The following is a 144,179-nucleotide window of genomic DNA, read 5'->3' as shown; positions in this document are numbered from 1 at the left end:
ATGCCTTCCAAGCCACTTTAGGAAGAAGTCAACCAACACTTCACAAACTAATCCAAAGCATTAAAAAAGAACAAAGCTACCAAGAACTCAGAATAGAGCAATCCCTTTCTAAAATTGGCCCTAAACTAAGTAAACAAACATTAAATATGTACGAATATCTCCAGCAAAAAACTAGAATGTACCCAAGTATAGAAGGTCTAGCATACTTAGACCTAATAGCTAAATCCATCCTTTAAATATAAATACCTAAAAATTAAGCAAAGCATAACAAAACATACTATGTAGTTAAATTTAGTAACATTATGTCATGTAAAAATATAAGTAATATATTATTACAAGACATAATAACATTACATTTTACTAAATAGTACACTATAACACAATGCAACCCAAAAGTAAATATCACTTTTACTTACGGTTCTACTGCTGTAGAATATGTTCCACGGTGATACTTTCCACAGCAATAATAGCAAACGCTATCCATATAGTGTTTAAAAATCCCAACAAAATGGAAAAAATACAACTGTTTGATAATAGTCCCCCGTCGCAATCCTCTCGAAATTGAAACCATTAAAAAGGTGATAAATAATCACGAGTAAAAAAGTAGAAAACTCGAAAAAGCAGGGAAAGTAAAAAAGTATGTACCTGCTTTAAATAAAAGAGCGTTACAATCCATCTGCTCCCCAAAACGAACACCTGTAAATAATCGAAACAAAACGCACCCTCAAAACATAGGAAATACACATAGCCTACACATAGCATATAAAACATAAGACAACATCTGAATTCATCCATTAATACAACAGTAAACGTTACTTGTGTTCGAACTACCTCACAAAGTACGTTCTCCATAACGACGCTAAATAACACGTAATTCGCACATAAAGAGTAAAGTACTACACATATCGACAAGTACACACTACAACTATCACTAAAATAAATTTAAATAACTTTAAAAATAATGTAAAATAAACTTACCTTCACCAACAAGAAGCAGCTCCCAACCGCGAGGTTCCGTTTACTAAAATCACCCAAACAACGATGTTGATAGAGTAAAAAGTGAAGTTCCAAAAACAAAATGGATGCATAATAAAAACTAAAATAGGACTAAATACCCTTTTGATCAAAAATAAATTGTATTAAATAGCATAATATTTACCATGTTTAGTAATAATTTACTTTTTATTGTTAAAAAAGAAATGAATATTGTAAAATATACATTAATATGTTCAATAGAATTATGTATTAATTGTTTATTGTATATTAAAAAATGTTTTTCATTGTTAAATATTTTTCTCAGATGTTAAAAAATGTAAATTTATGTTATGTACATATCGTGATAAAATCAATGACATAAAAAATATGTAATATATTAAATTTTTATAAAAAATATTAAAATTTAATATACTAATTTATGCATAATTGAAACTGTATTTATGTACAAAACGGCAATATAATTTGTTAGCAAAAATTATGTTAAATGTTTTATAAAATGTTCAAAATCTTTGCAGTAACAAATTAAACTATGAATAAAAAAAAAAAAATGTATTTCTTCATTTAGAAACGTGTCATATGTATGTAAAAATGTTATAAAAACGTTTTTAATTTATATTGTTGAAATGAATATTACAACATGACATATATTATTCTTATTAAAAATAGTAAATAGATAATGCTGGATAATAAACCATATTAATTAACTATTCTAACTCCAATCCTACGTAAGTCAGGGTAAATGGTGGATAGTAAACCATTATAATTAACTATTCTAACTCCAAACATAACATAAGTCAGGGAAAGTGCTGGATAGTAAACCATAATAAATTACTATTCTAACTCCAATCCAACATAAGTCAGGGAAAGTGCTGGATAGTAAACCATAATAAATTACTATTCTAACTCCAAACATAACATAACTCAGGGAAAGTGCTGGATAGTAAACCATAATAAATTACTATTCCAACTCCAATCCAACATAAGTCAGGGAAAGTGCTGGATAGTAAACCATAATAAATTACTATTCTAACTCCAATCCAACATAAGTCAGGGAAAGTGCTGGATAGTAAACCATAATAAATTACTATTCTAACTCCAAACATAACATAAGTCAGGGAGAGTGCTGGATAGTAAACCATAATAAATTACTATTCTAACTCCAATCCAACATAAGTCAGGGAAAGTGCTGGATAGTAAACCATAATAAATTACTATTCTAACTCCAAACATAACATAACTCAGGGAAAGTGCTGGATAGTAAACCATAACAAATTACTATTCTAACTCCAAACATAACATAAGTCAGGGAGAGTGCTGGATATTAAACCATAATAAATTACTATTCTAACTCCAATCCAACATAAGTCAGGGAAAGTGCTGGATAGTAAACCATAATAAATTACTATTCTAACTCCAAACATAACATAACTCAGGGAAAGTGCTGGATAGTAAACCATAACAAATTACTATTCTAACTCCAATCCAACATAAGTCAGGGAAAGTGCTGGATAGTAAACCATAATAAATTACTATTCTAACTCCAAACATAACATAACTCAGGGAAAGTGCTGGATAGTAAACTATAATAAATTACAATTCTAACTCCAATCCAACATAAGTCAGGAAATGTGCAGGTTTGTAAACAATATACATTTTTCTATCTAAATTATTTTTTAGACCCTATTCCCCTATAATAACAAAATAACGCTTCTTCAATATTAATTTAATATTTTTTATTAATATTAAAAAATAAATTTCGTGTAAAATTTTAAATTTCGATGTTAAATTTTGATTTCATGATAAATTTCTAATTTATTAATATTTTATACAATTTTTTAACACTACATTTTTAAATTACTACCCACCCTAATCCCCTATAATACCAAAAACCCGCTACTAAAATTTTTATTTGAAATTTTAAAATTTAATTACAAATTTAATTTCGTGAACAATTCGAAATTTCAAATTAAAATTTCGATTTCTTAATTATTTTCTAATTTGTTTATATTTTATAAATTTTTTAAAAACCAAATTTTAAATTACTACCCACCCTTATCCCCTATAATACCAATAACCCGCTACTAAAATTTGTAGAAAATATTTTTTAACACATATTATTACTAGTAGGAGTTTTGTAAGTTTTTTAAAAACATAATACATATTTTTTTATAAATTTTATAACACCTTATATTTTTGTGTCGATATTATATAAAACGACATTTTGATCAACGATATTCTGTTCATTGATATTTTTTTATGACGATATTTTTGTCATTCTCATGAAACGATATTTTTTACAACGATATTTTCTATTACGATATTTTTAACAGTCGATATTCTTACCACGATATTAAAGCTAGTCGATATTTTCCCGTCGATATTCTATCTTTATACCGAGAACCAGTATAGCAGGACTGGCCTCAGGCACGGGAGGCAGCTTGATTCTGCCTAGTCATGCAGCGTCAGCCTTTCTCGGGCTCGAGCTTACGTGTCCTTAACAAGGTGACTCTGCCGGGGTCATCGTCCGTTCATTGACTATGTGAGGGCAAGAAACAAGATGGATGCCGTAACTAAAATGGATGCCATGACTTTTACGACAAAATGCCCTATTTCCCAGTGAATTCATGTTAGTTGCGCAGCGAAAACACTGTCATGTATACAATGGATCATTTGCGGTTCATTGGTACCGAAATCGTGTCAGTACTACGATACCGAATTCACGGGTTCGGATCGCTACAGAACCTCAGCGGAAGAAAGGAAACTGCGCCTTGACGTGAGAAAGAGGCGGAGGAGAGGAGGAATGCTCTCGCTTTGGAAGAGAAGAAACTCCAGTTGGCTCATGAGTTGAGCATGAGGGAGCTGGACATTAAAGCCAAACAAGTGGCGTCCAGTCCGAATGGTGGCAGCGCACAACCAGTACAGGCGGGTAAAGTATACATACCGAAAGATTTGGTGCAGAATTATCAGAGGGGTGAGGATATCTATGCATGGTTTAGATCCTACGAGCTCGCCTTAAAGATGAATGAAGTGCCTGAGAAGAGTTAGGGAGCGGGTTTGTGGAAGCATTTTGAGGCCTCTGGGAGGGATGTCTTAGCACCCTTAGAAGCAGCAGGGACCTTAACCTACCCCATGATGAAGGAGGCCTTATGCCTCAGGTATGGGCTTACACCAGAACAGTACCGCCAGAAGTTTAGGAACTTCAAGAAACTTGATTCGAGTACGTGGGTGGAGTGTGTGAGTATGTACACGCGTGCACTGGAAGGTTGGATAAAGGGCAGCAAAGTTACTGATTATGTGGGGTTGTGTCACTTGATTAGTTGGGAGCACTTGAGTAGTCTATGTGTTCCAGAGCTGCGCCAGCATCTTTTAGACAGCAAGTTAACTGATCCCAGTGAGCTTGCTAAAGAGGCAGACCACTGGACTAGCACCAGGGTCAACAAAGGGGTGGTAAGTATGCCAGCCAAGGGTGGACAGGGTCCCCAGCAGAAAGGTGGGGAGGACAAGGGTAACAGTAAGGAGTTCTCTAAAGGGCCCCAAAACAGTTCCCAGGAGAAGGAGTCCCAAGCCCCCAAGCCGAAGAGGTCTTGGCCCCCTAAGGGCAACAGACCACCGCCTACTTGCTATGCTTGTAGAGAAGTGGGGCACATCGCCCCTAAGTGTCCCAAGAAATCCCCAGCACCAGCTGCTGCTCCAGTCCCAGGGTTAGCTAGTGTAGCTTTGGGAGGGGATTTGATTTCCAGTGGGGAAGAGGGAGTAGCTATGATGACCCTTGTCTCGTTAGGAGACCAAGAGATGGTCCAGGATACCTTGATACCCGCTAACACTAAGAAATACGGGCAAAAGGTGACCATCAATGGGAGGGAGATAGAGGCTCTGAGAGACACCGGGGCTAGTGTGACATCTGTCAGGTGTCAGTGGGTGTCTGAAGAGCAAGTCATTCCCAATGTGCTCCGCCCAGTAGTGGCAGCCGACACTTCAGTTCGCCTCTGCAAGATGGCGCGTGTTCCCTTTACATGGGGGGGAGTCTCTGGTACCTTGGAAGTCTGTGTCAGTGATGCCTTGCCGGTAGATTGTCTGTTGGGTAACGACCTGGAGAGTTCTCCATGGAAGGACGTAGAGCACAGAACTCACTTGGAGATGTTAGGACTGCCAGCGTGGATCTGTGTATCCACACGTGCCATGACAGCCAGTAAGGGTGGATTAGTAGAACTGGAGCCTGGAACAATGGCCAAGGAACCTGCCAGAAGAGGAAGGGGCAGAGGGCGCGGGAAACTGGCCCCCGCTGTTCCCACTGTCCAGGAGGAAGCAGAACCTGAGGGGGATGCCCTGGAACCTACAGGGGAGCAGGTGGCCGAACTGGGGGAGTTGTCTGAGCTGACCCATTGGCAGCAAGAAGGTGGCCCCTCCAGGGAGGAATTCTGCCAGGCTCAGAAGCAGTGCCCTTCTCTCGTCGGTGTGCGGCAGCAGGCTGCAGACCAGGCAGCAGGCCTAGGGTCCAAGGAACATTTGATTTACTGGGAGGATGACTTAGTGTATAGTGAGCCTAAGTTCGCTGAGCCCGGTGCAGCCCGTGTGCTGGTGGTACCCGAGCGCTTCAGGAACTTCTTACTGGGTCTGGCTCACGACGTGCCTCTCGCAGGACATCTGGGGCAAGACAAGACCTATCACAGGCTTGTCACCCACTTCTACTGGCCCCAGATGAAGAAGCACGTCGGTACCTTTTGTAAGTCTTGCCAAACCTGTCAAGCCAGTGGTAAGAGCGGAGGGAAGTACGTGGTGCCCCTCCAGCCGTTTCCTGTAGTGAGCACCCCTTTTGAGCGGGTGGGCATTGATATCGTAGGGCCCCTGGATCCCAAGACCGCCTTAGGCAACAGGTTTATCCTGGTCTTGGTGGATCACGCCACTCGGTACCCGGAAGCAGTCCCTCTCAGGACAATCACAGCACCCGTGGTGGGCCGTGCATTGATGGGGATCTTTTCCCGTGTGGGGTTCCCCCGAGAGGTGGTCTCCGACCGGGGTACCAACTTCATCTCTAGGTATATGAAGTCTCTGTGGGAGGAGTGTGGAGTAACTTATAAGTTCACCACTCCTTACCACCCTCAAGGAAATGGGTTGGTTGAAAGGTTCAACCGCACCCTGAAAGGTATGATTATGGGCCTAGCGGAGCCCATGAGACGGAAGTGGGACGTCTTGTTACCATGCCTGTTGTTTGCCTACAGGGAGGTGCATCAGAAGTCCTTAGGGTTCAGCCCCTTTGAACTGCTGTACGGCCACCCTGTTAGAGGACCTCTCACACTGGTGAAGGAGGGGTGGGAGAAATCCCGTGGGAAAACCCCCCAGGATGTGTTCAGCTATGTGCTGGCCATCTGCAACCAAACGCAGCGCTTCAGGAAGCTCGCTCAGGAGAACCTAGAAGCCAGCCAGGAGGAGATGAAAAGATGGTACGACCAGAATACCACTCTGGTAGAATTTCATCCCGGGCAGAAAGTGTGGGTAATGGCGCCGGTGGAGCCTTGTGCGCTCCGTGACAAGTGGACCGGGCCATATGAGGTGGTAGAGCGCAAGGGTGAGGTGACCTACCTGATCAACATGAAGACTCCTAGGCAGCCCCTTAGAGTCTTGCATGGGAACCGCCTCAAACCCCACTTCGAGAGGTCTGAAGTGACGATGCTCATGGCTACAGACGACGGTGGGGAGGAGGATAGTGATCCTCTCCCTGACCTCCTGGCAACCAAGGAGCAAGACGGGTCAGTGGATGGGGTGGTCCTCTCGCCCACCCTGACCCCAGAGCAGCAGAGAGACTGTCGCCAGGTGCTGGGTCAGTTTGCCTCCCTGTTCTCCCTGACACCAGGTGTCACCAATTGGTGCGTCCATGATGTGGACACTGGAGAGAGCCTGCCTGTGAAACAGAAGTTTTACAGAGTAGCTGACAAGGTCAGGGCCAGCATCAAGGAAGAAGTTTCCAAGATGTTGGCGTTAGGGGTAATTGAGCCCTCTAGCAGTCCCTGGGCTAGCCCAGTGGTCCTCGTTCCCAAGAAATCTGCTACACCCGGTGGCCCATCAGAACTTCGGTTTTGCGTGGACTACCGCGGGCTCAATGCGGTCACCAAGACTGACGCGCACCCCATCCCCAGAGCTGATGAGCTCGTGGATCGGTTAGGAGCTGCCCGGTACCTCAGCAGCTTCGATTTAACTTCGGGGTACTGGCAGATTGCCTTAACTGACGGGGCAAAGGAGAGGTCGGCATTTTCAACGCCAGAGGGGCACTTCCAGTTTCGAGTCATGCCCTTTGGATTGAAAAATGCCCCTGCCACCTTCCAGAGACTGGTCAACCGGGTACTGACCGGGCTGGAGCAATTCAGCGCCGCGTACCTGGATGACATTGCTGTGTTCAGCTCCACTTGGGAGGAACACTTGCAACACCTCTGTGAAGTGTTGAGGGCGCTGCAGAAGGCAGGCCTCACTATCAAGGCCAGTAAGTGCCAGATAGGGCAGGGATCAGTGGTGTATTTGGGACACCAGGTAGGGAGCGGCCAGGTGGCGCCCCTACAGGCGAAGATCGATACCATTATGGCTTAGGAACCCCCCAAGACGCAGACAGAGGTGAGAGCCTTCCTAGGACTCACCGGGTATTACAGACGGTTCATCAAGGGTTACGGCACCATTGTTGCCCCCTTGACGGAACTAACCTCTAGAAATCAGCCCAGGAAAGTGAATTGGACCGAGGCCTGTCAAACTGCTTTTGATGCCCTGAAAACTGCAATGTGCACAGCACCGGTGCTTAAGGCGCCTGACTTTTCGAGTGAGTTCGTAGTGCAGACAGACGCTTCAGAGCAAGGCGTGGGAGCAGTACTCTCACAGATGGACGACGAGGGCGGGGACCAACCCGTAGCTTTCATTAGTAGGAGGCTACTTCCCAGGGAACAGAGGTGGAGCGCTATTGAAAGGGAAGCATTTGCTGTGGTCTGGACCCTGAAGAAGCTGAGGCCCTACCTGTTTGGGACTCACTTCCGTGTTCAGACCGACCACAGGCCCCTCAGATGGTTAATGCAGATGAGGGGTGAGAATCCAAAACTGTTGAGGTGGTCCATCTCCCTACAGGAAACGGACTTTACGGTGGAACACCGTCCCGGTACAGAGCACGCCAATGCTGATGGTCTGTCCAGGTTTTTCCGCCTTAGCGATGAGAACTCCCAAGAGGATGGGTAGTTCTCCCCGCTTTCAGCTGGAGGGGACACGTGTTAGACCTGACATCCTTGGCGTGGGTTTTTTCCCCTATCTTTTGCCTCTGCTACATGGATTTTTGATTCTGTGCTGGATTTCGTTTTGCTGGTTTAGATGCTTTGGACACTCTGCCACTGCTAATCAGTGCCAGAGTGTAAGTGCTCCCTGTGTAAAATATCGTATTGATTGGATATACCTGATTGGCATATCTGTATCACCATGAAGTCCCTAGTAAAGTACACTGTGTGTGCCAGGGCTGGTGATGACAGATGCTACTAGTGGGTCTGCAGCGCTGATTACGCCACCCACCTGTGTAGCCCTAAAACAGTGTCTCAGGCCTGCCGCCGCAGGCCTGCCTGCAGTCTCCGGACTGCCATGTCCTCCTGGCCAGTGTCCACACTGACCGGGCCTAACCCTTCCCTTTTCGTACACATCAGTCATCCCTATGGAAGGCCCAAGGTACCCCCCTGGGCAGGGTGCAGTGTATGTAGAAGGTAGAGCATGTACTAGTGCAGGTAACATGTTCTGGTAGTGAACACCGGCCATTTTGTGTGTTCACTACTGCAAGGTTATCTTGTTCCATAGGCTAACATGAGTGAGGCGGGTGCCAATGGCTATCCGCCTATCTTCTCATACGAACAAGATAAGACATGAGTGTTTGATATCCCTGAGCTCAGCATTTAATAACACATCTTTTAGGAGAGATTGTTTTTAAATCCTGAGTTGGAGAACAGTACTTTTTAGAGAGTAGCTGTTCTCTTGTCTGACCCTTCTGTGTGCCTGGGCGCGCTTGTGGATTGACTGTCTGGTTTGCGAGTGACAGGGGCTGGGGATCCCCCGGGAGGTTGGCTGAGTCAGCCCTCTGCTGAATGGCGACAATCGCAAGGAGAGTGGAGGGAGGAGATAGCACCTGGGATTGAATAGGGCTGTGCCTGCCTGCCACTCTGCTGGCTCCACCTCCTGCTGGGCGGCTGACGACCTTGCCCCTCGCTCTGAAAAGAATGTAGAGCCAGGAAAACAAAGTGCTCCAGCAACACCCAGAACTGGATCAGACCGGGCTCAGGACCCACTTGCACAAAGACTTCAAAGACTTCTAGGAGTATAAGTACAAGACCCCTGACAACAGATTTTTAGATTCGACCATCGAGAGGAACCTCTGCTGAAAGACGGACCGCTGAAGAACTAAAGGAAGATTGCCGTGCTGTGTGCTGACCCTATCCACTTGACCAAACAAGACTTTGCTGTGTGCTGTGTCTTCAACTGAATCTCCAAGGGCCTGAGAAGAGCTGGCCTCCTGTTTCGCAACCCAGGGATAGAAAGGTTGCCAAGAACTCAAGACTCTGCTGTGTCCCACCTGCGCTGCTGTGTGCCGCAGGGACCGTGGACTGTTCTACCAAGCTTCTCAACATCTGCCTGTGAGGTGGGCTGGCTGCTCTCTGTCTTGCTGGAGAGTACCGCACCGAGCCGGGCCCGACACCGGTTGCCGCATCAAGAAGATCGACGTGCTCATCGGCACGTGCTTTGCCGCGACCCGGAGGCCTGAAGCAGATCGAGAGTCGTACGTGTCTGCTCTACGAAGCCGCGCTGTGAGTGGCTGACTCCGGTGACGTCGACATCGTCACTGGGGGCTCGTCGAGGGAGTTGTGGAATCCTTGCACCGAACGGCCCGAGGAGCGCTTGTGCAACGAGCGCAGTGACACCGCCGGAGCAACGCAGCTGCCTAAACATCAAGAGCCTACAAACTGATTCATTCTCAGTGAGTATCGAATCACACAAGAGACTAGAGACTATCGTCTTACGATCCCGAACAACCAAGAAAGCGAATATTGTGTAAACCTGTGGTGCTTGATTTCAACTGCGAAAACTAGATAAAGATATATTATTTTTGATATAACTCAGCTGTGTGGTCTAAGTTTGTGGTGTGCGGAGGGGGGATCATTGTGGTGTCTACGTGCAAATACCTTACACATTGCCTTGGGGATAAGCCTGTCTGCTCGAGCCAAGCTACCTAGAGGGTGAGCAGGGGTTATCTACCGTGTGTGTCCCTGTACCCTGACTAGAAGCAAGGGTCCCTATTTGGTCTAAGGTGTATACCTCTGCCAACTAGAGACCCCCACATCTAACAGTGGGGCTCATAACACCAACATTCACACATCATTGGTCTGCTTTTCCCGAGAGATGAATGTTCCAAATGCTGACATGAAAGGAATACCTTATAACCTGAAGAACAGTATATTTACATAACTATGCATAAAATATACTTAATCCAACACATCGTATACCTAACCTTCTAAATATCCCTTCCACGTGGTTCGATGGATCTAATTTAGTTGTTTGGTAAGATGGATCCTAAAATCTCCTAATTTACATTTTTGGATTTAAACATTCTCTATGAATAAACAACCCAACTCATTTGTCAGTAATCAATAACAAGCTTTATCTTAATTAGTGCAAATTAAAATGAACTGTTATTCAAACCGCAGATCACCATATTTACCTATTCTGGCTAATTGTCGTCCTCTAAGTCAATCAGGTCGTCCTGAAACCTTTGTTTGCAAGAAAACAAGAAATAAAAATAGTTTTTTATGGATTTCTTCGATATGAAACACTTTATTGCAGGATTGTTTATGCTAATGTTTTTTTTAACAGCTTATTTAACCTTCACTGTGTCACAGACAGCTCGTTAAGTTTTGAAAAAGTGCATAGATAGCTGCACATATTTATATTTTGAAGCTTTTCACTGTAAAATGTCAGTAATCATTGCTGAAAATGCTTCTTCCTCTTGTCTCTTTGCTTCCACTGCGGCCGCTTTCTGGTTACTCCATCTCCCCTTCCCTTCAGTTCCCGCCATTAGTTCATATTTTTATAACCGCTGCTCTGGTCTCCGCAGGAGTCCTAGTGCAAAGAAGAATATTATTAAGTGAATATGACCATGACCGTCACTGCTCAGGAAGGCCTGTGCGTCCTCATTCCCTGCCGGTTCACCTACGAGGAGACGGGGGAGGCAGCAGAGAGTCCCCGCGGATACTGGTTCATTCAAGGTGACAGCAGGTACGACCCTGCTGTGGCTTCTAACGATAGAAACCGAGAGATCCGCTAGGACACCAGAGGCCGCTTCACTCTGGTGGGAGATGTAAATCAAAAGGACTTCCCCGAGGATCAATGACATGAGGAGATTGGCGGCCCCCAGTCACCATATTCAAACAAAAGGAGACCGGATGGCCCCTTAACTTCTGCTCAGCTGGAGGTGAAAAAAGGCTCCCCTTGCCTGCACATTGCTGCTGGGAATGGAAAGCAGGCAACGTGCAGGTGCTGCTGAAGCTGGGCTATTTTCCATCTCGATTGGCCCTAACTGCACCATTAAGGGCTACCTTATCTATCAGTCTACAATAAGGAGCTGAAGGGGCAGAGAACAGGTCATCCCCCACTCAATACACTGTATACAACAAAGACCTGTTCACACTGTGAACGAGTATTTTATACATCCGTTTCGGTTGTCATAGATATTGGACACTCTTTACAGCTTGCGATTCTATCGTCTAAGCTATTCAACGGTGTAGTTCACTAAAAAGAAAGGAAGAATAAGAAATTTTGCGTACGAGGTAAGTCAAACTGACTATCAATGTGTAATAACCTTATGTCTCCGCCACCCAAATGTGGTGAAAAAAGGAGTGAAAAGGAGTGTTGGTGCCTCACGGTAGCGCCACCAAGGAGGGTTAAGCAGGATGGTACTCGCCTGCTACCTCAAATTCTCATCATCAGCTACCAACACTCCAAAAGCAAGAAAAATGTGTGTGAAACCAGTGATTAACTGTACAGGTGCTAGGGTGTGTAGTTGAAGAAAAAAGGAAGAAACAAAGAACTGTGCTATAATGTGTGCACCGTCTCGAACCCCTAAGTGATATATACTAATATCAAAAAATGAGCTAAATCACACTGGCTTGCATACTTTATTCTAAGCTGCGTGATAGCTCATATGTTAAAATGCCGACATGTTTCGTTACCACTGGACAAAACTCACGGCAACTTCTTCAGGGCGTGGGGTCTGTTCATTTCACCCCGCACCTCTATTTGTCAGTTAAAAACAATTCAGGATATTGCCCACCGTGGGCATACCTTTACCCTTGGGTCCTTGCGGCTCTGTATGCGCGTTCAAGGCTCCACTTATTCCACTCCAAACGTGAGTCGTGAAAATGTTCGTAACTGGCGTTTACTCAGCCCAGGAACCCTTATCTATCGCCCGCCTGGTGCAGCGACTGCGTTCATTGAGAGCCTCCTTGAGGCTCTAACGCTATCTGCTCTTCGTCATAACAAATTCATGATTGTAGGAGACCTCAATATACATCTGGACGATGTCAATTGTAGAGAGGCTGTAGCCCTGATTAAATCATTGAGAGCTCTTATGTTTGTGTTGGCCGATAACAGTGCCACCCACCAAGCAGGGCATTTGTTGGACCCTATCTTTACAAATTGGGAAGATATAAGTGTATCTAACCCGATTAAGATCTTGTGGTCAGATCATTATTTGATCCCTTTTAAATTTAGACGACCGACCAACAGAGGGTCTTTACCGAAACCCCTGGCTATTAGGCGCTGAGACTGGAGGAAATTTAGTCATGATGGATTCAGTCATGCCCTAGGACAGGGATCCCCAAAGCTCAGCAACAACCTGACTGAGGCGTGCAGGATGTATGATGAATGGGTTGAGAGTGCATTGAATAAAGTTGCCCCCTGGACTCAGAAAGCCATGGCTCGGAGCATGAAATCCGCTCCGTGGTTTACTGCTGAGCTACGAGCCGCAAAAACCTAATGTAAAACTCTTGAGCGTAGATGGAGAGTGGATTATGCCCCTTCACTACGTGAAGTTTAGAAGAGTGAATTAAAGTCTTATCATAAACAGATCAGGGAGTCTAAAAGAGAGTATTACAGTAAGAGGATTGACTGCTCAGAGAATACCTCTAAAGAACTATTTATGATCTTAAAGGAACTCTTCTCCCCGCTAGCTAGTTCAGGGGAAGTTTCCCCCTCGACAGAGTCATGCAATGAGATCGCAGACTTCTTTATTGGGAAGGTAGAAAAGATCTATGACTCTTTTCAGACTACTACAGAACCCACAGACTTGCCCATCTCCTACCGCAAATTACAGGTTAAGAACATTCTTGGGAAGTTTGTGGTCCCCCAAACAGAGGAGTTAATTAATATCCTATCGGACATCCACTCTGGCTCTCCCTTAGATGCTGTTCCAGCGAGGATTCTTCGCAGTCATCTCCCCAGGTAGCGGAACACATAGGTAACTTGGCCTCTCTCTCCTTTCAAGAATGCCTAGTTCCGGACGACTGGAAACTGGCCCAAGTTGTCCCGATAAAAAAGAAAGCTCATATCAGCATATCACAACTGGACAATCTGAGACCTATCTCGCTCCTCCCCTACTGTGCGAAGGTAGTTGAGAAATTGGTTAACCGACAGCTGGTGAGCTTTGTGGAGGAAAATAAGATCCTTCACCCGTCTCAGTCGGGATTTGGAGCCAAACATTCGACGGAAACCGCTCTCCTTCTTTCGACGGAACTGCTGCGGTGTCAGGCGGATGAGGGTCACACGGCCGCACTGGTCCTATTGGACTTAAGTGCGGCGTTTGACACCGTATCCCATTCCGTATTACTGGACCGTCTGAGTGGGAAGGGCATAACCGGTCCTGCTCATGAGTGGTTGGTGTCCTTTCTTAATAACAGGAGATTTCAAGTGCACTGTCCACCGTGCAAATCCAGTATTAGACGTCTTAAACAAGGGGTACCACAAGGCTCGATTCTGAGCCCCACATTATTTAATCTGTACATGGAACCTCTTGCCAAACTGGTGGAGTCATATGGTGTTGCCATAGTCTCTTACGCAGACGATGCACAACTGGTGATCAATCTGTCTCGTGACCCAGTTGTGGAGGCTGAGAAATTTTCGGCATGTCTGGTAGCACTTGATGGGTGGATGAAGCAGAACTACCTCCGCCTCAATGGTAATAAGACGGAAGTTCTTATTGTTGGCCCCTGTCCCTCCATATGGACATCCGCCTGCTGGCCCATAGAACTGGGCTCTGTCCCTGTCCCGGTTGACACAGTCAAGAACCTCGGCATACTCCTCGATTCTAATCTAGCCTACACTAATCATGTGGGTAATGTTGCTGGTAAATGCTATGGTATCCTGAAGGTCCTGAGGAAGGTCCTGGACCTACTGCCTCCTAGCGCCAGAAAAACAATGATACATGCCTTGGTTACCTCCCACTTAGATTATGGGAATTCCCTCCTATGCGGACTCAGTAAAAAAGGTCTAATGCAGTTGCAATGCGTCCAAAATGCAGCTGCTAGGCTTGTCCTGAACCTCCGTAGGAGGGCCTGTGGGAAAAATGCCCTGCGTTCCTTGCATTGGCTCCCGATAATGGAACGAATTACATTCAAAACGATGTGCATTACCCATCGCATTGCTCATTTAAAAGCACCTTCTTATCTACAGAAACAGCTTCCTGTCTACCGACCCTCACGCCCTCTTAGGTCTATGGGCAACATGTTATTAGTTGCTCCACGGATTCACAGAGCAAGGATGGGAGGACGGTCCTTCAGATACCTTGCCAGTAAAGGCTGGAATGACATTCCCATCGAATTGAGGATGGAACCGTCCGAAACTAGGTTTAAACAAAGGTTGAAAACCCATCTTTTCCCCAAAACATAATTTAGTATAGTTTCTCCTGCACTATACTCCACCGCCGTGAACGTTGCTTGTATGATGTTAGTGGAATTGTCAGCGCGGGGACGCACTGTTCCGTGTGCAACCATGCGCTTAATAAATGCCATTAATAATAATAATAATAATAACGGGTTCCGGTGTCTGAAAATTACACTGGAAAAAGTTCAGCATATTTATGTGGGGCCCAACTTCTTGGCGGGGGGACGGTGTCCACCCTGTGAAAAGAGTGGGGGGACGCAGTGTACCTGCGTGTAGCCCCGACTCGAGCCCTAGCGGGATTCATATAAGTGTATACAGTGTTAATCTGCTCCCGCAGGCCAGGGCACAACGTTTTCGTTTCACTCTCTCTGCTTGCCATTGACTTTTGTGCTCCTGACAGGTAAGGGGATAAAAACGTATATTTGTATTTCTGAAATCCTGGGGTGACTCCTCCGTAATGGCGGAGGAGCATCGTCCCACTGGTCAGTCAGTGGTAAAGCAAAAAATATAATGACCAATGACTGACTGAGCAAATAACCACTGACTGACTGACAGCTGTTGCCAGCAGTGTAGAAAAGGGCGGGGCCGGGTATAGAAGGGAGTAGTGGTAAGCACACTGTAAGTGCGCATGTCTGGTTGGACAGCCGTGTTAGGCAGGCCAAACAGACATGCACACTTCGGTTTCACCAACCCAGCTGTTCTGCACAGCTAGGTTGGAAAACCATCACAGCTTCCTAGGTAATGCCTGAGCTGCAAACCTCGCTCCTCAGACCAATCCAGGCGCTGCTCTCATGCTATTGAGAGCAGTGCTGGGATTGGGTGGGGAGCCTGTGCCTCAATGCATGCTGGTAGCAGAGACAGAGAAGAGGATAGAGGCGCCAGCGGCATCAGATACATAAAAAAAAAATACTATTTCCCCTAATCCTCTGTCCGGTTCTCCAATTTAGTATGGCATCAGCCGCCACTGCTGAAATCCAATCTTGCTAGTCCCATAAACAACAACAGACATGATTCTGCCTCAACAGACGTCGATAGGAGAAATAAAGTCTCAAGGTTATTGTTTTGAAATCTCCCACTTTCCTCTTCTAAAATAATGGCATGTATGCTAATTACAAACGCCCACAGATAACGTAAATGAGGCCCTTAAATGTACCAAAAGAGTCTTTTTGGGGATCACTAGTACGAGCCTGCATTTATTCCAATCTTTACACATTTCAGACAAAAACTCCAAGAAAATGCACAAAGATGGAGAAGTTCTGAAAGATCTAGAAGTTCTGCGCACACAATTGTTTTATGTGACAAACAACCTAATTTCATCACTTTGCAGCAGTTCTCCTTTATTTTGAATGTAGATCTCCTTTGATGTATCAAAAGGCAGATCATGTTTAAGAGGAAACTAATGCTTACTACAAATACTACTGGTACAACTACTACTACAACCACCACTGCTACCAGTACTACTGTTTCTTCTTCCACTACTGCCACTATTTCTACTGCTACTTCTACCACTACTACTACTGCCACTACTACCAGTACCACTACTACTACTTCTGCTACTACAACCACTATTGCTACTATTACTACTATAACTACTACTGCTACTACTATCTCTACCACTCCTACTACTACCACTACTGCACCTACTATCAGTACTACTACTGATACTACCACTACTACTACCACTACTACTACTACTATAACTACTACTGCTACTACCACTACAACTACTAATACCACTACTACTACTACAACTACCACCTCTACTACCATTACTACTAAAACCACCACTACTACTATTACTGGCACTACTACCAGTACTACTACTACTTCTACTATAACCACTACTACCACAACTACTACCACTACTACTACTATAACTCCCACCACTACTTTCACTACTACAGCTACTGCTATTAATACAGCTACTACTGCTACTACTAGTGGTAGTACTACCACCACTACTACCACTACTACTAGTAATACTTTAACTACTACTACTGCTAATTCTACCACCACCACTACTACTACTGTTACTTCTACCAGTACTACTCCTACCTCTTCTTCTACCACTACAATCACTACTACTACCACTAATATTACTGCTACTACCACCACTACTAAAACTCCTACTACCACTACTATAATTACTACTACTATTGCTACTTATACCACTACTACTACTGCCACTACTACCAGTAGTACTACTTCTTGTACTACTACAACCACTACAACTACTACACTAGTACGTAGGAGAGGGGAACTCATGAATCTCCGTGAAGGTCAATAATCACAAAGGAAGCAATCTTTGCTAAGTTTGATTTTGTGATAAAAACTTCATAAAAAAGCCTAAATGACTTCCCCCTTGTTTACCTTTTAAATTCTAAACACACTCCTGGTGGAATCATATTTGAGCAGATGTGCTAATGGGCCCACAAAAATCCTAGGTCCCTCACAAGTTTGTAGCTACACCATTTTGGAAGTTTGGTGAATATCATTCATTACACTAATAAAGCTGCTTTAGATGATGGACCTGTCGAATCCGTAGCAGGAAACTAAAGACGTGATTTAGAAGTACATTATATTCTATGGCATTGGTAGTATCACAGATGTGATATCAGTCACATTTCTGATGGAGTATCCCATCTACCAAATTCTAAATCCTGGTCTAAGTCAGTGTTTTGGCCGAAAAAAAAGACAATCGAATATTTTCTTTTCCTTTGCAGTGATACTGCTTTGATAGACATTTCCTAGGCTGCTGCATGTTTATTATAGACAGGTCCATTATATAGTTTGTGCAAGAACTCCTCATTTGTAAAGAAAATAACTTCCAAAGAACTTTCATGAATCCATACATTTTCTACTATTATTTGATTTCAATGTGTAGGGGTTTAAGAGTAAGCACCTTATAAATGCAATAACTGTATACATAAGGAACACATCAAGACTACTGACCACCAAACAGGATAAAGTACTAGTATCATCGGATCCAAGTTCACAGTATATTTTCCATACATGGCACATCCACATTACTCCATCTAGGCTAATCGTAATAATGCCATTTATGTACAAATTATTCAGTTTAATAATTTTCCTTACGCTTACTAATGTCTGTGCTTCCTCAACCAAACCATAATGAGCTCCCCTACTGCCATACACTTTCTTAAACTGATGTAAGCAAACTCTACACCCATACACCACTATTTGGGAGATCGGACACATATCCTTTCCTATTTGTCTTTCCCACCCGTAGGCAGTTCTTGGCTGTTCCCTTACAAAGTTTAGCTATGATGAAACCAGGTGCACAGAAAATGAAGTTTACCTCTGGCAGGTCCACATTGTTGGGAATTCTCAATCAGATGGGATTCATGCATGACAAACATTTGGTTACTCAAATGAAAGAAATATAAATCAGGCTTTCCACTCACCCTCTACCTTTTTTTATAGTCCTCCACCTTCTTAGGTGGAACCATTAAAGCTGGCCATCCCTTACACTCCCTTATAATTGTACCCCATACTTCAGGGATCAATAACAAATAGCTACTAAACACAAAAAGTGCACTACTTAGGGTTGATAAAAATCTGGAGAAGAGTATTAAAGGGTCTAAATTGGAATCACTCTGGGCCAATAGCAAGATACAGTACAAAGGCAAAAGCCTAACTCGGTAAACAGCCAAAATATCGAGAAAAAAAATATCGAGTGAACTGAATATCGAGTTTAAAATATAGAATGGACAGAATATCGACATCCCAAAATATAGTGGTGAAGAATATCGAAAATCAGGTAAGAAATATCGATTTGCATAATATCGAAGTAAGTAATATCGACAGTCATAAAATAGTTGTTAAAATATCGAATTTTTTTATAGTGTTTTAAGTGTTAGTATATGTGTTAAAAGTATGTATTAATTTTGGAATGTATGTTTGAATATTTTTAAAGTAATGAATTTTATGTTATTTCATTTTTTTGTAATTTATTTCCGTAGCGGGTTGTGGGTTTATAGGGGATTAGGGTGGGAAGTAATTTAATTATAGTACAATAAATAATAATTTTTAGGAATTATTAATTATTTGTAATTTAAGTTTGCGTTTTACTTCTGTAGCGGGTTGTGGGTTTATAGGGGAATAGGGTGGGAAGTAATTTAATTATTATTAATGAATTATTAATTGGTAATAACTAATTTATTGTAATTAATTATTCATTGGTAATTAATGTGTAATAATTGGTAATTATTTTTTATTAATTGGTAATTAATTTGTATTAATTGGTTAATTGATAATTATGTTAATTGTACTAATTTATTATTCGGTGCGGGTTGTGGGTTTATAGGGTAATAGGGTGGGAAGTAATTTAATTATGATTAAGTAATTATTGAATATATTTTTGTGTATTAATAATTAATTTACTGTTAATTATTAATTGGTATTTTTTATTATTTATCAATTTTTTTGTATAGAAAATTAATTGGTTGTTGATTAATTATTAATTGGTAAGTAATGTGTATTATTTGGTAATTAATTTGTATTAATTGTTTAATTTATAATTCTGTTAATTGTATTAATTTATTATCTCTAGTGGGTTGTGGGTTTATAGGGGAATATGGTGGGAAGTTATTTGATTGTAAATAATAATTTGTTGAAATTATTTTTGTATATTGATAATTAATTTATTATGAATTAATTATTAATTATTAATTTGTATTTAATAATTTTTTTATTGAACATTAATTGGTTGTTAAATAATTATTAATAGGTAATTAATTTAAAAAATATGTATTGGTATTTATAAATAATTAATTATTAAAGGTTGTGTGATTGGTAAATAATGTTAATACATTTTTTATTACTATTAATAATTAATTTATTTTTAATAAAATATTAAATTATTATTTTTCCTACTATTGCACTCACTGGAGTGGGAATAGTAATTTGTACTGCTATGCTATCCAATGCTTTCCCTACTGTTGCACTCACTGGAGTGGGAATAGTAAATTTTACCCTCCCGCTATCCAATGCTTTCCCTACTGTTGCACTCTCTGGAGTGGGAATAGTAATTTTTACCTCTACGATATCCAACGCTTTCCCTACTGTTGCACTCATTGGAGTGGGAATAGTAAATTTTGCCCTCCCGCTATCCAACGCTTTCCCTACTGTTGCACTCTCTGGAGTGGGAATAGTAAGTTTTTACCCCTACGCTATCCAACGCTTTCCCTACTCTTGCACTCTTTGTAGTGGGAATAGTAATTTTTACCCCTTCGCTATCCAACGCTTTCTCTACTGTTGCACTCTCTGTAGTGGGAATAGTAATTTTTACCCCTACTCTATCCAACGCTTTCCCGACTGTTGCACTCTTTGGAGTGGGAATAGTAATTTTTACCCCTACGCTATCCAATGTTTTCCCTACTGTTGTACTCTCTGGAGTGGGAATAGTAATTTTTACCCTCCCGCTATCCAGCGCTTTCCCTACTGTTGCACTCTCTGGAGTGGGAATAGTAAGTTTTACCATCCCGCTATCCAATGCTTTCCCTACTGTTGGAGTTACTGGAGTGGTAATAGTAAATTTGACCCGCCCGCTATCCAACGCTTTCCCTACTGTTGCACTCTCTGGAGTGGGAATAGTCATTTTTACACATACGCTATCCAACGATTTCCCTACTGTTGCACTCTGTGGAGTGGGAATAGTAATTTTTACCTCTACGCTATCCAATGTTTTCCCTACTGTTGCACTCTCTGGAGTGGGAATAGTAATTTTTACCCTCCCGCTATCCAGCGCTTTCCCTGCTGTTGCACTCACTGGAGTGGGAATAGTAATTTTTACCCCTACGCTATCCAACGCTTTCCCTATTGTTGCACTCTTTGGAGTGGGAATAGTAATTTTTACCCCTACGCTATCCAATGTTTTCCCTACTGTTGCACTCTGTGGAGTGGGAATAGTCATTTTTACCCTTGCGCTTTCCAGCGCTTTCCCTACTGTTGCACTCTATGGAGTGGGAATAGTAATTTTTACCATCCCGCTATCCAATGCTTTCCCTACTGTTGGACTTACTGGAGTGGTAATAGTAAATTTGACCCGCCCGCTATCCTACGCTAAAAATATAGAATATTTTTTATTAATATCACGTTAAAATATATAGGTATTAATTTTTTTTTTTAAACTTACATTAATTATTTATTAATTGTAAAGTTATTTAAGTATTTGTAAGTATGTTTTAGTTAATTATATTTATTATTTCATTAATTAAGTATTTGTAAGTATGTTTTAGTTAATTATATTTATTATTTCATTAATTTTACATTACTTTTAATATATTTAAAAAATTCGATATTTTGACTAACTATATTTTTTACAACGATATTTTGGAATCGATATTTTAGTACTTACCTGTTTGTAGATAGGCAGTCGATATTTTGGCATTCTATATTTTTTCCTCGATATTTTTGTAGGTCGATATTCTTGTCATCGATATTCTGTCAGTGATCCATTAATATAGCTAACTTAGCATAACTTTTTAGTTTTACATTCATAAAGGTGTCACTCAAAGGGTCACTCGTAAGGCAATAAAGTGTCTCACACGATCATAATGCACACACAGAAATAAATTTCAAACATATGAAGACAAACTTGGCAGCTATGATCTTCTCCAATTAATCCTTATTGAATTTACTAACTTAGAACATGTAACCATAAGCCTACATTGAGTCTTTTTAAAGAATTACAGTGGGGCACTAGGTTAGCACCTTTCTAATACTGGGGCTTTGCAGCAGTTTTAAGTTCTTCTTAGAGATTGTTGTTGCTCAAATGGGTGTAACTTCTGATATTTATATGTTTCTCTCCTATACATTGCTTAATGAGGCTCAGAAAAAAGGGTTACTCATACTCGCTGAATGTCACTCATAATTACAGTGATATTATGAAAATGTCAATCATAAGCAATCTGAAACCTTGGCAGTTATGTGGGTCCCAAGAGCCAGTGCTGAGCCACCACAGCCTTCCTGTTGATCTCTGGGTGGTGGTCCGGAACTTTGTGCAGAGGACTTCATCTGCCGTATCTTACCTCACCTGTGTCACATCCCAGTGTCCCCTCCACTATCTCAGTAGTCACAATCTGAAATGGATCATCTGTTCCAAAACAGACACCACATGAGACTTCTGAGGAAGTGCAGGCTTCATGATGATCTTTGAGTCAAAGTTCTAAGCCTCATACAGAAGACTCAGGGTGTCACTTACAAGTGGACTGCACCGCTGTTAAGTCACTTTTTTTGACGGTACAGCGGTGCAAGTACTTCAATCACACTTATGAGGTGAAGCAAAGCCACTTTGCATGCCTTTGCATGGCCTCATAGATATGGAGTAAGACAAAGCAGCGCAAGTCGCTGCCTTGCCTTACCCTACTTCATAGAGGCATTCCATGGACGTTGATGTTGGTTTTCCCATGCAACACTCATGGATTTTGCCGCTGCCCCAGATTTGCTTAATCACGTAAACCTGGGGCAGTGCCAAAAACATACTCCTCCCCAGAGCAGGCGTAACAAGGAGAAATATTTTTACTTCTTGTTTTTTCGGCTTTCCATGTGTTGTGCATTGTGCAGCACACATAGAAAGAGTAAAAAGCCTCTCAGTATGTTTTGTGTGGGTATGTTTTGTGTGGAACAGCTCAAAAACAATCCTGCATGAAATTGAGGCACCCTTGCATCATGGTGAAAGGGTGCCTACATTGGTGCTAGAGAGCACATTGTGTGCCACAGGAGGGGTAAAAGGTCAGGAATGCACCTCACTTCATAAATACAGTGCATTCCTGCACTTTCACATTAGCGTAGGGAAGCACAGCAAGAAGACTTGAGGTGCTGCCCTAAGTCAATTTCTCATAAATAAGTCCATTAGTCTGCCCAAGAAATTCTTAGATGTCGCATACACTGGTGAGAAAAAGGTTTAAGGGGGATAATCTCAAGATCGTGTGATAAACACCGCAAATTTTGTTTAACGCAACTTTCCATATCGCAGTCTATCGCAGGAAAACAATGCAGCATTAACGCAGTCTTCTCAACCTGGCGGCACCATGCGATAGTCACACGATAACGCGTAAAATGTCCGCGTTAAAATTAACGAGATGCCGCAAAAATGCAAAACACGAACGCAAATAAAGTTGCGATGAGGCCAACCGCAATACAAAAATCAGCGATAACCAGCGACAGGCTCGCAATTCCCATGCGTCATGCAGGAAAATGCACAATAAAAGCAGAACTAGAAAAAAACCCACACCAAAAACAAAAGAAATTGCGTAGCAACATGGATGCACCCGGAACGAGTGCCCAGGTCAACGCGAACCCCCAAGCCACATAGACCACCAGCAAGGAACCTCGGGGTCAGGGAAGACCAAGTAGAAGAGGAAGAGAAAGACGGGGCACAGTCCGCATGACAACCGGATCGTCATCACGGAGGTGACAGAACACTGTCAGCAACTGTCTTTCACTTCCACCGCGTCATTGGCAACACAGACGGAAAAATGGCATCCCATCGTGAATGCATTCGGAGTGTCGAGGAGGCCAAGATGCGCTGGCACGATGTTAAAAGCAAAACCAAGCAGAAACCCGCTGCCAACAGGAAGGCAGCAACAGCGAATGGAGGTGGGAGCCCTGCGCCACAGGAGGAGCTGGAGCTAATGGTGGCCACAGTCAGCCGTTTGGAGACGGTGCAAGGAGTTGGGAGTCAGGACACTACTCGACATGACCTGCACAACAGCAACAAGGTGAGTAACAAACAGGGACTGGGGGAGGTGGGGGATGGGCACAATGGCACACATGCTCAACGACGTGTAGCACACCCAGAATGACCCTGGGTCATGTCCCTGATCCCCGTGGCACACTGCAGCACACATACAAACATCAAGTTGGCCCCCATCCACCATCTGCCGAAAGGGGTCCCACCCCACACATCACCAATTCCACAACACACACATGTACCCATGCAAAACTATTTATGAGCCACACTGACAATGCAATTGACAGCACATGACGAGCAGCATGGCTGGAGTACAATCACCATGACATTGTGCACACCACAAGACTGAGGTGGCTGACTGTGGACCACGTCCGGAAAGGAGCAGGTCACACTCTGACACTTCCACGTGCACAAACAACCACTGACGTCAACAATACATCTGCAAACAAACAATGCACAAGTGTACCAATACCGTCCGAGAGCACAAATGACCCAAGCCGCCAACATCACAGCACCTGAAAAGCACAGAAGCCAAAAGCACTCGGCCTCCAAGGGATAAGGGGCAGCAAAATCACAGCTGCATGTGCGACCCTCCCACAATGCAGCACCCACACATAGCAATGACAGCACATCCACATGGAGGACAATGTGCCACACTGTGCAACACTTACACTGCAGAACAGAGGACACAACTGGGTCTGCCTCTGCATAGAAAATGGCCAATCACATCTGACATAACAGGGAACTGTGAGATGAAAATGTACGTGAACAACCTCACCTACGTCATGTAGTGCAAATGTCCACTGTCCCGTATCAAATATTCCACTCCTCCCAAACAGTCACAATGTACATTGTCATGCAGTCTGTATGTACACTTGAATAATGCGCCAACATACATGCCAACACAATGTCAACAAGCATCTCCCCTTCACATTGTAGAGGGATAAACAACACCTCCAGCAGAGCAGACCAGACAACTCTACAGTGATCCTGAAGAGGACCTCCACACTTCCGACACTGACACCCTACAACAGTTCAGGGACATCTTCAGGCGATTGACCCTCAGGAGCAGGGCAGCCCAGCTGCATCAAGGATACCCCACCCCCTGCATAGACAACACAGCTGGACGCATGCACCACCCCGTCTGGCTCCCAGCAGCCCACCGAAGCACACATCGCATTCCAAGGCCAGGTGTCCGACATCCAGAGGGGGGTTGCTGAACATGTGCGAGTGGGGTCCTCCCTCATGGAAGTCGAACTTGATCACATACGTGGGTGTCTAAGTTCCATCAGAGACCACCTACACTCCCCAAAGTAGACCCACACTGCGACAGAGACACCTGCATTTGCACATTTCCAGGACTGATCCCACTCAGAGCAATGGGAAAATCATCCACACCCCCACGCTGGATTGGCGCACGCCGGCCCAGTCCACTCCTCTTACGTATTGAGTGGGGGACGACAAAGGTACATGTGCAAGGTCTCACCCGATGCCTGCAGTGACATGGCTGCGTCCGCTGTACACGGGACAATGTAATGTTGTAGGGCCCAGGGCCCTAATGCATACATCATGAGCACACGGACACACTCAGATAATTCGTTGAACTGGCTACGGGCACGTGCGCTCGACACCTTTTTGCAATGGTCACATGTACAGTGAACCATGTGATGGATGTGTGTGGGGTGAGTGTCAGCCAGCCCTCATGGAGTCGTTAGTGCTGGCAACAACTTTAACATTGATCACCAATTGCGGAAACAGAAAACACCAGCATAACAGAAACAACAGTGACGCATCATGGTGGTAGCTGGAGAAAGTACAGTGTTCATCCACATGCAAGCAGAATGGTCCATGATTCGTGGTTCACTGAGTTAGTGGCCCCGGATGCACTGCCACCGGCTCAGGCACACCGGCACAGGACGGTGACTTGCGGTGCAGTGAGAAAGGGACTCGCGAGCTGAGCGGGTCCTCGTAGATTTTCAAGCTGGACATGGCAGAGGCTTGCAGGGGACAGTGAAAGGTGTCCTTCAGGGCATGATGCAGAGGGCAGAAGCCGGCTGGAAGCAGCAAATAGAGGAGTGGAATGCAACAGCCTCATTTTTACCACAAAGTCTGTATCACCGACATGATGATGAAGACAACCCCCAGTCCATAGACTCAGTCGTCACCAAAGTTCAACCAGAAAGTGTCCTTGGATGTCGGGGAACAGACTTAGGGGCAGATTTATGACGACTGGCGCATCCCTGCATATCAGCAGGGATGCGCCACTTATTATGCGCCACAGCTGCGCCACCATGGATGCGCCGCATTTATAATGCGGCGCACCATGGGGCAAAAACGGCACAGATGCGTGACGCATCTGTGCCGAAAAGTGGCGCATTGCTGGAGTTGCGTTGCAAGCGCGACGCAGCTCCAGCAATGATCTGGGGGGCCCTATCTGTACAATGCTGCGTCAATCCTTACGCCTGCTTCAAGCAGGCGCAGGGTTTTGACGCAGCATGGGCCTAAAAGTGACTGAGTGAAATCTTGTAGATTTCACTCAGCCACTTTTAGGAGGCGTTCCTGCGCCAGAACGCCCCCACCTGCCCTGGAACGCCTACATGTGGCGCAGGGCTTTACAACGTGACGCATCTGGGAGATGCGTCACGTTTATAAATACCCCGCACCATGGCGCAGGATTTGCGCCGCTGCTGTGTCACAAAAGTGACGCAACGGCGGCGTAAATGAGGCGCAAGTGCAACATAAATCTGCCCCTTAGTTGCACCGGAGCTGAAAGGGGATGCAGTCTGCGATAAGGCCAGTGCAACAATATACAATCTGCTATGAATAAATCTCAATCTGTGACCTACTCAACCACAGTCTAGGCAGGAGGCAGCGATCTGCATGGGCCCACAGCCACGTTTCATTGGGATGCTATGCACAGAGTTGCTGCCACCTGATAGAAGGGTGTACAGTGAAGTAAGGCTGCCATGTATATATGGCCTCGGACATCAAGAAATCAAGTCACAGTTCCATAGGTATGACCTAATTCACTGCAGTGTAGTCCCGAGGCTGCAGTCAGCAGGGGAACACAGCCACGTGTCGTTGGCCCGCGATGCACAGAGTTAGTGACACCAGAACAGTTGTTGGCAGTGTTCAATCACCTCCGTTACGATGATCCTTTTAACCTCTGGACTGAACCGCGTCTTCCTCTTACACCTCTCCCTGCTTGCAATGATATGAACTCGCCGAAACTACACAGTTAAACCGTCCATATACCTCTGAGTGCACGGGGATCACACAGTTATAATGATATGAACTCTGGCATACAGGAATCAAGACTCAGTTCCAAGTGTGTGACCTACTCGGACTCAGTGTATGCCGAAGGCAGTAGTCACCAAGGGACCACAGACAGCTGTCGTTCGAATGCTATGCACAGAGTTTGTGGCACTACATCGAAGGGAGTACACAGATATGACTCAGCCATAACGTGTGTACTCTGCCATTGCATAATCAGGGCTCAGTTCCAAATGTGTGACCTACTTGACCGTAGTGTAGGCTGGATGCAGCAGTAGAGTACGTCAATTAGAAAGGAGTAAAGCGGGCCTGTGTCACGGAGGCCGTGATGGTCTGAGGAGGCTGCCAAGGTCACAGGCCTCGGGCTTGGAGCTTGCGCTGGCACGTGGTGGGCCTTCTTTGACACACGCCAGTGTCAGCAGGTGAGCAGTGTGGCCTGGCTGCGCTGGGGCGGGCCTGACGAGTTCGGGGACTAGTGGTCTGTGGTACAGTAGGCGCACAGGATCGCAGGGTGAGAGGTGCCGCCCTGGCAGAGATGTTGGTCATTCAGGAAGAGAACCACGCCCAGGGCGATGTGCTTTTTATTCACACCCCTATGCTGACCTGGCATATGCCGGGCCAGCCCAGTCCGCTCATGCTTACAGGGAGTGACATAACAGACTACATTTCTGCGATCTTCCCCACTGGCTGGGGTGACATGGTTGTGTCCACTGTCCACTACACTCCATACACCAGTTGTGTATGTCGACATGGATATGGGTGTGTTCAGCGTACTGCAGTCTGTCCAGCACATCTCCACGACACTTGACATTGTGTACTTTCCCATTCATGGGTCACTTGCCTCCTTCGACCATGCCTGGTTCCCTCCTCTCCCCACATTCCGCTATTGTGTGGCTGAGGTGCCATGACGTTGTTGGCTCATGTACATGGCTGGCCCAGGTTACCACAGTAGGTTGTGCTGTCGTGTCCAGTGGGTGGGCATGTTGTTTGGCATGTTGTATGTGATTTTGTGATGTGTGCATTGCCAGAGTTGTGAGCTGCATGTTTGTGGAGTTGAGGTGTGTGGGGTGTTCATTTGGTAGTTGCCAACAGGCAGTGCATTCCCACTGGTGCCTTCCTCGAAGCGCTGGTTGAAGTAGGACTGTCGGAAGATGAAGGTATCATGCACACTGCCTAGGTAGTTGTCGAGGACCCTGGTGGCGATTCCAAGGTGGTCGACTGTTGCCTGCACATTGATGTGTGTGCTTTCCGTTGTGGTGATTGTGTGCTGTGTCACCAGGAGGCACAAGTAGGACATGTGTGCTGTCGATTAGCCCCAACATGTGCGTACATCCAGCTATGGTGCATAGTCCTTGCTTGGTCTCCAGCTGCTCCTGCGCATTGTGGTCGCCGTATAGGTACTGGGGTACCAGGCTGATGATGGCATCCAGGTCAGGTGTGGGGACCTGGATGTGGCTGACTGTGAAACTCCTCCGACTCTGGCGGTTGTTGGTTGGGAGGTACCAGAGGCCAACAGGTGCAGCACAGCCAGCAGCTTTGTCTCAGGTGGGTTATTGGTTGTCCGCTGTGTTGGTGCCGTCAGCCTGTTGGGCGATGATGGTCAGGATGCGTAGTATGGTTGTCCTTCTGAGCCTATAGTGGGCATTGACACTGTCTGGTGTAAGGTCTGTGGGGTTGGTGTGTTTCCTGGGGGTCCTTTGTCTTTGTCCGTGCTGCCTCTGTGGTGGTCGGGGGATGGCGGTCCTGGGTGTCATGGCGGTGGGTGTTGTGGCCCTGTTGGGGCTCCGAGCTGCGTGATTAGTGGCTCCATGGCGTCGGTTGGCCTTCAGGTGTGGCTGTGATCTGGGCTCCCTTTTCTATTGCCGGTTGTCGTCCAACTTTGCACCAGGTCAGAGCAGGTGTTATAGTCCAGCTGCTAACGGGCCTTATCACATGTTTTGTGATCTTATCGCCCATGTGGCTGGTCGTTGAGAATGTTCAGGTGTGGTGTGGTCGCGGCTTTTTGCTCGAGTATGCCCACTCTGCATCTTGTTACCGATAGTTGCCGTTGTCATCTGTGGCGATGTTTTTTGAGGATGCTATCGAAGGAAATATGGTGATATTGGCTGTTTGCACCAGCTTGTGAATGGGGCTGTAAAATTATCACGACTGTGGCTGCGATAAAGTGTCAATAACTCTGCGATAGCTCCTTGAGAATATGCCCCCTAAGTCTTTTTAGACTGAAAATCCCATGGTTAGTGATCTAGCCAGACGCATTATTTGTTGAACATACACCAACTTAATTTCATTGTCCTATCTCACCAAAATACTATTTCATGCTAATTTGAGCCTTGACAAAGCTCATTGGGTACACACTAGATCAGTGGCACAATGATTCTCATGCCGTACTCTCTATGACACATTCAGCTTGATATACAACACTCTCAATCCTATGTCCATTGGTTTCCTCTTGGAAGCTGCCTCTTAGCTTTTAGACACCATAGAAGCAAGCAACTAAATGGTAACAGATTGCCTAGTGTTGCTGACATCTCCAGTCAACACTTAATCACACCTGTGTCAGAATTTTAGAAAGGTGGAAGACCTGCTGGACCACTACCCCTTGGCTTCTCCAGGGATCAAGTTCTCCATTCAATAGCCAACAGTTTGTGGGCTCTAACCTCCTCAGTGGGTCAGCTATGGAAACAGTTATTTGTCAGAATATAATTTTTAAAAGTATTGGCTCAAAGAAAAAAACAAGAATTTACTCATATATAGCCCCATTGGGTGAAGCTTTTCTTTATTCAATCCCAAAGGAGCAATATTTTTGTAAATTACATTTAAGATACAATACTTATGTCAGTAAATATTCTGGTGATGTTCCAGGGCCAAACCCTGGAAGCTTGCTCTGCCAAGTATGAAGCAGGAATTCACTTAGAAGCAGAAGTCTTCTTCCCCTGCGCCTCAGCAGGGCAAACACTTCCATACATCAAACTGACTGTGCATCAGGACTGAAATTGTATCAACTCTCAACCGGAAAGAAACACATGACTGCTTTCCTATCAATCACAAAGATCTAAAAGTCTGCTGAGTCTGTGTGTGTCTACATCTCAATAATGAAGGCAGTTGACCAAGGACACACCTTATTTCACCAGACCCACAACAGCATGGCTCATCCCTCTTGGGGCAAAGTCATTGTACAAAACGGATAGGGACTTCACTAATAAACTAAATATGCTGCTTAGTGGTATACTTATTCTAACATTTTTAAAGAGGAGATCACAGGCACTTTGGGACTGGTTAGAAGTAGTAAGGTGTACACAGTCCAATGGCCAGCAAAAACGAATATAGCAAAAGAAGGAAAAAATCTGGGGGAATACCACACAAAAGATGATCATTACCAACAGACATGAAGGCTGAAGAAAGCTGCTTTTAATTTACAAACCAAAAATGTGTCACACCGCCATCACCACATAGCCAGGTGCAAAAGTATGAAAAGTATCAAGGTCAATTTAATGACAGATTTGTTTGCCTAGGCCGCTTTCCCTGTGTTTACTTGTTACCACCCACAAAACGTGAAGTGGCAGAGCAGGATGGATATGGGAACAAACAGGAAAGTCCCACAAAAGTGATGAAAATTGGTGTGGGGAGATATTGGCCAGAGGTGGAGTAGAAATGGGGATGATCATCTACAGAGTTTGATCATTTACACTTTTCAGAGTACTCTCTCAGAGGTGAGTGGGCCTTTTCTTGCTAGTCCTGGGAAGGAGCTGCTCAAGTTTGGGATGATACTGGGAAGAAAGGGATGCGGTTAGCTAGCCATGCAGCCTGCAGCATATTTAAAGGTTTATCAGACAAATTAATAAGGATCAGCCATGGTATCCCTCCTTCGAATTCTCATTTGTCTCAGATACAATGTCAGTAGGACTTTAAACCCCTTTTGAAGTCTGGGTCGTTGGTCACACCTGCCCTATGCAACCAGTGGCTCCCACTGAGACCAAGTACATCACAAATGCTGTACAATACTAAAATAACTTATGCTTAGGTTTTTGACTAATCACATACATGTTCACTATAATGCTCTTGGTGGCTTTCTTCTTTATGGCTCTTCAACGTTCACCACTCAGGGCTGTATCCTTGCTCCAAAATTCCATCTACTCTTTGTCTGCCCGCTCTGTCCTGTCAAAATCTACCATCCACATCACTCTGTTTCCTCTCTATAAGTGGCATACATATACACAAACATATTATAAATGCTCAAGGCTTCAAAGTGACTACAAGTGGAACCCAACCTACAGACAAAGCTGGCCCAATGGAAGTGGGACTGGTCCATAAACAGCATGGTGTCTTTACAATGTGCATCACTTTGGCCTAATTATTAGTAGCCAGGATAGTGATAAGGAGATGTGGATTAGTTCAAATTGTGGTCCTGTTCATAAAACCTGACTCTCTGCATCAGATGGTTCTGGTGGCCACAGTGAATTATTGATGATGCTACCTATGATTAACAAGGCTGAGAAAAGGATGGATTTTAGACTTCTAGGGTAATTTTAAACTTTATTGGAAGGAATACACTTTAACTCATAACGATATGATTTAGATAACGGCACGCTGAGAAGTCCAACTTCACAGGCATCCTTGGTAGCACATCCTCTAATGGTATATCTTTTGTCCGGGTTACCTGAAACACAAAGACAACACACCTCAGTTTCCCATCCTCTAGTGTACTTTGTAAGTTGGTAAAACTGTAGAAGTCTGCATAACATGCATTGTTTGACTGGGTGAGATAGTGTGTGAGTATGATCTGCATGTTTGATGATTGAACTGAGACTTTTGTTTCTACAAAAAAGAAGGCACCAAACATTTCACTTATTTCTGTTTACTTATGATACTAAGAACTTAATAGGAAAACATAATGTGCCATTTACTGCACTTGGTGGGAACCACAAACCCAGATGGGTATTTTTCTCAGGGCAAAAATAACACATTTCAAGAATGAACACTTTTGCGGAAATAAGTCACTTCAGTTTTATATTATTTGTTCATTGTACTGCATTCTACATTCTTAAAATCTTTAAACTGACACATGTTTCGCTTGGTGTCTGGATTGATCGAATAAGCTTTCTGAAGGCTTAATTGGGCAATAAAACAATCAACCAAAAGTTGAAACAAATAAAGAACCTCATTCCAAAGTTTATCTTATATTTCCTTAGGTATGCAGTAAGTATATTAGTGGAATTAAGGCATCATGTGCTTGACTAACAGCACATTTTAAGTGTGCAAATTCCACAGCAATAAGTCAGTACAGGTGCCCAACTGCCAGGACACTGACCTTTAAGGATAACAGTGATATATATTTTAGTGGAAAGACAGCAGGTGCACTTAGAGGGGTAATAACTTGGTACATGGTTATCAAAGCATAACGTTTCTTTTATGTATTGTAATACCATAGCTGCTGTGGCTGTTCAGGCTAGCATTTACTGAGCCATTGTGCGTTGTTCTTACTATTACCCTCATTGTACATATGGGAGCTCAACAACTTTTTATCTTTGTTAGTTCACGGTAAGAAGATGCAAATCTTGTGGAGACCCACTTTGGCTTACCAAGCAATCAAAAATAATAGGAAGAGCATTTCACACAAGTTTACAGATGACTACATGTTTGCCATCCCGCCATGCCACAGATGTTCCTACTGGCTATCATATAGCCATTGAAAATGTTGCACGTGCAAGGCCTTATCCTGATTGGGTGAATGCTTTGTCAATCTCATTCTTCAACAACATGATCTTTCAACAGTTCTGATTGGGCATGCTTTCAACCAATTAGAAGATATTTCATACAGTTAAGGCAATTCTGATCTGGCTGCTAGTGGTTTTCTGTGTTTGGGTGCAAAATCATTTTCTGCCTTTCGCTAGCTTGCTCTTGGGACATATTTTTTTGCAGTTTTATACATTGTGATCTTGGTTCAAAAGGAGGGTTTTACAAGAGAACCAGGCTATGTTATATATACATTTTTGTCTTTTATGGAAGCATAATGTTCAGATCTGGATTGGAGGTATCGAGCTGCGGAATAGGTTGAGAAAAGAGAAGCCAAGTAATTGCGGCGAGGGTGTATATGCCCAGAAAGATGAGATCTTCAATAACCAACACTTCCTCATAGGCAGCCAGAAAAAGAGAGGAAGATGGACAGAAATACTAGTTTTCCCGCACAGCCCAAGAATAAGCACTCTGGTTATGTTATATTTCATATCGGTACCCTAATATAGGTTTGGAGAACATCGTACTCTTTCCCTACATCATCTCCCCTTCATTTCACATGAACGACCCTTATAAGGACATAACTCCAAATAAGGACTGAATGCCTTACAGGGCCTGAACAACCTTTTAAGGACTAGGGGCCCGATGTAGGTGGCCCAAATACCGGTCGGTAATACCGAAAATCTGTAGATTTCAGCATTACCGACCGGTATATGGCAATCCACAATGTAGGAAAGGAATCGATAATAAGGAATCGGTAAATACCGATTTCTAATTACCGATTTCTTATTTACCAATTTGGATTTACCTAACAACCAAATACCGAATCGGTAAATAAGAAACAGTATAAACTATAAAAGAGATGTTGAGAAATTCGGTAATACCCAATTTCCTAAAATTCGGTATTTAAGAGTCGGTAATTACCACTGACTGCAAGCAGGTGGTAATCAGCTGCAGTATATTTAAACAGTCCCAAAATGCAACACTGGGATCACTCTGGCGGCCCTCTATGTGATTTTAAGGCGGCTACGGCTACAGGCAGCAGGAGTGAGGATCTGGAGACGGGAGGAGCGGGTTTACAGACAGCGCATCACACTCTTCGAACTGACTGAGGCAGAGATCCATGAAAGGTACAGGCTACACCCCTAAACCATCCTGGACTTGATTAGGGACCTGCACCCACTCTTGGAGCATCCAACAAGGGCGCACGCTATACCACCATCTGTGCAGGTGCTCTGTAGCCTAAACCTACCTGCATCTGGCAGATACCAGGGGGTGATAGCTGCAGTAGGTGAGGTGTCACAGAGTTGCCTATCCCGTTTCTTTAACAAATTCCTGGATGCCATGATGCAGAGAATGCATCACTACATAAGCTTCCCAGCCACACAGCCGGAACTGCTGAAAACTAAGACAGACTTTTACCAAAAGGCACAGTTCCCGTATGTGATAGGGTGGATTGATGGGACACACATTCCAATCTGCCCACCTGCAGCCACTGAGTACATCTACCGAAACAGAAAATCAACCCACTCCAATAATGTGCAGGTAATCTGCGATGCAGCCAACTTAATCACCGACATAGTGGCCAAATTTCCTGGGAGCACCCACGACTCATACATTTTCCAGAACAGTGGGATCTACACATGCCTGGCTGCAGGAGAATTTAAAGAATGATACCTGCTAGGTAAATCACTGTGACACACCCTGATGTACACTGCAGATGAATGTGTTGGTGACTGTCATTAATGGCTCTGTCTTCTCCACCTAGGTGATAGCGCGTATGCTGTGCGGTCATTCAGCCTCACACCTTACCTAAACCCCAAGTGAGAGATGATACAATGTGGCGCACAAATCAACACGCAACGTTGTGGAGCGCACGTTTGGACTATTGAAATGCAGGTTCCGCTGCCGCCACAAAAGCGGAGGTGCACGTCAGTACACACCCATCAGCTGCTGCAGGATCATCGCAACTTGTGCTATGCTGCATAACCTTGCCACTAAGAAAGGTACAGAAGTTGTATTTACTGACTCTGAGGATGATGATGATGATTTTGCACAGCCAGAGCCCAACGCAGCAGGAGTGGCGCCAGCACCAGATGGGAGACAAAGACGGGCTGAGATCACACACAACTATTTCTGAGTAAATAAGGAGACACAGCCAGTTGTTGCATTTGAATGACGTAGTTTAATATATTGGCACTACGCCACTACACAAAGGGCTCAACATGCCAGTCCTATTTGTTACCACCCTACGAGGATGTCATGGGTTAAGTCACCCAGTTAAGTAGTCAAAGTGTGGCGTGCATTAACTCCTGTAGCCACGCACAACACTGCTGGGTTCCCCGAGCAGACTGTCGTCACTGGGAATCAATCCAGTGCCAGCCCCATGACGCCTACTGCTCCTCCTGGTCTCAGTTGCAGCGGGAGTTATACTGCTGCGACTCGTCATCTCCGCACTGTCACCCATATCACCTGCACCAGTATTTGCAGCCTGAGTAGTTAGGAGCACTTCAAGTGCACTTGTAACTTCAACAAGCCCCCTTGAAACATCACGGCTGCAGTGTGCCAGCCCTTCCTGCATGGCCACGGAGCACCTGCAGAGCAGAGAGGTGGCAGTGGAGAGGAGGTTCACCGCCTTTGTATGATTCTCCATCTTCTGCCTCTCCCTGCGCTGTGACATCCTGTCCTCATCAAGTTTGCTGCACAGCAGCATCACTGAGTGGGACATGTCCCTCATGCCCTCTACCATTTCCTTCATGCCCTCAGAGAGCATCTTCTTCATTGAGCAGATGCCCTTCTCAATGTTCTGCATGTTTGCATTCACTTGTCTCACCTGCCGCTGTACTGATAGTATTGCTTTCCCTTGCAGACGCTGAACCTTTACCATGCTCGCCTCCAGCCCTGCGAACATACCATGCTCCTCACCCTGCAAATGGGGACTGGGTTCCCTAGCCCTGCGGCGTCTGGCACCTGTGTGTGATCGCACTGTGGGGGACTGCGATCCTGCATCCATTGGCACTGTTGGCTGTTCGCCACCTCTGCTGTCTTCCAAGGACAACTCCATCTCTTGGAGTCTGGCAACTGCATGCCTCCTGGGTCTTGTTACTGCCGGTGGTGACGCTGCTGCTGCTGATGGCAGTGGTGGTGCTGATGGCAGTGGTGGTGATGCTGGCAGTGGTGTTGTTGCTGGCAGTGTTGTTGATGCTGGCTGTGGTGGCGATGCTGGCAGTGGTGGTGATGCTGGCAGTGGTGGTATTGGTGGAAGTGGTGGTATTGCTGGCAGTGGTGGTGATGACGGTGGTGGTGGTGTGGTGTGCCCTGCAGTTGCACGGGCCTCCTCCGATCTCACCCTCCGGGGTGCCCTTCCTGCCTTGTCATGTGCAGACCTGCGCGATGTCTCGCCTGTGGACACAAATAGTACATTAGCTCACTAGTCTGGCAGGACTAAGTACCAATAATAAATTTACATTTCTGATTATCTATCTTTCTGTCCTCTGCTTGCTTATCACTGATGTGTGTTACATGCCGTTGTGTCCAGTGGGATGACTGTCATGATAGGTGTTACACTGACTACATCTCCCATCATGCATTGCTAGTGTTTAGTGAAACCTGTACAGGAGTGGGATTCACACTGCCTCATTGGGGAATGGGGTTAGGGAGTGGGGGGCGCAGCGTGGTGTGCATGCTTTTTACCTTGTTTGTTGGCAGCTCTGGCTGAGCTGTCTGCATCCCCGATTCCGCTGACGCTGTCAGGCTCTATGGTGGACTCCACCAGCTGCTGCAGTGCAGTCAGTGCAGGTGCCCTGTTTCTTCCTCCTCCTGTCAGGCTGGCTTGTTTTTTGATCGCAGCCATCTTCTTCTTTGTTTGACTCCTGACATCGTACCACCTTTTTTTAAGTTCTTCAATTTCACGGGGGGTCACACCTACCGCATTCACCTGTGCATGGATTCCAAGCCATATTTTCCGCTTCTCTGATTCTGGCACTTGCAAGGACTGTTTCCCAAACAGCTTTGTGTGATGTTTAACCACCTGCTCAATCAGGATCTGAAGCTCCCTTTCGCTAAATTTTAGCTTAATTTTCCTTTCAGCAGCTTCATTGTCGGTCTCCTTGTTGGCCATTATGCTGTATTTTTAAGGGAAAGTTCTCACTGTTGCTCCTGTGTTCCCCTCTGCACTCCCTGCCTCTCCAGAAGGTTCAGATGCAATGCACCTGCATAGGTGTGGCCACTTCCTGGTTGGGAGGTGGGGTGGATGTACAGGATTGGCTGATTCCTCAATTGCTGCTATTTTGAAATACAGATTCGGTATTTACCAATTCGGTAATACAGATTCGGTAATACCGATCAGTATTAAGGATTCGGTATTGTTTTTTCCGAATTTTACCGACATCGGAAATACCGAATTCTTAATACCGATTCGGTAAAATTCGGTATTTCGAATTCGGTATTTCACTTTTACCTACATATGGCTCTAAACCTTTCACCTACTTTCATGACGAGGGTGGGTTTTGCCCAATCGATATTGCTAAGACGTCATCCTTAGCACATATGAATAATTTATAAGAACGCTCTCCCTAGGGGGCATACTGCACCTCTCCCATCTATGCACAAAGGTTTAATCCCCAACGTCATCCTCATACTGAACAATGGCTAACACACATACATAGACTGTATAAATACAGCACTTCTTGCTATCAGTAAGCAGGAGGGAACGGAGACGTCAAGGCTGACACACTGACCAGAGACGCTGCGGCTCCAGCATGCCATCGCTCCAGCTGACAGTGGTCTAACCATCCATAGCAGGGTGACCAACTCAAGCCCAGGACGAAGTCCCGCATTCTCACTATTGAGGCAATGGGGTTCGACTGAATCCTAGTGGGATTCTTTGCTCTTAGATATTAGACTATTAGGCGCTTAGGCTTATTAGCTCTTTAGCACCTACTCACATGCTAGGTACACTCAGGTACATTTAGTCAGGCATCTTAGGAGTACGTGCTTTATTTTATAAATGCATTTTATATTCATGTATAGAGCTGTACTATTCCTTTTTATTCACTGTACTGCTGATATTATATCTCTGCTACTGTGTTACAGTTGTAGCAGCACATATATTTTACATAAGAAGAAAAACGGTACAATAAATTCTTATTGTAACACACCCGACTGTTTCTTCTGTGTATCTTTCTGAGAGAAAAATAAGCAAGCACGATTGACTGGGTGAAAAGTAGTATATTGTTTCCACGAGTCTGAGGAATCAGGGTTTGTTGTGTTCTGAGATTGCCAAAAGCTAATCTCTCTGATATAGGGAGATTCTAGTGGCACTGCGAGCTAGCTAATGCAAAAACATAGGCCAACATACTCGGCGGGGGTGTAACAGAGTCAGTCTACCCACAGTTTATGTTATCCGTAAACAGCGCATGTATTAAGAAACTACACTACATGACACCCAACGTGGTTAGGCGCTTATTTAACAGTAGAATCTGAGTAGCCCAGTCGTGCTTATTCTCAGAGACTCTACTTACAAAACCCAGAGACGTCTGGAGTGAGTGGGAAAAAACTCCGCCACAGGTGAGTTGGCGAAATATCTTATGTATTGGTCGTTGATTATTCCAGCTTGAAGGAAATATTCCCAAAATTGTGCATAAAACCTTTGCTTTAAACATTTCATAACTTCCTTAGAAAGTTAGTCTGTGTTCTAAACACAATGGCTGACCAAGAGGGAGATTTAATACATCCAGCCCAGGGACTTAATCAGTCTGGTGAGGAAGATGTAGATGCAATACAAATTGCAGCCAAAGTAAGACAAACTCTGACAGTTAAACTCATCAAACTTGGGTAATCACCCATAGGAGGTGTAGTAATATTCATGATAGAGGCACACGAAGATTTCAAAACAGAGGTATTCTTCTCATGGGTTACATTCCCAGCAGCAGATGCTGTAATACAAACTTTTCATTATTACACACATGAAGAAGTTCCAGCGGCCTACACTCCGTTTGAGGACATTGAGATTCTGCTTACTTACCAGGGACATATTTTCTGGTTTAATGGCGCCCTACCCCACACAAGAACAAGAGCAAGGCTTGGTCCTTTAGAAAGACCAGAAGCAACATGGCCGATATTAGCGACCTATGCACCACATCCAGACATTGACACAATGCCAGGTGATGAACTGCTTGTTTAACACAAAGAGTTGATAAAACTTTACAGAAACATGACAGACTTTGTCTTGAGGACACTAGCGGTCCAACCAATAGTAATTACACCAAATCCAGCTCCTAACCAGAGCTCAGGTACTACAATTACTCCACAAACATTACACGCGGTAATGGGCAAAGTACCCACCAAACGTGAACAAATTCCTTTCTGGGTAGCTCAGAAAATAACCCAGTTAGAAGCAGTATTTCCAAACACCACACCATTTGAAAAACACAGAATGTTACCAATCTGTTTGCCCATGGGGATTACTCCACAGTTAGAGGATTGCACCTCTTGGGGTACAGTGTTTGTTGCCATATGTACCAGAACTCATGGTATTTCTTCATTAGCAGTAATACCTGATGTATTAAGACAAATACAAAATGACTACGGAGCAGAACCTGCCTTAAACTTAGGGATGAAGTTACTAAATAACTATGACCAGGTATCAGCCATAATACTAGCTTACTTTAAAGGGGAAGCAGCTTCAGTGACAATCTGTCAACGCCTAAGGGAGGCCACCCTACCCAAAATAATTGAAACTGCATATGCAGAATTAGGCAGGGATAGTTTGGGAGGAAGAGCTTTAAAACCTCAACTACAGGGCAATCCTGAAAAGGACACTTCTAAGCAGACACCTACTTCTTCTAAAAAGAAGTGGGATAATAAAAAAGAAAACTGTAAAGACAAGAGATCTCAATCCCGAGGTAGGTCTCCTCAGCAGGAGCCCTCCAAAAAGTGGTACAACCATAGGAATAGGGAGAATATTAGGAAACCTGACAGATATCAGGATACTGATACACGTTCCTCTCATTCCTTTCAGGGCTCGAAGAAAGGCTCCGAAAGAGATGAACGGTCAGAAAATAGAGAGGAGCGCACACAGACCAGAGACAAGCAGCGCGCTCAAGACTTTATTACTAAAAAAGAAGATAAGCAAAACTGAAAACCTCAATTTAAGAAAAAGAAAGTTGCTGGTCTGAAAATCAGACATGTCCAGAATTCTGAGGACACAACTTCTGAACGGAGAATGGGCTCTGACGATGCTAGACAGTGTGGCAGAAGTTACAAAAGCTCGCCAAAACCTGAAGGAATTTCTGGTGAAAGCAGAGTTGAATGATTACATCACTGTGGAAACACCAGACACCAGGGTGAGCGTCCCACATACGTTTTATGAAATAACACTTCGTATGGACAAGCCCAGGAAAGTAAAAAGTATTTTTTGGAAGAACTTATCGTCTGGTTATGACATCCTGTTAGCAGAACAAGATTGGCTGCCTGCATTCGAATTCGTAATTGAGTGCACCAGGGGAGAAAGTATAATTTTTCCTGCATTTTCCAACTACGTTCCCGTTCACCTTAAACATACATATGCGCAAGAGTGGGCTGTAGCTCAAGCTCCAGCATTGTACAAAACTCATGCTGGGTGGGATGAGAATTCAACCTATCACGTGATTCCATTAAAAGTCTCACCTACTGCTCAGAGACAATATCCAATAAAGCAAGAAGCTAAAAAACAGGTCAGGGAGATCTTAGATCAACTTGAATACCAGGGGGTCATTGAAAAATGTACCTCCCCAATGAACAATCCTTTGTTTCCCGTCTCTAAACCTGACAATACATATTGTCTAGTTTTAGATTACAGACATTTAAACTCATGCACAAAGACATTTGCTGTCCAAAATGCACATAGTACCACATGAATGAATAAAATTGTGCGCAAAAAATACAAAACCACACTTGATATCTCACATGGATTTTTCTGTCAAAATATAGCGCCTGAAAGCAGGTATCTGACCGCTTTCAGTGCATTAGGGTCCCAGCGACAATTCTGTTGACTAGCACAAGGGTATACAAACAGCCCGGGTGTATTTACAAAGAAGAAGCAACAAAGATGACCGACCAAGGTCCAGCTCAACCAATACACAGTAAGTAAATATAGTCCATTAGATTGGTGCAAAACTGCTTCCTACATCTGTCATCCAGAGATGTAACATAAGTCAAAACATATAGCCAAAGGTGGAAGGTGCACTCCTTGTGTTCGGACACATTAAATCAAATAGTCCAAACAGTATAGGTTCTCTCTTCTTTTAATTCTTGAGATTTTTTTCGATCATTCAAACACGAACAAAGTACAGCCAACGCGTTTCGTTCCGTACAGGAACTTCATCAGGGCTATTTCAAAATGAGTAGAATATAGATATGGTTGGATACTCCTAGGGCAGTATATGTTCCCGTGTGGCTTGTTACGGCGTAGACAGAATTTAAAAGGACATATGAAAATATTTCATTCCTTGTGTTTGGTCATCCCATGTATAGATTAATTACAATTGGACCCTCATACGGTTTCAATAATGGGACGCATTCGGAGTAGGAAGATTCCTTGTCTCCAGAGTTCCGAACCAGCCCGGGTGTATTTTCAGCAAGAGTAATAGAGTTACATCAAAAATTTTATGAAGAAACGTTGTCCTACGTGGATGATATTTATCTGATAGACGACGACTTAGAGAGGCACTTGACCAGGGTAAGCACCATTATTATGGGATTTCCCACAGAAGGCTACAAGTTCAACTTTAAAAAATCGAAAACAGCTCACCTCAATGTCCTATTTTTGGGACATGAGCTGTCAAGTGAAGGAAAAGTGTGCGCTGCTCCAGCCTCCAAAATCATTAAAAAATTTACAATCAATACTAGGATTCCTAAATTTCGGCAGGACATACATTTTAGATTATGCACAAAGGGTAAGACTTTTCTATGACTTAATAAAACCTGACTTTTCAGTCAGAGATTGGACACAAGAACATATTAATATTCTTTGTTTACTCCAGGAAGACATGATTGCTTCCGAATCCAAACACTTCCACACAAGCGTAAACGTACGCCATTTGGTGATAATAATAATTGAAGTTCAATGCGGGTATACTTATTTGACCTTCAATGAAGAGGAAACTGTACCAATCGCCGACACAAATCACACCTGTACACAAATGCAGAAATGCGTTTCATTTCAACAGAAAAAATAGTGACAGCCGTTCAGACTGCCGTAGCAAGAGATAGAGCACTGGCTCAGGGGAAACTCATTATTGTCGTAACTCCGGTACCGGCTTTAGAAGCTGCTACAAAAGCCAGCATCCCAAATGCGAAAGAGTTACATCCAAGATGGATACAATTGGCTAATTCTCTTACTGCAACAGATGTTGAATACAGATTTGATCCAAGTTTAAAAACTCAAGCATTCCTACAATATGAATAAGAATATTCTCTACCAAATGAAATGTAGATCAGTATGAATATATTATCTACACTGACAGATCTGCGCAACCAGCTATAGGAAGTAAGAAGCAATATTTTCCGGCATGTGCTATCGTTAAAGGTTGCATGCGTCATGGCAAGTTCCATCCTAGTTTCACAAAGACGCAATTTCTAGGAGACTGCACAGCTCAGTTGGCAGAATTAAAAGCACTGATACTGGCACTTGTAAATACTGATCACGAATTCACCACACTTATCGCGTGTGATTCTTTTTACTGTGTACAGTCGTACATTAAGTAGTTACAACATTGGGAACAAAATGGGTTTAAAGATGAAAAAGGTGGCACAATTAAACATAAAGGGCCATGTGTAGGTAAATATATTTAACCGATTCTTAAATACCGAATTTTACCGAATCGGTATTTATGAATCGGTAAGTTATATATAGGTAATCATTCGGTAATAATTACCGATTCGGTAACATTCGGTATTCAAGAATCGGAATTTACCGAATCGGTAAATACCGAGGTGGTATTTACCGATTTGGTAAATTTCGAAGTGGTATTTACCGATTCGGTAAATACCGAATCGGTATTTACCGAATCGGAAAAACGAAATCACATGACTGGATGAAACAGCCAATCCTGTGCAACCAAACCCCACCCAACCAGGAAGTGGCCACACCCAGGCAGGTGCACACAATCAACAGACTCTGGAGTAGGCCTGGGCAAACATTTTGTTCCGTTCGCGGAAATTGCGATAATTTGACATTTTTGCGTTCCGCGGAGAGCGCGAAAATGTCAAAAATTCCGGTTTCCGCAGCTTGGCGATAATTTGTTTCTTGCTCGCGCTGTAAAATAATACATTCTCGCGCGCGCGCGATCGCCTTACCTGAATCCCTGCGTTCGCCGACAAGTTTTCTTGATCCGGTCGCGTTCTCCATGAGATGTTGTATTGTTTTTTGCCATTTGCGCTGTCTCGCGACAGTTCGCGCCCGCAGTGACGTCATGCGTCGCGCGATCACGTCTTTCTTCTCGCGATCATGCACCGCGAGAACAACTCAAAACAAGATGGCCGCGCCCGCAAGCAACCACATGGGTAAGTTGGCGACCCGCAACCATGCAGAAAATCTCGCGAACATGCCGGAAAAAAACTTCCGCATCTTCGCGATATTTCTGCTTGTTTGCGATAATTTTAAACATTCTCGCAATAATTTGCGAAGGTTAATTCCGCAAATTCCGCCCACCCCTACTCTGGAGAGGCTGGGAGTGCAGAGGAGAGGCAGGGAGCCAGTGCCTGATTGTGCAGCTCAAACTCACAATGTCCAGGCAGGAGACACAGAGGGATGGAGGGGAAAGGAGGAGGAAGCAGAAATTTAGCCCCAAGGAACTCCAGGTACTAGTGGTGGAGGTGATGAAGCAGCACCAGAAGCTGTTTGGGAGGCAGTCCCTGCAAGTGCCAGAGTCGGAGAAGCGGAATATATGGCTGGGAATCCAGGCGCAGGTCAATGCTGTTGGAGTGACCCCCAGGGACATTGAGGTACTTAAAAAGTGCTGGTACAACCTGAGGATCGTCACAAAGAGGAAGATGGGAGAACTGCAGAAGGAGGCCAGCCGGACAGGAGGTGGAATGAACAGGGCACCTGCCCTTACCGAACTGGAGGAGCTGGTGGAGTCCACAATAGAGCACGAGAGTGTCGTGGGGCTTGGGGATGCCGACAGCTCTGCCAGAGCCGCCACCCAACAAGGTAAGACGAATGCACAGCAATGTAGCCCCCCTACCCCTATCCCACATCCCCCATTGTGAAATGAGTATCCCACTCCAGTCCATGTGTTAGTGCAGACTGGCAATGCATTATGGGAGATGTAGTCTGGGAAACCCCAACCATGAACTGAATAGCACAGAACAACAATGCATGGTACACACATTAGCGAAAAGCAGGCAGAGGACAATGTGAGAGTGTTACAGAAATTTATTGTGATGCTTGCAATGCAGGCCTTCAGGTACACTGAGCTGATGTTGCATTTCTGTCCACAGATGTAACATCGCGCAGGACTGCACATTCAACAGGAGAGAGGGCACACCAGCAAGAAAGTTCAGGGCTGGCCAGCACAAGTTCTGCCCAGAGATCATTGCCACAGCCAGCATCACCACTACCACAGCCAGCATCACCACCACAGCCCGAATCAGCACCACAGCCAGCATCACCACTCATGCCTGAGTCACCGGCCACATCACCGCCTGCATTTGTGAGGTCGAGGAGGCGTGCTGCTGCCAGGTTGCGAGTGTTAGAGACCTCATCTGACTACAGCAGGGGCCCGGAGCCAAACACTTTGGTCCAGGATGGGAGCCATGCCACTGTGCCTTCCACCTCAGAGGGAGCACACACAGGTGCCAGACGGCGCCACAGGTCTCGGATGCAGAGTCCACCAGCACACGTTGACAGCCATGGGGTGTTCTCGTGATGAGTACAGGCCCCAGCTAGGCCCGCAGAATACAAGGGTTCGCTCTCCTATAACAAAAGCAAGAAGGAAGTTGGCACGGAAACTGCAAATACAAAGACAGAGTTTATTAACCCTTAAAGGTGGTCCTACAAGCAACACAACACTCTTCAGTATTGCATAGAGTAGCACAAAGAACTTGCGTACACGGTCCCCTTTTATACACAACAGAGGGGCTCATAAGTGGGTGGATACAACATAGAGCAAAATTCATTACCATTTATGGATATTTTCGATACAGGATCAATATGTGGGTGGAGTTAACAATTTCCTGAGCCCGCGAAAATATCGTCAAACAAGGACTAACTGATAACAGATGTGGTCAAGTCTGGGCATGCGCCAGACGGACAAAGGAGCTACTTATAGACTGTTACTAGGGAGATTACAAGAGCAACTAGCGAAAAGGTAGGACTCTTCTCGTGCAAAGCACGTGGAGGCATGACAATACAAAATGGAGTCCAGACATTAGTCAACATAAAACAAGAAACATGCTTTAACTGGAGAGAATTCATGTCTTTAGTGAATGCTTAATCATATCGCTGTTTTAATTTTCAATAGACGACCCTTTCAGCATTTACTGAAGATATTCGGCTTATTAGGATAATCATCATATATGTCAATTTTCATCATCTCTTCCACCTCTTTGTTTAAATGTATCTGATAGGTGACATTGGCAATAGCTCTCTTATCAGGAATACAGAATGACACACATAAAGAACAGAGTAAAGGACCACACTGAACACAGATGCAACAGGAAAACAGAACTGCTACAATAATACAGAAACCAGTTAAAACTTTCCATCCCCATGTAGTAATCAATGCCCAAAACCATCCAGAAAAGGTCCAAGTGCCATTTTCTGTATGGATCTCAGCTGCAATTTTATGCAATTTATTAATAGCGTTATAGACTGATGGCGTGTGGTCAGGAATAAATACACAACAACTACTCCCAATAATTCTACATGCTCCACCTCTGTCAGCTAACATAACATCTAATACCATACGATTCTGTAATGCAACAATTCTAATGATTTGCAATTCTTCCGTAAGATTCCCAAGAGCAGCAGCGGTTTGATTTGTCACAGCCTCTACAACTCTTGTTAATCTTCGAACCTTCCTACTATTTAGGGCAGCTCCAACAAAGAAAAACAATCCTAAGTTAAAATCAACATACTGCTGTAAGCTAGTATCAGTTTGATCAACATCATCAATAGATAGAGTACGTTTATACCTATTCACAGTCACATTGTTCAACAACTTCAAATCTTTATGATAGGATGCAGGTGCTAAGAATACAGGGGGTAATAAAAACGCTACATAACATACTCCGGACCAGCCGGCTGGTAAGCGATAATAACCCTTATTCCCACATACGAAATATGTATTATGGGAAGCTAATAAAGTACTATTATTTAATCCATCTATGTTCAAGACAATAATACAGTCACTAACACCAACAGGAATATGACTCTGAACACACAGATCCGCTTGAGCTTGTGCCACTTGAATCACAAATTGTTCATTCCCAGCAGTGTCTCTGGTGTTCGTGAAGATGTAGGGGATCGATTCATTGTCTGGTCGATATTCTTCCCATTCCCATATTGTCCCATTCGCTTGTGGATAGCCGTCTTTATCCTGATGACATTCCCTATTAAGTCTAAAAAGTAGTCGTCCCACTGTAGGTTTCCGTGTGGCAAAAAGCAAAGTGTACCATGCTCTACAAGAGCCATTATGAGAGAAAGGAAGAGGCGTTCCTCCTTTCTTCTGATGAGCTGGCATCATACCACATATCCAACAATTCGTAGCATTTGTAGCAACATGGGTATGATGCAACATCTGGATGAAAGTATTATTCAAATAAGACTGACGACGCTTTAATTCTTGATACGGAAGGGTGTAAAAGTAGTGCTCCTCAGGCACTGAAGTAGTCAAGACAAGTAACTCACGGGCAGGAGTCACACCCTCAACAAACCACGTGGTTATACCAACAATAGCTACAATGATAATGAAGCTTGTCGCACAAAGAATCTTCCTCTTCTCCATCTTGTAGTAAATGTAAATATCTTCCTGAAACTAAAACGTTGTCAGAACTCTTCCCCTTAGGCAGCCGTTGATTTCTTCACCAGCGGGCCAAGACGGGTGTCGCTACACTAATGCAGGGCTGATCCCCCCCCCTTGCCTCATTGGCTCTCTGTTTCACTAACCTAAGGGCCGTCCTAACAACGTTTCTGGATACAGAAAAAATCACTTCCTCGGTCTGAGATGATATCTTCCTCCTCCAGGAATCGCTTGGTCCGGGAAGAGCTCCTCAGTGTCGTTCGGTTCCACAGCACGGCCTTTTTCTGCGGTCAGGACTTCTCGATGGTCGGTCAATACAGCAGGCTTCACTAATCCAGGCGGCACTTTACAACAGTGCAAGGAGTGGATCCAGTTCTTCCGATTGGAAACTCGCACAGCTGTCCTCGTTGCGAGCAAGACCTGCTCAGTACCAACCCATCTCGGCTCCAGACTGTTCGTCCTTTCGAACACCTTGATCATGACATGATCCCCAGGTCGGAGGTTATGTCCTTCACCTGTGGACCGATCAGGAAGCGCTTCCCGAACCTGTTGATGAATAGAAACCAAATTATCCGTTAACTGTGCCAGATAATCATTCATCATTACACAAGGTACATCATACACTGACTTCGGTTTCGGTGGACCCCAAATATTCATTGGGCGTCCGAACACGATCTCGTAGGTTGTGAGACCGGTCCGAGAATGCGGTATCGATCTAATTGACAATAATGCCAGCGGTAAAGCATCTGGCCAAGTCAAAGAAGTCGAAGCTTGGATCTTAGCGATCTTAAGCTTCAAAGTACCGTTATATTTCTCAACCAATCCCGCAGACTGAGGGTGAAACACTGCATGAAACTTCTGGGTAATTCCTAGTCCTTTCAGGACATACTTGATAACGTCTGCTATAAAATGAGGTCCCTTATCACTCCACAACAATCTACAAACACCATATCGAGGGAAGAACTCCTTCAAAAGCATCTTGGCCGTAGTCATTGCAGTATTGTCTTTCGTAGGGTATGCCTCAACCCATTTACTGAAGGCACAAACCACTACTAGAACATACTTCAGATTGTTACAGCGCTCAAGCTGAATGTAATCCATCTGCAAAACCTCAAAGGGTGCAGTAGGTGTTGCAAGTCCTCCTGCTGGAGTTCGTGTACCCTTTCCTGGGTTATACCTCAGACAAATCATGCAAGTCTGCACTACCCTCTTTGCCGTACTAGCGATCTCCGGATGCTCCAAAACTCGTGTGAGTAATTTGACAATTGCGGAAGCTCCGACATGCGCTAGTCCATGTGCCATCTGAACCATAGGTTGTACGAAAGCTGTGGGTAACTTTCATTTATCCATCTGCTTACTTCTCCAACACCCTTCATCATCAAATTCTCCATCATTGGACCATTGCTCCCGTTCCTTATCGGAAGCGGTTCTCTGTATCTCCAGCACTTCTCTCCTAGCATCGTGCCATCTTTCTGCCTGTGACTTCACAACATACATTGCAGTAGCGCCAGGCTGCATCGCAGTCTCTCGTGCCACCCGGTCTGCTAAAGCATTCCCTTCTCCAACTTTATCAACCACCTTTTTATGGGCGCTACATTTAACTATAGCAATCTTCTTTGGATAAGTTAATGCAGTCAAGAGGTTGTGAACTAACTCTCCATACATTATCTGTGCTCCATGTGACGTTAGAAACCCTCTCTCCTTCCAGAGTAGGCCGAAATCGTGCGCTACTCCGAAAGCATAGCGGCTATCTGAAAACATTCACACACAATCCTGTACTGAGCTCACATGCTCGTGTTAATGCTATCAGTTCCGCTGCTTGAGCTGATTTCTGCGGTATGCGTGCTGTCTCCACTATTGTTTGCAATGTGGTAATTGCATACGCTGCTGAAGTCGTACCATCTGGTAGCTTCAGGCATGATCCGTCCACCCACAGTTCTCCATCTACATCTGTAAAGGGCGTATCCTGGAGATCAATACGACCCTCTGTCTGTTCCTCAGTCACAAGAATACAGTCATGTGCTTTTCGCGCTTCGGACTGAGTTTCCGGGAACGGCAACAATGTGGCTGGATTTAACGTTGCACACCTCTTTAACGTAATATGAGGAGCCAAAAGCGTCAACTCATATCCCATTAAGCGAGCACTGGTCAAATGCTGCGTCTTTGTCTGATTAAGCAGGGCATCAACAGCATGGGGGACTAATACCAACAGCTTATGAGATAACACAATTCCCTCGCTTTGGCATATTGACACAGCTGTTGCCGCAACCGAGCGAAAACAACCAGGCAATGCTCGGGCAACAGGATCAAGTACAGCCGAAAAATATGCACAAGGGCGCTGCTTGTCGCCGTGCCTCTGCACTAAAACTGATAATGCACATCCATCTTTCTCATGCACATACAGTGAAAAGGGCTTCGTATAATCAGGGGTACCTAACACTGGTGCTGAACAAGGGGCTTGTCGTAATTGCTGAAAAGCAATTTCACACTCATTTGACCAAGGAAGAGGGATTGGGGTGTCTTTTGTCAAAAGTGCTAACAATGGCTTAGCTATGTGTGAAAACCCCAATATCCATTGCCTACAGAAAGAAGCAAGACCCAAAAATGCACGCACATCCTTCTGTGTGGAAGGCACTGGCGTGTCCAAAATTGCTTGAATACAATCTGGTGTGAGTGCACGCCCCTCCTTAGATAAAAGGTGACCCAAATAAGTCACCTTTGGTCTACAGAATTGCAATTTCTTCCTCGACACTTTGTGATTGTGAGATGCCAAAAAGGAAAGCAAGGATAACGTACACCTCTCACACAGCTCAGGAGTGTCGGCCGCCAACAAGATGTCATCGACATATTGTATAAGGGCGACACCATCAGGCAGAACAAAGGAATCCAATTGTCTTTTCAATGCTTGACTGTAAATACTAGGACTCTCTGTATAACCCTGAGGGACTCTACAAAATCAATAAGACCTATTATTCAAAGTAAAGCCGAAGAGGTACCGGCTATCAGGATGAATAGGAATCGAAAAGAAAGCATTTTTCAAATCAATAACTGAAAATGTGGTCGCCGTTGGCGGGACCAGAGTAAGCAGCGTCGTGATATCAGAAACCACTGGATACTGAGGTATCACTATCTTATTCACTTCCCTTAAGTCAATGATAAAACGATAAACCCTAGTATCGGTATCTTTCTTCAAAATGGGTAAAATAGGAGTGTTGCAGACATTGTAGGGAACTTCCTCCACCACTCCCACCTTAATCAAGTCCTGCACAATCTGTATGAGTGCCTCCTCCCCCTCCTGGGAAATACGATACTGAGGGAGGCGTGGTAATACCGCACCCTCCTGGACGCTAATGTGGACAGGCGGGATCACCATCTGTCCCACATCAGTATCCGAAGTGGCCCACAAAGTATGAGGGAGAGAAGCTAATACTGTATCCACCGCAACCACACACATCCGTTCTGCCATAGGGTGATTATCGTTTAATATCACACGTACTCCGGTAGGGGAGCAGCGAATCGTAGCTCTGAAGTGCTTAAGCATATCAAGACCCATAATGCTGTCGGGTGTGTTCGGGGCAAGCAAAAACGGACAGGGTGCAGAAAATTGGTCAACATGAAATACAAGGGGTCGGGATAGAGGGCTTTGAGAGAGTGTACCATCAAACCCTACCGATGTAACCATTAAGCCAGATGGGGGAGCCCTCGGAACCAATTGTTTGGACAGCGCACTGCGAGTAGCTCCAGTATCAACTAGGAACCGATCAGTAGAACCCAGAACATTTGCTGAAACATAAGGACCGTTCTGATCAACCGGCACTTCAACTGATTCCAACCCCCATCCAACGCAATCCTACGCATGCTGCGAATCATGGTACCCAGGGTGGTCATTCCCAGACATTTGATACTGATTTTGCCGATCAAACACATTAGGTCTATCTCGTTGCTCCACGTTAGGCTCAAATCGAGCACGATCATTAGAGTTCCCTCTAAAATTCGAAAAGCCCCCTGTACCTCTCGGTGGTCCCTGACCACGTCCCTGATGAGATGCATATAATACCGGACAATCCCTGGCCCAATGACCCAACTGTTTACAATACGCAAATTGATTTCTATTAACATCTGACCGACCCGTAGGGGGACCATAGAATCCTCCTCTACCTCTTTCGACACCCCGACGAGGCGGACCATACACTTGTGCTAGCATCACCTTAGTTTTCAAATCTTTCGATTTCTTCTCCTCATTCCCCTTCACTTCTTGTTCCTGACGCTCATAATACTGAGCCATAGTCAGGAGGGATGCCGGCGACGAGGTGGACCAAGAACTTTCACTCGCTTTTAATCGAGCTGCTATTCCCGGTAATAAATTCGCCACATATTTATCAACAAAAAGATGTCGACCCGTATCATCCGTGAGTGACTGACCACTGAAATCATGAAATGTCTCCTCAAAGCGCATAAAGAAGTCTGAAACTGATTCATCAACCTTCTGTTTACATGAGGCTAACCTGTTCCAGTCAATCTTTTTAGGGGGGATAATTGTTTTCAACTTAGTCAAGATAGCGGCAGGAAGATCTAAAATAAGCTGGGGCGGTTTTTGCGCGGGTTTTCTCTCCCTATCCTCATCCTCGATCTCAGACCACCTAGCCTTAAAAGCGGTTGGATCATCCACCGTCCGCACAGATCGCCACATATCCGGTGGTAAAATGAGCCCAAAGAACAAATCTATATCCGCTAAAGTCATAGTACAAGAATTCAAGGCCCCTTCGACCTCTTCGTAAAAGGCCGCTGGATTCTTGCGGGGGTCAGGCAATGCATTCTTTAATGCCATAACATCAGTCCTATGCCAGGGAGTATAAACCCAATTATACACAAAATATCCCCTAGCATCGGGGGAAGACATGTCTGAACTATTTCCTGCTCCTTTAGGAGGAACATACAAAGGTGCCGCCTCTCGCATCAGTTTAGCATGCACTAGTTTGCTCTTATCTGAATGGTAGATAGATGATTGTTTGCCGCCGATGTGTGAATCCGATTGCTCCTTCTCCCCTGCCTTTAGGCGCGCTCTCTCTTTAAGTTCAAACGCCGCATCCCGCAATGCAAACAGCCGTCGGACCGCATCGGGTACCTTAGAGGGAGAAAAAACACCGTTACGTAATGCTTTAACGTCTGATACTACAGCATCAGGCTCGAAAACATCTGAATATTTCCGAAAGGCAGTAATCACTTCATCAGAAAAAGTTTCAACAAAATACAGCTTCTCTCTATCCTGTCAATTTTCCAAAAGTGCCAATAATTCAGTAAGAGAGAGCTTGCCTTTAAGCGCACGAAGAGAAATTTTCCGAAGCTCACCCATACGCTCAGTTGATAACATGGACCGCGTGTCTACCTTATCCGAAACCGATCCAGAATCCTGCGACCTCGGGGCAGACGCGCCAACATAAGGGGGCGGAGAACGATCTAATAAATGAAAATCATCTTCAAGATTAGTAAGGACAGGATAAAGTGGCTGGCGAACAGCATATTGACCCGACACTTGCATCCTACGCTCTTTCTCTTGTCTCTCCGCCAGTTCTCTTTCCTCCCGACGCTTCGCTTCCTGTGCTCTCACATGATAATTTTTCCGTTGCTCTTTATCAATCAGTGCTTTCTCACGTTTCTCTCGCTCACGCACTTCCTTCACCCATAACCGAACACATTCAAACATGTCTTGCCGAGCACGCCGTTTACACATACACTGTTCCACATACTCAATCTTACGCATATCAAACGATCCATACAAAGGCCATCGTAACTCAGGATCCTTTTTGGTGTATTTCCTCCACACTGTGCTGTACATTATAGAGGAAAGACCATGCTTCACATACATATCCCTATTAGGAGTCCCCTCTCGGGGGCTGGAGCAGATTCCTCGAGATTTAACCGGTTTCCAAAGCAGCAGCACCATTTACGGAGTGCGCTAAAAGCAGGCATGCTCAAAAATAATGCTAAATATGCAGTATTTATCAAAAAATGGCACTTAAACTTTGCGCCGTTCAAATTTAAACAACTACGGAGAAATATCTCCACATTACCTGCCTATATGTGTTGCAACGCATATATTCTCACAGTAATCAATACAAAATATGACCGGTCATCACAAATCAAACTCAAATAGCCAACCCAGGCTTCAAAACTCGGAGCAAGTACCGTACAACGGTTCTTACCAATCAAGAGTGTCCAGATTCCAACTGATAAGCTCCAAAATTCACCCAAACGGCTGTCACGGCAGACCGACAGAAGAGGTCTCAGTCGAGGACCGGCGCCACCCAGATGGTCAGTTCGGAAGGGAAGGAAGAAACCTCGGGATGCCAGGACTAAAAACGCCGCTGGCAGTAATCACATCCCCGGCCAAATTCCTCACCTTCGTCATGACCAGTCCTTCGAGCATCCGAGTCGCCGATGAGCCCCACGTGACGGGCGCCAATTGATGAGTACAGGCCCCAGCTAGGCCCGCAGTATACAAGGGTTCGCTCTCCTGTAACAAAAGCAAGAAGGAAGTTGGCACGGAAACTGCAAATACAAAGACAGAGTTTATTAACCCTTAAGGGTGGTCCTACAACCTACACAACACTCTTCAGTATTGCATAGAGTAGCACAAAGAACTTGCGTACACGGTCCCCTTTTATACACAACAGAGGGGCTCATAAGTGGGTGGATACAACATAGAGCAAAATTCATTACCATTTATGGACATTTTCGATACAGGATCAATATGTGGGCGGAGTTAACAATTTCCTGAGCCCGCGAAAATATGGTCAAACAAGGACTAACTGATAACAGATGTGGTCAAGTCTGGGCATGCGCCAGACGGACAAAGGAGCTACTTATAGACTTTACTAGGCAGATTACAAGAGCAACTAGCGAAAAGGTAGGACTCTTCTCGTGCAAAGCACGTGGAGGCATGACAATACAAAATGGAGTCCAGACATTAGTCAACATAAAACAAGAAACATGCTTTAACTGGAGAGAATTCATGTCTTTAGTGAATGCTTAATCATATCGCTGTTTTAATTTTCAACACTCGGGGCTCGAGGGCAACATGTTGAAAATACAGCGCCTACAAACAAAGGCAGTGATGTCAGTTCAGCGGCAAATGCGGGGACTGAAAGCTACTTTTGACAACATGGACAGGGGCATCAGCGCTATGGCGGTGGGGATGAGTGAGATGGCTGCGGGCGTGCGGGACATGTCCCAGTCCATCAAGCTGTTGTGCAGCAAGTATGATGCAGACAGAGCTGCACGGCGCCGGGAACGGCAGAGGAGAGACAGTCATACCAGGGCACTCAACCGGCTGGCAACTGCCACTTCACTGCTCTGCAGGCGTTCTGTGGCTATGCAGGAGGGCCTGACACACTGCAGCAGCGACGTTTCTAGGGGGATGGTGCAGGTCACCAGTGCACTGGAAGTGCTATTGACAAGCCAGGCGGCCACAACTGGTGCTGGGGATGCTGCGGAAAGCATCGAAACCAGCAGCAGGAGCAGCATAACCCCCCCAGTCCCAGATACACGCAGGAGCAGCAGGCGGCATGGGGCTGCCACTAGTGAGGAGGCACAATCCGTGGCATCCCACACTGTAGCGCGTGGCCGCAAACAGTAATGCTGCACGGCATAGCCTAAGACAATTGGGTGACGTAACCCTGGACTTGCTAGTGGTCATTACGCAATGTTGCCAGAATGGCATTTTCTTGGTGTTGTGGCGTAGTGCCGCATTATTAAACTACGTCTTGACATCCAACAACTGGCTGTGTCCCCTTACTTACTCAGAAATAGTTGCATGTGATCTCTGCCCGTCTCACTCTCCCATCTGTTGCTGTTGGCACTCCAGCTGCGTAGGCCTCTGGCTGACCTGACTCATCCTCATTGTCCTCAAAATCTGTTAGTTCCACCTCTGTACCTCTCTTCGTGGCAAGGTTGTGCAGCATTGCACAAGTGGCAATGATCTTGCAACAGATGATGGGTGTGTACTGGCGTGCGCCTCCGCTCTTGTGGAGGCAGCGGAGCCTGCTTTTCAATAGTCCAAACGTGCGCTCCACCACGTTGCGTGTAGATTTGTGTGCCACGTTATATCGTCTCTCACTCTGGGTTGATGGGTGTAGGTAGGGAGTGAGGATGAATGACCGCACGGCATATGCACTGTCGCCTAGGTGAGTATGAGAGAACCATCAGTCACATGCCTCAATACACGATGATTTGCACTTAGTAGAATGGAGCGTCACTGTTACTTACCTAGCAGGTATCCTTCTCCAAATTCTCCGGCAAGCAGTCGTGTGTAGATCCCACTGTTCTGGAAGATGAAGGAGTCGTGGGTGCTCCCAGGAAACTTAGCTACGATATCAGTGATGATGTTCCCTGCATCGCAGATCACCTGCACATTTATGGAGTGGGTGGACTTTCTGTTCCTGTAGATGTGCTCAGTGGCAGCTGGTGGAATGTGTGTGCCATCAATACAGCCTATGACATGGGGGAACTGTGCCATGTGATAAAAGTCTGTTTTGGTTTTCTGCAGTTCGGCCTGTGTGTTTGGGAAGCTGGTGTAGTGGTGCATTCTCTGCATCATGGCATCCAGGAACTTCCTGAAGAAACGGGACAGGCAACTCTGGGATACACCACCCACCGCAGCTATCACCCCCTGGTAACTGCCAGATGCGAGTAGATGTAGGCTGCAGAACACCTGCACATGTGGTGGTATGGCATGCGCCCTTCTTGTTGGCTGGTCCAGGAGTGGGTGCAGGTCCCTTATCAGGTCCATGATGGTTTGGGGGTGTAGCCTGTACCTTTCATGTATCTCAGCCTCAGTCTGTTGAAAGAGTGTGATGCGCTGTCTGTAAATGCGTTCCTCCCGTCTCCAAATCCTCAGACCTGCTGCCTGTAGACGTAGGCGCCTTGCAATGACATACAGAGCGGCCATGTTGTCCATGCTGTTGCATTTTGGGATTGCTTATATGCGCTGTTGATGCTTACCACCTGCTTTCAATCTGTGTTAATTACCGACTCTTAATTACCGAATTTCATGGATTTCTTAATTACCGAATTTACCTACATATCTTTTCCCGTTTTACCACTTCATATTTACCACTTCATATTTACCGAATCGGAAAATATGTATTCGGTAAATATGAATCGGTATTTTAGAATTCGGTAAATATGAATCGGTATTTACCGATTCATATTTACCGAATACTGGTTTTTGGCCTCCTACATCTCACTTGACTAAATACCGGTCGGTAACGGGATATTTACCGAATTTCGTCTGTTACCGACCGGTATTTACCTACTTACATATGGCCCAAAATGCTATGGGAATAGGAATCAGAGTTGAAAACCAAGCTAGCGAGGACTCACACACTGAGTCATCAACATGATGGCGTCTATGTTGCAGGGAATTAATTGGCTGATGAAGTCGCACAAGGGGCTGTTCGTACGGCTTCCGTAGCTGCGCTGACTCATTCAAAAACAAGAATAGTCAGAGATATAATGGTAGCTGTCATCGCATCACGCAAAGGCAGCACAGCAGTACCTAAAAAAATTCCACGCAAATACTCCAAGCTTCAAGTTAGATACACAAAACATTCCAAATGCTCAGATTCTTAGAGTGGGGATAGAGTAATACCAAATATGGATCGTAGGCAAGGTCTAATACGAGCTGCACACAAGGGTTTGGGCTTTGCGCACACAAGCATAACAGCGACTATTTCTTTACTGAAACAGCGCTATTGGTGGCCTGGGTTATTTAAGCAAATGTCTTGAAATGCGTCATCTGCCAGCAGATGAAAGGCTTCACCATTACACGCCAGGCACACACGCCATTCCTAAAGTCAGATAAACTCTAGCATGTGTATACTTGGACTACTGCGGCCCCTTACAAACAGACGGGGCTTACAGATATATCATGGTTGCAGTGGATTCCTGCTGAAGATTCCTATGGGTATGGCCTCAGCATTCTGCTGATGCTCGAACTGTTATAAACGATTTGCGAGTCTTTATCGGTACATACGCAGTTAGCACGTTACACTCTGCCCGCGGCCCTGTGTTTAGCTCTCAGGCTTACAAAGAGGCCATGGAAGGAATGGGCATAGGATTGCAGGTCTCATCTCCATAGCATCCTGAGGGAAATTCGGTTGTGGAAAGAAAAAAATGGGACTTAAAGCAATCTTTAACAGTTAGGCTATTAAGTGAGGGTCACACACCTTTATGGGGTCCAGTGGGCATTTAACAACCAGCCAAGAAACGCTCTAGGAGGTGTCACTCCATATGAGGTCCTCTTTTGGACACAAATGTGGGTACCTGATCTTGATTGTGAATGCACCGTGGCGGATGAAAAACCATTTGATATCCATGATCGTTTGGCTGTTTTACAGGATCTAAATGAATCCAGGACAAGACAAAGCAATGTTCATCTACAGCAGACCGCCACTGAGGAATTCAAGGTAGTCACAGCAAGACCTGTCTGGATCCCAAAAGTCGGGGATCTGATCAGAGAGAAAATTGTGGACAAAAAGGAATTTGGACTTTCTTACAAAAAAACTGTAACAGTCCTAGGAACAAGAACGGTGCTGCTCCCGCCTCTTGCCGAATAAAGGAGAAAAGATTAGTATCAGATAACTTAATCAAACCACACTATGCGGCCAATACTAAACAGTAGGCCTAGTCGACTCCGATGTAGCAGACACCCTCCTCTACCTACAATACAAGAAGTTCAAACAGAAAGACTCATCACGTTTGAAGAGCCACCTGTAAGGAATGAAGGACTAAGCAACAATGCTATGGAACTTGTTCCACTTGAACCAAACATTCAAATTCAAAATGAAAATCCAAATAATTCACAAGTTGCAATCACACCTAATACAGATGTCTACATCAACTTGCCTCGTCGAGAGAAAAATAACATTTAAACTAATCCCGATGCAATTCCAACTATTGATCAAACTGCTTCTGGCTATTTCATTAACTATGATACGTTTTCTTTGGATCCAAGTGAGCCGGAAACGCCGTTCAAGCAACAAGCAAATAACTTTCTTCTTTTTCTTCAAAAGACATACCTGATATCGCCTTGGATTGAAGTCTAGGCAATTTCTGGGATATTGTTTTTTAAGTCTGGCTAGGCTTAGTAATGACTTTTAGTGTGCTTATCAATGGACACTCTCTTCAACAAGGTTCCACAGCCCAAAAGGTCAACATCCTACTGAAGCCACATAGATCATCACATCGTGAACAAGAGACCTGTCATCAGTGAACATTACAGCAGTTCCTATAGCCGATGGTATAGTATGGGACGAGGTTGATTTCAACATATTTGGACCAACAGAACTTTTAAAACTGAATCATGTATTTAAAATATCATTAAGTGATGTAATTACCTCCAGTACATTTTCTGATGATTGGGACACTGAAACAGTAAATAACATGTCTGATTTAAAGAAAACTGCTGCATTTTCTAATAATGAAATATTAGAGGGTTCTTCAGACTATGACAAATTGTACTGTTACCAACATAATGGTTATCATTTCCTGCACATATCCATTTCAACTACGAATGTATTTGAGTACCATCAGTGGGAACATTGCCTAACACCACCATAAACTAGTTCAAATGCGTTTGCACAGAAATTTGCATACTTTTCAGGGTTTAACACAACAGATCCAGCCTCATTTTACTATAAGGTTGCACCAACATCAGCGCTGAAAATTATGTTGACAAACACTAAACAGATTTACTCTGCTTCCATTTTGGCCCAATTGTCTGAACAGGGTTTCAACCTATGGAAAGACGAAATTGACTCGAGATTAATTTGGGGTTCGAGGGACTGGAAAGTCCAGGGTACAGAGGCACTATTTAGAGTATGCCTCATTCCACAGCAGATGATCTTTTTAAATGATACTGTGCAACAGTTATCATGTCTTGGAATAGCCAAGATAAAGGACCTGAACTCTCCAATCGTTACCTATACCAACACATGGGTGGCAGAATTCTTCTATAAAGGAAGGGGCAACAGTTGATGACATATTAAAGTACAATAGATCAGACCCAAATTGGAAGGAGTGGGTGGTTTGGCCCTTAGACACAAATAAATGTCATTAACGGTTCCTGCACATCACCGGGGGACTTAGCAAGGATAGGTCAGACCCACGTTATGTACAGAGAGAACATCTTGGGGTAGTGACATCCTATAGTGTTGGGAAGTTGTGCCTAGTTTGGCTAGAAACCTCAACACTTGCAGAAGTGAAACAACACTTATCTTTACTCTCACAAGACATGGATCTTAGGGACTTTTTACTAGGACCTAGGAAACAACGTCAAAAACGTTTCATATATGCAGGCATATATGCCGCCTATAATGAAATCTGGAAGATTTCCCAACAAGAAGCTGCAGAGAGAATATGGGAAATAGACCGTATAAACGTAGAAAAAGCTTTTGCTGTGGTAGATAATGGGTTAACAACTTTGACCTCCATAATATATGAATCTATTAAAATATATGAAAATGTAATATTAATATTAAAATATATTAATTAAATATATTAATTATTAAAATATATTAATTTAATATATTAATTGGGCAACATTGTATCTTCTGCTATTGACATACTGGAACAAGATTTAGCCATATTACAACACGGCCAATCACAGTTACATTCTATTATGTTATTGAGCTGGATGCTGCATTCTTTGCGTGCAGGAATTGGGCCTTGGCGTTATACAAACAGTACGTCTCTGTTTTCAGAATAGAATCTTACTGATACACAGATAGAAATGGCACAAAGGGGAGCTAAATATGCAATGCTCCAAATTGAAAAACTGGACAGGTTCCCATTCACAGTAGCTAAATTACCATCAACAGAATGGCTACTTCATGGCCAAATCACTCTCCCAGTCACAACCTTTCAGTTTCACTATTGCCTTGAGCTAAGACAGGTAGGGAGATATGAAACATTGGATAAAGAATACATTGAGAAATCCTGGGATTTACTATATAAATTCCGATGCCGGAGTGGGGATCGAGAAGTGTTTCTTAGTGGTACTAGCTGCAAGAACGCTTTAAGCGGTTCTCTCATTTGCCAAGATAGTATTCTACACGGAGCTTGTAATAGTTCAGTTGTGAATCTGTCTTGCCACATGAAAGGGACTCCAGCTGCCTTGATCACGTCAGCGTGTGAGCTACTTTTGAATTGGAGTTACATGATGCTGAGCGATCAAGGTTGCTGTGGGATGCTCCCGGGCATCACATATCTGGTCACCGTGAACACCAGGGTTACTTGCTGTATGCAAGTATTGTTTCCTTCGACAAATACACTCAGGGAGGCGCTGATATGGCCTACACTGAATGTTTCCATTATACAAGTTGATGCTTTGAACAGAATGAAAGCCATGCTTTTACAGCAAACCGTGCCGTTAACATTCTCTCGAGAAACCTTTGAACTCTAAGTGGCGAGGACCTCGACAGAGATACAGGCACTTATTCATACCAACTGCCCCCTACATTTTGTAGAAATGGTGGGACGTATATTTAACATGTCAGTTACGAGTGGCATTATACACCTATTTAAGACCATATGGTCAGGATTCCTTAGCACTTTCCAGACAATCCTCTGAGTTATTCCTAACTTTATACACTCCGTATTTGGAAGCATTTTCGGGGGACTACCTCTGATCCTGCTCGCTATAACTGGAATCCTGATTATCGTCTACCTACTGCGAAATGGACAGACCATCCGCAGCGAGATTGCAAAAGCTCTCCTGGAGAGATATTTCTGTGAGCGCATGGTACAACATCTGGGTGCACCTCGCCTACGAGAACTAAGTGCTTCTTGGTTCTCATCCTTCAGACCAGTCTTTGATGACTGCATCGTACCTGTATTCTGATGCTTGTTCTGCAGAGGAGAATGCGAGTTAGACACCTGTCTGACACCTGAACCCTTGTGGTCCCATGCGCGACTCTGTCCCCACCGTATTTCCATCTTGACGCATGTCTTCTTCGAGGAACCGCAGGTGCCTTTCACTACTGAATTGAATTTCAGATCCAGCATTGGCACCGAGGCATTGAATTCAGTACCTGCTACCTCCACAACAGCTGTTGGCAGCGAGGAGTTTCATCTATGCATACCAGACGTGTTATGCAAGGTATTGCAGTGTTTGCCTCCTGCTGTAGCAGGCAGCGATAATGTTATGTCTCCCAGCCAGGACTTCTAATCTACATCTGGCTCACCGTGTGCTGGGAACAAATTCAGAAATTTTCTTTGCAAATTTACACTTTCAATAAGCATGGCCTTCTAAGTACACTTGCAGTAGTTCAACTTGTGTGATCAAACTCATTTAGAACTGTGATTTGTGGAACCTTACAACAAAAAGTCAAACTTTACCAAAGAAAATTTATTTCCTTGTTTTTTAAACTGTTTTAAATGATTTTTTAACGTATTTAGAAACATTTTAAATGACTTCTTGACAAATATTATGCACTGACACCGTTATAAATGTGTATCTCTAAATGTGTATTATTATTGTTAATTATAAGTTGGAGTGGTTGTTTTATTTCATATCAGTACCCTAATATAGTTTTAGAGAACATTGTACTCTTTCCCTACATCATCTCCCCTTCATTTCATATGAACAAGCCTTATAAGGACATAACTCCAAATAAGGACAGAATGCCTTATATGGACTGAACGCATTATAAGGACTGACGCCTTTTAAGGACTAAACCTTTCACCTAGTTTCATGACGAGGGTGGATTTTGCCCTATCGATATTGCTAAGACGTCATCCTTAGCACCTATGAATAATTTATGAGAACACTCTCCAGGGGGCATACTTCCCTTCTCCTTTCTACGCACAAAGGTTTAATCCCCAACGTCATCCTCATACTGAACAATGGCTAACACATGTACATAGACTGTATAAATACAGCACCTCTTGCTATCAGTAAGCACGAGGGAACCGAGACTTCAAGGCTGACACACTGACCAGAGACGCTGCGGCTCCGGCATGCCATGGCTCCAGATAACAGTGGTCTAACTATCCCTTGCAGGGTGTCCAATTCAAGTCCAGGATGAAGTCCCAAATTCTTACTATTCAGGTAATGGTGTTCGACTGAATCCTAGTGGGATTCTTGGCTCTTAGATCTTAGACTATTAGGCTCTTCGGCTTATTGGCTCTTTAGCACCTACTCACATGCTAGGTACACTCAGGTACATTTAGTCAGGCATCTTTAAATGCATATTATATACATGTATATGTTCATGGCTATTGAAAAATGGTAGAGCTGTACTATTCCTTTTTATTCACTGTACTGCTGATAAAATATCTCTGCTACTGTGTTGCGGTTGTAGCAGCACATATATTTTACATGGGAAGAACAAAGGTACAATAAATTCTTATTGTAACATGCCCGACTGTTTTTTTGTGTATCTTTCTGAAAGAAAAACGAGCAAGCACGATTGACTGGGTGAAAAGTAGTATATTGTTTCCACGAGTGTGAGGAATCAGGGTTTGTTGTGTTCTGAGGTTGCCAAAAACTAATCTCTCTGATAGAAGGAGATTCTAGTGGCACTGCTAGCTAGCAAATGCAAAAACATAGGCTAACATACTCGGTGGGGGTGTAACAATGATAAGGGCATGAAAAAGATTTTTCTGCAGCAGCTCTGCAGGAACTGAGTAATTTTTCTGATTACTTTAAGCATACAGAATCTGGTGGTAAGCTTCTCAAAATGTGCCACAAAAGAGTTTGTCATCAAAAATAATGCAGAGAATTATTACACAACAACTTACCTTAGGACAATCATTTGGTAGAACCTAAAAACAAATCGCCATGTCCATAATCCCCCACCTATACAATATAGTCAAATAGATTCTGGAGAGATTCAAATACTGCATTGTCATCGAAGGCACTGCATTCGTCACAATTTCAGAGGATTTAGTGGAAACATATGTTTTTTATTGCAATTGGCTATAAGTGCTGTAGTGTTAAACTAGACCAAGTATTTTTTTTAATTCATTTATCACAGAAGTTCACATCTCCATTATTCTCCTACTTTTAAAAGGTAAACAGCACATGTGTTTGGACCCAAATGACTTATTATAAATGTGATACAGTGCTCATGACTTTTATACAGAATACGTCACATACATCAGCATTCGGGTCCAATACTCTACTTACAAAACCTAAATACTTCACTTCCACCACATCTATAAAAACTACACAAAACAGCAGACAAAATAGGCAACCTTCAAAAAGTTAATACACAATAGGCAACCATCAAAAACTGTCCACACTATCGGAAATCTTCCTAGGTGAACTACTTCCATTACTTTCTGCAGTATATTTCCTGTTTTGCATCTCTATAAAACAACAACAATTAGACATAAATTCTCTTTTTCCTATTAACCTTCCCACCTACCCTCAGCCACCCTGTACTATACTAAGTATATGGCTGCTTCATTGGACTCTATCTCAGTTCTCTATGTCTGCTCACACTTCTTGAGCTCCATTGCACCCTTTCAGTCCACAAAACACAGAGGGGCATATTTACAAAAATATATCTCCACCAGAACATCACTTTTAGCGATGCTCTGGTGGCAATATGCCCTTTTCCATATTTACAAAGTAGCATTAAGGCACTTTTTGTGGCTTAACGCCGCCCTGTAAATAAGGCCCCTTTGCACGCATCACTTAGCGTGAAAGGGACATGCAATGGGTGTATCTGTGGGAGTTCTACTGCAACATCCATTGTTTTTGACGCTGCCCCAGATTTACAAGGAGGTGTAAATCTGAAGCTGCACCAAAAACAAACGCCATGCAAGAGCAGGCATTAGAATGGAGAAACAAGGAGAAATACTTTTATTTCTCCTCGTTTTTGCTTTTACTATGTGTGCTGCATTCTGCAGCACACATACAAATAGCCTCCATGTGTGATCGAAAATCGTGAGAAAGAGAACACAATGCATTGTCTGGTAACACTTTTTAAAATTCTGTATGGGGTCCTAAAGTTCCTAATCCCCGGGTTGCAGCAAATCCACTTCCTTCTGATGCTTTGGTATGTTGAACAGAAAAATATGACATGCTCAGCCGATTTGGCCACCTAAGGGCAGAACAGGCAGAATCTGTCACAATCACTAGAGTGACAATTCCATTTGACTGTCCAAGAGCAAATAGGCAAAATCCCCTTGCAAATTTAACATAGAAAGGCTTTACAAGGGGGGGTTCAATCTTATCCAAGAATGCTTCCAGATGATAATCTCCTTTGAACCCGAAAAAGAAACAGTAAGAGACCTGGCCATGAGAGGGTATGGAATGCGGTTGTCAGTATAATTGCAATAGGTGCCTTTTAGTGGGAATTTAAAATTAACCAAACATCTGCAGGGGAAAACCAAAGATTCTTGTACCCAATCTGGCCAAGCCGATCTTTCGTTATCCGAAGCCAGGCAATCTTACAGGTCATCTATGGCCATATGATATTTGACAAGCTCTGGAGTAACTCAGAGTCTCAGCCAGCACAAAAGCTGTCTCAACCCAGCTGTGCCATTGATGCGTCTAAGGCCGTAATCTAAATGTAGGGATATAAATGGGTGCTAGCTGATAACCTACTTAGGTTCCTCATAAAAATGATTTTCTATAATCTCTAAGGGTATAGGGCCATATGTAGGTAGCCTAACATATACCACTTCATAAATACCGAATTTTACCGATTCGGTATTTATGAAGTGGTAAATGATATGCAGGTAATCCATCAGTAATATTTACCGATTCGGAATGGGTCGATAATTTAGAATCTGTATTTACCGATTCGGTAATGGGGGGAGCACAATCAAGGTTGGCAGGGTGTCACAGTGACACCCTGTTGCACCACTGATTCCTGCATGTGTGCACATGTGGCACACATACATGCCCTAAGGGCATGTATGTCTGCCACATTGCACACTTCAAAGTGCAAAAAAATGCTTTTTTCCAGCTATTCGTCATTTACCACCAACTTTTAGTTGGTGGTAAATAACGAATCCCCACAACAACCACACACTCCCCCTACATATCATTTCAGGATTCGGTATTTACCGAATCGGTAAAATTACCGAATCGGTAATTTTACCGATTCGGTAAATTACCGAATCCTGAAATGTGCCCCCTACATACCAAAAGCCTGAATACCGGTCGGTAACGGGATATTTACCGAAAATCGGCCGTTACCAACCGGTATTGGGCTTCCTACATATGGCCCATAGTGTCTTGGAAGCCCAAAAGCTCTCCACCGTACAGAGTGGCTCCTAGTGCCTGTTTTTTGTAGAAAGTGCTGGAGTCACCCGGTGAAAAAAGGAGCTGCAGTGAGCCCTCAAAATACCCCAAATTGTATTTTGAGCCCTCGCATCTGAATATGGGGTAACCATTCAAATCTATGGTGAGCGTAACCCACAGATATTCGAACATCTGAACTCTCTCAAGAGGAACTCCACTGACAATCTGGTTTGCATGGGTAGTTGGACAGGGGTTGAAAACCATTTATTTTATCTTGCTGAGGATAATCTTCAGCCTCAACTGCTTGCAGAAGGACCCAAACCAATCCAGAAGACTTCAGACCCCTATAGGTAATTTCCAAATAAAAGTGCATTGCTTGCAAACAATAGGGTTGGGATCTTAACCCCGGCAAAATGTGAGGTGTCACTCTGACATTTCCAATGTTGTGATACTAAATCATTAATATATAAGAGAAAGAGGGTTGGACACAGCACATACCACTGCTTTACCCAATGATTATACAGGATGGAATGTGTCAATTCACCCTGAGGCCCGCATCCGACCTGGGAATAATTGGTGAAATGTAGTCTAGTTCAAACTTCTATAAGATACTCAGGGACCCCCATCTCTGCCAATACCTTCCACAAAGATTCACTGAGGGCTAGATCAAAAGCAGACTGAAGGACCAAAAAATCGTCTGCCGCCCCCCCATGTGAATGTGTTCCAGTATAGCAATTACAGGCAGAACACCTGGTCAATTGTTCCTAAGCCATCCGTGAATCCCACCTGCAAGGAAGTTAGTAAATTGGAATCGGACATCCAGCCATTCAACCTTTTCAAAATTATCCGACTAAACACATTTTGTGAACTATCAAAGAGGCTGCCCAAGTCGAAAGTATAAATGGACCGATCAATATAGCACTAAAGGATGGAATGCTCAACCATAAAATTACAGAAGGGATTAATACTTGCCACCCTGGTGACTTGAGTATGAAAGGCAGCCTGAGACGATCCCGGGTCAACAGCTTCCAAATCTAACTGGGAGAAATGCTCAACCCAAGCTGCAGCAGAAATGTTACTATCATATGGGGCATGGATGCCAGAGTCCTCATTGGCCATGATGCACCAAAAAAGAACCACAATACTTGCATTTGATGACACTCAGAACAGTGTCTCATTTAGAAGGTTCCCAATCTCTTTTAGAATCAACAATTTCTTTTTGTAGAGTGTCCTGTCCATCCGGATGAGGACTCTACACCCAGTTTTGATGGATCATGAAAGGCAACACTTGGCCACTCAGCAGGTGTAGCAGGGGTCCTCTTTCTTCTTTGTGGGAATGGGCCTAGTTTTTATCTAGAATAAGTTCCTTAGTGAGGAAAACATAAGCTTATAAATTTCACTCAATCTCAACAGGAAAGCTAAGTCATCCAGGGTCCTAAAATCTGTGGCTACAGCATCCAAACTAACAGACACTGCCTCAAACACTTTTCCCAATGCTATTTCGGATTCTGTCAGAAAGCTCGACTTGAGCCTACACCGGTTATTGGTTATTCTGTCTAGTGCCTCATAAAAAGTATTCAGAAGGGTGTTGCCCAGAGCGCCCATTCTCAGCCCCAGAGCATTATGATCACTATCGTGCCTGTGGACTACTGCCATGTCTACGAAGGATTTCCACAACCTAATGTGTAATAAGATATAGTCAATAAGGCTGGTGGACTGTGGGCGATGATACATGTGGCTCCCCTCCCGGTCAGAATTGGTCCTCCCATTGCACGCCCATAGACAATTGCTATATGTAAAAGCATTTAGCTGTAACACAGCAGCAGACCACCTCTTGACCAAGGGGAGTGTGAGGCAAGAAACACTCCAGGCTTCATCCATATCACCGATAGGGTCTTCTAGCAGGACAGACAAGGGCTCAAATTTCCAATTAAAAAGTGCCTGCTGCTATTTTAAAAGAATCTGCAGGCAGATCAGCCATATGTGAACCAATCTGTTCAGGGGAGAGGATGTAGCCTTACAGTTAGAGCGGTCGACCTCGAAGCTGGGTAACCGGGGTCGAGTCTTGGCAAAGACGCTCAACATCCTGTGTATCTGGGCAGATCACTTAATCTCCCCATGCCTGATAAAAATGAATGAGTCCATCTGTAACAAAACTGGTGCTTGTGTAAAGTGCTCTGATACCTGATATCTTCAGGTCTAGTTAGCGCTATATAAAACTTTAAAAAAAAACAGTTACATGAAGCTCAGCACAAATACCCCCATGCCTGCAGTTCACATTATATAAGTAGTATGCACTACCTGTAGGAAAAGGAAACACTGTATGTCAGCACTACCCAATCCAAACTTTCTAGTCATGCAGCAAACAGTAGTTTTGATCCAAACTGACAACGCTCCCAAGGGTCTTTACTTCCCTGTGATGGCAGCAGTCAGGTAAAATTGACAAACCCTGCTAGGCGTCTGGGGCAACTAACCAAGAGGCAGATTTTATGCTGTGTTTGTGTCACAAAAGTGAAGCATCTTGGCGCCAAATCTTTGTCCAATTTACTTTCCAGCCCTAAACTTGTTTAGCGCTGGAAACAATGTGAAAGTATTTCGAAGCAGCGCATAGTGCTGCTTCGAATTACTTAGTACCATGGGCATTCCAATGCAACCATATAAGGTTTCTGACGCTAAACCCAATTTCTTAAATAAAGTAGACAGAGTTTAGCATCATAAAATAGCTCACTCTTCAACCAAGCGCTATGAAAGAGAAATTATTTTCTTCTCCATTATTTTCTGACTTTGCATGTGTGCTACAGTTTACAGCACACATACAAAGTGGGAGAATGTTTAAAATTAGTCTAAGCATAGTTTTTTTTAACTGGATGGGTATCCTTCCGGTACGAAACCTGTGCTTGACTCACGGAGACACCTTTGCACTATGACGTAAAGGCGTCTCTGTGGTGTACGGCAGCTAATTTCAGCGCCACACTAGGGAGAGGGTAGGAGAGTGCCATACTTCAGTAAATGTGGTGCTCTCCTGCTCTCTCCTCACACTGCAGAGAACTTGCGGATGCTGCACTGCGCTGCATGAGAAATTGGTAAATCTGGCAGAAAGTCTCTTGGAACAGGCAGATGGAAAATGAATCTGTTGAAAGACCCCAATCAGGGTCTCAAGTTTTGACACCGAGCCAGCAACATTCCAGGAGACGATCTTAGTATGGGTGTGCAGGTGCGGGGCAGTGTCGCCAAAAACTTGAGACTCCAAGGCTATGTGGGATAAAAGAGGAGGCCCAACATAACTAAGGGAGAGCATGCACACTCCAGAAGGAGTAGGGGAAGACCATGGGGGATTGGTGGGGGACAGCTGCACCTTGGTGGGAAGGAAGTTAGAGACTAGTAGCCAGAATATCGCTATAACTGGTAGAAAGACCAGGGCATCAGTCTAAATTATCCAGGTTAGAGAGAGGAAGAAATCTGTTGGTGGTCAAGACTGAAAACCCATCCCCAGCAGCAGCCCTGGAGCGCAAGGGCTTGGATCTCACCCTCTCCCTGGGTGACAAATGCTTATAAAAACAATGCCAGTTTTTTTTTTTTTTGTAGCAAACTACTCTTGTATGGTGCATGCTTTAGACTAAGCCATCTTCAGGTGTTTATGACAGCCGCGACTGAGAGCTCTGGACTTGAGACTAAAAGCAGTGTGGGTTTCTCACAATGCCTGCCATTGGGATGTTCGGAATACATGGTCAACCATTCCCTGGCTTTTCTCCATACACACAACCATTGACAAAGCCAACAGTCTTGTCTAGTTTTTGGTGTTCTTATGTTCTTGTTTTATTATATGGGATAAAATAACAGAAAGCTCAGAGAGAAACCAAAATACTGGTCGGGTGGCACACACACACAGAAATTGTTTGGGGCAGATTTATGATAACTGGCGCATCCCTGCATATCAGCAGGGATGCGCCAGTTATTATGTGCCACAGCTGCGCCACCATGGATGCGCCGCATTTATAATGCGGCGCACCATGGGGCAAAAACAGCACAGATGCGTGACGCATCTGTGCCGTAAAAGTGGCGCATTGCTGGAGTTGCGTCACAAGCGCGACGCAGCTCCAGCAATGCTCTGGGGGGCCCTATCTGTACAATGCTGCGTCAATCCTTACGCCTGCTTCAAGCAGGCGCAGGGTTTTGACGCAGCATGGGCCTAAAAGTGACTGAGTGAAATCTTGTAGATTTCACTCAGCCACTTTTAGGAGGCGTGTCTGCGCCGGAACGCCCCCACCTGCCCTGGAACGCCTACATGTGGCGCAGGGCTTTACAACGTGACGCATCTCCCAGATGCGTCACGTTGTAGATACCCCGCACCATGGCGCAGGATTTGCGCCGCTGCTGCGTCACAAAAGTGACGCAACGGCGGCACAAAAGTGGCGCAAGTGCAACATAAATCTGCCCCTTTGTGTTTAAGTCACGGCTATAACTGCAAAGGCCACACCCCTTGCAGAGATCCCCCCACCTTTTATCCCATTTGAGCTCTGAATGCAGTTCTTCCTAAGAGTGCAGCTATGTCAGTTGTGCCTATGTACCTCAAGCAAGCAGCCATTTGCCCGTTACACTGCCCTGTTAACATGTTTCAGGTTCTACTGTACCCACATTTCTATGACCTTGTTGTTTTTTGTTCCACTCCACCCGTTTTCACTCCCATGTATTAAGTGTATTCTTTCTGTAATGTACAACACTGTTTTTCAAATTTTAATTGCTGCTGCATTTAAATAAACGCATATTTTATTTTATAAATAAACACTTATTTTTTTTAGCATTTTTATCTAGTGCTCTAAAGCACAGTGTATCAGTGCGCTGTACAATTATACATGATGCACAGCTTTTTACTGGGACCTGTTATTAAGTAACCATATTAAATAACTGATAACAATGATGCATCATCCATGAGGTTTACCTGCTCTGGTGCTTGATTTAGAGAAGGTGGCACACTGGTCCTCCTTGCCTACACAGATATCGTCCCTCTCAGCTGTGCATCCATCAGAGGACTGGCCCTTGAAGCAAGCTGGACACTTGTATCCGTTCACCGTCATATTTACAGGCTGCACTAAAGGAACAAGGAAAAAACATCTCAGAATCTTTTCCACTACAGTTGAGGAATATAAAATGTCAGAAAGGGGATGATGCCTGATTCAACTTCAACGGGAAATGAGAACCTGTCCTTACATGGACCACATCAAATCTCCCATACAAAGGGAGTCCCAGTGTGCACTCCTGGACAACCATACAGTTTCCAGACAGAGGATAACCAAGTCCATCTGCACAGCTCCTCTACTAGGGGCATGCAGCACGAAAGGTCCTGCCAGTCTCACCTGCAATACAAGCTGTCCCAGCATCTTTCTAAATGAATAGATTAACATTTTCCCCAGAAACTCTGACCACAACACTGTGGCCCGTGGAGTCCAAAGAATAAACTTTGGAGCCAACCACATAGACCTAATATAATGTAGACTGTGAGGCCTTTTCACTTTCTACTGGGGTAGTGGAGCCACGCCTTTAAGGCTTATTCTTGGAGAAGTATTCTATAGAGGCTAAGCTACAACCCCCTTGGCTCTGTGAGGCCTTTGTTTGACAAATTAGAACATTTGGCCCGCTTCCTTGTTAAAGGCCCTCGCGTTAGGCTTGGGCATTTAACACTGAAGCCGGCTTTAATGGCCAAGTAGAGTCCGCTATAGCGAGCTCTAAGGCTATATTATTGTTCCGCCCAAATCCCAAAATGATAGAAACCTTCAGGGGGTTCTACTATGCTCCATTGGAGCCACATTGCCTGCAAAGGAAAGTGCTTAGGGAAAGCAGCTATATTTTCTCATCTACACTTAACGGAAACAGGTTAGGTGCCAGGTAAAAAATTCACCCATGAAATTACTGGTCATAGAGGGGTACTAGTCTGAGATGCATCTCTTCTGGGAAGGAGCTGCAGTGGCAGATGGAAGCTCATACTGTCTCAATTCTAAGACATCAGCAAGCTTCATCTCCTGTATCTCCTCTTTCTGCTTAATGTCTTCCTCTCTGTCCTTTTCATTCTTTTTTATCCCGCGTGGCTTTACTTCTTTTTCTCTAGCAAGCCTTTGCTTATTTATTTGAAACTCTATATCCCACTCGCTCTCTTTGAACTTCCACCTTTCCCTTTATCTTTCAAAGTGTACGGCCCTATCTATGGGGGCAAGCAGTGCTGTGGGATTAGGTATGTACCCAGTGGGGGAAACTGGGGCACCAGGAATAGCAAGGGTGGAGGGTCAGAATCTGACAAGACTAAACCTACTGCTGTTTCTGTGCTCGTGATGACAATATTGTTTTGAAATTAAAATCCGTTTTTGTAAAGCGCAAGCTACTCACCCTTTCGGGTCTCAAGGCGCTGGGGGCCATTGTGGAAATTAAGTGAGCTAATGCCCAGAGTCACATGGTGCTCAACTGAGCTGCTGCCGAGCTGGGGATCGAACCGTGAACCATCTGCCCTGGCCGCTGCACCACACCTCTCCACCATTGGAAATTCATACTGTTATTAACACGTAACACACAAATGTACTATGTGTGTACTATTCACGTTTAGACTGACCACAGCTAATGTAGGCCTCATTTTAAAATGGTTAGCGCAGTGTCTGGCTGCCATCTTGTTCCATGTTGTGTATCTTTATTTTTTTAAGGAGAAAATTACCCAGCAATCTCAAATGGTGTCACTTTTGTTTTCTGTTCCTATGTGAAAATTTGTGTTTACACAATCTGTTATAGAACACACTAACGAGCATGTGCAGAGTCATTTTTGGACCAAGCGTATATCATTATGTTGCAGAAAACCGTAAGTCCAAAGTCTGTTTAGAGTTGGATTATTGTGCAGTGGCCTGTAAAAAATAATACATTTGAGTTATCTTCACGTCCCTTAAAGCAATTCGCCCTTTGTGTAGGAATCATGGGTAGGTGTATCAAGTGTTAGAACTGTGTGATTCAAACTAATGCAATATAGACAGAGATTCAGGTGCATAAAACAAATGCCCTTTCACCTGCCTTTACAGCAGAACCATTTTTCCTGACATCCGAGCAAGGTTGGTCTCTTTATGGTAGAAGTGACCTTACTTAATTTACCTTTGAGATGTATGATAGTGTTTGTTCAATATCTTTGATTTTCTTTGAATATATTGACTAATACATGTATGTATTGATTAAAAACGAATTTGATGATTTGAGTTTAAAACTTTGCTACCCCTTTGATAAACCTTTATGGTTCATCAGGAACTTAACCCCTCTCTATCTTACTTGTGGAGCCAAATTTGCTTCACGTTAATGACTTGTATAGATGTTTGATGCCAGCCTCAGGATCTATGGGAAAGTGCTTTCCAAACCTGAATTTGTACCAGAATTATCAAGGAGCAAAGCGCTCTATCACTGGTCACATTGTGGGCATCCTGTCACCGTAAACAATCAGTCAGACAAATCTGCCTTATGCAGCCCTGTATATGTCAGCAGCATTCTGTACAGGCTGCTTTCAGCTGATTACTTGTCCTTTAATTGGTGCATGTGCTGGAGCAGAGTTTTCTGTTTGAAAATTCGTTGGTTTTTGAAGCTCTGGCATGTCTATTTGTCATATTAATTTTCTAATTACTAATAATTAATTATTTGTCTTGTGCAAGTGTGTTTATATTAATCAATCCGTTTGTCCTAATAAGAGAGAGTTACACGTGGGTGCGCATAAATGTGCTGTTTAACAATAACGTGCGTGTTTTCATGTTTAAACGTTGCTATGTGCTGTTTATTTTTGAGCACAGAACGCTTTCCGAATTAATGCTTTTCTATGTTGCAAGTGCTAGATAGATGCATACACATAAGGGTATTAGTGGGGTTAACACTGTTTAATCACTATGCTGTGGTAACGTTGATTTTGTTTCTTTTAATTAAGATGGTCTATTGTGGCCTATGGTGGCCTAGTCAAAGATGGCCGATTTTGTAAGCCTGGCCTCGATTTGAAAGTAGAAAACTGTGATGGAAGAGAGCCCTGCTGAATATGGTCCTGAAGTCAGCTGACCACAGTCCTTGCTTGCCTTGTGAAATTTTCCGTGAGGACATCAGCAGCCTGGGTAATCTTCGAGTGAAATGGAACGTCCTTGGCAGCCTTGGGAAAACAAAGGAGCCTTAGAGAAGGACTCTGAGCATTGGTCTCATTGCCGAGGAGAAGTAGAACTAACAAGATACATTTGTGATTCTTGGTTCCTGTTCCGTAGTCTTTATTTTGTGATTTTTCCTGAGCGGAGATTTTCGATTCAGTATAAGAATTGTTAGCCTAGAGAGGGTCTTGCCACTTGCCATTTGCCTTTGCCGCGTACCGAATCTGCGCTGCTGAGGATTGATGCTGAAGGGACTTCGTCTTGAGAGACTTTACCGAGAGACTTGTCCTGACCCGTTCTGACATTTAGCTAGAATAGGTAACTATGAGAAAAATGATTTATTCTGCTTGATTTCCATTTGACTAATTTTAGATAAAGCAATATAATTTGAACATGGTGTTGGATATTATTTCTTGTCAATTATTGTGTATTATATTTTGATTATTACCGTATAGGTTGTATAGATTATGATTATGTTTATGGACAGTCTCAATAACCAGATCTTATCGACCCCGATATTGATGCAGGGTGACTAGGAGTTTTCTTTCCACAGGTTTATTGCTGGTAGAGTATTTGAGCGTATGTTAGTGAAATGGGCCCTAGTGTATGATGAATGTATGTGCGTGTAACTGTGAGATTACTCTATCTGTGGAAGTGGGAATATTATACACACCCTGATCTCTATCAATTTCCTGGTAGCAGAGGATGGTTATTGATGATTGTCTTGATCTGATAAGATTGCATGTACATTAGCTTACTGATTATTGATTATTGATTGATGTTGGTATATGTACTAATACTATATGTTGGAGTCGTAATGTTGAGTTATATGTAGTGCTTCTGGAACTTGGGAGCTGGTAGCAGTTCCGTAGTAGGGCAGAGGGAAGTATATGCTGCTCTCGGGAAAGACGGAATTGTAAGGAATAACGTGTGACAATTGAAGTTGCGCGTCACATTGTCTGGGTTCGGAATCAGTGACATCGTCGTATGTTACTATTAGACATTTCTAGTATATAAGGAGTGTGTATGATAGTGAAGGTTATCTGTGAAACTCTGGTCTTAAGTCCCAGGGATCCGTAAGGATTACCGTTAAAGCTTATCGCGGGAGAAGTAATAGGTATTCTCTGAGCTTGTTTGAGAAACTGAACAGAGGAAAGCTGTTTAGTTGATGTATGTTATAATTCTGTAGTGGAGCAGATTATGGTCTGTTCTCGGGAAGCAGGATTCTGTGTGTATGTACTATATTTTCTTGTATGGATGTGCGTGAATGTTCGTATATTTAGTTGACTGTAAGACTCTTTGGACAAGTCTTAGAGGAAACAGTTAATGAATGTATGTTAGAAGGGCAGAGTAGAGGAAGTGCTACTGTGTCAATGAGAGATTTCTTGTGAAATAGATTCTCTTTTACTATTCTGTGGTTAGCGAAGCAGACAATGGAGATGTTTTTATGTTGTAACTAATAGATTTTGTAGAAATTTTGACACGAAGTCTACTGAAAAGATTTTGTAAAGGAGGGGTAGACGAGTGACAGAAGACAGGAGACAAGCGACTGCAGCGACTGTTGACGTCAGAAAGACCGCGCTCTGATTGGATAGTAGATCAGAATAGTGTTCGCGCTAGGATTGGTGCGTTAGTGTGAGCCGCGCAAGGATTGGAAGAGCTATTTAGTGACGTAGATGCGCTAGGATTGGTGCGTTAGTGTGAGTCGCGCTGCTATTGGTTGAAAATTCGTATTGTATATTTATAATACGGAAAGAGTAGAGAGTTTTTGGTAAACGCTAAAATGTATTACCAAGAAGAGAAAAAGAAGAAAACATTTTTTGGTAAAATTAAGAAGTGGTTTAGCAAGGATAAAGATGTTAAAACGAGAGAGGGTGAGTTGTTACCTCCACCGAAAACACCTGCATCCTTCATGGCTGCAAGACATGGGTTTCATACCTGTATATGGTTGGAGAATTGGGTTAGGTATACTAAAGAAGATGGTGTTCTAGCATTTCCAGAACATGGTTCATTTAATCTGGCCGTGTTGAGAAATTTACGGGAAAAGATGTTATGTCTAGACCCGAAACCAAGACCTACACAGTTCGAGGCTTTAGTGGAATGGGAAGAGGAAGTACATGAGCGAGAAAAACAGAGATCTGGAGGGTACTACAGGTACATGTTTGGGAGGAGACATGATCGTGAGACTCATCATGATCGAATGAAAAGGTGGCGAGATGTTAGTATATCAGAGGGATTATATCCGATGAGAACAGTTGAAGGAGGAGCAGAAAGGGTTCCTGAGTCAGAAATGAGAAAATATGGAGTTAATGAGTATGAGGATGAGGTCTTGAATGACATGATTTACAAGAGACCACCTCCATATAGACCAGAACCGGATAAGAGTACACCAGTTGTTTCTCCGATAAGAGATACAGTTTGTGTTAGTGAGACAGAAAATGAGACACCTGAGGTAAGAAGTGATCACTACCTTGATGAGAATGCTAGACAATTAGCCAGAACTACAACAGAGTTGACTGAGAAGATTAGGGAGTTAACGAAGAATCTAGAAGCTGTTACGGTGCCTGTAACAATAGGTCCGGTTATGCCTGTGTTTGACAAACAGAGGACAGGTGAAAATGGACTGGTGATTCCATATGTTGGGAATAATTTGACAAATTCAGTTGGTCCTTCAGGAGATTCAGGCAAAAGAGCAGAAAGAAGTGACCTGAGACAATCAAGACATGACACATGTAGTGAAATATTAGATGCTAGTGAAGCTAGTTGTTCAGGGATGCCAATTTTAGAACCGCAGAAGAGAGTGGTTCCAGTGAGAAAAACTGCTGAAATAACAGTTGGAGATTTGAATGATTGGATGAAAGTTCTACAGAAAAAGGATAAAGATTCACAAGTAATTGATGTGGCTAGGTTACGTGTAGAACTAGAAGAGCTTGTTACAGGAACAGTTCCAACAGAAATTCTGAAGAGTCATCATGATGGTGAACTAATGTTCATGTGCAAGAACATTACCTGGAGAGCAAGAAATACACATGACAGGCTAAGAGCAATAGCGAATGAGCAGGGAGTTGACATTGATAAAGTGAAAGCTTTACAAAAAACCTACAGGATGGATTTTACAGAGAAGGATATTGAGAATTTGAATGCTACTGGTAGAACAGGACAGATTAAGGAAATGGTAACATTATTGCGAAGATGGGGTGATGTAGAAAAGTGGAAGGATAGGTGGTATAAGAAAAGAGATGAAGCTGAAGATAGAACAACTTATTCAGCATTTCCAGTGAGAGAAAAAGAGAAACCAGTGGATAATTATCCTATGAGAGAAATACCTGGAGGAGGATATGTACATGTTCCATGGACCAGACAGGATATTTTATCATTCACGAATGATTTCCCTCGATTGAGAGAAAAGCCCGTCGAGTGGTATAGGCAGGTAGATAGGTTTGTGAAATTGTCAAAAGTGCTGTGGGTTGACCTGAATAGTCTGTTTGATATAATTGTTCCAGCAGATTTGTGGACTGAGTGTAAAATAGTTGTGAGTTGGCCTACTGAGGAATATCCAAGAGACCCAAGAACAGGGGCACCAGATCCAGAGGTAATGAGAAAGTATGATCAGGTGATGGTATACCTGAAGAGTAAAGTTCCTGCAAAAGAGACAGACTGGGTTAAGATAGATCGAACACAACAGGAAGCGAAGGAATCAGTTCATGCTTTTTACGAGAGGCTGATACTAGCATTTAAACAATTCAGTGGAGATGAACACCTGGGTGACAAAGATTTGAGTCATTTTGTATACAGATTTGTATATGGCCTTAGACCTGAAATTGGTGAGAGAATTCGTGAGCATACAGTGGATTGGCAGAGTAAGAAAGTAGATGAGATTCTGAGACATGCGAAATACTTCAGTGATGAAATTGAAGCGAAACAAAGAAAGCTGAAAGAGAAAGCAATGTGGGCACAAGTGAAAGTTGCGGAAAGACAGGAAGCACAGTTAGTGGAACAGGCGAATAATCCAGGAAACAATGCAGGGAATAGACCTAGATATGCAGGGAAAGGAAAAGGAAGTCTTGAGGAAGCGAAAAAAAAGTTTCCTTGTCACAACTGTGGCCAATTGGGGCATTGGAGATCGGAGTGTCCTAATCCACCATTAGTGAGTAATGAGAATAAATCCTTAAATCAACAGGTGCAGAATGAAGGAAATAATCAACAGCAGCAACAACAGAAAGTTGTGAGACAGCAGAGTCAAGAGCCAAAACCGCCCTTGCCGCAGAATAAAGGGTTACAAAAGTATAATCAGGATTCAGGATTCTACAATGATGAACAGGTAAACAAACCAAGACGTTCAAACAAGGTACAACAGTACTTGTTAAAGAGTGAAGGGAGTGAATCTGAGGGTGATTATTGACGGTGCCGAGGAGAGGAAGAAGAGTGCATACTTGGTGCAACTCTAGAAATAGACCAGGCAGGACCATTTGTGGATGGGAAAATAAATGAGGAGAGTGTTACTTTTTTGGTAGACACAGGTGCGACAAGATCAATTGTCAGGTCAACAGATGTTAAAAATCTTCCTCTCTCGGATGAAGCAATCCAAGTAGTTGGTGTAGCCAATACGCAAATCAGAACACGTCTTACTGAACCAGTAAGAGTACAGATAGGGAAATTTTCAGACATGCACAGATTCATTGTCTGTGACACGAGTCCAGTGAACCTGTTAGGTAGGGACTTGTTGTGCAAAATGAACTGCACAATTTTTTGTACACCGGATGGAATAGCCTTTGAGACACCAGATGAGGATGTTTTGTACCGAGTGACTCTAGAGAATAGAGAAAGTGAGTTAATTGGTGCATTTGCTGTGTTTAATCCGGAGGATTTGCCTCGAGAGCTGAGAGACACAGTGAAAAGGACAGTTTGGGATTTTACTGGAGAGGATGTGGGATTGATGAATAATGTAGATCCAGTGAAAATTGCAGTAAAAGAGGGAATTACATATCCTAACATTCCTCAATACAAAATGACACCAGAAATAATTGAAGGGATAACTCCTATAATTGAGAAAATGATTCAGCAGGGAGTCCTGAGAGAACTACTGAGTAGTCCGTGTAATTCACCGATAATGGGACTAAAAAAGCCTAATGGGAAATTTAGAATCGTACAGGATTTGAGAAAAGTTAATCAAATTGTGGTGGCATGTTGTCCTATTGTGCCAAATCCATCAGTGATCTTGTATCAAATTCCACATGATGCTGAGTGGTATACAGTAATTGATTTGTGTCATGCATTCTTTTCAATTCCATTACATCATGATAGCCAGCCGATTTTTGCATTTAGGTTTGGCCAGCGTATCTTAGCATGGTGTCGAATCCCACAGGGGTATACGGAGAGTCCTTCGATATTCAATCAGTTATTGAAGAAATCGTTGGAGAGTTTGATCATGCCTGAGAGCTCAGTACTAGTGCAGTACATTGATGACCTACTTGTGGCATCAAAGACACGTGAAGCTTGTGAAGTAGATACCATAGCTTTACTGAATCATCTGGCAGATGGAGGGTTAAAGGTATCTCCAGCCAAATTGCAATTTTGCAAGAAAGAGGTGCATTATCTTGGACACAATATTGAAAAGGGTCTGAGAAAAGTGACGGATGACAGGATCAGAATAATCAGAGAAATGAAAGCCCCAAAAACCCAGAGAGAAGTGAGAATGTTCCTGGGTATGGTGGGTTATTGTCGTCAGTGGATAATTAATTTTTCCTTGATAGCAAAGCCACTGATTAAACTGACAAAAAGTGAGATGACAGATCCATTGGATCTAGATGCAGAACAAATGGCAGCATTTGAAGAGCTCAAAAGTAAAATGTGTGAGGCTCCAGCTTTGGGTATGCCTGACTATGAAAAGGAGTTTGAGCTGTACTGCAGTGAGAGAAATGGATGTGCACTTTCAGTGTTAATTCAGAAGTATGGATTACTGAGAAGGCCTATTGCGTACTTCTCATCGACACTTGACCCTGTAGCTGTGGGTTTACCAGGTTGTCTAAAATCTGTGGCTGCAACATGCAGGAGTCTGGAACAAAGTGAGGGAATCATAATGGGATATCCTGTAAGGGTATTCGTACCTCACAATGTGGCAATTCTTTTGACAAGAAGCAGAACCCAGTACATGTCACATAGTCGGTTGACTAAATATGAAAAAGTGATTCTGGGAGCATCAAATGTGACTCTTGAAAGATGTGTGAATGTGAATCCAGCGACACTCTTGCCGGATATTGAAAATGTGGGTGTGAAAATGGAAGATGATCATGATTGTTTGGATGTGCTTGATTACTGTACAAAACCGAGACCAGACATAAGGGATCTTCCCTTGCATGAGAGTGATCATGTGTTGTTTGTGGATGGATCATGCCTGAGAAATGATGATGGTGTGCTATGTGCAGCATATGCGGTGTGCAAAGTTTCAGAGGTCATGGAAGCATCACCATTGAAAGGAGTGAAATCTGCGCAAGTTGCTGAATTGATAGCATTGACAAAAGCTTGCGAAATTGGGAAAGATTTGAGGACGACTGTGTTGACTGATAGTCAGTATGGATTTGGAGTTGTGCATGATTTTGGCCAGCTTTGGCTACAAAGAGGTTTCTTGACATCGAGTGGAACTCCAATAAAGAATGCTGAAATGATTGGTAAATTGCTTGAGGCGATACAGCTGCCTAAAGAGTTAGCAGTTGTAAAATGTGCTGCCCATGGACCAGGAGAAGATTTTATCACGGTTGGAAACCGTTACGCCAATGATGTTGCGCAATACTGTGCCAAGACAAATCAGTCCATTAATCGGGACAGAGAGGGGGAAATGTCTTTTCTCTCTGTGATGTTTACTAATGTCTTAGAAACCTGGGATGAAGTGAAACAGTTGCAAGATGAGGCAGGAGAGGAAGAGAAAAAAGATTGGATTAAGGCAGGATGTGCTCCAAGAGAAACAGACCATGTTTGGGTTTACAGAGAAGGCAGACCAGTAATGCCTAACTCCATTTTGTCGTCAATGGCAAGAATGTATCATGGCCAGGGACATTTAGGGAGGGATGCGATGGTTAGGTCATTTAAACAGACCTGGTACAATGCAAAGTTCAGGACAATTGCAGAAAGCATCTGTCAAAGGTGTTTGGTTTGTCAGCAATTTAACACTGGGAAAAAGACAGTGGTGAGTCTGGGAACAATAGGCAGAGAAGGAGGTCCTTTTACAAGAATGCAGATTGATTTCATTGAAATGCCCCAAGTAAACAGACTGAGGTATGTTCTAGTGGTAGTCTGTTTGTTTTCAAGGTGGGTGGAAGCTTACCCGACTAGAAGAAATGATGGAATAACAGTGGCAAAGTTACTGTTAAGGGAGTTGATTCCTAGGTACGGGTTTCCAGTAACAGTTGAGTCTGATAGAGGTGGACACTTTCAAAATGAACTCATGGGTTTGATTTGTGAAGCATTGAAAATACAGCAGAAGCTACATTGTGCATACCGACCAGAGGCTTCTGGTGTGGTTGAGCAGATTAATGGCACAATCAAGAACAGGATTGGAAAGATGTGCTTAGCCACTGGCATGAAATGGCCAGATGTTTTACCTCTAGTGTTGATGACTATTAGATCTACTCCAGATAGAACTACTGGCTTGAGTCCTCATGAAATAATAATGGGACGTGCAATGCGCCATGCATTTGTGCCTGTCAATAAGTTGGTGACAATAACTGATGACATGATTTTGGATTACTGTAAAGGCCTGGCTGACGCAGTTCATTCTGTGTTTCACCAGGTTGGAGAAGAAGCTACCACACCTGAGAAGAAGCAAGCCCATGATCTGAGTCCAGGAGACTGGGTGAGGATTAAAGTACACAGAAGAAGAAATTGCTTGGTTCCAAGGTGGGGAAGGCCGAGACAAGTTATTCTGACTACGACGACTGCAGTAAAGTGTGCTGGAGTGAGACACTGGGTACATGCAAGTCATACTCTGAGAGTTCCAAACCCAAAAGAAGGGACTGGTAAAGAGTATTTTGAAGAGTCAGATTCCAGTGATGATGAAGATACAGAATCAGTGGGGAAAGAAGTAGGAAAAGCTTCGAATGAACCACTGCGAGTATCAGAGAAGAGATCAGATTCTGTAAGAGAGCCTGAAGTTTCAAAAAGCAGTGAAGGAAAAAGAAAAGAAAAGAGAAATTTCACAGAGACTACTCCTGAATCAGAAGAGGAGGAGATTGAAGAACCACTTGAGATTATACTTGAAGAAGTAGGGTCAGAAGAAGATAGAGAGGGACAGATTGCGGAAGACCCCCGAGGAGGTGTAGGGAACATTCTTGATGAGTTAGGTGAAGGGACAAGTAGACAGCAAGAAGATTGCGTGTCGGAGACTCGAGGAGGGACAGAAGTAGGGAAATCTCAAACAGTGGTGAAAAAATCTGTGGAAAAGAAGAAAGCTGCTAGAAAACGGAAACAAGAGGCACTTGAAGCAGAATTGGATGATGAGAATGAACAAACAGAGGGTCGAGTTCTGAGAAAGAGAACTTGGATTGGAGAAAGAAGTAATAAAGAAATAAAGCCGAAAAAGGTGATAAAAGGAGATCGTTGGCCTAACAACAGAGTTAAGAGGCTGAGATACAAAATAATAAGAGCAAGTACATCGAAAGCTGAACAAGTGAATGAAGTATCGAGTCAAAGTTCAAAAGCTGAAGGAGAAGAATCAAAGGAATCAAAAGAACCAGTAGAAATAAAAAGAGTAAGAAGACCCAACCAAAAGTACAGATCACCGGAATGGTCTTATGTGGCACTGTCTGAAGGAGGAAAAGAAGAAACAGTGACTCGAGATAATCCGGAAGAGATCTTGAGAGAAGTGGTTGAGGAAGATACTGGTGAAATTTTGAAAGTACTCTTGACTGACATTGGAGAAGAGTCCAGTACTGAGGATTTTGATGTTGGAGATCTAATACAATTTGATGTTGAAGAAATTGAAGTGAAGAATGACAAGTATCCAAACTGAATAAAGGAAGGATTCACTTGGATTAAGTGAACGAAAGGATCATTTGGAAAGACTGAAGAAAAATTTGGAAAGAATTGCTGAAGAATTTAAGAGTTCCAACAGTAGTGGAGTAGTAGAGGCTAAACTAAAGTAATAAAATGGCTAACATAGAGGATAATCGAAATAGATGTGCCTTCTTTAAAAGGTGGTGTAGAATGTGCTGCTGCTGTACTGGATTATTAATGCTTCTATGGGGTGTTTTAGTTTTATTAGTTACTTTTAAAGTAGAGTTTGAGATGCATACAGAGAATGTGACTAATGTAGAGAAGAATTCGCAAAAAGTAGTTCCAATTAGAATTAGTAATACTTACATACACAAAGATAGGTCAATTAATAATTTTTCTAGTAATGTTTTTTCAAAATTGTTATATGAATATGTGAAAACAATGGAAGTAAGGGATTGCTACGTTTGTATGCAATTACCTGCATCCGTTTCAGAGGGTGTTACTTATCATCATTTACCAGCTACATATGGTATTTCTTGTAGTATTTTAAGTAGTGTTTTTTATTTGTTAGGGAAAGTAGATTATAAGATGTCTAACAGAGATAGTATTTTTGGGCACTTGCCAATGAACAAAGAGCTGAATCCAGCTAAAGAAGCTAACACTTTTGGTGAAATTTTTATTGAAGAAAAAGGATTAACATTAGATTACATTTTTAAGAATAATTTAACTTGCAATCTGAAAGGAGAGGAGAAAGCTTTCCTGGATATGGTAGAGGAAATGAGATTAAACATGCAGGAGAAAGCAGGAAAATATAAAGTGAGTGAGACAATTTGGGACATTGAGATGGGAAAAGAGTTGAAGAATGGGGCTAGTCCAACTTTAGCTTTAGATGCACCACAGAAGGGTAAACTTTGCATTACAAGAAGGAAATCCCAATATGATACATATTTTGTTGGGACTAGTGAGTGCCATGATACATACTTCATTGCAACAGGTTGGGGTTTCAGAGGTGGAGAAGATACAATTTTTTCAGGAGTATACTATGTTTGTGGGAACAAGGCTTATTACAAGTTGCCTGACCATTGGTATGGCACGTGTTATGTGGGCCTGGTTTTTCCAAAGATTTTTCATATAGATAAAATAACAGATGTAGAGCATATTAATTTACTAATGCGTTTTAAGAGAGAAACTTGGTCTGAAATAGTGGGTGATATTTTTGGAGTTGTGATTCCAGCAGTGGGAATTTCTTTGAATGCTTATGGAATTCGGAAACTGTTCACAGTGGTTGATCGCTTATCGACAAATACCGCTGGAGGGTTTCTTTTGGTGAATACGGAATTAAGTGCCGTACGTGCCATGTCTATGCAAAATCGACTTGCCCTTGATATTCTATTGGCCAAGGAGGGTGGAGTCTGTGGAATGCTGAAAGTTCAACATTGTTGCACTTACATTCCAGACGAAAGCAAAGACCTGAAGGTCTATATCAAAAATATTACTGATTTGCATGAAGAATTAGTACCACTTGAAGCTGAGAATTTATGGACTAAAATAGCTAATAAAATGATAGCTGTTAAGGATTTTATTGCAAAAATAGGTAGTACTATTATAGGTAGAATATTGTTTCCTTTAACTTGTATAATTGTTGCTTTATTGATAATAAGATTAGTGTGTGTGTGTTGTAAAAACAGGGGAGGGAGGAAGAAATTGAATAAAGAAAAGAAAAACAAGAGGTTGAAAAGAGAACCTCAAGAAATTGAATTAGAAGAATTGAGGGAGAGTGTTTACTTAGAGACAAAAAGGGATGATGAAAGAGTGACTGGTGTGTAATGTTGTGTAAGGGGAAAAAGACATTTCCGATTTCTCCTAAAATGGGACTAAATTTTTACAATTTTTTTGGGGGGGGTTTATTTGGTGATAAAATCACCAAAGGGGGGATTGCTGGAGCAGAGTTTTCTGTTTGAAAATTCGTTGGTTTTTGAAGCTCTGGCATGTCTATTTGTCATATTAATTTTCTAATTACTAATAATTAATTATTTGTCTTGTGCAAGTGTGTTTATATTAATCAATCCGTTTGTCCTAATAAGAGAGAGTTACACGTGGGTGCGCATAAATGTGCTGTTTAACAATAACGTGCGTGTTTTCATGTTTAAACGTTGCTATGTGCTGTTTATTTTTGAGCACAAAACGCTTTCCGAATTAATGCTTTTCTATGTTGCAAGTGCTAGATAGATGCATACACATAAGGGTATTAGTGGGGTTAACACTGTTTAATCACTATGCTGTGGTAACGTTGTTTTTGTTTCTTTTAATTAAGATGGTCTATTGTGGCCTATGGTGGCCTAGTCAAAGATGGCCGATTTTGTAAGCCTGGCCTCGATTTGAAAGTAGAAAACTGTGATGGAAGAGAGCCCTGCTGAATATGGTCCTGAAGTCAGCTGACCACAGTCCTTGCTTGCCTTGTGAAATTTTCCGTGAGGACATCAGCAGCCTGGGTAATCTTCGAGTGAAATGGAACGTCCTTGGCAGCCTTGGGAAAACAAAGGAGCCTTAGAGAAGGACTCTGAGCATTGGTCTCATTGCCGAGGAGAAGTAGAACTAACAAGATACATTTGTGATTCTTTGTTCCTGTTCCGTAGTCTTTATTTTGTGATTTTTCCTGAGCGGAGATTTTCGAATGTAGCAATGTTACATCCTTTCCTTCTCGCTCTGCTCAGCGGTCCAGCGGACATTACAACTTTTCTATGTATCTTTCTTTTGTTCGATTCAGTATAAGAATTGTTAGCCTAGAGAGGGTCTTGCCACTTGCCATTTGCCTTTGCCGCGTACCGAATCTGCGCTGCTGAGGATTGATGCTGAAGGGACTTCGTCTTGAGAGACTTTACCGAGAGACTTGTCCTGACCCGTTCTGACATTTAGCTAGAATAGGTAACTATGAGAAAAATGATTTATTCTGCTTGATTTCCATTTGACTAATTTTAGATAAAGCAATATAATTTGAACATGGTGTTGGATATTATTTCTTGTCAATTATTGTGTATTATATTTTGATTATTACCGTATAGGTTGTATAGATTATGTTTATGGACAGTCTCAATAACCAGATCTTATCGACCCCGATATTGATGCAGGGTGACTAGGAGTTTTCTTTCCACAGGTTTATTGCTGGTAGAGTATTTGAGCGTATGTTAGTGAAATGGGCCCTAGTGTATGATGAATGTATGTGCGTGTAACTGTGAGATTACTCTATCTGTGGAAGTGGGAATATTATACACACCCTGATCTCTATCACATGCGCAGTTCTTCTTTGACAGTCCTATCAAGATTTGCCAAATAACTGCAAATTCATCCAGTACTAAGTCTGCGGATTGAACTCCCTCCTGGAGTCTTCGCTGATGGTAGGCGGATTGCTTTCCTTGGGCTTCCAAATAGCAGCCATCTTATATCTAAAAGTATGTGTTGGTAACGCTGCTGTGGTGGATTTATAAGTACACATTTTACAAATCGAGGTCCCCTTTAAACATCTTTAAACCTTTTTCATTTTCAAGAGCCCGGTCACATGTTGGAGGGCAGATCAGGCATGTTGCTTACCCTGAATTTCGTGGTGGTTACATTTGTCTGAGGCGCAGCACGTTCGTGAGATCTGCAAGAAAACGCCAGCACCCCTCATCACAAAGTCTTTTCCACAGGTGGGCTGTCTGACGGGGCGCAAGCAACGCTTGAATGAAGTTAAAACCACTCTGGTCTCTATGTGAAAAGAACACAATTAATGGTTGAAAGAAAAGGGAATTACAGCAACAAACAGCTTAATATCTAACACCTTCACAAACACAGGCCCTCTATCTCTGAATGACACTGTGTCACCCTGGGTGATTTTTAGTCTGTTCTTAGGCTCTCTTCATTCCTTTCTCTAGCCCTTCGGTACATTATGAACTTGGTTCGCTCAGTTCACAGTGTGTTGTTGAGACCAACAGCTACTCTTCTGAGTTCTAACAGCAGCAAAATTTGCTCCTGGCATGGCAAGAAAGTTCTATGAATGTTCCAGAGGTTAAAATGATGTCATAATAAATAGAAGAGGGAATAACTGATAGATGTGCAATACAAACGAAGGGCCATACAATTCAATCTAAATATTGAGCTAGCAGAGTGTGGGTGAGTAACCCACACTGCTCACCCCCATAAATCGCAACACATTCATAGCAAATTCAAGACCCTTAGCTGGTCTCCCGCTGCACTGTTCACCAACTTCTTCCGGCATTTTGTAAATTGTCTTTTTTAAACTAATTTGCCCCCTGGGCACAATGTATAAAAAGGGCCTGGGTCGTCAATGAAGACACAATTCATCCATGCATCCATGGACACGTACCTGCTAGTTTTTTCCGCTGGCCACTGGTGCAGTGTGTGACTCCTTTGGGGCACAGGATAAACTTGCCAGAGCAACTGTGTTTGTTGGCGCTTACACATGTCTCACAAATGAGGGAACTGCCTGAAAAGAAAAGAAGGTTTATATTGTTAGATTTTATGTGTTATTAGATTTTCCATTATGCAACTATTTTGCTGCTGGGCCCAGCATGTTTGTCAGAAACTTATACTTATGATACGTGTTGGCTCTGCGAACATTTTCAAAGGTACACCCTGGTTCTACTGTACAACATACTGTAGTACATATGTGGGTATTCGATTAAACCGCACCTAAATTTTCCTTTTTGAGATTATTGTCCAGTCTGTGGACTATGTACATTAAATGATGCTGAGCCACAGGCTGGTGAATAATTTTCTTTATTTTATGCACCAAAAGAATTGGCGTGAGAAGGAAATTGCTTAAAAGAAACAAGCACTGGCACTGCTAATACGTCTGGCGTATAACTGAAAGTTCCTTTTCTGTCACTGATGAATTTTAGAAACACACTAAGTCATCATGAATGCACTCTGTCACTCATTCCTGGACTGATAGATCGATTAATCCATCCAATGGGTCATTCTTGCATTTAGACAATTATCCACCCACAATAAAACATACTGACAAATGCCCACATGTACAATAAAAAAAAGAGCGCACATAGAAAAGTGAAAACATACTACCGCCTAAACTTGGTGAGAAAATGCAAATATAAAATTGAACATAGGACGTGGCGGTCATCTTTCAATGGTATTGAACACAGTGTACAACAGTTTGACATTTTAAACATAGATGCCACATTAAGAAACAATGTGTTGGCCACCCTGGAACAGTAAAAGCAATGACACAATGTGCACAATCCAATCTTATAATGCTAAAGCCATATTAAGCCAAGGTTATCAACATAACAATTCTAAATATGTTGATGATCCTGGAACTATAAAACAATGATACACTATGGACAATCCAATTTCAAGATGGGAAACCATTTTCGAAAAAGTGACAACATACGATGCAGCACATAACATTTTGGGGCAAGCCAGCAGCCGGTAGGAGTGTGGGTGAACAGCAGGACGCTCATGAAAAAGAATGAATGAAATGAAAGATGAACTATGAAATAAAAACACAATAAACTAATTGATTGGTCACCAACCCAGACAAAGAAGTGCCCTCATTTTCAGATGGATGTGCACATATGATCAGGACAAATGCTGATACTCACTGCCAATTGCAGAAATGGGCAAAACAATTGCCCCATACGGTATTCTGTAATGGGGAGAAGCAGAATAGGAATGACAGTGGAACAGATAGTAGAGGCCTGGCCCAAAGGCCCTTTATGTATGTAGGTAAGAAGAGTGTTATACAAGAACATGGCAGACACTTCCTCACTTAAGAAGGCCTCACAAGGATTACTACTATACCAGTCTTCTACTCAAAGGGTTGTCCGAGGTATCTGTGAGATGCCACGTAACAAAATATCAGTCTACAGCCTTCAATACAGTGTCAAAACAATGTACTCTTAAAGGCCTATTAGAGTTAATAAATGCATTTCATAATAAGTAGGCCAGGCCTAATCCCTTTGTAATGTTTAATAATAAACATATCAGACCTGTGGCATCTGACATAACGTTTCCCAATGAACAAATCAAGGCTACAATCTTCATTATTGAGTTATCGCAATAACAAACTGAGGCCTCCTGTCTTGCACATGAGCCAGCAACAATCATCAACAGCCGAAGAATAACAAATATATACAAACTTACACTTAGCAAAGCAATAGACAACCCCAGTGAATTCGGCCTAACAAGGATTATCACAATGCAAATCTTGAACTACAAGTGTTTGTCCAATTGGGTACACAACCTGCACCCCTTGATTACAATGTTCATCTGTGATATTCCTTGTAGTAAAATATCTGTCTGCAGCCTTTAACTAAGTGTAGTGACTATCCACACTTGAAGGCCTGTTGGCATTAACCAACACTTTTCACCATAAATTAGTCAGGCTTACTGCCTTTGTCATAACTTTTCATAATAAGCATATCAGAGGCATATGCATGGATTGCTGACATGCAGGAAATGTTGTTTGTACACTGTCCCTCCCACTGAACCTGCTGCCGGCACTGCCACAGCCATGGCCACTGCAAGCACTGATAGTACATGGAGGCCCGAGGGACTTCACGATCAAGGCTGTCTCCATGCCTCAGCATTTTGGCTCTTCTGGCCTCTAGGGGGCAACTAGAATCCCGCTGCCCCACGGGATAGAAAACCACCTGCAGGCCCGCAGAATAGTTGTAAGTCGGCCCACCTATAGGCACACATCCTCGCATGTTTTTTACAGGCGTGCCACACAAGATCTAAGAGTAGTCTCCAAATAGTCTTGAACTTCAAGCCATACAAAGCACTGCATATTGTAAAGAAAGTCGCCGCTCCATCAAAACCAAGATCTATGCTCTATGAAGGCACCCTCAGCTTTTTTCTAGGCTCACAGTATCAGTTTCAACTATAGTGTGTGGTGATTGACAAGAACTGTACATGACTATCTATTCAGTGGCATGCAATTTATGGCTTACGACTCACAGTCAACAGAAAAGTTGCTCCCTTCTGCAATCCCAGTAAGACAGGTGCAAAGGCAAGATCCTAACATCATGTAAAGAATTAGAAGGATAGTGACAGGTGCCTCTTTGGGAGTAGAGGCCATCCTCCCACTCACCCTTAATAGTCAGTGCTTGGTGGGGTCAAACCCAACCCACCAGGTAGGGTTGAATGAGGTGAATGAGTTTCTCACCCCGATGGTTTCAGCTGTGTATGCAGTCTGGGTATGGGGTATATGGTATGTTTGTATTGAGTGTAAGAGATGTGCATGTGGTAGGAGAAGAGGTGTGTATGAATTTGGGGGATGGTGAGTTTGTTTTTCTCCATCTACTGTGACTATTTCTTTATTGTATTCCATTGACAAGGAAAAAAATTCTTCTTTTTGAGTAATATTGCTGTATATATTCTGTCTTTTTAGAAAAAAGATTTGTATATTTTTTTTCTATTCGTTATGATGTTATATGTAATCATTGACAAATGCTATAAATGATATAAATTGTAAAAAAGAAATATATTAGATGAATGTCTTAAAAATGATATATATAAAATAAAAATGTGAAAAACAGAAAGAATTGGTTCTGTTTGCAGTTGAGTGTTTTCTTGCGCCCCACGTTTGAGCTTTCTATAAGCCATATGAAAAGAAATAGAGGTCTGGAGGGATATTACTTATTTGCTGATATACAAAGAGAATTCAATGTTTTAGTTGCCAGGTACCTAAAAGAGATACCTCCAAAGCGTTTACTGTTGAATTTAGGGATGCAGGCCAGTCTGGTTCCGGCTGATCTTCGACTATGTGTGGGATGATAGGGATGTATCATACGGCGTAGATATTCTGGGCCCTTACCCTGCAGTATCCTGTGGACATTAAACATGGCTTTGAAGGAGATCCTCTCCTTAATAGGGAGCCAAACGGCTTTTTGCACCCGTTGGAGCATATATATGCTCCTTTTTGGTGCCCCCAGATATAGGACACTACAGTCGGCCAGTCTAGAGTCTATACCACTATCTTTCTAGCATGGTCCGGGATAAGTCCTAGAATTTTCTTCAACATCTTTAAAATCCCAAAGTAGGTACCTGTAAGAGTTGAAATCTGATCAGAGATGGAGAGGGTGGAGTCAAACCAAACTCCAAGATTTTTTAATTTCTGGCTTGGAGTGGGAAGAGATCCTAACAACATAGGCCACCACCTTGAGGACCAGATGGAGGGTTGTTTTCCTACCACTAGAATGTCAGTTTTGCTAGCATTAAGCCTGAGGTAATTGTGTTTCATCCAGTTAGCCATGCCCTCCATGCAGGACTTAAAATCCTCTGCTGCTTTGCCATTGTCCTGGGTCAACGTGAGGATCAGCTGCATGTCATCTGCATATGACACCGCCTGCACCCCATGTTTGCTCAACAGATCTGACAATGGCCGCAAATATAGATTAAACAGGGTCGGGCTCAAGGCTGAACCCTGTGGCACCCCCTGTTTCAGATGTTCAATAGAGGAGACATAGGGTTGCAGAATAGTTTGAAAAGTGCAACCCTCCAGAAAGCTCACCAGCCAGCCCAAGCCCATACCCCTTAAACCCACCTGGTATAGTCTGTCAAGTAGCAGGCCATGAGAAACCGTATCAAAGGCGGCACTTAGGTCCAGCATGACTAGAGCCACTGTTTGACCATCATCGGCAATTTTATGTATTGAGTCTGAAGCTAGAAGTAACTCTGATTCTGTGCTAAAGAGGAGTCTAAATCCAGACTATGTCTCATGGAGGAGGTAGTATGCTTCTACAAACTGCATTAGCTTTTGGTTGACAAACTTCTTTGCCTCCTTCACAAAGTAGGGAAGTAATGAGATAGGTCTTAAGTTTTAATGAGTAATGAGATAAGTAGTAATGGGTCTAAGGTATGCTTTTTGAGCAAAGGAATGACCATGGCATACTTCCATTCTTCTGGGACTAGGCCACTGCAGAAAGACAAATTGAAAAGTTCTGTTAGTACCGGAGCAATGGTGGCACTGCCCTTTTCCAACATAGCTGGGGAGGCAGGGTCTAAGGGGGATCCGGATTTAACTCTCAGCATTAAACTGAGAGTATTTGTCTCTAAAATAGATTATAAGTTAAGAAGTTTTCCCGGAGTGTCTAACGGAGTGCTCAAGAGCAGAGGCTTCTTAAAGGTCCTAGCATTCTCTGGGAAAGGAGTGTAGATATTGTTCACTTTATTCACAAAGTAGACTGCAATTTAATCACAGCACTCAGGAGATGGGGGTGATAAAGAGAACTCTTGGAGTGAGCAATACCACCCTCAGTTAAAAAGTCTTGAAATTCATGACTGACAAACTCGTTGTTAGTCTCACCTGGTGCTTCCAGACGCTGAACTGCAGCGCAGACATACTCCCGTCCCTGCCTGAATCTGATCTCCGGAGGTGGAGTCAGGCTTGTAGCTACGCCCCGAGAGGCAGGCTACAAATTCATGGCACTTGCTATGCCCCGAGAGGTGGGCTACAAATTCATGGCACCTGACCGGTCAGAGTGGATTCCTGTTTTGTGAGCAATCACTTTGAGGCCTAACTGGTCTTTTTACAGCTTATTGCTTTTCGTTTTCTTTCAGTTCCTTGTATGGGTGCCAGGCGCTGGGAATTGCCTGGCTCCTGTGTCACTTTTAACTTTTATTATGCCCTACACTTTATCCTCAGTTCCTTGAAAGCACACTAGGTGCTGGGAGGTGCCTCTGATCTCCAGAGGCGGAGTCAGTCTTGTAGCCACGCCCCTAGAGGCAGGCTAAAAATGAATGTCAACTGCGCGGCCATGCAGCGGGCGTGCATAGTGGGCGTGCCGTTGGAGCGCCAAAGGCAAGCGTGCCTGCGCCTGTCCGCAACTGAACGGCGCCAGGGGTAAGGACCCCTACTTCACACATTATCCAGTTCGCCGCAAAAAGGCTTGAGTTAGGAAGACATGTCCATAATTCCCTTAATGCTCTACTAAAGCTTAATTGTCCTCTGAGAGATGCGTGCATCCACACTTCAAACCTATCACAAAAAGTTAACGGCTGCAGTAGGTGCAGTTTCCATTTAGGCGAAGCCCACACTATGGCTTCTATTGGTAGGGCATACCTATCCGACAACGGAAGGATGCAGTGCCTATTTCTCAATTGCCGCTCACTACCCGAACATAAATTGAAGACCAAATGGGGGTCTGGCTACACCGAACAATGTAGTCCACGTAGTGTAGGCACCTCACTGTGCTCTTTGCTAGTTTGGGTGGATCGCTTTGAAGCTTTTGCAGATAACCATTCCTCTAGGTCCGCCATGAAAATGATAAATACGGTAGGGGTGAGCAGACGCACATGCTTCAGGGGTGTGTGTGTGTGTGTGTGGGGATCTTCCCTGTTATTCTGTCGCCCTTGCCTAGTTTGACTCAAATCCATGTCTCTGAGGATAAGTTGACTATGGCTCCCCGTAGCTTGGGTGGTGCTCCCCATCTGACCATCTTTGCCCAAATGCGCTCTTTTGTGACCATGTCAAAGGCCGCTTTTAGGTCAATGAAGTGGGTGTCTAATTTAGAGGTCTTGTGAATAGATTTTTTGACGAGGAGTCTCGGGGCAAGGAGGTTTCTCATTGTGCTCATGCCAGCTCTAAATCTCGTTTATGTAATTGGAATATTGTTGCTGGCTGCGGCCCAAACTTCAAAGTCTAATAGTAGATTGGAGGCTTCAACGTCGATAAGCGCGATCAGTCGGTAGTGCACTGGGTTTGATCTACTGCATACTTTGAAGATTGGATTTAATTTATCCGTAAATACAATTCCTGAGGACACCATGATGTAATTCATAAAGGCTCAATGTTACTTATGACCCAGGAAAACCCTCCCCTACAGCACATCAATACCACTGACATTTTAACAGTTGCATTTCGCCGACCAGAGCAGAATAACACAGAAGAATCTGCCATTATTACTTGGGAAAATAATCAAATCACACAGCAGGTATGAAGGAGAAAACAACATTTGCGGAGTGGGACACACATTCTTAGCTCCAAGCCAAACGCAGTAAGGATGCAATGTTGGAATCACAAATGGAAAGGTGCACTCAGAAATATTGTAGTACATAAAGATCACGTATATTTTTCAAAGCATTTGTTTTATTCTTTCTTTACTATATGTCCATAGAAATATTTTTCTCAAACATAGAGCATCCAGCCAATGCGTTTCATTCAAACAGTATTTTGAACTTCATGAGGGGTGTAAGTAACTTACTTACAGGCACATTGGGACAATGCACACTATGTACAAATACATCAAGGAAATAGAACAAAAGGTTTGTTCATTGCCATACATATCTGAAAACATTATACAAAAAAATTGTATTACAACACATAAAACATGACAATATTTCAAAATGAATTCAAATGTTGAAAACAAGAATTAAAAAAGAACAAGCAAACATCATCACATTAAACTATTCTTACAAAATTATAAAGTTCAATGGCCCTATAGAATCCCATGTGTTTAGTACGGGACTCAAACATGCGAAAATAATAAGTTCACTCCCTTCATCTAGTGCTTAGCTCTTAGTAACTCAAGCAAAGTAATGCACTACTAAGGCATCTTATGCAAACAGTACTTGGATATTTTACGATGAGTTACTGTATCCCCAGTCATAAACATTTGTTCAATTTATACTCCTAGTATGGAATTTCTTTTCTCTACTTTGTGAAATCCTTCAAAGTGTGTTGAATAATAGTCTTATGTAAGAAACAACTCTCATATTTATGGTTGAGATCCATCTAGGCAAACATATTAATGCTATCAGAAAATATTCGAGGAGGAATCCCTGCAGAGATGATACCTTTAAGGATTATACGAATGTTATATAAATAAATGATGAAACACAAAAATAAGTCATCAATATACTGCAAATAACATGCCAAATATCAGAAGGATTATGCGGGTAAAGATCATGAAATCTCTATTATGAAAACCACGTGTGGCAACCCAAAAGGGCTCTTAATCAAATCCCTATTTCATGAAGATACACAAAATTCAGTAATGTAGGGGTATATTCCCCAATAGTATGATCCCCGTAAGTACTCTGCAAAATATCTCTGCTTGATCTTTAATCATGCTCATTTCCATCAGGCAATCCCCGACAGCTGGCGGGGTTCGATAATAACGTCAATTTCCAAAGCTGGGAACGAGTCCCTACCATGAAATTAACGGCTGATTGATTGATGGATGGGGAGACATAATATTTTGCATCAGTGCTATTCGCAAAGCTCACTGGTCAGAGAAGAAAATCCCTAGTGCCTCCGAACCAAACTGGCTTTGACCTTTGACCCTGTCTTCAGGCAGGTGGCCCCACAGCCGCCACACGGTCCTTCTGTGTCGCCGCCCCCGCCTGTGCTGTCGCCTTGCTCCTACCGCTGATTGCTGCTACGTGAGTCCCCTCTGCCCCTGTTCTTGTCCCTCGTTCACTTGTTGCCTCTCTGCATTCTGTTTTGCTGATTTTGCACTCCCCTTTTGCCTTCTGTGCCCCCTTGTTGCCTTGCTGCATTCTGTTTTGGTGTATTTTGTACTCCCTTTTGCCTTCTGTGCCCCCTTCCCCCCGTATTGCCCCCATGTCCTTTCCCCGTGTCCCTCTGCTCCTCCTCTCTTGCCGCTGCGTCCCTGCGGCCCCGCCCCCCCGCTGTTCCCATTCGCCGCCCCGCTCCCGCCTCCCAGCTGCTCCTCCCTCCCACAGCCCTTCATATGGAGGCCGCGCAGCGGTGAAGGGAGCGGCCTTTGACCCTGTCTTCAGGCAGGCCGCCCCCCCAGCCGCCACACGGTCCTCCTGTGTCGCCGCCCACCGCCGCCGCCTGTGCTGTCGCCTTGCTCCTGCCGGTGATTGCTGCTACGTGAGTCCCCTCTGCCCCTGTTCTTGTCCCTCGTTCACTTGTTGCCTCTCTGCATTCTGTTTTGCTGATTTTGTACTCCCCTTTTGCCTTCTGTGCCCCCTTGTTGCCTTGCTGCATTCTGTTTTGGTGTATTTTGTACTCCCTTTTGCCTTCTGTGCCCCCTTCCCCCCGTATTGCCTCCGTGTCCTTTCCCCGTGTCCCTCTGCTCCTCCTCTCCTGCCGCTGCGTCCCTGCAGCCCCGTCCCCTGCTGTTCCCATTCGCCGCCCCGCTCCCGCCACCCAGCAGCTCCTCCCTCCCACAGCCCTTCATATGGAGGCCGCGCAGCGGGAGTGCCGCCGGCAGGCCAAAGGCGCGCCAAAGGCCTGCCGGCCCGTCTGCACCCGTCTGCGCCCGTCCGCGCCTAGACCGCGCCCAGCGCCAGAACCCCTGGCCCCTGCTGGAGCCAGGGAACTTGACTGAGATACGACTCCTCTGCCCTCAACGCACTCAACACCGGACGACAACCCGCCTGCTACAGAGAGACCCCGAAGCGAACCCAGGGACCCTTCACCTGTCAAGCCTGCAAATTCACCTGCCTCCGAACCTGCAGACCACCCACCAGACCTAACATCAACAACAACCACCTCAAGTGCATCCTCCTTAACACACGCTCCGTCCACAAGCACGCCGTCGAACTCTGGGACCTCCTCGACACAACAGCACTAGACATCGCCTTCCTCACAGAGACATGGATGAATGCTTCCTCGGCCCCCGACATCGCCATAGCCATCCCGGACGGCTACAAGATCACCCGGAAGGACCACATCAACCAAACCGGAGGAGGAATCGCCATCATCTACAGGGACACCATCAACATCAACATCACGACCAACGCCGAAGACTCACTCTCCACCGCCGAACACCTTCAGTTCCAAATTCACACCGACCCCAAGACCACCTTCAGAGGAACGCTCATCTAAAGACCCCCGGGCCCGCGCACACAATTCAGCGAAACCATCGCTGACTTCATCAGCCCACACGCCCTGGCCTCACCAGAATACATCCTCCTAGGGGACCTGAACTTCCACCTGGAGAAAAACAACGACAACAACACCACCACCCTGCTCGTCAACCTTGCCAACCTCAGACTCAAACAACTGGTGAACACCCTACCCACCTCGCTGGCCACACGCTCAACCCCATCTTCTCCGCCTGCAACCACGACTCCTTCAGCCACTCCACCGGACTACACTGGACCGACCACAGATGCATCCACTTCACCTTCAAAAAGAATATATCACACCACCGCACGCAACAAATCCCCCGTAGATGCTGGAGCAAAATCACCACAGACCAGCTCCTCTCATCGCTAAGCCAGAACCCGCCAGCCGACACCGCTGACACCAACGACGCAGCCCACAACCTCGCATAGTGGATCACCAACTGCGCCAACAACCTCGCTCCACTGAAGAACCCCCCAGGAAAGACCGGCAACAGGAAAACCTCATGGTTCACAGACGCCCTCAAAGACTCAAAGAAATCCTGCCGAACCCTCAAAAAACCTGGCGCCACGAACGGACAACAGAAAACCTGACAGCCCTCAAGAACGCCACCCGCGAACACCACCAGCTGGTCCGCACCACCAAAAGGGCATTGTTCAAAGAGCGGCTAGACAACAACACCCACAACAGCAAGGAACTCTTCAACATCGTCAAAGAGCTCTCCAACCCCAGCGCCAGCAACAACGATATCACCCCATCGCAAGACTTCGGCAACTCCCGCGCCACATTCTTCCACCGCAAGATCGCAGATATACACAACAGCTTCGGACCCCAGACTCCGACTCCAGCCACCGAAGCAACGACCCCCACCACCACCCTCAGCGCCTGGACCCCCATCAGCACTGAAGACACCACCCACGTCATGAACACCATCCACTCTGGCTCCCCCTCTGACCCTTGCCCCCATCATATCTTCAACAAAGCCAACATCATCCTCGCACCCCACCTCCGGAACATCATAAACAACTCCCTCACGTCAGCCACCTTCCCTGAGAGCTGGAAGCATGCAGAAATCAACGCCCTGCTGAAGAAACCCACATCAGACCCCAAAGACCTCAAGAACTTCCGCCCCATCTCTCTCCTTCCCTTCCCGGCTAAAGTCATCGAGAAGACCGTCAATAAACAGCTGACTGCTTTCCTCGAGGCAAACAACTCGCTCGACCCGTCCCAGTCCGGATTTCGAGCCAACCACAGCACCGAGACCGCCCTCATCGCAGCCACCGACGACATCAGGACCCTGATGGATAACGGAGAAACAACTGCTCTAAAACTCCTAGACCTCTCGGCAGCCTTTGACACCGTATGCCACCGCACCCTAGCAGTCCACCTCCTCAACACTGGGATCCAAGGAAAGGCCCTGGACTGGATCACCTCATTCCTCTCCGACAGAACCCAGAGAGTCCGCCTCCCTCCCTTCCGCTCAGTGGCCACCGAGATCATCTGCAGAGTACCCCAAGGCTCCTCGCTCAGCCCTACACTCTTCAATATCTACATGAGCCCCCTCGCCGCCATCGCACGCAAACACAACATCAACATCATCTCCTACGCCGACGACACCCAACTGATACTCTCCCTCACCAAAGACCCAGACACCGCCAAAACCAACCTACAGGAAGGAATGAAAGACGTCGCAGAATGGATGAAGCTCAGTCGCTTGAAGCTGAACTCAGACAAAACGGAGGTCCTCATCCTCGGACAATCCCCATCCGCCTGGGACAACTCCTTGTGGCCCACAGCACTGGGCTCCGCACCAACACCCACGGACCACGCACGCAACCTGGGATTCATCCTGGACTCCTCCCTCACGATGACCAAGCAAGTCAACGCCGTCTCGTCATCTTGCTTCAACACACTGCGCATGCTCCGGAAAATCTTCCGATGGATCCCCACCGAAACCAGAAAAACTGTCACCCAGGCCCTCGTCACCAGCCGACTGGACTACGGAAACGCCCTATACGCAGGAAGCACAGCCAAACTTCAGACACGACTTCAACGCATACAGAACGCCTCCGCACGACTCATCCTCGACATCCCTCGCCACAGCCACATATCCGCCCACCTTAGAAACCTGCACTGGCTCCCCATCTGCAAGAGGATCATGTTCAGGCTCCTCACCCACGCACACAAAGCGCTACACCAAAAGGGCTCCGAATACCTCAACAACCGCCTCTCGTTCTATATCCCCACCTGCCAGCTCCGCTCCGCCAGCCTCGCCACCGTCCCACGAATTTGCAGAACCACCACCGGAGGAAGATCCTTCTCCTACCTGGCAGCCAAAACATGGAACTCCCTCCCCGCGCACCTACGACTGACCCAGGACCATCCCACCTTCAGAAAACACCTCAAGACCTGGCTATTCGAGCAGTAGCGACACCCCCCCCTCCCTTCAGCACCTTGAGACCCTCACGAGTGAGTAGCGCGCTCTATAAATGTATTGATTGATTGATTGATTGATTATCAGGGATACAGGAACGTCAACTAATAACTTAATGCTTTCCCAAATAGTTAACTAGGCTAGGCTCCAGCGCCAGAACCTACATCTATGTTTAGGGGACTTTCGCTCTACATTTGATGGTGTCCAGTATAACTCATTCTGGCACAAACTCCAGCAAGGTGGTATTGAACCAGCACTTCTAAATGCTATTCAGCTCTTATATTCCAACACAGGGATAAAAACCAGGATTGGGATCATATCAACACTTTATCAGAAAATAAACATGAGCAATGGCTTGAAAAAAGGCTGCGTCCTTGCACCGATCCTTTTCAATTTATATCCGGCCGAACTCACATCAGCACTTAACAAGGTAAACTCTCAATCGCCAAAGGTGGCATGTTTTAATGCTTCAAACATGATGTATGCTGATGACGCTGTTATGTTAAGCCACACAAATGTGGCCCTCCAAGGCTAATTAACTCCACAGCGAAGTTCTCAGAAACACACAGGCTAGAAGTCAATCCCCAGATCCAGAGTAGAAGTACCTGGGCATAACGTTTGATGCAAGAGGGACATTTGAAGCGCATAAATGTTCAATAGCAAAAAGGAGCAATACCCTGTTAGCACCGTTCTACTCATTAAGGAACTCTCTAAATGGCCCGTCTCTTTAACTTTTGGGCGAGGTCATCACTGCAAAACTAGCCCCCACCTTAGCATAAGGTTCAGAAGCCCTTACGGGGAAGGGTAGTTGGAATCATTGAAAAATCGATTATAGACATCTATTGATGAGTGTTCTAGTTTCTATGCCATACATCCATTGCACAACTAAAGCTAGAATTCAGACTGTGCAGAGGAGACGTGGCAAGCTTGGTTGCTTACTTGAAATGTGTTATAAAATGAAAAGAGCAAAGAAGGCACACTAAACAACATCCTATGGAAGGCAGTACCTAGTGCAGGCTAAACCCAAGCAAGTAAATACATGATCTTAGCCATAGAAAGGCTGCAGATTGAACCTCTATGGGTGCTTTCTCTCAGTCAGGGTTTTTTTAACAAAGCGGTAAACTCAGGAGTTAAAAAGGACAAGGATTTGCTTCCTAAAAGATCCCACTCACAGAGGGCGTTTGGTCCATATAGCCACCTGAAACCACAAAGCCATTTGAGGGAACCCTTTGACTTTAAAGCATGCGTTCACTTCCGAGATCCGAATACCACAAGCACATCTTCAATGAAAAAGCATCACATTTCCGATCCCTCCTCGACTCAGCTAAAAACAGACCCGAAAAACTTTTCGACCTCATCAAAAACCCAAACTGTTCTCCCAAACCATCAAGCCTGAGGATGCTTCAAAGAAAGCAACTGAATTCGCTATATTCTTTGATGAAAAGGTCAAATCACTGGTGGATCAGGTCACCCACCGCACCCCCATTGAGGAGTGAAAATCCTTAGTCACTTGGCAGAACTTTGCCACCATCTCGGAAGATGACCTCCTCAAATGCATCCTCGAAACCAAACCCTCCAACCATTCTTCTGACCCCATACCTAGTGTCATCACCATTGATTTCTATACCAATACTCTCTCTTATTGGACCAGGCTAGTTAATCTCTTCCTCAGTCAAGGATCCCTCCCAGCTGTACTCAAAATAGGACAGGTTACCCCCTTCTAAAAAAAACCTCAGCAGATGCAAACAACCTCAATAACTTCCGCCTCATCACCAATCTCCCTTTTCTTTCTAAGATCACAGAAAAATGTGTTGCAAAACAACTTTTCCAACATATTACGGACAATAATCTCCTTGACGTGTTCCAGTCTGGCTTTATTCAAAATTGCAACACTGGAACAGCCCTGCTGCGAGTGATCGATGATGCGCTGCATATACTCGATTCGGGGGAATCGAGCCTTCTGATTCTTCCTGACCTATCTGCAGCCTTTGACACTGTTAATCACAACACCCTCCGTAACACTCTTCAACAGAGAATGGGCGTGGAAGGCACAGTGCTTAAATGGTTTGCCTCATTCCTCTCGGACAGATCCCAAATGATCAAGATTGCGAACAGTCTCTCGTCTCCACTGGTGATTGGTCAAGGCGTCCCTCAAGGTTCCATCCTTGCACCCACTCTCTTTAATCTCTATCTGGAACCATTTGGGAACCTCCTAAGCAAATCTGGAATCCTCTACCATCTCTATGCAGATGACACCCAAATCTACCTCAAGGTGTCTTCCTCTCAAGATCTCTCACTACTCTACTCTACTCTCAACTTTATTCACAACTGGATGTTAGTTCACCAACTCATTCTCAATCCCTCCCAAACTGAATTCCTCCTCCTTTCTACCTCTCTCTCCCCGTCTCCTGTTCAATCCTGGATGGATCAGCTGAATTTACTCAACAGTAAACCCATCATTGTCGACTGCGCTAAATCCCTAGGTGTCATACTTGACAAAAGACTCAACCTAATCTCACACATCAACTCCATTGCCAAGAACGCACGTTATCAGCTGTGCCTTCTGTGGGGGATTCGTTGGTTCTTCCCGGAGAAAGACCTAAAAACCTTGGTCCAATCGCTTGTTCTCTCTAGACTGGATTATTGTAATTCTCTTCTGACTGGCCTTCCCAAATCTCAGCTCTCCCCCCTTAAATCCGTCCTCCATTCAGCAGCTCATTTCATTTCAGGATCCAAACGAAGTGTCCACATCACTCCTATCCTGTCTTCTCTCCGATGGCTTCCCATTGAGGCTAGAGCTATTTACAAAACGGCTTGCATGACCCACATAGACTTGCACTCTTCCTCCCCTCGCTATCTGGCAAATAAACTGAAATTGTCCGGAGGCTTGAGACCTTCTTGGAATGCGGAAAAGTTCCTGCTTGATCCCCCCCCTTCAAAAGGTAAAAATTGATGGTTCAATCGTTCTCAGGTAATGCAGTGAGAATCTGGAACTCGCTTTGCTCCGTGCCACCACCTCCATCCGGATCTTCGAAGTGGACCTCAAATCTCTTCTATTTCAAAGACACTTTCAGAACTAATTCCTTCATTCTCAGACCCCGCCAGGAAGTTCATTAGTCATTGTAAATTATTTATTTATTTTTGTACATTCCTTGCTTGCTGTGTTTGATATTGTGTTCCTCTTGCCTGCTGTGTTTGATTCTGTGTCCTACTATTTTTGTACATTCTATTTTGTAACATTTCTCTCATGTAACGTAACTGGTTCTATTGTACAGCACTCTGACACCTTCGGGTAAAGTCCGCGCTTTATAAAAATGCATAAATAAATAAATAAATAAATAAGGGCTATAGATAGGGCTGCTTTATTATTTTACATAACTCCCTTTCTTGGAGAAGACCATCTGCTTGTTGTCTGTGCAATTACGTGAGGAAGGACCTATTTCACATTTTATGCATATAACCAGCATTGACAGAAGAACGTAAACAGCTATTAAAGTATAATTTTAAAAGATATAGCCTCCATTCAAGGAGATGACTTAGTACTCAGTGAAAGATTTTTGAAAATCATGTCATTAGCCCAAATAACAGCTAACGAGATAGTCCTCGCTAACCCGGATTACCTAAAACATGACAGGGTTGTCGATATAGAATACAGTAGGGGAGGAGCTTTAAACCTCAACTTGGACATTGTTGTAATTTTTGAGGACTAAATGGTGATCTGTAGATGGAAATTGTCACAACTCAAAGTTTAAAAGCTGTGCCTAAACAAGTGAGGGTGCATTTACCGTCTATAATTTAGCACTTTAAAACGTGAGATCTCTTTTAAATTTTGAAAACATCTGCATTTCCATTTTTAATATGTCTGATTCCTACATTAGTGAGATGCACTTTCTTTTCACAATCCGCACATTCAACACATAAGAATCTTGTATTTTTTTAATTGGTACAAAAAACTTTGTTGAATAGCTCCTTTGCACAGAATGTATTTATCGAGTGTCTTATCTGCTGTTTGCATTATTTATGTGTTAAAACTTGATAAGCTCCTATTGGCATCTGGCGCACTGCATTATGTTGCTTTATGGTTTGATATATAGAAAAGAAGCTCCCAGTTGACGGTGCTGTTGCAATGATCTTTTAACTGTAATGTTTTTAATTAGGTGACTGCGGTCACCCCTAATGGAGCGGAAATCCCTTTTTATTGTAGGGGTGCATCATAATAATGTGTAGAGCGCACCCGCATATAATCTTACAACTGTGAAAACGTGAGGTGTTACAATGTTTCAACATAAGTTCATGACATGTTTTAGGTTATTGAAAAGTAGCATGGAGAATTAATGTAGGAAATGGATGTAACTAACAAAAAAGGTTAACATGAAGAATTAGTGTTGTGAAGTTAATGCCACTCATATACTGAAGGTGTTTATCACTGATGTTTCTATAATTTGGTAAATGTGTTAATTAAAACACAATAAGGTAATGCCAATCTATAATGCTTAAATTGAGACGTTCTTATGTTAGCTGAAATCGTAAGCCTGAAATACAAGTCCCTCACAACTCTCGCTTTAGAATTAATAGCTTGAATTTCATGTGCGCTGTGGAGTCTGTTCTTTCTCACGTTTTGTATTGCAGATGAAGAAGCATTCATTTTAGGCAGAATATTATCTATGTTTAGTAGCTAGGCAAGGAGAGAAGAAGTTACAATCATATGACTTGGGTTGATAAAGGAAGGACATTAGGATTCACACGGGAGAAGTCCTGGGAGCAAAGGACGAAATGTTGCCAAGGTTGCACATGGACAGTGCTGTGGAAAAGCATGCTCAGGACTACCAGAGTGGATGACATGTGCGAAGTGTACTATGGGAATTCTACCTGTTGATAATTGTTTGTTGGAATTATAGAAAGAGCCCCACTTCTTTCTTGCCTTCAGAGAGAGAGCATTTCAGAACAAGCTCTTACTTTGCGATTGTGACTTAATGATACTTAACTCATGGATGGTGGAGAGACTTCTTAGGAAGACTCCACATACTGACACCTTTTTATTGAAAATGCTTATGTAGGGATGTCAGCTTAGAGCTAGAATAGGGATAGATCTAATTATTTTCACTCACCAACCCTCGATGCAGAGAAATTGGAACTCATGCTTCCTGATTTTTTGTATTCCACTTCTTCAATTAATAGTTTTGCTCATGCTGCATCATCTAAATTGGATGCGTAGATTTGGCTTCATGCTAATTCCTTTGTATTTCTATACCCTCGTGTTGAGGTGCCTTGATGCCCAGTTATTTTTGGCTTCGTAATAAATGAATTAACCTTATGTATTTGTCAGTGGGTTATTATGAATCAAAGAGTATAATTGGCTAATTAACTGCTGATTAACTACTTTTCTCTCCCTTTATGCTTTCATGCTGTGAAAAAGAACCATTAGAGTTTGTCTCTAGAAAAGGTGTAGAACTAATGAGCCTGGCGCTTTCATGCTATTCCCTCTGATGGTTACTTTGTATATATGCTTTGATTCTCTATTTTAGAAGTGCAGAGCTGGAGTTTTTGTTTTTTTGCAGTTTTCCTACAAGCTTCTCAAGTCAAGTATGGGTTTTCCTCTCCTCCCTCTGTGCTATACAGGGCTTGAACCTGGTACAATGGCCATCCTGTTCCCCAGGTACGCTGCGTTTAACCTTGGTCTCCCCTTCCTCTGCGTCCACTTCCTGACAGTCCTCGGCGTCTTCTCCCTTGCTTGCTTACATACAGACAACATCTGTCTGATGTCACCTTTCTTCCTGCTCACACTCGAGGTTCTTCCTCCTCTGTAATGCTGCTGTCCTCCCTGAACCACGGCGGTCATTCTTTTATGGTGCCGACTCACTCAGAAGGCCACATGATATCTCATGAGCCACAGGAGCACTGCAGCTCCCTTATCTTGTGTTGATGGTGCCAGCCATCTTGGAAGTCCCGGGCTCGGTAGCCGTCTGACTACACTGCCTTCCCAAAAGGAATGGGGCCATTCAGTAATGGGGCAATGGGACATGAAATCCTGATTATCCTGCAGCTTCCCAGGAACATAGAAGGCCTGAAACAAAAAAGTCTGTAAGCCAATGGAGCACCTTAGGGTTGGAATCTTTATGCAGCGCCAGCCAGGTGAGGGGGGCATGATCTGTCAAAAGAATAAATGTACGACCCATTAGGTAATACTGTAGGGCTTCCATATTTCACTAGATGGCAAGACATTCCTACTCCATGGTGCCATATTGTACTTCCCTGGGAAACTATTTGTGGTGGTCATACAAGATTGGGCTCAGGTCGCACTGCTGGTCGGGTTGCGATAAAACGGAACCCAAGACAAAAGTCTTGTCAGTGTTAGGACATATGAGAACAGGGGCTTGACATAATGCCAATTTCTTTTTTATGTTGACATTTTTTATTGAATTTTACAATAAAATACATTGTAATAAAAAATTAGCAAAACAATGAATTATTGATAAATACTTAAGAAATATTATAGGAGTAAGAAAAAACATAAAATACATATTAGTAATGATAAATGTGGACAAATAAATAGAATAAATGAGGAGTCGCATTATGTATAATTATTTAAATAAATAAGTGAATAGATAAATAGTAGAAATATCATGAATAAGAAATTGATTTTGTATATAGTGTTAATAGATAAAATATGAATGAATATAAATGTAAATAAAAGACAATACCTTTATACGAGATAGTTATATTATTAAGGTTAGGACACAAAAGTTTAGGTAAGGGTAGAAAGTTGGAATGGAAAATGAAAGGAAGAAGAAAATAAGAGAAAGGTGGTAAATTATGAAGAATGGTATGAAAGAATAGTGAGAAAGAGTAGAGCCAGAGTAAGAGTAAGGGGGGAGGAAGGACGGCAGGGGTAAGAAAAATGAAGTGTTAAAGGGAGAAGGAAGAAGGGAAGGAAATGAAAATAAAACAAGAAATGGTGGAGAAAGCTTAATATACAAGGATGTAAAATAATGAATTAAATGATTTGGTCTTTTGCATTAGGCGAGAGAATGGAGTTGGCAGTATCATCAATTTCAGCTTTTAAAAAAGGAGACCAAGTTTGGAGAAAATTATCAGCTTGGTCCTGGAGATTATAGATTGTGCGTTCATGTAAGGCCATCTGCATCATTGCCACCAGCCATTCTTCCTGTGAGGGTGGGGATAGCGATTTCCAATGATGCAAAATACAAATTTTAGCTGTAGCTAGCGCAGTATGTAGGAGACAAATTTGTGGTTTGGAAAGCTTTGGAAAATGACATAAATGGTGGCAGATGTAAATGGTAAAGATAACGACATTGTGGAAAGTAAGGTTTTACCAACAAAGGTCCAAAAAGACCTGGTTTCTGGGTATTTGCAAATGATATGGGTTATGTCACAACCAGAGGTGAAACACCTCCAGCAATTAGTGTGTGAGAGTAGTCCAGCTTTATGTAATTTAATCGATGACCAGTGCCAGTCATGGAGGATTTTAAATATACAAAATGCAAGCCTTGTTTCATGGACTCCTTTATGTAATCCCTCCAATATCTAGACCCATCAAGAAGCCGTATATGAAATAGATAAACAGGATGGCCATTTATTTTGAAGAGTATGAGAGACGGTTTGTGAGAATAGAGGAAGCATAAAGGTTTTATAAAGGCCAGAAGCTTCCCCCACAAATGTAGGTAAGATAGTATTGGAGATACCTGGAGCAACCAAGGGGAAGATCCCAAATGTTTCTTCAGACATTGTTGAAGTTGAAAATATTTAGATGAGTGTTGTATAGGAAGATTAAATTCCTCACATAGTTGAGAGAAGGTTTTGAAATTACCATCATGAAGGAGTTGATCTGGGGAGTAGATGCCAGTCATAAGGGCCAAGATAAAGTGCGACCATTGATACGGATAGCTGAATTATTCCACAGGGGAGCCTTAACATGAATACGTGCATTTGAGGCTAATAAAAGATGACCTCTTTTCCAAGATTTGTGCATGACTGATAAGATCGGATTTTTAGGGTCAGAAGGACTAGTGCCGCTACCATATAAAAGAGAAAGACCTGAATCCTTGGATAAGAGATGACACTCAATGGAAACCCATTGTGGAATATCTTTAGTTCCTGGCAGAAAATAAGAGAATTGGGAGATGTGTAAAGCAAGGGAATAGTGTTCGATGGATGGAAGACCCATACCTTCATGTAACGTATGGGCCTTCAATTTTGCCATAGCAAGATGTGGTCCAGCTGAGCCCCATATAAAGGTCTTGATCTTGGAATCTATTGATCTAAGGGTAGCTAAAGGGCTCTGGAGGGGAAGCACACCTAAAATATAAATGAAACGTGGAAGAGTGACCATTTTGATAGCTTGAACTCTACCCCAAAGAGAAAATCCTAGAATTTTCCATTTGCCAAAATCCCTCTGCATTTGAGAAAATATAGGAGCTAAGTTGCCTGCAACCATGTTTTTCACGCCTTTATTGACTAAAACTCCTAGGTATTTGAGATGTGAAGACTGCCAATGAAAAGGAAATCCGTGAATCGCTGTCTTCGTAGTGCCATCAGAAATGGGTAAGGCTTCACTTTTGTCCCAATTTATTTTGTAACCCGAAAAGGAGGAGAAATCATTAATAATTTGAAGGAGGGACGAGAGAGATCGAGGAAGATTAGTAAGAGTAAGAAGGATATCATCTGCATATAAGTAGATTCTAGAATGTCCAATTGGGAGGGGGACACCTATAATTTCATCAGATTGACGGATTGTAGCAGCAAGTGGCTCCATTGCTAAAAGAAAAAGAAGGGGGGATAGTGGCCAACCCTGGCGCGTTCCTCTCCGAATTGGAAATGTGTTAGACAAAAAACCACCACAATTTACCTGAGCTGAGGGGTTAGCATATAATAAGCGCACTTTAGTTATGAATTGATCACCTAACCCAAATCTTTGCATTATAGTAAAAAGGTATTCACACTCAATGCAGTCAAAGGCTTTTTCTGCATCAAGCGAAAGGGCCAAGGCATCTTCTGAAAGATGTTTAGCAGACCAAAATGTATGGACCAGTGTACGGAGATGATTCCGAGAAGAACGCCCCGGGACAAAACCCACTTGAGTGTGATGTATTAAGAAGGGTAGTACTTTGCGGAGTCGAGATGCTAAGATGCTGGCTAATATTTTAATATCACAGTTCAATAAAGAAATGGGGCGATAGCTACCGCATAAAAGAGGGTCTTTGCCAGGTTTAGGTAATACGGCAATAACTGCCTTATTAGAAAGAGGTCCCAGTGATGAGTCTGTATCTGCCTCAAGAAATGCAGCATGTAAAGTATCAATAATAATATGTCCTGCCTATCTATAAAATTCAGCAGGGAATCCATCCTCCCCAGGAGCTTTATGATAAGGCAGAGCAGCAATAGCTTTAGAAATCTCATCTCTTGTAATTTCACCATCGAGTAGAGCTCTACCATCATCAGAAAGACGAGGAAGATTCACCTTTGCTAGAAAAGAGGACATCTTATCTAGGTCTATTTGGTTGCCTGGAGTATATAGGGATTGATAAAAGGAGGCAAATTCATTAACTATCATTTGAGGCCTTGTAAGTATGTCACCTTGAGTCGACCGAATAGCTGGGATGACCATTGCTGCCTCTCTTTGACGTAATTGTGCAGCTAATAACCACCCGGCCTTCTTCCCCTGTTCGTAATGTCGCCCCTTCATTTTTTGTAAAGCATATTCAGCTTTAGATGTAAAGACACTATTAAGGGACATGCGTGCTTGCTCCAATAATTTGCGATTTTGCAAGGTAGGAGCTGATGTATATAGACGAGTAAAATTGGATGTCTCGTTCTAATTCTGCTTGTTTTGCAATATTATTCTTATTAGCGAGTGCTGCATCACGCATTAACTGACCCCTAATAGTGACCTTAGCTGCCGCCCATACAGTCCTGCTGGAAGTGACAGAGCCCTGATTAATAGAGAGATAATCTTGGAGATGAGATTGCAATTGAAGTTTACCCTTGGATGTCCTGTGTCGCTGGATGCTCATACGCCATGGTTATCGCCCTGGTCAGGAGAGACCTAGATCTAAAGATAAAAGGACAGGAGAATGTTCAGGCAAGGCTACCTCTAGGATATGAGACTCCGTGACCAATTGGACTGCTTTGTGTGATACCAGAAAGTAATCTAAGTGGGAAAATGTGCCATGCGATGGAGAAAAGAACATATACTCTTTCTCTTGTGGGTGGCTAAGACGCCAATGCCAAACTATTATCCGAGAGTATATCATTTAAGATAGCTCTATCCGCTGCATTGACTTTATCAAACGGACCTGTTTTGTATAGGATAGGATCTCAAACCAGATTCCGATCCCCACCAATGAGGTATTGCGAGGCATTAATCTCTGTGAGAAGACGATTCAATTGAAGGAAAAAATACTTTTTAGTGCCAATCGGAGCATAGATTGATCCCAGGCAAATGTAAGAAACCCCAATACGTAATTTGACGAATACATATCAACCATCAGAATCCGACCAGGTCTTGGAGATCGTGACTGGGAGTGATCTCCGAATAAGGATTGCAACTCCACATTTGAGGACAGGGCTAGTATCTGTGGGTTAATTTTTGTGAATGCTGCTGTGAATGACCTTCCCCACCCAATCTCTGCAGAGTTTGTCAGATTCAATCTCATCAAGGTGTGTTTCCTGTAGTAAAGCTATGTGTACACGTTTGGACTGTAGATAAGAAAGTACCTTCTTCCTTTTGATGTAATGAGTAAGGCCATTGACATTCCACGTGATGGTAGATAGGGGGGTGAGTGTTAGCCATGGCGCGATACGGTCAAAAGGGATTATGAGTTCTGGAATCAATGTATTAGTCAAAGTAAGAGAAATGATAAATTAATGGGAATACAATGAGAGGGAATAGGGCAGGATGGTAAGGGAAAAAAGGGGAGGGCACTCTGGCTGATATGTAGTAGAAATTGTAAGAGAATAAGATTTATAGGTTAAGAAGTTTAGTATCTAAAGCAAAGATTATAGACTTGTGAATGAGAAACGTGATAGAGAAAGAGAAGAAGAGAAACAACATAACACCTACAAAATATTGTATAGAACAATAGGAGTTGATATAAGAAAATTAAAAGAAAGTTCCTATAGAAATATATTAAGAAGGTCAAACTATACTATGGAATCACAATGGGCCCGATTCACAGAACAAACTTAAGACTAAATCCTAAACTTACTACCATTTTGGTATTCACAGAATGCACCTACTACTTCTGGTATTCACAGAATGAACTTACTACTTTTGCTATTCACAGAATGAACTTAGAACTTTTGCTATTCACAGAATGCATTTACGACCACTAAACTTACGTCCGCACTCGGGCCGGAATTTCCGCCCCCGGAGCGGAATGTCCGCACCCGGAGTGGAATGTCCGCACCGGGAGCGGAAAATCCGCTCACGGGCCGGATAGTCCGCTTACGGGCTGGAAAGTCCGCATACGGGCCGGAAAGTCCACCTACGGGCCGGAAAGTCTGCCTACGGGCCGGAAATTCCGCTCTCGGGCCGGAAGTTCCGATTTGGGCAAGACTACATCAACTGTGGCCATTGATCATTTGAGCCAAGGGTAAACACCTGTCCAAGTCCCTACCATCCCCCACCATGCATCAGCTGACACACTCCAGCCAATCCTAGCTCGGCAGCACGTATAACTGCAAAGCAGACACACACACAACCCTTACAACATGTCACTGGATTAGTTTGTTGCACTGCCCCTTGCCATGCAGCAAAACCACTTGAGGAGGAGGAGGAGAGCAGAGAGGATCTACAGACAGAGGATCAACCTATTTGGAATTTCCAGTCAAGATGTAAGGGCCAGGTACCGTTTCCCTCCAGAAGTCATCTTGGATATGGTATGTGAGTGGGAGCAGGAACTTGACTCTGAGACCTGCTGCTCTCATGCAATCCCAGCATATCTCAAGATCCTCTCTGCGCTCCATTTCTTTGCCACTGGCTCTTTCCAAAGGGTCTCCAGTGACCATGTGGGCATATCCCAGGCGAGCCAGTCGCGGTGCCTGCATCAGGTACTGAGATGCATCACTGCAAGATCCCACAACCACATACAAATGCCACGTACACTGGCTCTGAGACAAAGGGCAGCACGAGATTTCTATCTCATTGCACAATTCCCACGTGTGCTGGGTGCAATTGATTGTACCCATGTGGCCCTTCAGCCACCCCGCCACATTGCACACATCTTCTGCAACAGACACCGATGGCATTCCATCAACGTGCAAGCTGTCTGTGATGCCAGGGGGAGGTTCATTAATGTGCATGCGGTGTTCCCAGGCAGTACCCATGACAGCTTCATATTCCGCATGTCACCTCTTGCCCGGCGTATGGCTGCGGGAGAATTTGACAACATGTGGCTACTGGGTAAGTACCAAGCGTTAGAAATGAGGGAAATGTGTTTTGCAAATGTCTGAATGCCCCCCAACATTAACCATTGTACAATAAGAATCATAAAGCTACATACATGGCCCAACAGATACTGCATGTAATACAGTATAGATCATGTCCTGTGCAAGTCAAAGAGGGGAAATGTAACCAACTGCCCTTTCCCCTCTCCTCATGTGATGCTGGGTATGCACTCACCCCACATCTCCTCACCCCTTACAGGCGTGCAAACACTGTACCACAGTGTAGGTACAATAGGGCACACATACGGACTCGAGCCATCATAGAGCGCACTTTTGGTCTGTTGAAGGCGCGATTCAGATGTCTCGATCGTACAGGGGGGGTGCTGCAGTACTCCCCAGAAGTCGTGTGCAAGATCATATTAGCCTGTTGTGTCTTGCACAACAATGCCTTAACGCATGGCTTACACATACCGCTGGAACCTCGGCTAGCTCTGAATCTGGGAAACCGGGCCATGGCACATAACCGAGGTCAGGGCATGCAAGTCCGTGAGCAGCTCGTTGCCACATTTTTCACATGAGCAACCTGTAGTGGAATGGACTAAATGTGGATTGCTGTCTGTTGCCAATGATGAAACTTGGATATACACGACTGTGTAAAGAAATTCCTTCCTGAGACAACTTTGCAAGCCACACTAACTGCATGTTCATCACAGCTGGTGACAGTAGTCAAAAGGTCGTGCGTGCTTCAGCTCATGTGCCCATGTCAGCGATCAGTGTAGTGGATGTCCTGAAAGAATCTATTGACGCTGATGGAAAATGATACATGTACTGAGAGACCCAGCCGGACCTCATGAGGATGGGTCACTTAATCAGAAAAGGCCATAACCATAGCATTGTCGGGCCTGTGCCATCAACAGATGTGACTCACCCACAAAAGATGCGCCTACAACATGAGTGATGTCATGGGTGAATCAGACACCATGGGGCAGATGAATACGCCCCGTGCACCACTTTTGCGCCCCCGTTGCGTCACTTTAGTGACGCAGCGGCGGCACGAACCCAGCGCCATGCTGTGGGCTATTTACAACGTGACGCATCTAGGGAGATGCGTCACGTTGTCAAGGTTGCGCCACATGTGGGCGTACCTGCACAGGGGGGGGCCTTCTGGCACAGGAACGCCTCCGAAAAGTGGCTGAGTGAAATCCACAAGATTTCACTCAGACACTTTTCCGGCCATGCTGCGTCAAAGCCCTGCACCTGCTTGAAGCAGGCTTAAGGATTGACGCAGCATGTCAGGGATAGGGGCACCCCGAGCCTTGCTGGAGCTGCGTGGCGGTTGCGACGCAACTCCAGCAATGCGCCAACCTTACGCCGGCAGATGCGTCACGCATCTGCTTGTCCTTGCGCCACGATGCACGGCATTGTGAATGCGGCGCATCTGCGGTGGTGCAAGGGCAAACTTGCGTGACGCATCTCCCATGGCGCATCCCTGCTGATTTGCAGGGATGTGCCAGGGAACATAAATCTGCCCCCATGTGTCTGTGATATATCCACACTTCTCCACCCCAATGTTACGTAACACATCACACAACTCTGCTACTGAGCACCCAATATGGACTACATGTACCATGATGCAAAGCATGAGAAAGTGAAACAGGGGTTTTATGTTGTGTCAGCCCCCCCCTGCCCATAAGTGCAGAAATGTCTTAAAATGGTCTCTTTCCCCTCTTGTTACATTTTAATAATTCGCACATGCACTGTCTTTTCTTTTTTATCCACAACAGAACAGCAGGATGGCAGTAGATTAGATTCATGATTGTGGATGGATCTGGATGAATACAAAATGGCTGCCAACTATTTCCTGTGATGTATTTCCTGCCTCCCACTCCCTGTCAAACATACACTGTATAAAATAATCTGTTCCGGGTCATTTTCGGAGTTTACGGCACAAAAGCGGAAGTCCCGATTACAGAGCGTACGGCGCGTGTGCGGACCCTCCGCTCCGGAACCGGAAGCTGCGCTCGCGGGCCGTAATCTCCGAAAATGACCCGGAACACATTATTTCATTCAGGAAATGTTTTACAGGAAGTTGGAGGCAGGAAATACATCACAGGAAATAGTTGGCAGCCATTTTGTGTTCATTCTGAGTCATCCTCACTCACAGATCAGATCCTCTGACAGCCTGCTGCTCTCATCATACTTATTATCCCCATAATGGCAGAGGGTTATGAAGAGAAGGCACCCCCTTTCACTGAAAGTGAGTTAGACATCTTGGCTGAGGGGGTGCTGGCCAAATATCCTCAGCTATATGGGGACCCTGAACACCAGCTGAGCAATGCAGCCCGGGCCAGGCTGTGGGCCAACATCGGGGAGCACTGCACTGCAGTGGGAGTCCACACCAGGAGTGCAGGGAGGACCTGAAACGGTGGTCCCGGCACAAGGCTGAGGAGATGGTGGGCCAGTCCTCCCAGCACCATGTGCATCATCCTCGCCTATCCCCACTGTACAGGAGGGTCCTGCGAGCAGCTTGGCCGACCCTCCATGCTCAGCTGGAGGAGCATGAGCAGCAGGGACATGGTAAGTGCATCATATGCTAAATGTGTCTGGGAGTATGATGTGAGTGAAACAGTGCTGTACCATTGTGTGTCCGATGCCTCCATTCACAGATTCTGTGTCCATGCAGCAGTCACCAAGCATAAAAAGGCACACTGTGGCATATGGACTGTACAGGGCAGAGTGCATTTTGGGAGTTGTAGTTACGTCATGACAACTGGCTAAATGATTCTGATAGCTAGGGGTATACCCAACAATTACACCATCCATTACCTGGGTAAAGTGAACACCATATATGAAGAAACGTGGTATGGAGGAAAAGATACAACAATATTTGTGAACAAGGACACATTTAAGGATCCTTTCACATGTGATTAAATTCACTTCTTATTTTCTTTGTATTTGTGCTGAGCATATACAAAAACATATATTTACAAAACATAACCCCTGCACATATAACACAAGTACGCTACTGTCCTAAACATTAATTTTCAATTGTGGGTCCACCCTTCAATAGTGTGGACAACCCCAGAGGGCATATACATTGCATGAGAAGTATCAATGTCCCCATAAATTCTAAAGCAATGCAATGCTAAGGCTACGCGAGTTTGTTCAGGAGAACACTATCTGCAGCATATGCTGCAGATAGTGCTCTCCTGAACAAACTCACGTAGCGAGAGTTAGCACCGATAGATGCGGAAGAGCTATCAAGGAGAGGCTAGAGAAGCAAGCTCGTAATCACGACGGAAGAAATCTTGAATTTAGAACACGAACAGGGGGCCCAGCTGACTTTTCAATAAAGAGATGGAATAGGGCGTGGATCCCCTGCATCCCACTCCTGGCTATTGTACAGTACTTACGCTTGGTATGCTGAGTAGAGAGACCAGCCTAAGATTGCTGCGGTTTTCCTTGTCCTGAAGAGGCCATAAGGAATTGATTGGCTGAAACGCGACCGCGTCGACATTTTGGTTTTACAGAGGGACCCAAAAGATTTTGATTGTGTTGGGATTCAACAACCTTGCATTGCCTTAGAATTTATGGGGACATTGATACTTCTCATGCAATGTATATGCCCTCTGGGGTTGTCCATACTATTGAAGGGTGGACCCACAATTGAAAATTAATGTTTAGGACAGTAGTGTAGTTTTGTTATATGTACAGAGGTTTTGTTTTGTAAATATATGTTTTTGTATATGCTCAGCACAAATACAAAGAAAATGAGAAGTGAATTTAATCACATGTGAATGGATAATTAAAAGTGTCCTTGTTCGAATATATTTGTATATCCTTTCCTCCATACCACGTATCTTTATAAACTGGCAAAATGAGCCATAATAGTGCATTTATACTGAAATCTGCTCCTCCCGCACCACTACAATTGGCACTAGGAAATCATGTGTGCATTGGATGAGCAATGGTACAGACACTGTCCAGTGTGAGCATGGCAGGCCAAAGGGAATTAGATGCTATGACTTGCAATGCATTTGTAGAGTTTGGGTTCCAATTGTGACAAATCATCATGTGCCATGGAGTCAAGACAGACTTTGACATCCTTGCATCACTCTTAAGCGCTTCTAAATTTGCAAGGGGTGCCCACTGACAGATGTCTCACCCTCAGTGGGCTGTTTGACATTTCACATGTACAGGTAGCTGTCACAACAATCCCCCACTGTTCAGCGGTGTACTGCATTACCATATCAGTCACCAAAGCCAATATGTGCCACTGGATTGTCAGATCATGTGTGGGGACAGCCCAAGGCTAGACTCACCATGTAGCTACACAAATAGCCCAGAGCCTCAGTGGATGTGTGACCCCCATTCGCCACTTGTCTTGTCCCATACAATGACACAAAGCAGATGACACTTGTACAGACCTTAAATAGCTGCGACTCCCTATGAATGGCCAAAATCCGAGAAATCAGGACTCTTCATGTTCTCCATTGGTGGACTCCTTTTGGAACCTGCACATGTAGCCGTGGCAGGACACACAGATCACCAGAATGCCAGGTTGAGAGTTGGCCAATACAATTGTGTAAGCCACAAACATCCACGTGAGATGGCCATGTCAGACTCAATCCAGTAAATGACAGTGAACATACACGTAATGTCAGCTCATAGACGCTGACAACTATAGAGTGTGATCAGAGGAAAATAAGTCTGAGCTTGGCTCCTCTATGTATGTGTCTCGTCCTGCATGACACAACCATAACATTAGGATTTTGCTTACATTTCTGCAGGCACAGCTGGCGAAATGGAAGGGCAGCAGGACCAGGTCCGGAGCGCGAGGCCACCAGTGCGGCGGCGGCTACACCCTCTTTCCACCAGCGAGGAAGAGGAGGATGAGGAGGGACCCTCAACATCAAGAGGCAAGGGGATTGCGCCCACCCGGACTGACAAGGGACACCCTGATGCTGGTGCTACATCCCGGGTGGAGGCTGAAGACATTGAAGGGGGGGGGGGTGAACCCGACACCTCGGACCATGATGTGTTGGAGAGCTACTCTCCCCATGACTCTTCACCTGTGGGCCCTGAAGAGGTGTCCTTGGGGCAGGCCAACACACAACCTGGGCCTGCCATCAGCCCCTCCCTACCTCTAGAGTCCCCCATGCCATCGGGGGCTCCAGCTGAATCCCCTGCAACAAGTCCCCCTCATCGTCGCCGCCAGCTCCACAACATCATTGGCTCCGGACCTCAGGCACCACATCCCTCCTGTCCCCCCCAGGCCCCTGGTGCTGTTCCTCCTGTAGCTGTGCCAGTGTACTTGATGTGGATGTGTGAGGGTCAGCCAGACATGTCCGCTCGCATCATGCTACAAGTGTGTATGGAGGTACGCATGATGCGAGAGGACATGCTCCGATCTATGGCCACCCTCGCCACCAGCATCAATTCACAGACCATAGCCATGTCGTCTGTTGTCTCCATAATCCCTTCCCATACCACCATCAATGTCTCCCCCTGTTCGTTGCCCCACACTGTTTCCCCCCATACTCCTCGTGTGTCACAAACACATGTGGTGCCTGTTACTGCACCTGCCAGACGTGTGCCTGCATCGGACTCAGAGGATCTGGACATTGTGGTCCTAGAGGATGACCAGAAGGACACTTGACTTTTGACGGAGACATTGACGTGAACAATTATTTCAGTTTCCCCTTGTAAATAGACTGTTTTCCCTGACGCTCCCTGACGTGTTATATTTTTGTTGCCCCACCCCAATCCAGGTTCCCTTCTCCCTCTGCATCAAGACCATCATTTGTTTTCCTTCCTCCCTTCCAAACGGACGGTTGTTCTGTTCATACCTAAATATATTTGAGGAATTCTAATTACTTCTACTTGTTTGACTTCATTTAGAATGTCGGGTTCTGAATCAGGACACATATTTGGTGAGTCATCTGCTATGCACATAATGGCTTGTTGCAATGAAGGGTTACACTTGTAACTGTGTCACACACACACATACCTTCTCACATCTCGAGGCCACCTACATCGTTACACAGGACATGAGACACAACAGATTTCTTTTTTTTTAGGTCTTTATTTGGTGAACACACAATCCCCTGGTTACATTGTCCTGGGTTCCGATTGAGCTTGCGACATCGCAATTTGGGGGGGAAGGACCGCTCGGAGTGCTCAGCTCTGGCTCGCCGCCTACATGGAGGTGGGTACTGTCCAAGGGACTGTCCAGGGTCATCTACATGTGCTGGGGCAGATGGTGTATGCACACTTGATGGTTGTGCCTGGACAAGGGCCAGTTGTGCACGTGGTGGGTGTGCCTGTACAGGGGTTGGTGGTGGTTGTGCAGGTGGCGGGAGTGCCTATACAGGGGTTGGTGGTGGTTGTGCAGGTGGTGGCAGTGCCTGTACAGGGTTTGGTGGTGGTTGTGCAGGTGGTGGCAGTGCCTGTACAGGGGTTGGTGGTGGTTGTGCAGGTGGCGGGAGTGCCTGTACAGGTGTTGGTGGTTGTTGTGCAGGTGGAGGGAGTGCCTGTACAGAGGTTGGTGGTGGTTGTGCAGATGGCGGGAGTGCCTGTACAGGGGTTGGTGGTGGTAGTGCAGGTGGTGGGAGTGGGAGTGCCTGTACAGGGGTTGGTGGTGGTTGTGCAGGTGGCGGGAGTGCCTGTACAGGGGTTGGTGGTGGTTGTGCAGGTGGCGGGAGTGCCTGTACAGGGGTTGGTGTTGGGAGTGCCAGTTCAGCCCGCTGGTGTGGATGTCTCCCTTTGCCCTGTTGCTGTGCAGTTGGTACAGGTGTGGGGATGTGCTGTCCTGTGGGCAGATATGATGGCTCTCCTCCCTGCGTTGACCATGAAGGGAAAGATTGGCTCACTTTCAATATGCCCTCCATCATCTTCATGGCCAAGGCATGGTGTCTTGCACCCTCTTCCCTTTGGATCGATAGCATGTCTCGCATATTTCTGGACATGTCCTGCCAAGTCCTATCCATCCTATCCAACACTTGGCTCAGCCTCTCCACCACCTGAGGGAAGTGGACCATGTCCTGCAGGGAGTCCAATATGTAGGACAGGGTAGCCTCTATGGTACAAATGTCCTGCCTCACATCGCTCTGCTGTTGGTAGAAGTCCTGCTCCCACTGGCCATCACAGCCAGGTGCAGGCCCTCTCTGCAGCTGTCTGCCATGGATGGGAGGAGCAGGTCCTACAGCAGGGGGGGGTGGCAGGTGGGAGCCTGTGGGCAGGTGAATGGTGCCCAGGGGATTCCGGCAGCACAACAGGGCTGGTACTACCCCCAGATGGTGGAGAGGTTATACACTGTCTAGGGAAGAGCGGGTAGGGGAACCACCATGTTGGTCCTGGACGTGAGGACTGTGAGGGAGTGATGTCTGTGTTGTGATGCGTGGGTGCTGTGGCTGGTTTGCTCGAGTCTGGGGACAGGCCATGCTATGCTTGGGAGGAGGCTAACGAACGTTGCTTGGCAGAGGATGTGATGCCCTGACCGTTTTAGCCAATCTGGCACAATAGCGCGCATTGGCATCTTCATTGTCATCAGACATGTAGTCCTCATCATCCACCAAGTAGACGTCCTCAGGAAATTCATCCTCCTCCTCTTGAGCAGTGCTTGCAGCCGACATCACAGCTTGGAGGATCAGGGGATTCTCCCCTCTGATTCCCCGTCGGCCCGCACTGGTCATAGGCCTGTCATCCTCGTCCTCAGCATCCCCTGGAACAGAGGTTGCAACCGTATTAGGGATTGACCTGGTATAACATGTGGTGCAACAAAAGGGTTTGTATTAACTGTACTTTGCATCAACAGATGAGTATCATGTGACCTGTGTAGGGTACCACCACAAATGAAAGCTCAAACCATAGCACTGAGGTGATACACAGATACAGGCAAACTCACCAGCTCCAGGCACAACTCTCTGTCCCTTGGTGTTCCCCCCTAGTGTCACCTGCTGGACCTGTCTCCTCACGGCTTGTGTAGGCATAGCTGTCCCTGAACCAGCAGCTGTAGAGGGAAGTGACAACATTCTCAATTATCTGCATCACCAATTGACAGACAGGCACATGACACTCCTGATTTGCATTTCACTTTGTACACAACTGCTGATTACATGCAGAGGGGAATCAGGATCTCTGTCATGGCTTTGGAGTCGAAGCCAGTGACACCCCTCATGCCAGAATTACCTGAAGGACAGGTGCGTGATGGTTTCAACGCTGCAGCCAGGCTGTCATGCAGTCCCCGGGATGGTGCACACTGCTGTGGTCTCATCCTGTCAGCAGCTGTGATAAGACATACAGGTGTATATTTTTCAACCACAGATGGTAGCTCTGAGCCAACATGTCATTCTCAATGACCATTTGTGGGTAATCCAGAACAATGTGCAGCATGTTTAGCTCCTGAACTTTACATTTGGGCACCTGCTCACATGCAGCAGTTGCCAGCCGTTTCCTCCACACAGCAGTGACATCAATAAGATGACACATCAACAGACACACCTCATGCTAGAATTACCTGAAGGACGGGTGCGTGAGGGTTGAACTGCTGCAGCCAGGATGTCATGCAGTCCCCGGGACGGTGTCCGCTGCTGTGGTGTCATCCTGTCAGTAGCTGTGATGAGACATACAGGTCTATATTTTGCAACCACAGACGGTAGCTCTGAGCCAACATGTCATTCTCAATGACCATTTGTGGGTAATCCAGAACAATGTGCAGCATGTTTAGCTCCTGAACTTTACATTTGGGCACCTGCTCACATGCAGCAGTTGCCAGCCGTTTCCTCCACACAGCAGTGACATCAATAAGATGACACATCAACAGACACACCTGATGCTAGAATTACCTGAAGGACGGGTGCGCGAGGGTTGAACTGCTGCAGCCAGGATGTCATGCAGTCCCCGGGACGGTGTCCGCTTCTGTGGTGTCATCCTGTCAGCAGCTGTGATGAGACATACAGGTCTATATTTTGCAACCACAGATGGTAGCTCTGAGCCAACATGTTATTCTCAATGACCATTTGTGGGTATTCCAGAACAATGTGCAGCATGTTTAGCTCCTGAACTTTACATTTGGGCACCTGCTCACATGCAGCAGTTGCCAGACGTTTCCTCCACACAGCAGTGACATCAATAAGATGACACATCAACAGACACACCTCATGCTAGAATTACCTGAAGGACGGGTGCACGAGGGTTGAACTACTGCAGCCAGGATGTCATGCGGTCCCCGGGACGGTGTCCGCTGCTGTGGTGTCATCCTGTCAGCAGCTGTGATGAGACATACAGGTCTATATTTTTCAACCACAGATGGTCGCACTAAGCCAACATGTTATTCTCAATGTCCATTTGTGGGTAATCCAGAACAATGTGCAGCATGTTTAGCTCTTGAACTTTACATTTGGGCACCTACTCACATGCAGCAGTTGCCAGCCGTTTCCTCCACACAGCACTGACATCAATATGATGACACATCAACAGACACACATGTATAAGAAGGTTACTGATAGGAAGGGATAAATGACCCGGAATCCTCCCCATTACACTGCTTTCACCTTTGCCATTCAGACTTACATATTTCCAGAGTCTCATGTTGTTTGTTGTCAAGTCTGAAAGGGTTTCATTTGTGAGATTTGCAATAGTCAGGGACATGATGTTGCTCATTTGTGCTTCCCCACGCATGAAGTCACACATATTTGTATGAGAGAACACAGATGTCTTAGGTCCATCCTTTGAGTGTCCTCTCTTTGCGTACTCTATTTCCAAGATCATGGTACTACTTAGCTGACGACGATTGGTGTCTTGCACAGCAGACATCCAAACCTCATATGTCAAACGCTCACTTATACATGTGAATACGGTAGGAGATGAGGCAAGCAGAATGTAACATTTGGTTTATACTCACACATTGCGGATAGGCTGAGAGGCTTTGATGCCTTCCGCCTGCACTGGATTAGTGTGTTGCTCTTCAGCCTAGTCATTATGCAGGTGTAACTGCATGAAGATTCACCTTAGCAGCCCCTACATTCATCTCAAGGGTACACTACTGGCATCAGTGTTGGCCTCAGCCATGCTATTTTCATCATGGTGTTTCCGATAATTGAATTGCAAGCCGGTTGTGTTTTGGTCACTTCATATGACTCATGGTACTATTGAATGTCCATTCTGCACTCACTTGGCATACATTTTGTGTCATCCTTTCATTAGCCACCAGGGTCTGATCTTGCATGGGTTCAAATGCCATATGTGAGCATATTGTGATGCAGGACAACAGTGTTGTACAACACATACAACATACGGCGGACGTCAAAGGCACATTTAATGAGCAGTCAGCCTGATATATTATTGGGTTCCCCTCCCTTGGCCCAGCACCGGAACAGTGTGTGGGCCCTGAACAGATGTCACAGCCAACCTTGTAGCAGAAGTCAGTGTGTGTCTTTGATTCTGGGAGGACCTCATTGTACCTACAATGATAAGTGTGTTTTGCTACTTTACATTCCTGCAGCCAGATGTGATGCACTAGATTTCTGGCACAAAGGATGAGCACAAGCAGTTGTGGGCACCAGCGTTGCTGAAGTGTGTTATACGTAATATCATGATTGCTCCCACATAACTTCGAATGGGCCCACTACCTGGATGCAACCAATATCACAATGACATGTCTACGGATCCTGATGTGAGGTCCACTATCGTGTTTTGTTGATGGGCAACACAAAAGCCAGACAATGTAAGTGGTACATGACCAGCTGTGTGGACTGGGAATTTGATCTATATTGGAAACATTCAAAGTTGGACAGTGTATGCATTGTCAATACTAATGACCCTGGGATCTCACTTGTTCATCATTGCCATATTTCTGTCAATTAGATTGATTGATTACGTCTACAGACACCATTACAACATAGTGGGGACACCCTTTTGAGTAGTTATGGCACTCGATAACAGGATTGGATTGCCAGGTCTGGGGCTGTTGCTGAAAACATGTCATGTTCCGCAATTACGAAGGTTTGATGAGCCAAGGCATGTAATATATTGTCTTCAGCTGTTCACAATTATAATTAGCTAAAGGTGGATGTCCATTGACAACTCCAATAGTAATGCAGCTATTTGTTCATCTCTGGTTGACTTTCATATGTGGGCACTATATGTCCCTTGGTCACTCCTGACAATTTATGCATTTTGACCATCTCCTGGCCCCTTTGACTTACCAGTCGGTGAGGGTGGTATGCCTATCACTGTACGGTGGTGATTCCTCCCAGTCGATGCAGGGACCTCTGCTGCAGCAGTTGTCTGTGCTCTGGCTGAATGTGTCAATGGGTGAGAAGAGAGAAGACTAAACATATGGAATATGTGCTTGTGGAACATTTCTGTGATTTCCCCATTTCTTCTGCATGCTAACAGTGTCATGCAGTACTGCCGCAGGCTGGGCAGGGAGCAGCAGTGGTGCATTGGGGACGTAATGGCGTGGCAGGGTGGGAAATGTACAACAGAATAGATGTATGACTTTTTAGATCTGATGATTCTCTCACCTTCTGCTTTGTGCTTTAAGCTGGCATGGGGTGATTTACTTAGTAGATTTTTTGTGGCAGGTTTACACCCCCCTTGTAATACATTTACACCGCAGTTGCGTCACTTCTGTGACACAGCGGTGGGGTAATACAGGTGACACATTTAGACTTATTCACAATGTTATGCATTTATGGGGATGCCTCACGTTGTGCGGTCCTGCGCAACATTAAACATGCATCAGCTGTGATGTAGGCAGGGTGTGCGTTTCTTTGGTTATGCCTCGTACAAGTGATGCATTGTAATTGACGGCATTTCATGTAGTCACTTTTCATAGGGTGGTGCCATGCAAACTTACACCAGCTGAGGCACATGTAATGAGTGGCCCAGAATGTTAGGTGTAGGCGGTCCATGGACATTGTTGGAGTTGAGTCACACTTGAGACACTACTCCAGCAGAGCACCCCCCAAATGCCATCAGTTGCGACACACATCTGTCTATCCCAGCGCCACAGTGCACCGCATTGTAAATGTGACGCATCCGCGGTTGCACAAGAGTTGGATTGCGTGTCGCATTGTTACTGGCGCATCTCTGCTGATATTTGTCAATTGCTACTTAGCGGGCTGGTGTATTACTGCAACAGGACAGTGCCCATGTTTTCTGACGTGGGGGAGGGATTTGCCATTTCCATCGCTAAGGATTGTGGGACTTGTAGTGCTACATACAGAGGGTGACACAGGAGTCTCTGACTGACGGATTTTTTTATACACTTTGGACTACTTCCTTATTCACGCTGACAGTGCAACACAGACAATCTTTTCAGGCACTTTTTCTTTTCATCCCACTTACCTGATACCACGTAGCGGACGTCACTGACAGGCAGCCCATGGACCAAGTGGGGGTGTATCGTTGTCAGGATATCCTCCTCCAGTGGGGTGAGGCGGATGCGTGGTCCAGAGTATGCGGCTGGGAGGATCCGATGTAATTCTCAGCCGGTGTCAGCTTGCAAAGACAAACTCTGTGTGGCCAAACCTGTTCCTTCACTGTATGCTGCTTTTAAATGTTTTTTGCTGCTGGTCAATGAGTGTTAATTGGCTTCAGCTGGATCATGGTGGGGGATGGTAGGCACTAGCAACATGATGGCTAACTGGAGCTGTTGGCTGGGATTGGCTGGAGTGTGTCAGCTGATGCATGGTGGGGGATGGTAGGGACTTGGACAGGTGTTTACCCTTGGCTCAAATGATCAATGGCCACAGTTAATGTAGTCTGGTCCCAAATCTGACTTTCCGGCCCGAGAGCGGAATTTCCGGCCCGAGAGCGGAGTTTCCGGCCCGAGAGCGGACTTTCTGGCCCGTAGGCAGACTCTCCGGCCCGTGAGCGGACTTTCCGCTCCGGGTGCGGAAATTCCGCTCCGGGGGTGGAAATTCCGGCCCGAGTGCAGACGTTAGTGGTCATAAATGCATTCTGTGAATAGCAAAAGTTCTAAGTTCATTCTGTGAATAGCAAAAGTAGTAAGTTCACTCTGTGAATACCAGAAGTAGTAGGTGCATTCTGTGAATACCAGAATGGTAGTAAGTTTAGGATTTAGTCTTAAGTTTGTTCTGTGAATCGGGCCCTATACCTCTAACTTAATAGAAACGTCAATGAGGAATAATAAGTCCAATATTCAGTGGAGAGTCGCTCATCTAATGAAAGAGCAAGAAAGAATATTCTAATGAAGACAAGCAGAAAAAAAAGACACCAAGCACAATATATGGATACACAGAGTGCAAAAATAAAGAAAAAATGTAATGTAATAAGAGGAAATAGAAGAGATTGAATAGGAAAGAAGAAAAAGGAAATTAATTTGTTGTGTTGTGTAAAAAACGACACTGTACCAACAAAATAGATCTTTTAGCGGCGAGTCCTAACTTAAAGGCTACTCGTGCCCGGGGAGCTCCATCCGATGAGACCATCGAGGGCGAGGGAAACAGCTATGAAATAATACACAGCACAATGTAACATATGAATTGGAATTTAGAGGCCGAAATGAAAAGAGAAAAGAAAGCCTAGTATCATGGGGATACAGTTGTAGAAGAGAGATAAGAGATAAGGGACATGACCAATAAAAGAAGATAAACCAGACATAATATGACAATATCATAAAATAATAACTGGAGAGGTGGTTAACTCCTCTTAGTCAAAGGAACCAGAATAAAATTATCTTATATGCAAACAGTGTAGGAGATATGTAGATAAATCAATAATAAAGTGATTTGCATGTGGCAAAACTATAGTCATATATTCCTATAGCAATAATCCTAGTAACTATTACGAAGAGTATGAAAATATATTAAGTGAATATTACTATGTCAAAATTATTAATGTATCTAGTCAATAATAGAGCAAAATAATATTGTCTTATATGTAAACAGGACAGAAAATAAGTAGAGAAAGTTATAATAAGATAACTTGCTTGTTACAAAAGTATAGTCACATGATACTATAGCAGTAAGCCTATTAGTTATAATGAAGAATATTAAAATAGAACAATTAAATATTATTATGTCAAGGACCCAGCATACTATAAATATTCAAAAAATGTTACGTAAGTAAATAGTGGAATAATTGAATATTGAACCTTGAAACGATGATACAACAACATTAATGATATATACTGGCTCTTAATTCATAAAATACATAAAAAGTCATAATATTCAAATTATAATATCATAACATTAGAGGGATTTGAATAATAATGCAATATTTATATATTCTTGCAGTTAGATGCTGCTCATAAATAATTAAATAAATATTAAGACATCCAGGTTGTAATTGATATGTTGCAGAATGGAGAGTCAATAAATAAGGGAATATAAGAAGAGAAATGGGAAAAGAATAAAATGTCATCATTAAACATTTTATATTAAGTGAAGTCAAAATGTACATATCACATGGGATATAGGAAAAGGAGAGAAGAGAAGGACGCAGTACATAAGTGCGAGGGTATATATGTCAGTTGAAATTTATAGAGTAAAGGAAGGGAGAAGAGAAAGATTTTTGCTTGAGAGTTAAATATTAATACTTACCAGCCTTAAATACTCCTAAAATTCATAACATACTTAGTTGAATAACACTATGACATAATTGGATTTTATTAGAAAGAGATATACATATGTAATTAATAAAAGAATATATTTAAAAGAAATGAGATTATAAAGAGTCTCTGAGAAAGAAAATAGAAGAGATGAAAAGAGAAGATAATAACAGTATTAATTGTCATATATTAGTATTTAATTCATAATATTCATATAATAGAATAGGCAAAAAGGAGAAAAAAGAAAAGGTAAGAAGAAATAAATATTAGTCCTGAATTGGTTAGTATATCTATGCCAGTGGGAGTATATAGAATAAAAAAAGAAAGAAGGAAAAAACTTGAAGTGTAAGACTTATATAGATTACCTCTAGATATAAAATATGCCTAATTAATTACAAAATTGGAATACTATAAGTAAAGTCTTATCATAACTGTAATATTAGGTAATCAAACTTTAAATCAGGATTCAAGATATACCAGCTTCAATGGATAAAGAAGATTTTAGAGGAGAACGTGACTTGACTCTATCTCCATCCTGCATAAGTGCTGCCACTGCTTGAAAATCTTGCGATCGCTCTCCAATAGGACGCACAAGTCGATCTGGGTCTCTTCCTCTACTATTGGAATGACCTGGGTTGCGTCGAATTCCATCAAAAGACATCTTGGAATTGCATGAAGGAGGATGAGATTGAAGCTCTGGTAGAGACAAAGCACAATCCATGTTTTGAGGGACAAAGTTCTCCGGGAATTGTTGAAGATCACCGGTTTAAAAAATTCTTTAGAAATGCCATCTTTGGTGATTCGTAGAAGTGCCAGCTCAAAAATTCCATATTTAATGTCCAATTGACGTAGACGAGGTCGAAAAGAGAGAAAGGCTTTGCGTCAATCATTTGTTTCCTTTGAAAAGTCTGCAGCTACATGGATTTCATGACCTTCAAACACATATGGTCCATGAATACGGGCGTCAGTAATCAGTTGACAAGCCTGTTCATGTATTAAAAAACAAACAATGAGTGTGCGAGTCCGTAGATTTTACCCTCCTTGAAGTGGGCCGATGCGATGAGTCCTCTGCATCTCCAATGGCGGATCAAAATTGAGGCCTGTGATTTTTGGAAGAGTTGTTTGGAGAAAGGACTGAGGGCCCGATTCACAGAACTAACTTAAGACAAAATCCTAAACTTACTACCATTTTCGTATTCACAGAAGGCACTTACTCATTTTGGTATTCACAGAAGACACTTACTCACTTCGGTATTCACAGAAGTTAGGAGTCCTAACTTTAGGACTCCTAAATGCCTTCTGTGAATACCGAAAGTCTTAAAATTAGGATTTTTCTCAGTTTAGGAGTCCAAAAGTTAGGACTCCTAACTTTACTACTGCTAAACTCAGAAAAATCCTAATTTTAAGGCTTTCGGTATTCACAGAAGGAATTTAGGAGTCCTAAACTTAGGAGTCCTAACTTTACTACTACTAAATTGAGAAAAATCCTTATTTTAAGACTTTCGGTATTCACAGAAGGCATTTAGGAGACCTCAAGTTAGGAGTCCTAACTATACTACTACTAAACTGAAAAAAATCCTAATTTTAAGGCTTTCAGTATTCACAGAAGGCATTTAGGAGTCCTAAACTTAGGACTCCTAACTTCTGTGAATACCGAAATGAGTAAGTGCCTTCTGTGAATACCAAAATGAGTAAGTACCTTCTGTGAATACCAAAATGGTAGTAAGTTTAGGATTTTGTCTTAAGTTAGTTCTGTGAATCAGGCCCTTAGTGTCAGAACCTTAAATTTTTTCTGGGAAGGCAAAAAAACGTACATTGTCTCGACGATTTCTGTCTTCCAAATCTATAATTTTACTACGAAGAAAAAGAAGTTCTTGATCTCGATCCAGTATGTTGCTAAGACGATTCTCCACATTGATTACTCGCTCAGTTAGACCTTGAAGACGATTTTGAAATCCAGTAATATCCGCACGTATGGATTTAGTATCAGCTGCTATGTCAGATATGGAAGATTCCATGCCCTCCAAGGGTCAAGCTACTGCCGATATATCCTGAAGTATGCGGTCCATAGTTGAGTCTGGAGTGGTTGCCATATTAGGATTAGATATTGTTTGAGTTGAGGGAAAGGTAGTTGAGGCTGTCAAAATGGAAAGGCACTGAGTTAAAGCTTCGGAGTACAGAGGCTGCTTTATGGATTTATTGTTCGCTTTGCCAGATGGCATGTCTTATTGGCCTTTTCTTCCCTTTCCTCACTATACAGGCAAGTAGACTTCCTATTTACCTCACCCACTGGAGCACCAATATGGAAGACACACCTGTGGTCGTAGTAGAATAGATATTCCCCCCCAAAAAAAGGTAGGGTCAAAGTGTAATTGCTGAGGAGAAAGTGCGCCTAATATATTAGGGAGAGAAAGAGTCCACTGCAGAGCCATGTCTTGGCGCCTAAAAGCAACAGCCACAGTTATCAATAATAAATATTTTCCTCAGGGTGCCTCAGCATCAGCAATTGTGAAATAAAGTTATGAGGCGAGCGCCACACAGTGTAAAAAATCGGAGCGTCTCAGCAATAAATGTGCACCTCAGTAATTAAAATTTGCACCTCACATAATAAGGGGAGAGTGGGCGTACTGTAGACCACATCAAAGCAGCCAAGGAGGTCGAGTCTCTCTGAACTGCAAATCCCCTCAGTCGCCAGTCGACAAGTGCGCATTCCGCCGCGAGGAGATGCAAGAGCATGACAGCAGGACGTCTTTCACAGGGAACAGCGGGCAAGAAGAAAAACACCTCCGCACTGAATGGAGGGACCGTTTCTCACCGTGTAAACTGCCACATGAGGAAGAGTGTATATTCCAACGGCATTTTCGATCAAAGCGAGCCGTCAATGCCGATGTGAAGCAGCCCTCATAGCCGTCTGAAGCTCCCCACGGCACGGAGCTCTGAGACTAAGTGGCCATCTTGTGCATGGTCAGACCATGCCTCCAAAATGTACATTTCAATTGTTGGGAGTTATGCTCCTGAACCTCAGTCCATGGCATATGTTTACCTGTGTATTTCTGAGGTAGAACGTTCATAACTTCCGAAAACTATGGGCAACCTGCGAAAGTATCCCACAAGTCCCAAAAAGAGCCTAGCTTCTTTTTCTTTGTGGGTCGTAGAATCCTTTAAAAGGCCTTGAGTTTGTTTAGCTGTGGTCAGAAGACCCCTGTATGTATGGTGAACCCTAAATACACTAAATATGTGTTCTGTGGCAAAGGTGGTATTCTTAGGATTCAAAGTGTGCCCCGCTTGAGTCAGGGTATGTAAAACCAGTCCTAGGTGCTGCAGGTGTGTCCACCAGTTAGGATTATTTATCACTGTAGAGTCTACGTATGCCACTGCATAGGTCTGATGAGCTCTTAACAATATGCCCACGAGTCTCTGGAAGGTGGCAGGGGCCCCACAAAGGCAAAGTGGCAGAACCTTGAAGTGATAAATCACAGAATGGGTCGCAAAGGCTGTCTTCTCTCGTGCTTCAGGCATAAGGGATATTTGCCAATATCCCTTCGTGAGGTCAGTCATGGACATGACCCCCGCTACACCCAGCCTCGCTACCAGTTCATCTACCTGGGGCATGGAATAGGTATTAAATCGTGATATGGCATTCAATTTGCAGAAGTTAATACAGAAACGAAGACTCCGGCCCTCTTTCAGTACCAACACCATGGGTGAACACCAAGCACTCTGGGAGGGTTCTATTATGTGAGCTTTCAGGATGCCTTCTACTTCCTGTTCCACTGCCTGTCATCTCGCAGCTGGTTTGTGGTATGGAGTAAGCTTGACCACACAGTTCCCTTCTGTGATCATGTTGTGGGACATTAGGGACATGCGTCCAGGAACACCCGAAATCATGGTCGAATAATTTAGCTAGCTGTTGTTTTAGTTTGGTAGTTAAGGTATTACCCATTTTAACTGACTCATCATTGTTGCCTAAAAATGTTTGAGTGGGAATATCTAGGGGGTTACCGGTGTTCACGCAGCTTACAGAGACTACCAGGTCCATTCGAGCGGGAGGTGGCTCCTCTCATGCATTCCAAAGATTTACATGATACATTTGTTCAACCCACCCTCTGTGTGGGATACCCTGTATGTCACTGGTGTCTCTTAATCTAGTACCTGATAAGGACCTTGCCAAGTGGCTAGGAGTTTCTTTTCAGGCATGCGTAGTAATATCTGAACCTTCTCCCCTACAGTAAACCCTGTTAGCCTTCAGATTTTCCACACACAATACTATAGAAATTCAGCAATTATAGTTATAGTTATCTCAAGTAACTATAACTCTTGCTCTAAGATAACTAGAACTCACGCCTCTGCCATGCACAGTTTTTACACCAATAATTTCACTTCAAATGTTGTAGCGATATTAGCAATGGTGTCATAGAAGATTTGTGAGTGATGCAATATGTGGGTAAATTAGCAGTGCATGGTGAGGGCGCAAGTTCTAGGTACCTTAGGGCATGTGTTATTGTTACTTGAGATTACTACATATGTGCCTGTGTCGGTCTGTGAGTGGGTGATCGAGTGATTCTCTGGGTCTCTGATTTGCGAATGTCTGTGTGGATGTGTGAGTGAGTGTGTGGGTGCATAAGTGGATATGAGTGAGTGTGTGAGTGGCTCTGAGAGTGGGTGTCGTTTTTTTATTGGGATTTGGATCCGTGGATCTGCCACAGATTCATATGGTGGGCAGCACTGAGAACAACGGTAACTCTGCTAATCCTAGCGCTCACAACAAAAATATTTTTTATAAATTTCTTGCCCATGAAGGGTCCCTCACAAACCCTTCCATCATTCTTAGGTTGTGGCCAGCCAATCACAGCATTGCTGCTAGCGCGTGGATGCACAGATCCACAATAGTGTATTAGGGGTGGATCAGCATCTCTATATATAAATAAATATTTTTCTTTAATAACTCTAAAGCGTCTGAACAGATTTACACGAAATCTCAAAAAGTACTTCGTGTACCAAGATCTAGCTGTAGTGTTTAAAATACCTGTGGGAAATTGCATGGGGAAACGCGTTTTGGGACCCCACCTTTTTCTCGTCCCCACTTGACAAATCACCCTAAAACTTACCAGATAGCAGCTGAAGTGAGTGGTGAACTAGTTTGGAAAATTGATTGAAGATTTGTCAAACACAAAAGTTATTAACAAAACAAAAAACACTTTTCTTGTGAAAACTAGGTCCTAACTATAACTACCTACTGGCAACTGCACGTAGGTACTTTTATATATAAAGGTCCACATTCATTTGTCCTGTCACTACATATGGTGCCAAAATATGTGCTGTAGCCCACTCTTGGCCTCTAACTTATGGGTCCTGGGTTCTCTTTACGTACCCTTATATTAGAGATTGGAGTTAAGTATGCCAATTAAGGGTATGTCAATGTCACCATGTTGAAAGAGGGAGCGCAGGCACTTTACCACTGGTGAGGAGTTTACAGCCATCAAAAACAGTCAAGGCAAAAATCTAGCGGTAAAGCCGGCAAGAGGTAGTCATTTCCAACTGGTACTTAAGTAAATGTCCGAGCTACACATTACTATTAGAAACTACTGTCTCCCATTACTTTTCATTTACATGGGGTCTGGAATATTTCATAATCAGGAAGGTCCAAATAGTCCAGAAATCAAAGAATCTGCCTTGCCTACTTCATTTTGAAGTCTACTAGAACTGGTGGTGCAAGCCGGGGGACCGTTGATTCAGTCATAAAGGTTGCATCTTATCCTAGGCCTGATAGCCAGCCCTGGTTTCTCAGATTATCACTCAGTTCCTTCTTTCCCACTTAAAACTCTACTAGGAGTATATCTGAAGGCCTATGCTTTTCTCTATGTGTAACATGGCTCTTTCCTGGCTAGCCCAGTCGGCCACTACTTGCAGCCATAAAGCAATAGCAGGAGCATTAGGTGACTTCCAGTTTATAGCTGTCCCCCTTTGGGCCACAAAAGTATCCACGTTCAACAAATCGGCAAGCCCTCTAGACCCGGATCGTGTCTGCTGCTGTGAGCCACTAACCTGGAAGCCGGAACCCTTGAGTAAGCTGCGAGTGGAGGAGTGCGGCGGCTGCGGCTTGGACAGAGTCAGGAGAGTGCAGCTGCGATTCTCGCAAGTGAAGTGCGGCTCGCGAGCATTTCTCTTTTGGCGGCGGTGCGAGGAGCGCCTCTCCCCCCTGCATTGCGCAGAGTGCGGTGGCAGGAGCCGCGGTGTACCTCCATACCCGCAACTCAGGGGATAACGAGTTGCGGGAGCCGCAGGCCATGTGTGGTGGAGAGTTGCGGCCGGGAGAGAGAGGCAGTGAGAGCCGCGATAGGAGGTGAGCAGCTGCGGGAGCCACGTATGAAGAGCGGCCCGTGAGCTTTTCTCCCCCCTGTCTTTGGCGTGGGCGGCGGCAGGTGCTGTGAGGAGCACTTCTCTCCAATTTGGTGTGCAGGGGCGGCGGGAGTACTTTCTCCCTTTTGGTGCGTGGCGGTGGGAGCCGCAAGCACCACTATAATTTCCTGCCATTTCTGAAGAGATCAAGTGAGCAGGAGTGATTTAGGGCTGTCTAATACCTCTTTGAGGTGCAGCAGGAGCTGCGATTACCGCATTAGCCCTGAAAAATGCAACAGGCGGTCCCAACATATTAATAAACCGATTTGGTTCGTGGCAGGAGCCGCGAGCACTGTAAACACTGCTTTTTGCAGTTTTCATTTGGTATTTACCAGTGCCTAGCACATGGCAGATTCCACGGGCACTATTTTCAAAACACGACAGCCTGCAGCAGCCGTCCCTAATTACCGCCTTTAGTTGGGGAGTGGCAGGAGCGGGAAGCACCACAAAGCATAAAGATTTTTCTCACTGGATGAGCTGCTCATTGTCTGGTCCACAGCTTAGCTTGGTGTGCAGTGGGAGCTGGAGTTGTTCTCTGTTTGTAGTTTTTTTGCTTTGTGCTCGGCCTCATCGCTCTGGACTAAAAAGTCATTTGGAATACACCACGGGCCAGAATAAGTCCCAAATAGTTGACAAATTTGTGTAGCCAATCTGGGACTTACCTTATCTATTCTACACCCAGAGCACGCAGCAAGAATCTCCTGGTCTCCCTTCCCATAGGATCATCTAGCTTTGTCGCACGGATTTAGAGCACAGACAACAACTTTATTTAAACTCCAAATCTCAAGGAGCAAGCTTAGGCTCAAGATATCGACAAAACCCCAGATCTACTGATAAACCAAGCTTCTCCACTGAAGAATGACAAAAAAAAAGAAAAAATCATTTAGCATCAAGAAAACGCCCACACAAAGCCACTCCCCCAGACCAAAGTATCACCTAGAATCTTAAGGAGTGCACGGACCACAGTCAATGACAAAAAGTCCTTTTTAAAGCCCCCATCGGCAGGTCTTATAACCCAATTTTTATACAAACGTCCTCCCAATGATGAGACAGCCTCTGCCCCGACAGACCAACTAAGAAGAACCAAGACCAGCAATGGTATGAACCACATTTCAGGGAGTCAGTCCAACCATAAACTCCGTGCAACACAAGCACAAAGTGCAAACATAGGAAGCACAAACATCGAAAGACGTCGCTCTCAGTCTTGTTCGGGGCTGTGCTGCCCCTCAGGAAAGAAACATAGACATGCAAAATACCCAGTCGGTGACAGCAATGTATCAACTTGTAGAAACCAAGTGCAGGTAGTGACAGCCCAAATACACTGTCAGCAACAACCTAGCCTGCATTCTACTGTGCAGTCACCGTTGCTTGTATCTACAGGATCCAGCCCAACTAAAACAGGCGTGTCAGAGCGGCTGCAAAACCTGGTATATCTATCACAGATATTCCTCCAAAACCTGGAATCAAAGATACACTGGAGCTGACCCCAAATCTGTTCAAAATTGCCAATGGTACCCGGCGCTCTCCCTCCCCTACACAAAGTACTCAAAGTCAGAACCCTTATGATAGTAGTGCCATTTACGATCCAGGAGTAACTCCACCCGGTGAAACAGCTCAAACCATGGCCAGGTCACTGCTCTGGCAATCAAAGAAAATGGAGGTACAAATCGACCTTTTATCCACCATTGCACAACAATTAGTGGAACTGCACAATAAGGTGGATTTCATAGAGATCAAGCTCAGAGAAACCCAGAATAACCGCATTTGCACCTGTTTGTGTGCAGCTCTCATGGACACATGGGCAACTCTGCCAGAAATCCTAAAATACGTGGTAGACTCATTAAAAACTCAAACAGGAGGCCTGATGGGCCCGATGAATAACAGCAGTATCTTACCTGCTTTAAACCCCGACAGCCCTCTGGGTAACTCAGCTGGAAGCAATACGGGAAACCCTCTAACAAAACCCGAGACTCAAGGACTTTTAGTATCCACTAAACTTTTTACCAGTCCATCCAGTTGCAATTCCAGCTCTCGAATCTTAAATCCAGGGAGGCATATTCAGGGCAACAACTCCAACCAGAAAAGCAAGGAGGAACCTCTTTCAAGGAGGGCTAAGACAAATTAAAGAAACAAGAAAAAAAACTAAGGCATCAAAAAAACGCACCTTCCTATTACCAACTCATATTCAAAATTTACAAATGAATAAAGAAAGAATACGTCTCTTTCTGATGTTCACCAAAAATCACGTCCCAAATAATTTAACACTCATAGCACCAGTTTCTTTGCGCACTACAAAAGTGTCTTATAGCCCAGCACAGCCAATTTCCCGCATGGGGGTCTTGCCCAGTCCATCAGGCCCGGCAACAATAGCACAACTACCTCACTTACCAAACATCAAGAAGGTAGAGCAAAGAAGACCAGTAGGTTCAATCAAGGAACAAGGACCCAAAACCGGGGACACCATACTTCAGGGACGCATAATCCCGTGCTTGCAGAGACCCGGTGATCAAGCAGCTCAGCCATTTCAAAGCCCGATTCAGCGATTAGAACCACGCCAACGGAACCCTGGCTCTAGACACAATATAAATATTCTGGAAGCAGATCTAAATACAAAGCATAAAGCAAACCAAGTTAGTAAAACAACACACGAGGTGATTCTCACCCCTAGATACTTCATCAAAGGTCAACATGATATTTAAAGACGGGCAATTTACTCAGACTATTCAAGCACATTCCGTCACTCACTGAAATACACTCAAATAACCTAGTCTGGGTTAAGTTTCTGAGCCTTTCCAGCGATTCTCATGGGGAATCAACTTCAATAGGGCTGAGTCGCCATGCCCAGGTGGGTCTTACACCAGAATAAATAGCAAAAATGGCTGATTGGGGCATTGACATAGCTGTCCCCATACCAGAGAAATACCCACACGTATTAGCAGTAACATCGCCAACAAAGGAGGTTTACTCGGTGTTAAGGGGAACAGCATGCAATCAACCAGGGAAAAGCTCAGCTGTGGAACCAAGACCTTATAACGCTTCCAAGATAATAAGCTCACTCGATCAAAGGTCAGTCCACTACAGTGGGACAAAGCCCAGTGCAACGTAAGGTATGCGGAACGGACCTGGTGGCCAGTACCCACAACGGCATTTCTAACAGAATAAAGGTGGCTTGTCACCTAATCAAGAATAGAACATCGGGTAACAACACACACCTGTCCATCATATCGTGGAGCGTCGCAGGGCTAAAATGTTTGCTTAGCTGCAATGCGGCCTGTATGTACCTCTGAGCAAATGACATTCTGTGCCTACAAGAGACATGGGCCACTGAACCCCTAATTCTCCCAGGCTTTTATGAGTTTCACACTGCAGCGATAAAACGCAACATCTTTGGGAGAGCAGCTGGTGGGCTCTTCATTTTTATCAATCACGCCCGCAAAATAGAAGTAACATCATTAACAACTTACACTCCCGACTTGCAAGCAGTACTGATCTGCGGATTTAGAAGTAACAATATCTCAATCCGTCTTTTGATAATTAATTGTTATGTTAACCCTGCAACACGGCAAGAAAAGCAAGTACTAAAAACTTTAACAACAAAAATGGACCACCTTATAAATAAATATGCCTCACATCTTCCAATCATCGTAGGGGACATGAACACCAGGGAGTTGGGATACGTAACAAGGGATCTTCCAAACAAAACAGAATCGGCTTCTCTTCATCAGCTTCTTTTCTCGCAAAATATGGTTTCCGCCCACTCCATCAAAAAAGCGGTGGACCCTCTCTGGCATCCTTTTCCCACCTTCAGGGATAAGTCAACAATCTTTTACAGCTTTATCTCTGAGAACCTGCTAACATACTTTAACGACTTCGAAGTGGGAAACAGGGATTAGAGTGATCACAGACCACTGAGGATATCCCTTGATCTAAATGGGAAATCTGCAAAACAACTGGGAACATTGGGTACCTCAACTGGAGAAGAGCACAATGAAGTATTGAGCAGAATAAAATGGACCATAAATCTAGGTCCAAAACTCTTGGAGTGGATCACACACAAAGAGTTGAGCCAAACAGTTAGAAGTTTGGCATCCCCCTTGGAGCTCTGGAGAGCACTACTTGAGGAATGAAAAGACGTTCTCGGACGGGTCACTGGTAGCCCTAAAGCACAAGACTCCCATCCACAAAACCTCTCATTACAACTAAAACCAAGGGCCCTAGCACAAACCAAGCGGAGTCTTTCAAAGGCCTTGAAGGCGAGAAGAAAAGGAGCTACAAATTCCCACACACTGGAAATAAAAGTGCTTCGTATGGAACACAGGAAGAAAATATGTGAAATCCGATCAAAGAAAATCAAGGCAGAGTGGCTGAAAATATTTAACCTTTTCAAAGAAAAGGGTCACATCCAACTTTGGAGATATATCAGACAACAGAGCCACACCGGTCAGAGCAAGGAAAACGGGGTGGCAGCCTCCGAGTGGGTCAAATATGCAAAGCTACTGTATACAACACAGCAGAACACGACTGACACCCAAATACAACAAATCCCTCCAGTAACCCATAAAGATGGCAAAACTCTAGCTATCACCAAGGATGAGATAACCAACCTGATTAAAAAAATGCGGTCAGACGGCGTGCCGGGTCCCAATGGAATTCCAGCGGCAGAGTTTAAAGTCACATACGGATTCTGGGCGGATCAGCTAACACCACTTTTTAAGTATGCATTTGAAACTTCCGCCGTTCAATCATCGTGGAAAGGCTCAATACTCTTCCTGATTCACAAAAAAAGGGACCGCACAAAACCTGAAAATTATCGGCTTGTGGCTCTTTTAGACATAGAAGCAAAAGCATATGCCAGAGTTTTGCTGAAGGAACTAGAAACCTGGGTAAAAGATCACAATATTCTTCCATTCTTCCAAACTGGTTTCAGGCCCCAAAGCTCCACCATAGATAACATCCTAGCACTGGGACGTTTGGCTGTTCACGCGATCCAGCCATCACAACCACCTTTGTTTTGCTGTTTCGTTGATTACAGTGCAGCTTTTGACTGGGTTAACCGCGTCAAGCTATGGGGAAAACTTATCAACTGGGGAATTCCTCAAAAGCTGTTAAAGGCAATAATTACTCTCTACGAAGGGACCTGGGTGCGTATTAAAATCAGCCAAACGTCAGTAACACCTAAGGTTCCAACCAACAATGGCCTCAAACAAGGGTGCGATCTTGCACCTTTACTTTTCAATATCTACACAGCCGACTTGCGACAAGCCCTGGAGGGAGCAAATCTACTCATTCCAAAGTTGGGGAACGTGCGGCTCCAAATTCTCTAATATGCCGATGACCTTATTATCATGGATCACACTAGGCCAGGCCGACAGAAAGCCTTAGAAGCGCTGCACAGATTTAATCAAAAGAATAACCTGCTCGTAAATCAGGAGAAGACCAGGATAATGATCTTTGGGAAGTACCATCGAAAGAAGAGAGCTCAATGGCGCCTAGGTGACCTGAAATCAGAACTTGCAAAAGCTATAATTATTTGGGTCTCAGGCTTTCGGTAGGAGCTAAACCGTCAGCACATTTGAAACATTTAAGAAGCAAGGGGGCCGGTATCATCTGCAACCTGAGAAGTCTCAATCGAAGACTACACAGCCCGACTGCCGTACCTATCTTGAAAGTCCTAAAAGCAAAAGAAGTGCCGCTCCATCAACTACGGCCACCTAATCTTCCCTGGTGCCCTTACTAACTGCCTCATGAGCCACCAAATCTCGAAATACAAGAAAGTATTAGGCATCCCACGACAGGCTAGGAGAGCAAGAGTAAGGCTGGAGCTGGGTCTTACTCGTCCGGATATTACCTGCTTAGGGGACACTTTAAAATACTATATTAGTATCCTGCGAGCTCCAGCAACATCTTTGAAAGCGCAAATTAAACCAATTTTCGAAGAAAGTGGATCCTCATGGCAGGTGTCGTTGACAGCAGCCACCAAATTGTTAGAAATTGATGTGCAAAACTTGGACAACTCAAACATTCCAGTAGCTGCATGGAAAAGAGCAGTGAACAGGCAGGCCAAGAAAATATCACATGAATGAGATCTGGAAAGCTTACACCATCAATCCTATTTCTCATCACTGGACACCTCCTACATAGGGGTCGATTCCGATTCCGGCCGCAAAATGAACCGACTGACACGGATCCAGACCGAATACCGACTGACACGGACCAGCGCCGTGCGACCCGTGCAGTACGATGCAACGTGAGAGAATTACAACCGACACGTACGGAATACAAGTCGTACGACAAAGCCGGAAGGAAAATACCGATCTGGCCTGAAAACTGACGTGATTATCACCGTCCGGCACGAACCCGGAATGAACCCGACCGACCTGTACCCGGAATGTATGATTTGTGCAGTACGATGCAATCCCTGTAAAACCAGACCGACTCGCACAGAGACCAAGCCGCACGACCGACACGCACAGATAACCCGGGCACACAAGCAATAGAGCCGCCGCGACCGACGCGTACCGAAAACAGAAGATAGGCAACGTGAACGAGGCGGAGAAGCCCGCACGAGACAACAGCAGCGTTCGTTTCCATCACATGAACGTCTCCTTCATGCCTACAAAACCCAAAGGAAAAAAGACAAAAAAAGGACCAAACAAGCAATGACAAAGCCAATAAATACCCCAAAAAACCCAACATGGTACAAAGACACCCACAACTCCAACTATATAAAGGACTACAATCACTACCATCATCCCTTGCATACAGGGGACACAGCCAGCAGCAAACACCAGTACACAGCAACCACAGACACACTCACAACTCCCCCATCACACAACTCACACACAATCAGCACCTCATACAAAATCACACACACATACAGCCAGCAAAACCAACATCAACCCACCCCCACTTGCACCCTCACACACACATCCCTCACCACCACCACCCATCACCATGCCCCCAAAGAAGAATCCAAAGTTCACAGATAGTGAGTTAGAAGTGCTGGTAGACGAGATCATCAGAGTAGAGCCACATTTGTTTGGTACATTGGTCCAAAGGACCCCCATCTCACAGAAAACCAAGATGTGGGCGAGGATTGAGGACAAGGTGAACGCCCAAGCACCAGCAAGGCACACAAAGGACGATATCCAGAACAGGTGGTATGACATGCACAGGAGGGTCAAGAAACTCATCGAAAAAGATCACGCCCTGAGTCAGTGCACCGGCAGTGGCCCTCCTGCCAAACCAGTCTACTTCAGGACCTGGGAGGAGAAGGAGCGGGACATCCTCCCACCAGAGAGCGTCTATGGCCTAACAGACATCCCAGAGCCTGGTGAGTACACAAACAACATACCCAAGATTGTGTGGCAAGGGGACAGTGAAACCATGCACCGCAAGCAAAGCTACACTAACCAACAGATAATCAGCCCAAGATGTGTATGCCGGTCAGACAAACACAATACTTGCCATCACAGAGTGACTGGGAACTGTGTCATGACATGCACCAACCTACAAACAAATAGAGCAAGCCAGTGGCACAAAGCCAAATAGACCCTGCCAGAAAGTTTGCCACCACAAACACCCCACCTCACAGTGCAGCCGACTGTCAGGAAGGGATAGTGGGGATGCAGGTGAAGTGAGTGTAGCCAAAAGCATGATGGGGCCGGTAGTCACAGATAATGCTCCCCCTCCTGATTGGCCCATCAAGACCTCTCTGAAACATGCCCACATCACAGGGAGTGGAAAATGACTGACAAGATGGCTGACACTGGGTCCTGCTGTGTGGAGCACAAGGCCCTGCTCGGGGTTGTGTGCAAATCAGAAGCAGGACACCACTGAGTGACATCCTGAAAGACAACTTACATGCCCTACAATGGGAGCACGTTTCATGATGGGAAGGAGGACTGACAGTCCTGACCATACTTATCAGCATGGGGAGACCCCCCCTCAACACAAACTCCACACAACTCACCGGGTACAATGCATTGACACACACCTCATTGAAATATCAGCAAAAATTACTGGGTGCTGCTGTGTGAAGCACAGGGGCTCACTTTGGACTTGTAGCCAAACAAACACCAGGATTTCACAGTCAGCCATATTACCATTGTTGTCACACACCCTCACAGGGAAGCAGAGTCAAGAGGGAGGAAGTATGTGCATGCTGGGAAGGGGGGTGTAGCCAAGAGTATGATGGGACTCGCAGTCACAGACAACCTACACCCACCCACATGGCCCAGCAAGATCAAACTGAACCATACTCGCCTCACAGGGAGTGGGAAGGGACTGACAAGATGTCTGACACTGGGCTCTGTCGTGGGGAGCCCAAGGCCATGCTGGGAAATGGCCAACAACAATACCAAACTCTGTCCGTGACAAGCTGGGAAAAAGCAGTGTACAGGCAGGCATCTGTTCGAAAAGTAAAAAAAGTCATGTTTGTGAACCAACGCTGCATGTAGAGACATAAATCATATTGTGTCTCTTTCAAACGCAGGTGGTGCTGGGGCCCCAGCACCAAATGATGAGGATACCCAGTCCCAGACTCTGGCTGACACTGAGCTCTCTGGTCTGACTCTCTCACTGTCATCTTCAGATGACGATTACCAACCTGGTCCCTCCGGTGTGAGCCATCATGCAGCACCAGCAGCATCAGCATCTACAACCCCTGTACCCATGCCTCCAGCATCTGGACACCGACAGGGCACCCCCGCCAACACGGACAGACCAAGGCCAATCAACACCCACAGCACAAGGACACAGGACCCCCCGGAAGCTACAGCAAACACCACCAGCAACACCACCCAAGGGGTCCCAGTGTCACCTGTGCGTCCCGCCGCTGGTCCTGCCTGTGTGGAGAGGGGTGCTGGGAGGGGTGGGAGGCACAGGGCGTGCCTTGCAGAGGGGTCTGGACTGCATGATGACCCCCACCTGGCACGCATCTTAGATGCGTACCAGGATAGCACTGGAGGATTTGGCCAGGTAGTGGGGATCCTCAAGGACATGCAACACGAGCAGGTTGCCCACCATGCCCGCATGGAGGCTAAGTGGGAGGACATTACTGCGGTGCATCGGGACATACTCCAATGCCTCCGCCAGATCAACACTAACCTGTCCACATCCCCCTGTGTGCCCACAACATCTGTCGCAACACCATCTGCCAGCGCCACAGGGAGGGAGAAGGACTCTGGCGGAGAGTCCCCTGCACCGCAGAGGCCTGCACATGAGAATTCCCCCCCCCCCCCCCCGGAAGAGGGGTCGCCCGAAGAAGGGCATGTGAGAGGCAGATGTCCAAGCACATCCCCCAGGGCCTCTAAACCTGTTCTGGACAATGTCCTTTGTGAGCAACCAGTTCACCTTGTCCAATTGCACACAACTCGACCACATTTGACATGGAGGGTTCATGTTGGGCCAATGTGTCAGATGACTGTGGACTTTACTCTGGACATTTCATTTACCAGCACTTCCAACTCCAATGTGAACTTTGGATTCCCAAACCAATGTACAGCACCCACCATCCTGTGCACTTCCCTCACACATGTTTGTAAATAAACTCACCAGTACACCATACTTGCCTCTGTTGTGATTCCAACTTGTCATGTTCGGGGAGATGTTGATCTGCTACACAACACAGTGCATGCCAAATACTGCAACAGTGTGACCAAAGTAAGGTGAGTCATGGGATGTGACACATGTGAGGGAGACACACCACTATGGCAACACAACACACACTCACCATGGCCATGTTACTCATCACACACAATGATGTTGACCTGAAACGCATATGCATGCACAGACACAACACCAACCCCAGCCAATGGTAACAAGTCCACAGGTGAGGTAAGCAGATGTCACTCAGATGTGGGAAGACAGACAATGCAAATAACAATGCGTAGCACAGGTTCATTATACATCAGCAACACGTTTATTCCATAATAGTTGCACTGTAATTCACACACGCTCTCAATGTGTTGGAGAATGGAAGTCCAGGGATGTGTGGAACATCAGTTGATGGGAATTGTCAACTTCCGCACTGGTGTTGGCTTCTGGGTGTTGGGGGTCAGTGTTGACCACAGAACAGGCAAAGTACCCTGGGAAGGTCAGACAAGAAACAGTCAAAAGCACAGAAGAACAGGAGAGAAATGCAATACACATGCACAAAACATGGTTCAAGACACCTACACAAACACTTGTTAGCAGTACTACCCTATTGTGGAGTACACACCACCTGAATGGACACATCACAGCACGCATCCAGTCAAGTGGCACACAGACACACTCAGACAGCAACATAGCTGGCACAACACATTCCAGGCTACCTCCATACATTCACATAACAACCTTGGAAACTCACATTCAGGTGAAGAAGTTGTTGATGAGCTGTGAGCGGACGTCACCATCATCTTCATCATCACTGGCATCTTGGCCCAGGCCGGGATCATCCACAGGTGCCGGACGTTGGTCATCGTCATCGTTATCCTGGATGAGAGGCACCTCCTTCCGCACCGCCATGTTGTGTAGCATGCAGCAGACAAGGATTATTTTGCACACCTTTGCAGGCTCATATGGGAGGGCACCTCCGGTCTTGTCCAGGCAGCGAAAGCGGCTTTTCAGGAGGCCGAATGTCAGCTCAATCACCCGCCTGCTCCGACCATGTGTCTCATTGTAGCGCAGCTCGGCTGTTGTCACAGGGTTCCTGAGGGGTGTCAGCAACCACGGCATGTTGGGGTATCCGGAGTCACCTACACACACAAAAATGAACAAGTAGCTGAGTTTTGTAGGAGTGCGGAATAGAACATTGACAAACACACACAATGATAAACAGTCAGTACACACCGACAAGCCAGACATGCTGAGCTGGCATCTGTGACATCAGCGTTGCAATGCGACTACTCCTCATAATGTAGGCATCGTGCGCAGAACCAGGGAATCGTGCACACACATGTGTGATCGACATGTCAGAAAGACAGACCACCAGAGCATTGATTGAATGGTAGTACTTCCTGTTACGGTATGCCTGCTCATGTGCCTGTGGTGGTATCTGGGCAACATGTGTCCCATCAATAGATCCGATGACGTTCGGCATCCTCCCCAGTGTATAAAAGGCATCTTTTATTTCAGGGAATTCAGCTGGGCTTGGGAACTTGATATAGAGGTCGAGGAATTGCAACATCCCCTCCAAGACATCGCGTAGCACCCGACTAAACATCGTTTGCAACATCCCACCAGCAGTAGCCACAGTGTACTGGAAGGTACCAGTAGCAAAGAAGTGCAGGTCTGCCATCACCTTCACCTCTGGGGTCAGTGCTGTAGGGTATGTTCAGCCAGGTAGCAGATGTGGCACCAACTGCTCCGCCATCTCCGCAATCAATGGCATGGTGAAGCGGTACCGTCTGATGCAGTCGTGTTCCTGCATGGTTGCAAGGTCTGGGAACGGCCGATGGACAGCTGGTGCCCTGCAGTACAGAGATGCAAAAAGGAAGATTGTCAGTTCATCCACCCATGTGGCCATGACCACGATCAATATCACATGCTAGATCATGACATTACACAATGTGCTGAGGTGTGTGCTGTTGGTCATGGACACATATGTCACCTACAAGACTACCGCCTCACATCTCAATTCCACATGTCCACATGAGTCCAATGTAGTGCAATGGCCAATCATCTGGCTGTGTCACCCAACCTATGTGCAGCTGCAACGTTCCAAACACACACCACAGTGACAATTGAGGCCTCATGTCTCCCAGGCATCACAGATCTTTGCCATGTAGAAACCCAGGGTCCCTGTAGTGCCACATTAACACAGCAATGGACATGGCGTAGCACTTACACACCACAGGGCAAGCATAAGTCCCACAGGTAGTGGCCACTGTTGATCCTGCCGGCCCTACATGTGCGTCTCTTAGACACACACCCCATCAAGGTTGATGCATATACCACATGGATGTGGAGACTGTCAACCATTGGGCACATTTGATCAGACACATCTGACACACAACATGCACACAGACTGTGGGTGCACATCAGTATTGTGGCTACAGGTCTCACTGTGACGTACATGCCATCACCCCCAGGACTCAGGGTGTATGTGACCTATCCTAAACATATCCAACCTGACACTGTGTCCGTGACTCATGCCCATTACTGTCCAATTGCACATCACAGTGGTAATGTGCACAACACACAAAGGATTCTGCCCCCATGTACACGTGCACAGCCTGGGAGTGGCTGCACAAAGTGCCAGCCCAAAAAACAGATGTGGCCCCTCCAAACACCCAGGGAATGCAGCCTTACATGCCACTGTGTGGCCAATGCTGTAGTGTGGTTGGTGTGCACAGGTGTCCCAGGCCAGTATATGTATGTTGCATCCGTATAATAGTCACACTAATGAGGTCCGACGCGGGTGACACTGCGTCCGCATTGCACGGGTCAGGTCCGAGCCTTGCGTACACTTTGTTATTGAATGCAAAGAGGAC

At 44.5% G+C, this 144,179-nt stretch overlaps 1 protein-coding gene across 1 annotated transcript; it reads right to left on the bottom strand.

Moving 5' to 3' along the window:
• Positions 1-31,446: 31,446 nt before the first annotated feature.
• On the bottom strand, positions 31,447-131,509 carry LOC146809001 (phospholipase A2 inhibitor and Ly6/PLAUR domain-containing protein-like). Its single transcript, XM_085614813.1, has 5 exons — positions 131,350-131,509; positions 86,408-86,527; positions 85,633-85,788; positions 69,858-70,007; positions 31,447-31,577 (listed from the first exon to the last, which is right to left on the bottom strand). The coding sequence occupies exons 1-5, from the start codon at positions 131,507-131,509 to the stop codon at positions 31,447-31,449; spliced, it is 717 nt and encodes a 238-aa protein (XP_085470939.1).
• Between the last annotated feature and the right edge of the window lie 12,670 nt (positions 131,510-144,179).

Source organism: Triturus cristatus, chromosome 7 (assembly GCF_964204655.1).
Source record: "Triturus cristatus chromosome 7, aTriCri1.1, whole genome shotgun sequence".
In the NCBI taxonomy this organism is placed as follows: domain Eukaryota; kingdom Metazoa; phylum Chordata; class Amphibia; order Caudata; family Salamandridae; genus Triturus; species Triturus cristatus.
The sequence above is the reverse complement of the archived record's forward strand: the minus strand, read 5'-3'. Positions and strand labels throughout refer to the sequence as shown.

Excerpts from the sequence above, each read along its gene's own strand:
- LOC146809001 (XM_085614813.1), bottom strand. The coding sequence starts at position 131,509 with ATGCAGGGGGGAGAGGCGCTCCTCGCACCGCCGCCAAAAGAGAAATGC. Across the intron at positions 86,528-131,349 it reads TCAAGGGTTCCGGCTTCCAG|GCAGTTCCCTCATTTGTGAG; the intron begins GTTAGTGGCTCA and ends TTTTCTTTTCAG. Across the intron at positions 85,789-86,407 it reads CCAGCGGAAAAAACTAGCAG|AGACCAGAGTGGTTTTAACT; the intron begins GTACGTGTCCAT and ends CTTTTCACATAG.